The 144,179-nt window shown below is 37.2% G+C and overlaps 2 protein-coding genes across 9 annotated transcripts; one reads left to right on the top strand and one right to left on the bottom strand.

Moving 5' to 3' along the window:
• The first annotated feature begins 65,153 nt into the window (after window positions 1-65,153).
• On the top strand, window positions 65,154-96,218 carry TP53INP2 (tumor protein p53 inducible nuclear protein 2). 8 transcript variants are annotated; one of them, XM_087959418.1, is made up of 5 exons: window positions 65,154-65,563; window positions 85,899-86,273; window positions 93,659-93,697; window positions 93,869-94,007; window positions 95,106-96,218. In XM_087959418.1, exons 2-5 carry the CDS (start codon window positions 86,150-86,152, stop codon window positions 95,353-95,355), a joined length of 552 nt encoding a protein of 183 aa, XP_087815544.1. In that variant the 5' UTR covers window positions 65,154-65,563; window positions 85,899-86,149; the 3' UTR covers window positions 95,356-96,218. The 8 variants fall into 8 exon arrangements, with proteins under 8 accessions (XP_087815544.1, XP_087815547.1, XP_026537455.1 ...); XM_087959421.1 differs by lacking the exon at window positions 93,659-93,697 and having other exon boundaries at window positions 93,872-94,007; XM_026681670.2 differs by lacking the exon at window positions 93,659-93,697.
• Window positions 96,219-105,828: 9,610 nt separating this feature from the next.
• Window positions 105,829-141,819, bottom strand: NCOA6 (nuclear receptor coactivator 6). Its single transcript, XM_026681694.2, has 15 exons — window positions 141,703-141,819; window positions 139,812-139,948; window positions 139,146-139,428; window positions 137,932-138,087; window positions 134,532-134,654; window positions 133,367-133,486; window positions 131,809-132,657; window positions 128,436-128,582; window positions 125,972-127,091; window positions 118,812-118,933; window positions 114,537-117,527; window positions 112,262-112,315; window positions 109,535-109,571; window positions 108,486-108,634; window positions 105,829-106,423 (listed from the first exon to the last, which is right to left on the bottom strand). Exons 3-15 carry the CDS (start codon window positions 139,378-139,380, stop codon window positions 106,377-106,379), a joined length of 6,150 nt encoding a protein of 2,049 aa, XP_026537479.1. The 5' UTR covers window positions 139,381-139,428; window positions 139,812-139,948; window positions 141,703-141,819; the 3' UTR covers window positions 105,829-106,376.
• Between the last annotated feature and the right edge of the window lie 2,360 nt (window positions 141,820-144,179).

Here is a 144,179-nt window from a genome sequence, read left to right as displayed (position 1 = left end):
TGGAAATGTTTAGAATAAAATTGAGACCACTTTGAATATTTAATCTCATAATATTACATTTCAAATTCTATTTATTTATTGTTTTGATCGCCAGTCGCAATAAATAAGATAAAACCTGCACAAAAGTGGCCAAACTTTAATAGTTATTAAAATATAAAAAAATAAGTAAAAGCATTAAAACAGTGCTATTACAATACATAAAATATTAGAAAAACTTAAAACTCTGATAAAATGTTCTCTTTGTTTAGCAGCAGCCCATGCAAAGTTCGCTAATTTCCAAGAGCCTCTTCAAGATCTCTCCTCTATTAATGAGACAGACTACACACATATTGCACCCAAATGCAAACAATCCAGTTGACTTTGACTGGTTTAGAGCTAGGTAGTGTTGGAAATCCTAGGATTCTAGCCTGGAGTGGAGTGGAAAACAACAAAAACAACAAAAGTCCTAGAAAGAAACAGCATATCTTTTCTGACAAACACAAACCATCAATCAAGACATATTGAATTAAGAAAGTTTTTTTACACATTTTGTTAAGATCTGAAATGGGTAATGGTGTCTAGGAATAGTGTCCTGGATAAGATAGGGTCCTTGCAACAGGCTATGGAGAAAAACGAAGTTAAGATAAGAGAAATAGAGAGTAGGACAGAACGGATGGAGACAAACTTTGAAAGGATAGAGGAGGAATTTAGAAATGTAACTAGAGAAACCGAAGACTCCCTTGTCCACCTCGAAATGGATAAAGCAGCGGCATATTTAAGGTTTCAAAATGTGGTAGAAGGGAAAAAGGAAGAACTAGAACAATTAATGGCAGAACTATTGGCTGAATGGTTAGGGAAAGAAAAAGACGATCTAATCAAAGAATTTGACGAGGTGTATAGGGTCAGCACAAGTTATGCTAGACGCCATAACTGCCCAAGAGAAATTCATATTCGTTTCACAAGGAGGTGTGTGAGAGACCTAATTCTTAAAAGGTCCAGAGAAGAAACAATAACATATAGAGGTAAAGAGATTACTATCCTAAAACAAATCCCAAGGAAAGTGAGGGTCATAAGACAGGATTATAAATTCTTGGCCAATTATTTAAATAAAAAAGAAATTCCTTTTAAATGGTTAATCCTGGAAGGGATGTTAATAACTTGGAAAGAGAGAAAAACCAAAATAGATTCTATAGAACAGGCCCAAGACTTTCATGATCAGCTAATAGGCACGGATAACCAATACACCAAGGAGGAAACTAAAAGGAAACCACAGGATGATCGTAATCGCCATAGAAACCAAAAAGAAGGACTTCCTCAAAATTTAGGGAACGACAAACCACAACCAGGGAGAGAAGAACCAATCTCACAACAACAGCAAGAAGAAAACCGAATCACCACTAGACAAAAAACTAAACAGACCTAGATAAATGGAGATAGGAAAGAAACTCCTCTCCATTAATATAAATGGTTTAAATTCAACATCTAAAAGGAAAAGGATATTAACTAAATTAATTAGACAAAACGCCGACATAATATGCCTACAAGAAACACACATTAGGAAAAAGGATGAAAGATATTTAATTTGCCCGAAACTTGGAAAACTTTTTACAGCACCAGCAGACAAACATAAAAAGAAAGGAATTGCAATATTTGTGAAAGATGATGTAAAAGCAGAACTAACCTGGTCGGATCCAGAAGGAAGAACTCTGGTTATACAAATTTGGATTAATCATATTACATTTTTATTGGTAGCAATCTACGCGCCAAATGAAGAACAAGGGAATTTTTTTAAAGATCTTCATCAGAGAATAATAGGTTTGAAAAAGGAATATCTGCATGATAGGCGACTTCAACTCCATTGCTGATCATCAAAAAGACCATAGTAATGTGAATAAGAACAAGAAAGGAAAAGAGAATTTTCTATGCCCTGTAAGGACATGATGAAAGAATTAAACTTAATAGACTTATGGAGAAAACTAAACCCAGAAGAGAAACAGTTCACATATTATTCAAATCCACACAAAATCTGGACCAGAATAGATATGGCCTGGATGGATGGGGAATTGGCCAATGAAATAAAAGAAATTAAAATCCTACCAAATGAATGGGCCGACCACAACCCAATACAACTAATTTGGAGAGATAGGAGAAAAACAAAGAAAAGATGGACACTAAATACTCAGTTAATAAACGAAGAAGAGTACATTAAGAAGCTGAAAGAGGAATTAAATTATTTTCTAAAAGAAAATAATAATGAAGCAACCACGAAACAAAATATTTGGGATACAATGAAGGCAATTATAAGAGGAACAACAATCTCCTATAATGCCATGAGAAATAAAAGAATACATGCCCAACAAAATAAATTCCAACAACAAATTAAAGAATTAGAAATACAACTTCAAAAATCCCCTAAAAACCAGAGAACACAAAATCAGTTAATAACAATTAAACATAAATTGAACTTACTTGAACAAGATAAAATAGAAATTAACTTGAAAAGGTCCAAACAAAATTATTTTGAGCATGCAAATAAACCAGGAAGATGGCTATCCCATAAACTTAAAAAAGTGAAAGAAAAGAGATTGATACACCAACTAATGGATGAGAAAGATGTCTTACAACATGAGATAGAGAAGAAAAAAGATATCATTTACAACTATTTTCAAAGATTATATAAAAAGGACGAAGTTAATGAAGATAAAATAAGAACTTATTTAGAGGAGACGAATGACAAGGTAATTGGAGAGGAATGGATAGAGTTACATGGTCTGAATTGAAGTCAGCAATGGAGAATCAAATCTCCAGGACCAGATGGGATTCTGGCAGAACTATATAAAGCAATATTGGAACTAGTAGGACCACTGATGCTGGAAGTGTTTAATGAGGTACTTCTGGCAGCCAAGATGCCGGACTCGTGGAGGGGGGTGCTGATTTCGCTAATCCCGAAGGAGGATGCAGATCATAGATACATCAACAACTATAGACCGATTTCACTTTTAAATGCCGATTATAAATTGTTTACTTCTATCATAGCTAATAGAGTAAAACAAGCTTTAAATCCACATATACACGAAGATCAAAATGGATTTCTTCCGTCCCGACAAATAAAGAACAATTTAAGAACCGTTATCGATGTCCTAGAATATTATGAAGCCCACCCGGAGAAACAATCCGCACTCATGTTTTTAGATGCTGAGAAAGCATTTCATAACTTAAATTGGCACTTTTTAATTCAAAAAATTTACAATATGAGTCTTGGCACCAAATTTGAAAACATTATAACAACTATTTACAACACACAACAGGCTAATATACTAATCAATGGCGAACAAACAGATCCAATAAATATAGAAAAAGGTGTCAGACAGGGCTGCCCTCTCTCACCTCTTCTTTTCATTTTTGCCCTAGAATCACTCTTAACACGGGTTAGACAAAATTCTGAAATTAGAGGAGTGAGGGTCAAATCAGAAGAATATAAACTACAAGCGTTTGCTGACGATATGGTTTTCTTTTTGGAGAAACCCATGGAAAAAGGTTATAATTTAATAAAAGAATTAGAACAATTTGGCACAGTGGCAGGATTAAAAATTAATAGAAAAAAGACGAAATTAATGACCAAAAATTTAACAGAAAACCAGAAGGAAGAATTAGAAACAATGATGGGGATACAGGTAACAAAAAGGGTCAAATATTTAGGAATATGGTTAACACCACAAGGTAAATCACTCAAAGAGAACAATTATGATAAACTACTTCAACAAACAAAGAAAGATTTAGAATCCTGGAATAAGTTGCAGCTTTCCTTATTGGGCAGGATTGCCTCGATTAAAATGAATATATTACCAAAATTTCTTTATTTATTCCAGACAATCCCAATTAAGTTGCCAAAAATTTTTTTTGAAGAATTAAATAAGATCACACTTAAATTTATTTGGCAGGGGAAAAAACCCAGGATCAATGTAAAGGCCTTACAAGATGCGAAAAGTAGAGGGGGTCTAGCCCTTCCAAATTGGGAATTATATTATTCGGCAGCTATCTTATTATGGATAAAAGACTGGGTGAACTTACTTAACAAAAGAATTTTAGCATTAGAAGGGCATGACCTCCAGAGAGGGTGGCATGCCTTCTTATGGGAAGTGGGGAAACCCAAGCAGTCTTACTTTCATAGACACCTCATTAGGGACTCATTATTAATTAATTGGAAAAAAATATGCAAAAAACACTATCTAAAAATTCCGATCTGGCTATCAACAATGGAGGCAATGGTACACCCCAATAATTTGGACATAACAAAAATGATTAAATATAAAGATTTATTAGATCTGCAAGGAAAATTAAAAACTCGACAAGAACTACAGGAACAGGGATTTAAAATTGATCAGTGGTTATATATACAAATCCATAGCAGATACAAACAAGATATAAAAGACTTTGGAATTTATAACAAACTGCAGTATTTAGATAAAATTTTACTAGGATCAAACAAAAAGAACATATCCAAATTCTATAAATACTTACTGGAAGTAGAATTAGAACAAGAGATAGTCAAAGGGAACATGATAGCCTGGAGCAGGAATGTCAGAAGAAGTATTACATTATCAGAATGGGAAAAGATTTGGAACAGAAATATTAAGATTACAAAATCGGCAGCATATAAAGAAAATACATACAAAATGTTTTATAGACGGCACTTGCCCCCTTCGAGGTTGGCGAAAATGAACCCAAACACGAGTCCAAAATGCTGGAAATGTAAAAGCATAGAAGGAACCTACTTTCATATGTGGTGGTCTTGCAAAGAAACCCAGAAATATTGGCAAAAAATCAGAAAATGGTTGGAGGAGATAACCAAAGAACAAATCGAATACAAACCAGAGTTCTTCCTACTAGGGATCTCTGATAAACATTTACCCAAAAAGATGAAATATGTAACAATTCATATCCTAACTGCAGCCAGATTAGCGTTTGCCCAGTGTTGGAAATCACCCTATGCACCTACAGAACAAATGGTCATCCAGAAAATATGTGATTGTGCAGAAATGGATAAATTAACTATAGCACTTAAAAACAAAGAGTCTTCAACATTTTACGATAATTGGAACTCTTGGTATAATTGGTTAGTCCAGAGATAAACTGCTTAATGGACAATGGGTAATTTAAGCATAGATATCGATAAGATGTGTGTATTCAAATTAAGGTAGGAGAATTGGATCTTGCAGACTGTCAAAAAGGATATTGTCTGTTTTTAAACGCATCTTTTTTTTCTTTTTTCTCTTTCTCTTCCTTTGTTTCTTTCTTTCTTTTACATCTCTTCTTCTCTTTTCTTTCCAGTTTGTAAGACCGAGTGTTCTTTTTTTGTTTTTTTCCCTTTTGTGTATGCAATGTCGATATGTTTTTAATTGTAAATTTAATAAAATTTATTTATTAAAAAAAAAAAAAAGGAATAGTGTCCTGGGACATAGGAGGAAGGCTAGACAAGGGGTATCAAACTCAAGGCCCAGGGGTCAGATCAGGCCCCTGGGGGTGCTTATATCTGACCAGCGGGCCCACCCTGGAAACAGCACAGGACCAGCCCACAGTGCCTCTGCTAGCAAAAATGGAGTTTGGGGACCTCCATGGCCAAAAATGGAGCCCAGGTGGGCTAGGTGTGCCCCCCCGAGCTCCACTTTGCTGGCAGAGGGCTGTGGAGGCCATCATGGCTGAAAATGGAACCTGTCAGCTGGTGCTCTATTCAAAATCCAAGAAAGAAATACTTAGACTCCATTAATCAGAGAAAAGATATCTTTACTGGAAATCAAGTGGTAGCAACAAAAGAATTCTGAATCTGAGAAAATGGGCGCGTAAATCACATATACAAAGTAATGGCAACGTTCCCACCCCCAATAGTTCAATTGGCTCATCCAATTAAAAGTTGTATATATCATCATGTGGGCATCTCCAGGTGATGATGAGGCCTCTGTCCGTTGACCTTGACATATTTTGATAAAGAGCTGCAGCTGCGCATAGCATAGGATAGAAACCTAAGCAAGAATCTACCCCCCAGTTTATACAGTTCTGGTTTGTAACACCTCCAGTTCACTTCCCATAACCATTCCCCCTCCCCCCCGTTACTTATGACAGCCGAAAGATGCAGAGCAAAGGGAGAAAATCTTGAAGGGTGACAGAACCTCGATGAATGACATTGAACTGGCCATTCCCACCCTGGCCACACACCCCCTCCAAGGTCAGACAAAACCCTGATGTGGCCCTCAATGAAATGGAGTTTGACATCTCTGGGCTAGACAATTTATTTTATTTTTTATTTATTTGATTTGCCAATTGTTTACAAGATAATAAGTATAAGAGTATACATAGTTGTGAATACATGAAATGGGTACATATATGAAAAATAAAAGAATAAGAGAAACAATAGGACAGGGACGGTAGGCACGTTGGTGCGCTTATGCACGCCCCCTACAGACCTCTTAGGAAAGGGGTGAGGTCAATAGTAGACAGTCTAAGGTTAAAGTTTTTGGGGTTTGGGGAAGAAACTACAGAGTCAGGTAGAGTATTCCAGACATTGACCACTCTATTGCTGAAGTCGTATTTTCTGCAATCAAGTTTGGTGCGGTTTACTTTGAGTTTGTATCTATTGTGTGCTCTTGTGTTGTTATGGTTGAAGCTGAAGTATTCACTGACAGGTAGGACATTGCAATGTATGATTTTATATACCATGCTTAAGTCAGACCGAAGACGGCGTAATTCAAGGTTTTCTAGTTCTAGAATTTCAAGTCTGGTGGCATAAGGTATTCTACAACGAGTAGAGGAGTGGAGAACTCTTCTTGTGAAATATTTCTGGACTTTCTCAATTGTGCTAATATCAGATACGTAATGTGGATTCCAGACTGATGAACTGTATTCGAGTATTGGTCTAGCAAATGTTTTGTATGCTCTGGTTAGTAGTGTGATATTACCAGAGAAAAAGCTACGTAGGATTAGGTTAACAACTCTTAATGCCTTTTTGGCTATGTAGTTGCAGTGGGCTCTAGCACTTAGATCATTAGAGGTGAGTATTCCAAGGTCCTTTACAATGATCTGGTAAATGAAAATTGAGGAGGACAGGTGGTGAAAGCATCTCAGAAGGGACCTTCACTGGTTTTGGGGAGAGTAAAAACGAAGTCCAGCAGGGATAGTTTCAGACCTGGCAAATTCTGCAAACACATCCTTTCCGTAAATGTAGAACTAACAATCAGAGCTGTGCTTCTTGTCTGGACTATTTTGGAGGGCGAGCAGAATGAGGTAAAAACCTCATGTCACTGATATATTATCTGAATTTTATATTTTGGAGTAACTCACTAAGATATGTGCAAAGCTAAGTGCACCATTGAGCCATAAGCATTTGCAGCAAAAAGAGGAGTGCCTTAAGATGGAAAAAACATCCCCACTCAGGCTAGAAAACAATCAAGCCTGAGAGACTTTGCTTATAAGGCAAGATGGGGGGACTAGCTAAAAGATTATCCAAAATATTAAATGACTCAATAATTATGCTTGGCATGAGACTTTTTCCTCTCCCATTGCAAAAATCCTCTAACATCTTTGATTAACCATCTCTTCACAATCAGTTATATAAGTAGATATTCAAAAGGCATCACAGATGCTTTGTCCATGGCATAGGTTGGAATAGGTTGGCAAAACACCAGAATATCACCAGGAGATTTAGGAGGAAAGGTCTTAGAAATCTAAGCAATCTTAGATTTGAGATAAAACTCACATAGTTACTCAATATCCAAAGCAAAAGAACACTGGTATTCTAACGGAAGAATGTCTTATATTTCAAAACATACAAGGAAGTGTGCATGTGTTTCTTTAAGAATAGAGTAATTTCCAGATGCAAATTATTTTAATATTGTGGCGAAAGCTTTCTTAATTTTTAAAAAAGTTTTTTCCTTTGCAGCTGAAGTTTCAGTTTTTCATCCTTATTCGTAAAGGCCATTATTGAATTTCTTTTGGTGATATATTTATTATGAAATGGTACATGGTACTGGATGCAATTCTTCTTACTTTGGGTAGAAACTTCATTTCTCTGTTCCTCCTTCTCATTCTGAAAAAAAGTCCCATGGGAGGAATTTTCTCATCAGATCTTTATTTTAATTTAATTAAAGCCTAGGAAACCAGGCAGACTGCAAACGAATTATTGCTTAGAGGGATGACAACACAATCTCTGGGGAAAACTAAACTTAATATCCTCCATTCCCTCATCTGTATGCTACTCAAACTCTTGGGTCTGTAACCTTTAACTGACTGAAACAGTGCTTCATGGGGCAGCAATTTTTGAACTGAGGTACTTCAAATGGGCTGCCTTTCAGATGGCATCCAAAATTCAAGATCCATTACTCCTATAGGATTGAAATTTGGCTAAATTGTGGTTACTTCAGTGCTGCCATGATGCCTGCCTTCTATACAGGAACTGGGTTACAAGAGCTGTAAAACAGTTACAGAAATTGGGTATGTCTAGTCTAATTATCTTTGAAACAATCATCTAGAATGCAGTATTGCAGACTAGTTCTGCTGACTGTCTGTTGCCAGCAGTTCGGCAGTTCAAATCTTACCGGCTCAAGGTTGACTTCTGATGTAAAGTGAGAACCCAGATTGTTGGGGGCAATATGCTGACTCTGTAAACCACTTAGAGAGGGCTGTAAAACACTGAAGCTGTATATAAGCCTAAGTGCTATTGATATTGCTATCTAACAGATCACAGGTTGCTTAGTTCTCATTGAGACACACTATGATTTCAAAATATTTAAAGGCTCCCCAGCTAGCCAGCAACATTTACAACTAGCCACTAGGCCACACCAAATTAAAATCCCCTTTAATCTGCTACACAGGCAAAAAAGGTGTAACAACCTGTGTTAACCTGAAGGGAAGCACCAACTCTGCTGTGGTCTGCAGCAAGTAAATGAAAAAATGAGATATATACTGAATTATTTCACCCAAACAAATAACATATCAAATGCAGAACCAATCAATTTCCCAAACAATGGTGGGATCTGCTATAAGACAGTATCCCTTGCCCACTTTATAATTAGAATAGAGGAATTTGCTACACCCCCACACTATCTTAGGATCACAGAGAAAATTTTATCTCCATTTAAAACAACCTGCAAGCAATTTTCTTTTCATCCAGACTATGAATCATTGGAAAAAATGCTAGAAAAGGCCCTGGATCATGAAGCAATACAGAGTGATCACAGGTATCTTCCATTTTTCTCTTGAAGCTTTGTCAGAACATTTTACTATATTTTGCATAAACATTTATTATATTTTGAAGAACATTTTTCTCTCTATTTAATTTCAAGTAAAAGATTATTGTGAAATATAATAAGCTAAGGATGAATTTAGCTTTTAAAGCCTAAGAACTATTCATGTCCCATGAGTTGGGTGATGCATTATGAATGTAGATTCTTATGGTTTTCAGCTGCTGAAGATTTTTTTGTTCATCTGTATTGTATTGATATTTAGTGAACCAAACATGGAATTTAATCTTGAAATCCATTGTATAAGAGCCATTTTCCTGCCTCCCCCCCACAAAGGTGGATAAATGTTGATAGTCCACAATCTCAAACTGTTCCACTTAGTGGAAGAAAGCATATTCTTCAAGCAAAGGATTTCTGTTTGTCAACAAACTTAGTATTTGTAAACTTTCCTATTTACAACTCATAGTACCTGTTGTTTTGAAAATTAAAAAGTACCTTTTGTTCACATTATCATTCAGTTCCACAAAACAAAACAAAAACACTTTTTTTCTGTTCAAGGAAAGTTCTGGAAACTGATCTTTATCATAAGGAAGGGTCTGTTGTTTGTATTTTTCTGATTTGTTTGAGTTTCAGATTATTCATGTCAAGAAATATCTCCTGCCTGAGCCAAATCACAGCATGGTTCTGAGTGTGCATGCATTTTATGTGCTGTGGAGGCTTTTTCATTGAATCTGCATCTCAGAGCTTGTTGAAAAGGAAAAATAACCAACTCTTGTGTGCATGATACTATTTGGGTTTTGTTTGGCTCCGTTTTCTCGAGACAGATTTAATCTGTCTTTCTGTAAAAAAACACCTTTTGAAGAGAGATTAAAATATTGAAAGAAGTCACATACATATCTTAAGGTGATTGCTAAAGATGATACATCCAGTAGTAAAAACTCCCATTAATTTCCTAGCTGTACTCCACAATGGATATTAAATATATAAGAAGAAACATGGGGTTGGTATCTACAATATAAAGAAATTTCATAAAGGTGACTTAAATATGAGATTTTAAAAAATCTCCAATGAGATTTCCAACTGACTTTTCTTCTTTAAAACCATTTCCAAATGTTTCCATCTATCTTGTTTAGATGGTTTTATTTATTTATTTTTCATATTTTTAATACAGACAGGGAGATTTGTATGTCTAATCCAAACATACAAGTACATTTATTTCCATCATTCCCCTTGAAGTCTATTTGTAGACAATAGCATAATTTTAACTACCAGATTATTTGTTTATTTATATTCTGCCTTTATTATTCTTATAAATAACCCAAGGCCCTGAACGTACTTCCTTCCTCCTTCTATTTTTCCCACAATCACAACCCTGTGAGATCAGTTGGGCTGAGAAAAAAATCAGCCAACCAACTTTCATGTTTAAGGCAGGACTAGAATTCACAGTGTCCCTGGCTCTACTCTGATACCTTAACTACTAAACCAAAGTTTTGTAATCTTATAATTCTTCCAAAAGGAGATGTTGTTTCATAGCAATCGTTTGATAGCAATTTTTGAACCGATATCTTCCTCCATTTTTCTTCTGCCATTCATTTGATACTGTGCTGTTTCTAATCTAAGCAAACCTGGCAACTTCACATTTTTCAAATATACAGCTGCTTTTTATTTATTTCGTCACTTACTCTGCCTAATCCATCTAGTGTTCATAATGCTGATTGTCATCTTTATGTACTCTTGATATTGCTCCATTTTTTTTCTTTATTCATATTGCACCCACGTTTTGTTCCTAGTGGAATAATGATTTTATTGCTTATTTATACCCATTGACTACTATTAAGTGTTATACCTATGATTCTTGACGAATGTATTTTTTTTCTTTTTATGAACACTGAGAACATTTGCACCAAAACAAATTCCTTGTGTGTCCAATCACACTTGGTCAGTAAAGAATTCTATCCTATTCTATAAAAATCCCTAATGAGTTAGGATTTTTGCCAAATTTCCAAGAGCATGTGACATGTCAGCCCTACTAGGAGAACCTTAAAGTAGGCTTGTGCAATGGCACCATCTAGTGCTCACTAAATAAACTGTAGTTTTACTGCTTTAAATAGTTGTTTTCCATTTTTAGTAATACTATATTAAGAATACATTTTTAGAGACTCCTGAAAACACTTGGATTTGTTCCCCAAAAGTTGTAAAGCTCTACAGAGGCTCATATACATTTATTCTCAATGCAGAATAAACATGTATTTGTACCTCGTCTTATGCAAGAAGTTTTTCAGTTGTATAACTACTACTATTATTTAATATTATTTTATACAATCTTTAATCATTTATGTAATGAGCCAATTTCTACAAAAGGTCAAAGATAAAGTGAATAAAGATAAAAACTGGAAATAGCTTACAACTGGAACATAAAAAAGAAATGGAAAGTTTGATTTTAGCTGCTCAAAAACAAGCTATTCGAACTAATGCAATCCAATCTAGAAGGAAACAATCATCAAATGATTCAAAGTGCAGATTGTGCAAAGAGGAAGAAGAAACAGTAGATCACACACTCACCTCATGCAAGATTGCACAAACTGATTGTAAACAACTGCATTACACAGTCACCAAAATGATTCACTGGAACATCCATAAAATTACCATGTGGCACTAATAAACAGTTGAAAAACTAGTCTAAATGAGTAGCTAAAAATATTGTGGAATTTCTGAATACAGGCTGATAATGCCTTAGCAGATGTAACTGTGGTGCAAAACAATAAAGTGTGCATAATTGAACTACAGGAGATAATAGAATAAAAGACAAAGAATTGGAGAACACAAAATATAAAGATCAAAAAATCTAAATTGCAAGATTATGGCACAACCTTTTGTGTATAAAATAATAATTTGTTCCACATTTGAGACATTCTTATAAAGTATTTATGGTAGAATCCAACAGTAGGAGTTTCAAATATTTACATAATGAAAGCTATGGGAAGAGTACCTCATCTCAGCAGGGAAACTCCCAAACCACTGACTGTGGGAATCAAGGAGACATCTCAAAGAAGATTGCAAGTTCTTTTGGAAGGAATGTTACCTTACCTAGTATAGTCATCTTCCTATTTTTCAGGCCTGAATAATAGAGTGGGAAGGGACCTTGGGAGGTCTTCTAGTCCAACCTCCTGCTCAACCAGGAAATCCTATATCATTTCAGACAAATCATTGTCCAATATCTTCTTAAACTTGCAGGATCCACAACTTCTGGAGGCAATTTGTTCCACTGATTAATTGTTCTAATTGTCAGGAAATTTCTCCTTAGTTCTAGCTAGTTCTCTCCTTTTTTTTAAATAAAATTTTTATTGATTTTCAATAAACAAACATACACAAACAAAACACAAAACATGAAAACATAAAACTTCTTTTTGGAAAGCGGCTTAGTCCTGGGTTACATCTTTTTGTACAGACATAAATTTGAATTCATGTTCACTTTATATCCCATTTCATATCTTATTTACCATTCTACATTTTCTATATAGCTTCTCCCCTCTTTTCACTCTCTTAATTCTGTTTTATTTATTTCATCTCAATTTTAATCATTATGCTTATATCTTTTGTCTGTTCTGTTTCAATTATCTATTATTTTTTCTCATCAACACAAAATTTCTCCTGTAATCACTGATTGAAGTATGACGCCTTTATATCTTTCCCCTAAATTTAACATATATATGATTTTCATTCTGATTCTGCTTAGTACATTCTAAAGCTACATACTATATTTTAAAAATAAAAAAGAATAATAAATTTATATTAGTATTAAGACAATAATCCATAGCAAATTAAACTCTATCATTAAGTCTTAAGCATTTTACACATTCCTTTTAATATTTTATCCCATTTTATAATCATATAATGTTCCAGTTTTCTAACATTATTTCAAATATAAATACAACAATACAGTCTTATGTACTTTTGCAGAATCTCTTTTTTAATTATATTTTTACCCATTATCTCTGAATAAATTCTGTTTCTTTACATCTTGTTTCAAACCTTTGTAACTTCTCTTCCCTTTTCACCTTCTTTTCTTCTCCAATCTAGCCTTTTTACCCCCTTGTCTCTTAATCTCTACCCTCTTAATCTCCACCTTCTTCTGTATTCCTCTTTTCTGTTGCTTTCTAACATTGTATCGATTTTTTGCCTTATTTTCCCATTTTTTGGTTGTTTTTTTAAGTCTTAAGTTCTCCATTCTCTTTCCCCTCTTTCCCTTTTCTTCCCCAACTAGAGTTGTTTGTTCATTAAAGATGGCTTCTTCTTCATCCCAATTTTCTTGTTCTTGTAGTTTCTGATAGGTAGAAATCGCCATTTCTAAAAAATGGAAAACAGATCCAGAAGAGCCCTTCCCTTCCTGTTCCTCTTCTTTTAGCTTTTTAAATTCCATTTTCAGTTTGCTAGTTCTCCCCTTGATTACTTTCCATCCATTGCTTCTTGTCCTGCCTTCAGGTGCTTTGAAGAATAGGTTGACTCCCTCTTCTTTGTGGCAGCCTCTTAGATATTGGAACACTGTTATCATGTCACCCCAGTCCTTCTTTTCATTAAACTAGAGATGCCTGATTCCTGCAATCATTCTTCATATGTTTTGGGCTCCAGTCCCCTAATCATCTTTGTTGCTTTTCTCTGCATTCTTTTTGGAGCCTCAACAATTTTTTAAATATCGTGACGATCAAAACTGGATGCAATATTCTAACTATGGTCTTACCGAGGTATTATAAAATGGTATTAATACGTGATCTTGATTCTATCCCTCTGTTATTGAAGCCTAAGACTGCACTGGCTTTTTTGGCAGCTGCAGCACACTGCTGGCTCATATTTAAGTGATTTTCCAATAGGACTCCAAGATCCCTCTCACAATTACTACTATTCAGCTAGGTACCACCTATTCTGTACCTGTCCATTTGGTTTTTATTGAGATAAAGCTAGTGCTCCAAGCATATTGATGATACCATAGTCCATGTAGATTTTGAATAGCAAGGCAGATTTTTTTTCCAACTGCATTAACGCAACTGGAGTTTGGACTATGTAATGCCTAAAATTCTTCCCTCCTGCTTCCCAATCTTTCTCCTGTATTTCAATGGAGAATGAAAACAGAGCTGGGAATAGTGGACACATTGCTGGAATGGCCTTTTTATGCCACCTTCTTCCTATCTCTGTATCTGAACGTTGGAAGAAGTTTGCTGTTCATTAATTTTCCAGCTTTGAAATTAAGATGACCTATGGATCTATTATTGAGCTAAGTAAGCCTATTACAAAACACAGTAATACATTAAAGTAAAGGCATTATTCCTTAACCACAATGTAATACTTGATCCAGGTGGGTATGTCATTCTGCCATGGTTTAATCTATCATACGTATTAGATGACAGAATACATATTTTCAGAACAGAAAATGCATACCTATGTCTCCTTAAAACCACCCTGGTGTCCTTGAGATGAATCAAAGTGACATATCTTTGAATTCCGAGAACTGTAGTCCTAACGCAGGAGAACATGATGTTTCCTAGGCTAGTTTCTAAAGCATCTAAGACAAAGATAAGAATCTTATTTGTAACTAGTTCTGGTAGGTCTTTCTCTCCCAGTATTATTCACATTTATTTACATACTATACACTACCTACACATTATACATATTGAGGGCTAAGAAAAACAAAATTTAGGGTCATTCTTTTCCCTTGACTTTGAGTGACTGTGGCATTTTGTCATCAATAAAAATAGTCCTTGTTTATGAACTTCACTGAAACACACATAACAAAATATTAGTAGGCTACATTTAATTTTTGAGGCAGGACATCTTGTATAACCAGGACATATGAGTCTCATTTGAAATAAAAAGCATCTTTCCAGTTCTTTAGAATTAGGGTGACAAGATTGATAACATGTGGATCAGCCTCAGACACTAAACATATTGAAATTGCATTTTTCTCAGATGATTATGTGGAATTCCCCAAAGAAAATATAAGATAATGAAAAAGTACAATTATAACAGGGAAGAATCAATAATTCATATGAAATTTGATAAAACATATATGGAAACTGATTTTCTATGCTGCATTTAATCTCATACTAAACTTGTGTTTGTAAAATTATGTTGAAGTGACCTTTTAAATATAATGGTAAGAAATTTTAAAGTGACTTTTAGTAATTGCAATAGAAGAATGTTTGAGGACTGTGAAAAAAAGAACTCACTGTTGTAAGTTACTCAGTTGTCAGGCAATTAAAACAATTTTGTTAAATGACCCCTCTTTTAAATATTTTTTCTACTCTTTTCTTGGATTTTAAAAGCACATTTAGTTGAGGACAGCCAGGAGGGATTCCATAGTTTTTTGTTTTCCCAAGTTCACAGGAAAAAAAGTACTTCAAGTGTAAAGTAGTAGGATTAGATGGAATGATCTTCTGGAATACTGGGAATAAAATCAAATAATGGAGGAATGATCCATCACCTTTGTAAGAGGTTAATTTTTTAAAAAATAACTAATTTCTAAGTATTTTGGATCCTCTTTGGAAGAGGTGTGGATTTCTTGTGCATGGATGGGCAAACTTAGCATCTCTCTGCCATTCTTAAAAGTCGCCTAGACTTTTCTTTTTGGTACCACATGCAATTGCAGAGAACCATTATGGAATGAGGGACAAAAAAGACAGAGCCTCAGGAAAGCTCATCGGCTGTGGTAAAAAAGTGTTAAGACAATGACCACAAACATGCAGCTGAAACTACCCTTTTTATGTGCATTATGTGTAAAAAAACAACAACCTGGCAGAACTTTGATCACCTTGTTATGTCCACCATCTTGACTTTTTTTTGGCCATGCAGTCACTTTAACACTTTTAACAATTTGATGAGGTGCCTTGTGTATATTCCTATATGCTACAAAATACCTCTAGTGAATTATTTCCACAGTGTTGCAAAACTCTATTGCTTTTTATAATGATAGCCTTTTCTAGATGTTGGAGGAGGAGGAGGAGGCAGACATTTTGAACATATTGCTCCAGTACCGAAGAATGTATCCCTCTAAATATCAGGTTTATTTTCCATTTAACATTTAAAACTGAATTGTTCCTGATGTTTTTTGGTGACTGATGTCATCTTCTTGTTGTTGCCCAATTTTTTGTGTGGATTTCTTCTATGTATGATGGGTGTAGTGAAGTTGATCATAACTTAATTGGTTTTTTTAAGGGTTGGTGTTTGTTCTGATCTGGGGGCTTTTAATGTTAATGTGTGATGCTATTGTTTTTGACTTATCACCTGTATCTTATTATCTGGATATTTATGTTATACTATGGATGTTTTAATTTTATTGTAAGCAGCCATGAGTCTGCAGGGTGTTGACACCATAGGTATCCAATAAAAAAACACAAATAAATTGTACTTTTTCATTTCCTGTCAGCAAGTTTGCAGCGGCGATCAAAACAGGCAAGATGGCATGTTTTGCTTCTTTGCATGTATGTCCAGTTTGTCTCAAATATAAAAAGGTCTTTGATCATATGCCACAAATACTATTCTGCCTATTTTGTCCCATGCTATGGATATACCTCTGCTTACCCCTGTGTTCATTTTTCTTTTTAGATCCCCACAAAGCTCTTTGTGTCATTATTTTAGCTTCTTATCCTATTTTCCCTTTGTTTTATGTTTTTCCTAATTGACCTTCACACCAGAGGTGGAGAACTGGTAATGGAAATTTTGAGTAGTTCAGAGAACCGACAAATACCATCTGACTGGCCCCACCCCCATCTATTTTCTGCCTCCCAAATCCCAGATGATCAGCTGGGTCTTCTTTTGTTGCCCTGCACAGGAGAACAGAGCTGGAAAGCAGGTTAGTGGGATGGGGAGGGAATGGGATTTTGCAGTAACCTTCCCCTGGAGTGGGATGGGAATGGAGATTTTACAGTATCCTTCCCCTGCTACGCCCACCATGCCATGCCCACCATGCCACACCATACCCACCAAGCCACGTCCACAGAACCGGTAGTAAAAAAAATTTGAATCCCACCACTGCTTCACACTCATGCATTGTTAAAGTCTCTTTTAGGAATTTCCACTCATCTTAAACTGCTTTTTACATGAGCTTCTCCTGCCATGAGATTCAACTAATCATAACTCTAGGTTTTTCTGAAGTTTAAGTTCCATGCTCGATTCTGTCCAGCTCTATTATTGCTTGGTGATCTTCTTTCTACGCCTTTCCTTCCACTTCTTCCCTATTGATTACTTTCAAGTTAAGAGCATTTTCCTCCACTCTGAGTAGGAGAAAGTTGTCAGCTAGTTGATTAGTTGATCAAAATTAATTTAAATCACACACAGTATATATTTACTGTTGGACTAAGATTTCGGTTCTGATCATATAAACCCAAAAGTTAGAAGAAACCTTTGAGGGCTTCTACTCTAACTCCCTGCTCCAGCAGGAGAACATATATCATTCTGTGCTAATAGCTGTCCAATCTCGTCCAAAACTCCAGTTTTTAAGCACCCACAACTTCTGGAGGCAAGCCATTCCACTAATTAATTGTTCTCACCTTCAGGAAATTTCTCCTTAATTCTAGATTGGATCTCTCTTTGATAAGTTTCCATCAATTACTTCTTCTTCTGCTCTCAGATGCTTTGGAGAATAGATTGAGTCCCTGATTTTGTAATTTGTTTTTAACTGAATATGCTATAATTTTGCAATATCAACAGCCAGAACAATACAATTAGATGGACTTTGATCCTATGTATGACATTTTGACAAATTTGGCTGTAAGCAAATCCAATGAATAGAGAGAACGGCTTTGACCAAGTATGATAATTTAAAAACAGTTCTAAAAATTGGTGAAGTAAACATTCTATCAGCCTATTTTGGGGGTTTATTTCTTTTATAAAAGTTGGTAACTTCAACATAAAGACATACAGTTCTGGATGATAGATCTAGATGATCAAATTTCAGAATTACTTTATTTTGCCACCAATGCTTATTGTGTCCTAACCACAATATTTCTCTAATTCCAGTTTTAATCCTCACATCCCAAAGTCAAAAGCTGATTTTTCTCCTTACGTTGAAAGCAAGCTAAAAGCAGACAATGAGTGCACTATGGTCCACTATAGTGGGGTCCCTTTCTTTAGAAGACGGAAAAACTAAGATCTCCTTAGGAAGTAAATAAACAACCCTGCCACCCAAAGAAGATTTGCCCCCATTAGAACCCAGTCACACGACAGCTCTAGGGATGGCTTTAACAAGTTAGATCGGGCATGGATCTAAAGAACAGAGATTGAGCTCATAGTGCTAAAGATCTTATCCATTTCTTCAGGCCCAACAGGTTGAAATTGTTCCCATATTTTTTTTTTCCTTTTTCAGAATCACAATCCAATTGAATTCCTGTGTCAGCTTATCTACTGCAAATGTGATTTGGCTAAAGACAGAAAAAATGAAATGTAGATTCTGACAGCTATATTAAGTTATTCCTTGTTCCTTTTATTTATTGTTTCTTTCTTTTAAAGTCAGTGTGTCACGTTTATCATACTGTATTATATGCAGTCCCATTATTGCTACATGAAAACAATATAGACAATGGGCTACTTTAAAGCCCCAAAATCTCAGCATGATTCAGCTAGCTTCAAATGCTTAAATCCCTGTCTGCTTCAGTGGCAGTGATTTAAGTATGGGCTTGCAATCTTCAGTGACTGAATAGTTAACTTTGCCCGGATTATTTCTGTTTACAATCTTTAGGGGTAGGGTTGAAAAAGTTCCTCATGACTATGGTATATGACTATGTGGGAGTGGTTTGTTGCTGTTGCAATGTTAATATGCACATGTCAGCTTTTTGGGAAAGGTAACAGCTAAATAATATTATGCTCATTCACCTCTAAAATGAAGCATCCTTGAATTTATTTATTTATTTATTTATTTATTTATTTGATTTGCCAATTGTTTACAAGATAATAAGTATAAATGTATACATAGTTGTGAATACATGAAATGGTTACATATAAGAAAAATAAAAGAATAAGAGAAACAATAGGACAGGGACGGTAGGCACGTTGGTGCGCTTATGCACGCCCCCTACAGACCTCTTAGGAAAGGGGTGAGGTCAATAGTAGACAGTCTAAGGTTAAAGTTTTTGGGGTTTGGGGAAGAAACTACAGAGTCGGGTAGAGTATTCCAGACATTGACCACTCTATTGCTGAAGTCATATTTCCTGCAATCAAGTTTGGTGCGGTTTACTTTGAGTTTGTATCTATTGTGTGCTCTTGTGTTGTTATGGTTGAAGCTGAAGTATTCATTGACAGGTAGGACATTGCAATGTATGATTTTGTATACCATGCTTAAGTCAGACCGAAGACGGCGTAATTCAAGGTTTTCTAGTTCTAGAATTTCAAGTCTGGTGGCATAAGGTATTCTACAGCGAGTAGAGGAGTGGAGAACTCTTCTTGTGAAATATTTCTGGACTTTCTCAATTGTGCTAATATCAGATACGTAGTGTGGGTTACAGACTGATGAACTGTATTCGAGTATTGGTCTAGCAAATGTTTTGTATGCTCTGGTTAGTAATGTGATATTACCAGAGAAAAAGCTACGTAGGATTAGGTTAACAACTCTTAATGCCTTTTTGGCTATGTAGTTGCAGTGTGCTCTAGCACTTAGATCATTCTTAAGGGATAGCCCACAATTCCATTTTTAAAAAACCCACTGTATTAAAAACACTTTGGTTATACCCAGAAGCCTGCACTTAATTATTAAGAACCCATTTTTAAGATGATAATAAATAACAATTAAAACCAAATGGAAAAAAATAACCATCCATCACATTGTACTGAGTCAAAACAATCAGGTGAATTCTCATTCCACCCACAAATGTGGCCTGATAAAATGATGGGAGTTGTAATCCAAAACTCTTGGAGGTTGTCAGGTTGGAGTTGTTGTACAGTGATCAGTTAACTGAGACTAGGTCTGGTGGAAAAGTTAAATGTGCATTCATACAATTCTTTCCATTCAGTTAACTGCATCTTCTGACAGTCATTTTCTATGTTCATCAGCTCTCGGGACTTGCTGTACCCTGTAGAAATGAAGAAGATTCTTTCAGAATGTTGGTTGCCACACAAGTCTGCTGCCTGAAGCACATGTTCATTGTATGTGATTTGCCAGAGTAGCTCATCACTGTGCATGGACTGTGCACTATAGACATTACTTTGTGTGCAGGGAGTGGACAACTAGAGAGTGAGCAATGAGTGATGCAATTGCAAAAGAGAGCTGCATAGGATGCATGAGTCTAATATCAGGGAGCAGAGGTTTTCTTACTCCTGAGGAGGCAGCAGACTTGTCACGTATCCTTCTAAACATGAGTTGCTAGATGCAGTTTATTTAGAAAATGTGCGTATAGTCCTTGGCTTATGTCAGCAATTGGGAGCAGAATTTCCATTGCTAAGCAAGGCACTGTTAAGTGAGCCAGGCCCAATTCTACGACCTTTTTTTTTTGCCACAGTTATTAAATGAATCTGGACTTGACCCATTGACTTTGCTTGTTGCAAGCCAGCTGGGAAGGTCACAAAGGGCGATCACACAGCCCAGAGATGCTGCAACTGTCTTGAATCCAGTGTGAGAATCTGATGTAAATCCTTTTTTAAAGTGTCACTGAAACTTCGAATGGTTGCTAAATGAACAGTTATAAGTTGAGTATATGTATATAGCCAGCCTTCTCAAGCACATAATCTGGGCAGCAAACAAGACATGCAGGAAAAATATAAGAAAGCCCAATTCGTTAAAAAAAAGAGCATATAGCACCATATAACAAATCCATAAACAGAAATATATACTTTTGCCTTAATATCCTAATTTTGCAAGGAGAGGGGGAGCCAGGTTTTAACAGCCTTCTGGAAGGCCAAAGGGTTTGGAGGAAGCTAATTCAGGTCCTTTTGTGGGTGAGAGGCATCTAATAGGTTGCTCGAAGATGGGAATTGTGATCTACACAGCATTTGGGAATGCTTGGGCACAATTCTTTATCCTAAGGCATGCTGACATGGCAATATGATTTATGTCTCATAAAAGCAAGCACATTTTTTATGTCATGTGGGAATTAATACAGTACAGCAATAAATTAAATATTTTTCTCCTCCACTCTTTCTCTTGTTGCCCTTTATTCCCATAATATACAGTTTGTAAATCAGGGGTGTCAAACTCACATCGTCACGGTGGTGTCACGTGATGTATCGGGACCTTTTCCCCCTTTGCTAAACCAGGTGTCGATGTGTGGCAAGCGTGTGACACATTTATTTATTTTATTTATTTATTTATTTGATTTGTCAATTGTTTCCAAGATAATAAGTATAAGTGTATACATAGTTGTGAATACATGAAATGGGTATATATAAGAAAAAATAAAAGAATAGAGAAACAATAGGACAGGGACGGTAGGCACGTTGGTGCGCTTATGCACGCCCCCTACAGACCTCTTAGGAAAGGGGTGAGGTCAATGGTAGACAGTCTAAGGTTAAAGTTTTTGGGGTTTGGGGAAGAGACTACAGAGTCGGGTAGAGTATTCCAGACATTGACCACTCTATTGCTGAAGTCGTATTTCCTGAGTTTGACAGCCCTGCTGTAGATTATTACCGAGAGCCAGTTTGTACAGTAGTTAAGGTATAAGGCTAGAAACTGGAACAACATGTTTTCTAGTTGCACCTTAGGCCCAAAGCAGCTGGCTGACTTTAGGCCAATCACTTTTTCTCAGCCCGAGAACAGAGGCAATCACAAAGCACTTCTGAAAAACCTTGCCAAGAAAACTGCAAGGGCTTGTCCAGGCAGCCTCCCAGAATCAGATGTAAGTGAACAGAAGAAAAATAATATCACTACAATAGAAGATTTCATATCAGCAGCATCTATAACCAACTATGATGACATCAAAATGAAAGATGGATCATAAGATTCTTTGGCAAAGGATTCAACTTATTACTAGTGTCATAAGATGTGATGCAAGTACCTTAGTTGTCTCAATTTCCGCACACACGTGATGATTCATTAATTATATGCCAGCATTGATGATGTTAACTAGTTGGGCAATGAAATGTCTGCAAGAAAACAACCATGCTCAGAAAGCACCAAGGACCACCCAGTTTAACCATGAATTACACATATTCTCATCTATTGGTATCTTTAACTATACATAGGAAATTTTGCAAAAACATTTATTGGAAATTTTCTACATTTATGTCTGTCTATTTTTCAACATCAAATAATTTTTCAACATCAAATAATTCAACATCAGAGAATTGGAAAGGGTTATTTTAGGCCATTAAATTTAACCTCTGTTCTGCCTTGGGTCTAACCTGAACCCAGAGAGGTGGTTGGCTAGTCTCTGCTTAAGCACATGAAAGAAAGCCCACACAACTCATTCCACTGTCTATCATTAAAGATTTTTATAAACATTCAATCATATATCCCTTGCTATAATTTAAACTCCTTATTCCTTTTCCTGTATTCTGGAAAAAGAGAGAACAGGTCCTAACTTTTTAATCTGAAGTTCTTTCTGGCATTTGAGGAGTGCTATCATGTTTCCTCTCCTTGTCCTATCCATCATCTTTTCTAAAAGCTAAAAATACCCAGCCCCTTCCATCTTTCTTCTCAGATCTTAGTTTCAAATGCCCTGATTATTGCCTTCCTCTGAATCCATCTTAAAGAGTGATGCCCAGAATTGCATCTATTCAGGAGGAAGGGAAAGAATTATTCCTGGTGATTTGTAAATTATATTTCTGTTTATCTAGCTTAAAACTGTATTTGCAAAAGCCCATTGCTAGCTCAAATTCAGTTTACTATAATCTATTCTAAAATATTTTTTACCAAATACCCTTTTGAAGATGTATATATCCCACCCAATAATTCCCATTTGATTTGTATTTTGTAAGTTAAGAACATTGCAGTTGTTTCTGTTAAATTTGGCTCTGCTGTTTTCATCCCATTTCTCTAACAAAACACATATTTGAACTTATTTCAATAATCAATTACTGTTAAACAATAGCTATTAGCTATCTTATCCAAACTGGAGTCTCTGTAATGAAGGTCAAAAGAGGAGAATAACAAACTCAGCCTTGTGCCATTGCAGTGCAAGCCCCAGTCCTTTGCACATACATTATGACATTGCATACATGCTCCAGAAGGGTGGAGTTTGCACAGGAACAGCCTGACATTGCTTTCAACATTTTAAAGAAAGCAGGAAACTTCCTCACTCATGCACCCAGATAATGTATAATCTACAAATTTCATTCCTTTCTTTGCCCAAATAACTAATGAAGTATTAAAGATACTGATTGTTGTGGCACCCTACCTGATTCTGATCTCCAATTTGGTGGTGATGAGCACTTTTAAAATAGAACTGTTGAGCTTGCTATAAATCCATTTGTCGTGACATTCAACCCACACTTAATTAGCTGATAATTTGCACATTTTGTATTATTTTGTCCAATACACTAGGTCTACAGCATGCCAAACCTCTGTTAAGAATCATACCCTATCATACAAGATAAAAGATTAATCTACCTAAATATGTTTTTGACAAATCTATAATAATTTATGGTGATTAGCACATTTTCAGGTGTTTACAAAACAATCTATGTACAATAAATCATAAAACTACAGAATTTTGATCTTGAAAGCAATCCTCCTACTTCAGATTTCTCCCATTTTTTTTCCTCCAATGAAATTTGAATTTTGCCCTGGAGTGAGAATGAAACAAGAATAAATAGCAAGATGAAAGATGCAGAATCATTTGAGTTATTTTATGGTTGTTTCAATGTTTGAACCAACTTTTTAATTCTATCAATATTTTCATGTAAAACTAGAATAAAATCTAATATAAATTATTACTTGATCTCTAAAAAATAATATTCCCCTTGTAGAGATAATATGGTGTATACTTTTCTAGCCTTCCAAGCATACACTTTTATTACAAGGGAAATTGGAAATTTTTCCAGGCACTGTGTTCATTGCTCTTCATATGGCTTTATGGAATTAACTTGTGTGAATGTTATGAGGACTTCTTGAACAATGCCCCTAGTGTTGTAAATGGTAAAGTAGTCATGTCATTTGTGAAAACTGTTGTCTTTACAATGGTTTCTTCCTCTTAAGTCTAGCAACTTAAAACAAACTGAAATGAAGCTATACTTCCTCCTCTCCCATTGCCATCTGGTTTCTAAATTTTTAGTCAAAATAATCTTCGTATATACACTGCTCAAAAAAATAAAGAGAACACTTAAACAACACAATGTAACTCCAAGTCAATCACACTTGTGTGAAATCAAACTGTCCACCTAGGTAGCAACACTGATTGACAATCAATTTCCCATGCTGTTTTGCAAATGGAATAGACAACAGGTGGAAAGCATAGGCAGTTAGCAAGACATCCCCAATAAAGGAGTGGTTCTGCAGGTGGTGACCACAGACCACTTCTCACTTCCTATGCTTTCTGGCTGATGGTTTGGTCACTTTTGAATGCTGGCGGTGCTGTCACTCTAGTGGTAGCATGAGACGGAGTCTACAACCTACACAAGTGGCTCAGGTAGTGCAGCTCATCCAGGATGGCACATCAATGTGAGCTGTGGCAAGAAGGTTTGCTGTGTCTGTCAGCGTAGTGTCCAGAGCATGGAGGCGCTACCAGGAGACAGGCCAGTACATCAGAAGACATGGAGGAGGCCGTAGGAGGGCAACAACCCAGCATCAGGACCGCTACCTCCGCCTTTGTGCAAGGAGGGACAGGAGGAGCACTGCCAGAGCCCTGCAGAATGACCTCCAGCGGGCCACTAATGTGCATGTGGCTGTTCAAACGGTCAGAAACAGACTCCATGAGGGTGGTATGAGGGCCCGACGTCCACAGGTGGGGGTTGTGCTTACAGCCCAACACCGTGCAGGACGTTTGGTATTTGCCAGAGAACACCAAGATTGGCAAATTCGCCACTGGTGCCCTGTGCTCTTCACAGATGAAAGCAGGTTCACACTGAGCACATGTGACAGACGTGACAGGTTCGGGAGATGCCGTGGAGAACGTTCTGCTGCCTGCAACATCCTCCAGCATGACCGTTTTGGCAGTGGGTCAGTAATGGTGTGGGCTGGCGTTTCTTTAGGGGGCCACACAGCCCTCCATGTGCTCGCCAGAGGTAGCCTGACTGCCATTAGGTACCGAGATGAGATCCTCAGACCCCTTGTGAGACCATATGCTGGTGCGGTTGGCCCTGGGTTCCTCCTAATGCATGACAATGCTAGACCTCATGTGGCTGGAGTGTGTCAGCAGTTCCTGCAAGACGAAGGCATTGATGCTATGGACTGGCCCGTCTGTTCCCCAGACCTGAATCCAATTGAGCACATTTGGGACATCATGTCTCGCTCATCCACCAACGCCACATTGCACCACAGAGTGTCCAGGAGTTGGGAGATGCTTTAGTCCAGATGTGGGAGGAGATCCCTCAGGAGACCATCTGCCACCTCATCAGGAGCATGCCGAGGTGTTGTTGGGAGGTCATACAGGCACGTGGAGGCCACACACACTACTGAGCCTCATTTTGACTTGTTTTAAAGACATTACATCAAAGTTGGATCAGCCTGTAGTGTTTTTTTCCACTTTAATTTTGAGTGTAACTCCAAATCCAGACCTCCATGGGTTGCTAAATTTGATTTCCATTGATAATTTTTTGTGAGTTTTTTGTCAGCACATTCAACTATGTAATGAACAAAGTATTTAATAAGAATATTTCATTCATTCAGATTTAGGATGTCTTATTTTTGTGTTCCCTTTATTTTTTTGAGCAGTGTATATTCAACCTTTTCACACTGATGCCATTCAGATGTTTTAAGTCTACAATCATGCAACTTCCAGCAAATGTCTAACAAACCCAGATAGCCCCAAGTCTGAGGGTGGGGGCGGATGCATTTCAGGGAGCTCGGTATTTTGCCTTAATGTTGAATACAGCAAGAGTGTAATGCTAAAAAATGAACATAAACTTTTCATTGTTGGACTTGCTGAAGAGTTTCATGACTTTTAATGTACATTGTATCTATTCTAATCTTTAAAGCAAACATTCTTTTAAAACATACCCAGAACTAAGTTTAAATATAAACTCAAAATCAAACTTGCAATGAGAGAGAGGCATTATGCAATTTAAGGCCTGGTTTCAGTTTCTTACTTAGTCATCGTAATACAGTACTGGACAAGTTGCTTAACACCCATACTTTCTGCAGTTACCTTTTGAAGTAATACATGTAGACAACCCATTTATTGCAAAACTTCTACACAACATTTTCTTGCGTAAAATGACTATCCCCTATCTGGTACTCCATATTGGACTATAAACACCAGAATGTCGCGCCTTCAAATGTCTACTGTGATGTTTAATAAAATATGAATTGTGCTAATGTGCAGATGTTTATCTTCCTTGGGTTATATTCATTGTAAGCTCAGAGGCCTAGTGGGTAAGCACATTTTTACACATTGGTTATTCAACATATAAACCTCCTGAGTAGGGGGGAACATTATGTTTTGTGGTGAAGCGGTGTACAAATCATCCTTTGTTATTATTACTGTACATATCAAAAACTTTTAACAAGATTTCTGAAAAAAGGTAAGGAAAGTAGCACGGGGTACCTCAAGAGGAAGCAGAAAGCCCTAGGAAGCCCAGTAGAGGATGCACATTCATGTTTCTCCCTCCAGTGCTGAAAATTCTTGGATTTCAATAAGATTTTCAGCTCTCAAGTCTTCTGGCCATCCCCAAGAGGGTTAATCACCCACAAATTGCTTAATGCCCACAATCAGGAGTGTCAGGATTCTGGTCATTGAGCAAACCAGTTACCTGACATCTTGCTTAATGACCACTTTGCTCACTGACTGAGATTCCCATCCCAACTGTGGTCATTAAGCAAGAACTGGCCATGGATAGACCAGACGAAGAAATCAACTCTACAGAAAGGCTACAATTAATTTTATTGAGATTGACTATAACAGACTCTTGTAACCTTGTGCTGTTTCTTTTTCTTTATGTCTTGTGAATACAGTCAGTGTACCCGCTATTCAGCAATATCAGAACCACTGAAGGAGATCATCTAAGAGGGAGACTAGATTTAGGATATTAAGGGTTTCAAGGGAAGGTGTGTAGCGGCATCAATATACTAAGAATTAAAGGGTTAGAAGGGACCTTGGAGGTCATCTGCTCATGGGAATAAATTTAAGTCAAACATATTTTACATCTTCTAATTCAGAAACAGCAAACCAGATGATTGGGGAAATATTAAAAGGCCTTGCAATTGTACAAGATGCACGTCTTTCCATTCTTATACTGATCTAGCACTGTGGGAACAGTTGTTGCAGCATCAGCTTCTTCAGTATAACATGAAAAGCTTTACATGATTTCTAAGGACTATACTTTGCAACTTTTTCCCACTGCATTGCTAGTCTTCCAGAAACTCAGAGAATATTGGCATGGGAAGAAACCTTAGTAGAAGGATCTCTTACATGAACTGAGTTTATGGAAAGCAATCATGGTAACTCCCATATCACCATGATAATGGAAGAAGGATCTAGGATCACAGAATTTAAGAACAACATATCTTTTCATAGATACTTTATTTTTCATGTTGTTGAGAAGGCGTTCCCTATACCTTTCATAAACATGGTAGTTACCTGTCTCATCTTTGCTCATTTGGACAGTAATTCAATACATAATGAAACTCTATGAACATCTATAGTTACAGTGGAAACTTGCTTGACAGCCCCATCATATTCCTCACCGATGGCTCGTATTTTAATGATAAGGTGCTCCAGTTGAAGAATGAGGTGTGCCTCTGTCATGGTTGTGTCAGCTATGCCATACGTTTAATGAAGTTTTAATAGAAACAAACAACATTGCATAAAAGAGAGTTAGAATACATTATAGAATTGTAGTCACAAAGGCTGTCATCTTTGTAAGTCTAAGTCTTGTTGCTGTGCAATTTCAATTCATTTTGGTGCATCTTGCACCCGTTTGTAGCTTGTTCTCTAGTTTTCATTGGTAATATTAATGCAACATTATGATCTTTTTCACATTACATAAGACAATCTAAGCTCTCAAACTCAGAAAAAAGTGCATCAAACAAGTCTTAGTGACAAACAGACATTTTTAACAATTGTAGGAAAATGTAGTTGCACCATCATTCACATGTTCTCAAAAAGAAATTCAGAGGAAATATTTCCTGTATATTTTGCAATTCTCATTTTTTAAAACAAATTATGACCATTTCCTTCAGGAACAACAGCATAGCTATTGTAGAAGGTAGCAATATTGTTAATTTAAGGTTTCAATCCAATTACACTGATGTAGCATTACATCACACTGAATACAGCAGAACCTGTTTCTGAAAAAATATGCACCAGATTACAGAAAATCATAGTTACCTTCATTTCTTCTTAAAGAAATTGAAATCATTTAAAAGACTCTCTCTCTCTCTCTCTCTCTCTCTCTCCTTCCTTCCTTCCTTCCTTCCTTCTTTTCTTTTCTTTTCTTTTCTTTTCTTTTCTTTTCTTTTCTTTTCTTTTCCTTTAAATCAGTATTGATTTCTGGCAACTGCCTAGACTAGTTCCTGCAGTTTTTTTGGCAAGATTTCAGAAGTGGATTGCCATTGCGTTTCCTAGGGTTGAGAAAAGGTAATTGACTCAGGATCATCCAGCTGGCTTCATACCTAAAGCAAGATTACAATATCTTGGTTTTTAGCTTTATGCCTTAACCCCTACCACTTACTGTGTAATTAAGATGAATAAAGAAAACCCCCGATGGCCATATTAAGAAATAAATGAAAAACCTGTCAATAAATTGTTAAGATGTAAGATTAATATATTGAACTCCTGTAATTTAAACATCATTAATCTTTTCCATAGACTCAATAAAAGGTAAGCCTTTGGGTGAGTATTTCAACCAAGCAAGAATAGACCTGAGGGATTCTGCATATTAGGTAGATTATGATGCTGTTAGCTTCCTTGATATACTAGTAGCTAATTTAGGCACTTTAGTGTGTATATAAGAGTAAATACTTGTAATAGTTGAATCTATCCAAACTCATGTGGGCCAAGTAATAATCTGGGTCAAACATTGGTCTGAGTATGTGTTAAGAGAAATTGAAGAAAATTCATTACCATAGTTTTGCTGCAAGCTCCATTGAAGAAGTCCAATCTTGGGAACATATGATCTTAGTCTTCTGAAAAATTCTGAGTTAGACTCTTAGTTTGTATTCTCTACCCCTCTACTTCAACCTTCCTCTCTCTCTCCAATCTCACGCAGAGCACTTACCAGAGGAAGTATGGCCCTCCTAGTCAGAGAGGCTCTGTGATATCAATAATATGATTATGGGGAGAAGTCCCTAAATGAATAGATTGCAAAATATGAAGCTGAGATAGAATGCCATTTTTTAAAATCAAGGTCTCAGTTATGACAATATTTAATACATAGCTTAAGTTTTACTTAGAATAATAAATACAAAATTGGTAATAACAAGCAAGAAATCCCTTTCTACCCCCACATGGTCTTAGGTTGCTCTGAATGAAGTAATTTAGTTACATAGCTTACTGGCTTGCAAGTCTTAGGAAATGGAACAGATCCTTTCTAAATTTGCCAAGTTTTTTTTTTCTTTTCCTGGCAAAGTTTCTTCTCTTTTCTTTGCTAGTTGTGTGGTAAGCAAAAATGAAGATGAAGCCGATGAAGTTTAATCAACTATTTCAATATTATGTTGGGAAAACTGATTACAACTCTTCTGGCTGTGAAGGAGAAGTTTTATAAACCAACACACTATTTTGGTTAAAGGATATTGTTCAGATACTAAAAGTTGAAACTGAACCTCAGAAAGATGGAATTATTGTTTGTAAATAAACACCTTGGTGTGATTCAAGTTCCTACAATCGCTCTGGATGGATTCCCATCCAAACTCAAGGAAGTCTGCAGTTGAGAGGTCTTGCCCAGATACAGCTGGTGCACCCATGGCAGCCATTGTGGATCAGGAAACACTTGGACAGTGTCTTGTATCCTTATCATCTCTCTAACATGCTCTGCTGGAGCTTCATGAGGGCCACTTGGAAATTATACTTGGCACAGATTTAAATGCTGGCTATGGGTGGGAAAAACTTTATATCATTAATATTTCATTAATTCTTTAATACTGAGTTTAATTATTTAAAAGTTATCAAGATATCTTGCACAATATTGGAAAATAACATGTTCAGAGTTTTTTTAAAAAAAATAATAATCTGATCAGCTAGATTTCTGAGTCTGTTTACAGTTTTCAAATATAGCAAGCATTTTTAAAAAATTCTGTTACATTTGGGCTGGATCCAGTTTTGACCCCTGCGGAAACCTAGTGAATGTAGACAATAGGAATTATTCTACTTTTTACCAATCAAGTTTAGCATCTGTGTAACAGTTTTCTGTAATAAAAGAGCTCTTGTCTCATTTGCATTCACAACATTTACAATATCCCATGGGCTCTTTGATGATAAAAATATGCCTATGTCTTTTCCTGAACTGCTGAGCCAACCTTTTTATAACTGTGTGTGCATAAAGAATGCAAGATAGCTGCGGTTTGCTAGCAAGTGACATTTAGATATGTGAGTGAGGAAAGAAAGAGCTGCAGCAGAAGCCAGTTGGCTATATATGTTAGCTATATATAGTGCATTCTCCAGATAAACAAGCCATTCTATAGTTACACTAGCTTAAATAACCTTGTTATACTGCAACATAAACATGTATTTTCTCTCTATCTGTCCCATTATAATACTTTTCAAACAATTTTTTTAATGTGATTGTACTACCTTACAAATTGGGTACCTATGGCCAGGAGGAGATGGTAGAAATGGGGGAAATCTTTTAATTTTTGCATGTTTTAAGTTCAGCTGAATTTTATGTCTACCTTTGCTCAATTTTTTTCTGTGGGCACTCCTATATAAATATTGATAGTCAATTTTTACATGCATGTTTCTGTAAACAATTCCCCCTAATATACTCATGTTTGTATGCGTTTCCCTTCAATGTGTCTTTTTTATAACTTTCCCTTAACCTTCTGAGGTTATTGCCCATATTGGAACCAACTCTAGACCCATGTAAATGCATCAGGTCATGTATTCTTGAGAGCGAATATCTTTTTTTCTAGTTCTAATGTGTTTATTTGAAACAGAAACAAAGATGTGATTTCTTTGAAATGTTATAATTTCCAACTGGAGGCTGATCAGTTTTTGATTTGATGGGAACTCTTGCTCAAACTGCCTCCTGGACTATCTGTTCCTAAAGCTTGTTGTTTAGGCTTGTCTCCTTTGTTTGGCTGCAAAACTGCTCATATCACCCCATTTATCTGTCAGCATAACAATGGAATGGTGGCTGGACAGCTTGGAAGTTTCCATTTTCTTCCCTCACTGAACTTTGCCTCCATGCCTTCCTTCATACAAGCATGGAGGTGGGGGTGTGACTAGCATCCAGTCTCAGTTTTTCATAGGATGAGGAAGGGCATTTTTGTTATTTGGCATTTGGAGCAAATCAGAAGATGCGACACCAATTAATTGCCATGCTTTATGGCCTCTATTTGGGCAGCTGGTAGGCACACCAACTGAATCATGAGGTTCTCTGAGTGTTCTCCATGTTTTGAGATCTTCAGAAGTGAAGCCAAGAATGAATTGGCTTCATTCAAATTGCTTTATAAAGGATCAGTGAGTGGAAAATAGTATGTTGTGGAAATAATTTGAGTAGTGAATCGCATCATAAACTTCTCACATGCAATTGTGTTTATTTATAGTTACATAGTTATATAGTTATACACACACACATATAGGCAGGTAAGTTGGGTAAATTCATATACAATAGGCGAAATGAATTTCACTTCTATTCTTAAGTGCAAAGAGTGAAAGATGTTATTTCTTTCCCTGCCCTCCATCTTTCCAGCAGCCAAATAAATAGGCAGTGAACAAAAATCAGTGTCAGGAGACTCCAAGAACTGGCAGCAGAATTGCTGAAGCAGAACTTCAGCAATTGCTTATCAACAATCAGTGCCAGGCCTGTTTCTTTTTTATAACATCAAATTGCTTTACCCTTTAATGGTAAAATTAACAGTGAGTGAAGCCGGATGTCTCTACAGGGCATGATCAAAATAGTCAGGATGGTAGCGACATCTTTGGTAGTCTTTATTCTAAGTGGAAAAACAAAAACCAATGAAAAGAAAAATGCTGAAAACTTAGATGTCACCCTCTATTATGTCATCGTGTTATCTGAGGTTACCAAAAGTGGTTGACCATGAATTCCCTGCTTCTCTTCAGAAATACTATCCTGTCCTGTACTTGGGCTCCACAGTGTCTTTTGCCCTTTTGAAGAGAAAATGGGAAAGCTGTAGAACAAGTTTTTTTATGCAGCACACTCTCAAGGACGGTTTTTTTTTTTTTCAGAAAAAGAAATCAAATGTTAAACAAGTTGATTTACTATTAAAGTCAACCAAAACATTATAAGGAGACTAGAAAAAAGTAATGTAGATGGTTTGTGCATTTTAAGCATTTTATTTTTTCGGAAAAATATCACTCCTCTTTTGCACCCTTCATAACCCTAATCACTTTATGACAACTTGGTTGTTGGGCAGACACTTGAAAAACACTACTTTGTGGAAAGCGCTCAGATTCATGTGGTCCTTCTAGTTCAAGAGTAGGGAAACTTGGCTTTTTTTTTTATCACTTATGGACTTCAACTCCCAGAATTCCTGAGTGAGCCATAAAAGGTTCCCCATCCCTGGCCTACTGGTTTTTCAGTTGTGGGGAAATCAATTTTTGACTTGAATAGGACTGTTTAATATAGAAATGTAGGACATATGTCCTAGATTTCCCCCCCAACTGAAAAACCAGTAGGCCAGGGATGGGGAAACTTTTATGGCTCACTCAGGAATTCTGGGAGTTGAAGTCCTTAAGTGATAAAAGAGCCAAGTTTCCCTACCCCTGTTCTAGGTTAACACTTTTTTTTTTTTACATATCTCCAGGAGAATTTTATTCCTCCAGTCTGTCCTCAATTGTCAGTTGGTGCTTAATACAATTGGATCTTTCTGATAAGAAAATACATTTATAATATATATCCACTGTTAAGTAGCAGCGCAAATAGTAAGTTAAAGAATGGGGGAAGGTATCTAGAAAAAAACATTCTGGAAACCCCATCAACTCTGTGGTAGCAGTTATGAACACAATGAGCAAACATATTAAGCAACTATAAGGCAATGCCATGGTAGGTAATAGCACTTTTTTTTAACACTAAGTAAGGGAAAATTTCTTGATGTTTAGAATAATTAAATCAGTGGAACAATCTGCCTCTAAATAGTTGTGGGTGCTTGAACATTGGAGGTTTTTAAGAAGAGAATGGACAACTATTTATCTGAAATGGTGTAGGACAGGCGTCCCCAACCCCCAGGGCTGCAGCTCACTACTGGACCTTTGCGTGTTTGGACCCAGGCTGCAGAAATGGCAGGTGAACACATGTATGTGCAGAGCCCCACTTGCGCACACAGCTCCATTTGTGCGAGCAACAGGCATGTAAATGGAGCTGCATTCTTGTCCACCACTTGCACATAACCTTTCCCTCTTCTTCCCCCCACCCATGCTGGCCCACAAATCTGGAAAGGTTGTGGGACTTTAGTATAGGATTTCCTGCATGAGCAGGGGATTGGACAAGAAGGCCTGCAATGTCCCTCCCAACTCTGTTAAATTAAGCTGATGGTTTCTTGAATAACATGAAGATTTCTTGACAACAATAAGAGAGGGTTTTGCTATTGCCTCCTCTGGGATATTTTCCCAACTTCCCAGTTTAGCCCAGTCTGGGATGTTCTGATAGTTTCCTACCCAATATTGACCAACTCCAAGTCACTCAAGTGGAGCTCTAAGTTGCCATCTGCTGGATTACTTTTCTCAAAGGGTTGTGATGGTGATGGGAATGCCAAAACAGCTGGCTGCAATTGCCTTACTATTTTGCCATGGTAATTCTGGGGATTGAGGAACTATTACTGAAGAGATAGCAAGATCTTGGGGCAGTGAAGCTATAGTTGATGGTAAATGCCACTTCTTGGGCACTTTTTCAATCAACACTGATCCATAAAAATAACAAACTGAACTAAATGTCTGTTTGACTTGTCTGGTATAAGAAAAATAATTTTAATTACAGGGTAGAGCTGCATGGCACCCTATTCACATGCTCTGCAAAAAATGGTATGCATTAAAAAATATGGTATATGTTCCATGTTGTCCATTTCCCTCAACTGAAGAGTATTGTGTATTATTATATTCTCAAAACAAATGAGAGTCACATGAAAATTTGCACTAACATAATACCTTATTTAATGAATCATGCAAAATTTCTTCAGATGTAAAATAGCCATACAATTAAAAATGAGAAATGCTTGCATAATTATTTCATTACACATAGAGGTGGCAAAGTAGGCACTTTGCTGATATTTTGCATGTGATGTGACCACACATGATCCTGAACATCAGTTTGAAGTGTTTATGGTTTTTTTTCCACTGGAGAGAAAATTACTCTTTTAAAATAACTTTAATTATAAATTAAATATAATTTATATATTTTAGGCAGCCAGTTTGGAGTAGTGGTTAAAAGCACTGAGTTAGGAAAAAGGAGATCATGAATTCCAGTTATACCTGGGTAACTTTGGGATAGTCTCTCAGCCCTAGGAAGAAGGTGGCAATGACAAACTGTGAAAAAGTCTTGCTGAAAAAACTACATAAATTTGTTCAGGCAGTATCCAGGAGTCAAGTTTGAAAGTGCACACACAGAGATATATTTTTATTCTATACATAATTATACATTTTTATATTATATTTTTCTTTGCTTTTGTGGCTTATCCAGAGACTGATGATAAACATATAGAGCGGTAGTAGTAGTACATAGTAGTAGTACTAGTAATAGTGGTATAGGGAAATTCAGCAGGTTCTGACCAGTTCTGGAGAATCGGTAGTGAACATTTTGAGTAGTTCGGAGAACTGGCAAATACGACCTCTGACTGGCCCTGCCCCCATCTATTCTCTGCCTCCTGAGTCCCAGCTGAGTCTTCTTTTGTTGACCTGCACAGGAGAACGGAGATGGAAAGCAGGTTAGTAGAGTGGGGAGAGAATGGAGATTTTACAGTATCCTTCCCCTGCCATGCCCACCAAGCCAAGCCACGCCCACAGAACCTGTAGTAAAAAAATTTGAATCCCACCACTGAACACTTGTAATAGTCAATGTCCTTCAGCTGGCACCCACATGACTTTCCATCCATGTCTCTGCTGTAACGGACAGACTAGTTGTATAGAAATAATTTTCTTGCAACAGAATGGAGTGTGTGAGGAAATTCCACTGGGGATTTTTTAAAAATTGTCTTTTATTTTAAACTCCAGAAGCTTAAAAAGCAGACACATTTTTGTTAAGCAAAACAGAACAGCATGAGTTGTCATGGCAAGCAAACATGTTTTTTTTCCAAAGATTGGACACCAATGGCTGCCCCCATCTTCTGCTTTGTTTTTCAGTTTGCCCTAGCATTAGCCTTGGACAACTCCTGATCTTTAGCAGGCATTAAAATTAGTCAAAGACTAGAAGAAATGAGTATTTTGTGTATATTTTTTGTTTGACTTGATCTTGCACGACCTATTTAATACAGTGGTTTCTGAGTCAGCTACAAGAATCCATGTCACCGGACTGTATATTCTATGTTTAACATTTCATAACAAAAACAGTTTGTGAAATCAGATGTTTTAATTCACTAGATTTTTCTGGCTACAGTTAGAAAGTCATTTGAAAGGGATATTTAACAAGATTGCCTCTTCACAGCAAAAGGATGAAGGCCTAGATCAGGAACACACAACTTTTTTTTTGAAACAAATTTTATTAATTTTAAAGACAAACAAACCATCATTAACCATTGAATACATTAAACCTCTTTCCATTATAAATTTTACAAGTCAAATAAAACATTATTTTATACAACATAATTCTATTTTACACCATTTCCATATGAACATATAAATATCTCTTAGCAAATTTCTCATTATTTCTCTTTACTCTTATTCAATTTCATTATTATTATTATTTTTTCCTATATTTATCCAATTTATAGTTATCATCTTCATTTCTCTCTGACTTGATTACCGTTATTCTCATCCAACATTCCTCCAAGGTTTTATTAATTCTCACACAGACATAAACACACAAAACACACACAAAACACAAAAACATAAAACTTCTTTTAAGAAAGTAACTTGGCCCCAGATTACCTCTCTATATGGACTTCAATTAAATTCATGCTCATCTTATATACCATTACCTATCTTATTTACCATTCTATATCTTCTATATATACTTCCGGTTTGTCGGCTTCGGCAGCGGCAGGGATTCGCGATACTGCGCGATCCCTGCGGCACTAGCCGTCTTGGTGCCTCCGATCCAGATGGGTTTGGAGGCTGGGGCTGCCCCGTAGAGGAAGCCGAAGACAGGGGGGATCCGGAGAGGGGTTTGGGGGTGTTGCAGACCCCCTCCCCAGCCGGCAAAACCCCCTTTTCTCAAGACGGTGGAGCGGCGGTCTGTAATGGCCGCCACAAAGAATACGGCAGCTGGGTAAGACTGTGCAGGAGGAAGAGGGAGAAAGTTTGTGAAGAGAAAGTTTTTCTTGGCTGACCCAGGACTTTAAGATGTACCTAACATCCTGAAAGCTATGACTTTTTGAATGATATTCTGTTTCCAGAGGAGAATTTTAAGCGGCAAATTTGAGGTGCTGAAAGGAAAGTTTACTCTCCTTCCCTATGGAATCAAAAAATTTGGCTTCTTGTGATAAGTGGGAAGGGAGAGGACAAAAAAAAATTGAGATTTTGTTGGAGGAGATGCCTTGAAGATTTTGAGACTAGAAATTAATTGCAACAAGGCTTTAAAATACAGATTGGGCTTTTCTTTTCTTTTTATTGACATTACCCCAGGAAGAGAAAGTGAGAACTTTGTGCTTTGTTTGGACTGATTGATGACTCTGGGACTTTGGGACTGTTCTAACTTTTGAAACATCTTGGTTGTTTTAAGAAGAAGGAAAAAAAGAAAAGATTTACAATGGCTTTACTTGTTGATGAACTTAGAAAGGAATATGAAAAAATAAAGAAAGAAGGCAAGGACGCTGTGAAAGAAGCCTTTCTCTTTTTAGAAATGGCGCTTGCTATTTACCAGCAAACACAACAACAGATGGAGAAAGCAGAAGAAGAAGAAGAAGAAGAAGAAGCCATCTTTAATGAATCCAAAAATTTAATTAAGAAAGAAAGGAGAAAGAGAGGAAGGAAAAAGAAGGACTTTAGACTTAAAAAAACACCCAAGAAAGAGAAAAATAAGATGCAAAATCAACACAATGTTGGAAAGCAAAAGAAAAAAGGAATACAACAGAGAGGGGAAGCTAACAAGGCAGAGGTTAGGAGAGGGGGTGGTGGTAAAAAGGTCAGATGGGATAAGAAAGGAAGGGAAAAGGGGGAAAAAGCCACAAAGGTTTGAAACAAGATGGGAAAAAAGGAATTTTTTTTAGGGACAAAGGGTAATGTATAATTTTTTTAAAAAAAGAAGATTCTGCAAGGTACATAAGATGGTATTGTAGTATTTGTATTAGAAATAGAAAACTAGAATGTTATAAGAATTAATAAAAGATTAAAATATTGAAATGTTTAGTAATGATAGACTTTAAAATTTAATAAAATATTAAAGGGAATGTTTAGAATATTGAGTTTAATTATAGAGTTCAATTGACTATTGTGTTGATGTTATTATAAATTTATTATTGTAGCATTTGTTTTTAAAATAGATAATTGGAATGTTACAAGATTCAATATTTAGATTCATTATTTAATTATGTATTCAATCATTTTGGATTTATTATTTTTTCTTCTTTTTAAAAGTTAGTAGGTAGAATGTACTAAGCAGAATCAGATTGGGTACTAGGCGTTATTTTAAATGTTAATTTAAGGGGACGATAGAAAGGCATCATACTCTGATTAGTGATTCCAGGAGAAATTCTTTTTTTTTTTTTCACTATAGGGAATGAGATAAATGGATAATTTGGGAATGGACAAAAGATACAAGTATAATGACTTAAATTAAAATGAATTAAATAAAATAGAATTAAGAAGAGTGAAAAGCGGTGAAGCTATATAGAAGATATAGAATGGTAAATAAGGAACACACAACTTTTTAAGACTAATATCTACATTTGAAATTCTGACAGAAAACTTTGGGCAACCTAATAGGATAGTTTTCATTGGTGTGCCATATAGACAATGAAAGCTAATCCCAAATAGGGAAATGCAAATTAATGAGATTGTTACCTAACTCCTTGCTAAAACATCTGGGAATACTTCCATTGTATTATGCAGTTGTGGGATTATGCGGTTATGGTGAGATTGGATCATGCAATATTCAAGGTCTGTGTGTCACTTTTGAAAAACTTCATCTCTTTCATGCATAATTAATTATATGAAATGATCAGTGATTAAGCTCTAATAAAAGTAAGGCATCTAAGCAGGAGAAAAGTCTGGGGAATCTTGGACAATCTAGAAAGAACTATGCAGAAGGAGACCTGGTTAGTACTTAAAATGTCAATGTCCAACATGCATAAAAATACAGGTGAAACTCGAAAAATTAGAATATCACGCAAAAGTTCATTTATTTCAGTAATGCAACTTAAAAGGTGAAACTAATATATGATATAGACTCATTACATGCAAAGCAAGATAGTTCAAGCTGTGATTTGTCATAATTGGGATGATTATGGCTTACAGCTCATGAAAACCCCAAATCCACAATCTCAGAAAATTAGAATATTACATGCAATCAATAAAACAAGGATTGTACATAGAACAATATCAGACCTCTGAAAAGTATAAGCATGCATATGTACTCAGTACTTGGTTTGGGCCCCTTTTCGAGCAATTACTGCCTCAATGGGGCGTGGCATGGAAGATATCAGCCTGTGGCACTGCTGAGGTGTTATGGAAGACCAGGATGCTTCAATAGCAGCCTTCAGCTCTTCTGCATTGTTCGGTCTCATGTCTCTCTTGGCAATGCCCCATAGAATCTCTATGGGGTTCAGGTCAGGTGAGTTTGCTGACCAATCAAGCACAGTAATCCCACAGTCATTGAACCAGGTTTTGGTGCTTTTGGCAGTGTGGCAGGTGCCAAATTCTGCTGGAAAATGAAGTCAGCATCCCCGTAAAGCTCATCTGTGGAAGGAAGCATGAAGTGCTCCAAAATCTCCTGGTAGACAGTTGTGTTGACTCTGGACTTAATGAAGCACAGTGGACCAACACTAGCAGATGACATGGTTCCCCAAATCAACACAGACTGTGGAAACTTCACACTGGACTTCAAGCATCTTGCAGTGTGTGCCTCTCCATTCTTCCTCCAGACTCTTGGTCCTTGGTTTCCAAATAAGATGCAAAAGTTGCTCTCATCAGAAAAGAGAACTTTGGACCACTGAGCAACAGACCAGTTCTGTTTTTCTTTAGCTCACGTAAGACGCTTCTGACGTTGTTTATTGTTCAGGAGCGGCTTGACAAGAGGAATACGACATTTGAAGCCCATGTCCAGGATCCGTCTGTGTGTGGTGACTCTTGATGCACTGACTCCAGCCTCAGCCCACTCCTTGTGAAAGTCCCCAACACTTTTGAATGGCCTTTTCCTGACAATCCTCTCCAGGCTGCGGTCATCCCTGCTGCTTGTGCACCTTTTTCTTCCACATTTTCCCCTTCCACATAACTTTCTATTAATATGCTTTGATACAGCGCTTTGGGAACATCCAACTTCTTTTGCAATTACCTTTTGAAGCTTTCCCTCCTTATGGAGGCTGTCAATGATGGTTTTCTGCACAACTGTCAGGTCAGCAGTCTTTCCCATGATTGTGATTCCTACTGAACCAGACTGAGAGACCATTTAAAGGCTCAGGAACCCTTTGTAGGTGTTATGGCTTAATTAGCTGATTAGAGTGGGACACTTTGAGCCTAGAATATTGACCCTTTTCACAATATTCTAATTTTCTGAGATTGTGGGTTTGGGGTTTTCATGAGCTGTAAGCCATAATCATCTCAATTATGACACATCACGGCTTGAACGATCTTGCTTTGCATGTAATGAGTCTATCTCATATATTAGTTTCACCTTTTAAGTTGCATTACTGAAATAAATGAACTTTTGCACGATATTCTAACTTTTTGAGTTTCACCTGGAGGTGAAGCTTCAATTGCACCTTTTTGGCTGCCAAGTCACCTTTTTTTAAAACCATACCCCATGTACAATTCTGGAGACCGCTGTGAAATCCTTAAGACTAGAAAGTAATCAACTTGTTTTCACTGTATTATTTTGCGTTCCACTTTGATTACTCTATACTACATAGAGCCTCTGGAACAAGGCAGTTTATAAATCAGATAATGAATCCCAGAAGAAGGGAATGGCCAGCAACTCTGTGCTGTTGCCAAGAAAGCAACACAAAAGCTTTGCTTAAGGGGGTCTTAGAGTGAAATAACATGGTCCCTTTGCTTGTGCTGAAGCCTTGATGTTTCCTCTGTTATTTTACAAAAGTTTCAATCTACTAAATAGATTTTCAACATAAAGGTTCAATAGAGACCTCTTTATTATGACCTGAAAAGGTCACCAATATGTTAGCCCTTTGCAGTATAAACTCAGTTTGCCTTTCTTTTGGGCAGGAAGAGATACTTCCAGCTGAAACTCTGAGCCCATATGGAGGCATTTTCGGGTGGAGGAGGGGAGATGAGGCTGTTGGTTTACACTATTTGAATTATTGTCCAGTATTTATTTACAGAATTTACAGGAAAGCAGTGCTTCAAAAATTAAAATTAGGGAACTTGGTCGGTAGTGCCAAGGCAATGGCACTTTTTTTAAAAAAATACCAGAACTGTGGAAGACATACAAGTTTCCTTCCAACTCTATTATTCTATGTTCTATGTTCTAATTATATCACAAGTTAAGGTTACTCTCTTGCCTTGCTATACCCCCTCTCTTACCGAATTTTGATACAAGCTTGTATCACATTTCTTGTACATAGATAAGCCTTAAGGTCAACAGGACAATACAAAGGACAGGAAATAATAGAAACATTGGCACCCTCATAGGCATCAGTGGTCAGGAGATTGAACTAATTGTAGCAATTAAGGACAGAACTGGACATATTCAGTCACAATATTTATTGAATTACAAGCACTTAACCAAAGACTTGTGAATGTAAAACGGGAAGAAATTGAAGTAACGCAGCCCTCAAATCAGGTAAAAGTACCAGTTGAGCTCCATGGAAGACATTTAATGTCTTCAGTGATGGGTGAAAAGCTAGTAACAGAGAGGATGTGTTGAAATAACAATGGAAAAGCAGGGAGGGAAATTTAAAAGAAATGGAAGGAAGAAATGAAGAGTTAGACTAAGATGGCCATGAGTAAAATAAGGAGAAATGAGGGGCTTTTTCCTAACTTATAGCAGCAACAACAAAAATGAATGTACCAGAGTAAAAATCAAATATAAAATTTCTAAAACATTACCATCCCTCTTTTATGACTTCATTATAACAATGGAAAATACCTTTCTGGCAAATACTTCTAGGGGTGTAACAGGTGAACTTGGTGAAATATGTTTGAATTAAGTAACTATTGGGAAAAATGAGAGATACAAAAATACTGTAACACATTTACATTTTATTTGATATTTTATGTGTTTCATAGGGTACAGTAATTATGTTGAGGTTCAAGTAATTCTAAGTCTTTGGAGCTAGTTTGTCTAATTTTTTTTTAATAAGCTAATGCCACCTTTAGTAGTTTGGAGGCTTTTGGATAACAAAGATGACAGAAATATTTGAAGAGAACAAAATTACATTGCATACACTTTAATTATTGCTTTATTATTTATTTATTACAATTTAATAAATTATTATTATACGCAACAATGTGAAATCATAGTGCCAACTCCTTAGCTGGTATTCGTCTTCATATGCATCATGTTCTTCCCCAAAACTTAGGATGTTGTAATGTATTGGTGGAGTATATTTGCAGATCCAAACAGTGTGGCCTTTTCTAATTGACATAGAAAACATGCTCATCAACAAAATTTCAAGTGCCATCCAAGATCACCCAATATGTTGCTAACCACTGGAATCACCATGCTGGTTTATGCCATCATCTTTCAACTTCATTTTTCAAATCTTGAAACTTTGTTATGGTATCCATTTCTTCATCTTCTATTCTGCTGCCTCCTGGTATTGCCACATCAATTTCCACATTTTCTTTTCAACCACAGTTAAATCTGGTGTATTATTATATGCCATAACATTATCAGTTGTATTCAGAAATCCCACAGTAATTTAATCTTCTATTATTATTCATTTGCTGTTATGATAACATGTGCTAAAGCTGAATCCATGCATCACTTGTGTGCTTGTTAAATGATATGTTCTAATTTTTACAACTGTAATCCTATGCTAATTTTCGGGGGGTGGGGGGATAAGCTTTCTTAACTAAACCAGGCAACTTTGGACTAAACTGCAATAAGATTGCACTGCAAGCAGGAACATGCAGACAGTGAAGGCAGGAGAGGCAGCTGACTTGGGAGCTGCAGGAACAGGAAGTCCCATGCTCCCTCTTGTCTCAACTTTCAACAAATTTGCATGCATAAAGTCCCAATAAGAGGAGCAGTAGGAAGGAAGGGAACATCCATTGCTGTTGCCTATCATCTTTTCCACTGCCGTTGATGTCAGCTCTTGTCTTAGCTAACAGCAGTAACAAGAGCAGCAGCGCCAGGGGTGGGTTTCTACCGGTTCTGTCCACCTCTGTAGAACCAGTAGCTCTGAAGAGCAGCAGACATAGGTTCTATGTCTGCTGATGTTTTGCCCACTTGCCCACCCAGGGCAAGTGGGCAAAAACCCTAAACTTAACCCAACCCAACCCAACCCTAACCCTAACCCTAACCCTAACCTGACCTTTATTTCCTGATTTTTTCAACTTCAGCTGACATACGAGGCACAGCTGCAGTTAAAAAAGCAGGGAAAAAGGGCTTTTTGAAAGGCTGCTTCTCTGCACACAGCATGCTGATGATGATTTACAGGCGCATGCCGGCGTGCAGAGAAGCACATCGTAAATTACTGAACCTCGTAAATGATCAAACTGGTAGTTAACCTTGTCGGATCCCACCCCTGAGCAGCGCCCAAGATGGCAGCCTCCTCGTCTTTCTCTGATCAGTTGGATTGTATGGAGGTGGGCTGAGGGGTCCAGATAGTGCAGGAGAAACTCCCCAAAGTCCCGTGGCTTTCCTGGCTCTTGATGTTCTTCTGAGCCTGTGGTGGTGGCAGCTGATGCAGCAGCAGGAGGAGGAAAGAAGTGGCGAAAGGACCCCTTCTCCAACCCATCTTCAATTGCTGCAGCCCAGAGCATGCTCAAAAGCCTAATAATCTTAACCCATTCTGAGGGCCTATTTGAGAGATTTGCCAGGGGCCCAGGGAGCCCACTTACGGCCAATTACAAAACTAACACTAAACTAACTAACACTAAACAGTAAATTAGATAATAGCTTACATCCTTTGACTGAACTCTGAAGATTGTTTACTGTTATGAAGATAGGAAAAAGGAGATAATGCTCTTCAGGGAATAGCCTTACAGAAATTTTCACCTTGAAATGTCATGTAGCTTTCCAATTAATTTCAAAATGTGGCAAATACTTATACGATAAATCCAAAATACTGATTCCAAAATAAAATGACACATATTGTGAATTTAATGCCAAGGACATAGACGAATAAAAGATCATGTTCAGACACTTAATGGCCATTATCAAATTCACTGAGCTGATGATTTTGTTCCCGTTCCTCTCCTGCTTCTATTTTCAGATGTAGAACCTTTCATATCAAAGCAGACCAGACTTTCCCTAGCTACTAAAGAACACACCCTTCCTCCTGCCTTATTTTTACAAGTGGGTGTGTAGTTTTACTGAGGATACTGAGAATAAATAGAAGCTTTAGCCATGTTACCCTCACCAAATTCTTTGACTATTTCTTACAAAATCTACCAACCTCCACCTTCTGACTGTATAAGAACTCACTTTGAAGCTAGGAAGTTCACTCAATGCCTTCAGGAGACTGTAGCATAATCTTATGTAGGTCATTTTTGAAATCACATTAAAGAAAGCACTGTGGAAATGCAGAATTCCTGGTAGCCATACAATAAACACTCTGAAATACCTTTCCTCTTAACTTTTTCTTTATTTCCCCCCTGGTCTTTAAATAACTCAGACAGTCACTAAATTTACCCATCTGGTCCTCCTTTCTCCAGGGTGATTAATTTTCCAAAGCAGGACCATAGACATACCAACTGGCATTTTGGATCAGTGAAACCAACAGCTGAGTTAAATGAAAGACAGCACGCAAGCACTGGCTGAAAGGAAATTCAATCCCTCTATGTGTGCAACCCAGCTGGGGATGCATTCATGAGACAGCAGGTGAAGTTCATGTGTGTGGAGTCAGCCAAAAACAATTCTTTAAGTTTAGAAACCAAAATTGTAGTTTTCCTTCTGCACTTCTGATGACTATTCACTATCCAAAGCTTCTCAAAAACTTACTTTAAATACCACAGTATTTATGGTAACCCGTAAATAGAAAGAGAAGAGAAATATCTCAGGAGTAACTCATTAATTAATCACATTTTCAATCTAGGTTTAAATTTTAATCACATTTTATTTTTGCTTTTTTTGTACTGTTGTTTAACCAAGAATAGACCTCAGTCTAAAATCAGATGAACATGTAACTCATAGTCAAATGTAGGCAACTCCAAATGAAAGAATGCCACGTTTCGTTGCCATGGTTTTCTGGGCCATTGATGGAGAGTATGGTGGCTTCAATCTGAGGCACAGAATCAGAGATTGAAGACTTTAAATGTAATTCATTGGAGAGTTTGGTGATTTTCAATCATGTCAATCAATAATCAATCATCCATATATTAGCAAAGATATGCATGCCAGACAACTAAGATTATTCCAGAATTAATTTTCTGATTCAGATTCCATTCATGGAATGGATCATAATAGGATATCTCCCCTCCCCCTCACCTCCCAGTGGGTTCATACAATAGGGATTCCCAATCCAAAGGCTGCAGAGTTCATTTAAAAATTGCAAACAGTTTATATCACTTAAATATTAACTATATGAGAAATAATCCTAATATTTGATATTTGGTTCATTTAATTTTATTTTAATTTCACTGATGATGAAACAAGTTGGGCTTCCCAAGGCCAGTTCAAAAATTAGCAATTTAAGTTTTCAGATTTGCCTGTCACTACTTTCCACTAAGGGTAAGCAACATGTTAGTGGAGTAGCACATGTGAAGACTCCCTAAATTTAATCCCATTTCTTAGTTAAAATTATTTTGCTGTTAGATGGAAAATGAATCTGTTTGAGAACCGGAAGAGCCAACACCTGTCAATTAACACTGAGTTACCTGAGCGAGTAAGGTGAGTTGATATGAAAGAGGTTCCTACCAATTTAAGGTCATCTTAACCCACAATTAAACCTAATTTAGCTTGCCTTATGCAGTGTTTACAGGTGAACTATTTATAGACCATGCTTTAGAAATTAACTTTGACCTTCACAAATACTGCTAGCTGGAACAAAGAACTGCTTGTGAAGATATAAACAGAAACAGACTTTTTGTTAACAAGACCAGATTATGACTTTGGGGGAATTCCTAAAATTTCCAATGAAATCTCTATAGAGAAGGGATCTTGAAAAAATCTCAAGACTTTTGTGAGAAAAGAGAGTTACATTGGTTTTCCCAAATCAGACAGTCACCAGGTATATAATTAATTGATAAGCCCTGATCAGTATGGGAAATGGTTCAAATAAATATTACAGATGAGGAAAGTTTAGTTATAAGTCTTCCTTTCACTTTGCCTATCACATATCAAATTTATAGGTCATTCATTATAGGTCATTCATATCAAATTTTTGTCATTCACTCTCATAAATTCTTTGATTACAAGATAAGCACATATTGTGGTTTCTGGAAGTCAAGACTGCCTATACTTCTAATAGGCAGAGTAGATGGAGTATGGAGACTAATTAATTATGACAGTCCACTTTACATATTTTTCAATGCTCACAAGCAATAGAATAACCAGTAATAATATTTAAAAATCTAAAAGCAATTAAAACACTCCAATGCACCAGGAGAAACTCAACACAGATGCCAATAGAATAATAGGACAGGGTCTCCCTAAAACCTAGTCCAATGTTTGTGGGAAGACTCAGATATTCAGTGTTCTATAGAACAGGCACCATAATAGCAAAGGCAATTTCTTGAGTTGTATTAGATGGCATTATTTAATAGGGACCATACTCATCATTAAACTTTGTGAGATGAACAGAGATGACTGGAGACAAATAGTCTTGATGATGATAATGCATCTGACTCCTAATGACTCTGGGTAGTACATAAACTTAATAAATAAGACCTGGCTTATGTCATGGGGCTTTATAGTCACTAACTTCCTGTGCTATTGCATTTAGACCAGTTGTAAATTCTCAGTGGTATTAAAGGGCAGCCCAATATTTGCAATAATCCAAAATTTGAGGGGAAACAATGATTGACAATGAATAGGGACTTTCAGACTAGGAATGAGTGCAACTGACAGATGAAATTTGTAAAAAGGCCCTCCTAATCAAGAGGCAAGTTGTACATCTAGTTGTGCATCAATTGTTTCTGGGGAACTGCCACACCACTCAATACCAAAGAAGGTTAGTTCCCAGATCTAGGAAGTCTCCAAAGTCCAGAGCCATTTAATTTTGCTAGTATGAGCTTGTTCTCCTCACCCCAGCCCCTACAGCTTCCAGACACTGTGAAAGCACCTATTGTATTAGTTGGTTGTTACAGGACAGAGATTATTAACAGTTAACATCACTGTAATCTCACTAGAGATTTCACAAATTTGTAAAATTTGACTGGGCTTGTCAGCATTCTTATGCCAAGGATTTATGTTCATCATCCTTCGGATAGTCATTGCAACCAATGCAGAGATCTTAGTGTTAAACATTTAACACTGAAGATGAGATCTACACCAAACCTAGGTATCTGGAGGGATTAGTAGAAACTTTAGTGTCCCCTCAAAAGAGTTCAAAGCAACATGAACCAAGGCATGTAAGTGTAGCCAACCGGGTTTCCAGTATTACTAAAATGATTTGCAACCTCCCTGCTCCCCCACCACACCATGGGATTACACAAGCATATTTGTCTAGCCAGTAATTGACCCAAGGACATCAACAAGCAAAAATAGATGACAGCTTCTTCCTGTTCAGGGTTGTTTGGCAGTATCAAGAAAAGTATTCCTGTGTCCTGCTGCTTTGTACAACTTAAAAGGCATGCTTACAAAAATAAATGAGTAAACTTTGGAACTTCAGTGCAACACTGGAGCCATAAGAAATGAGGAAAGGTCTAATAAAAGCAACTTTTTCTACTGGTGAAAAGCATAAATGGCACCTTTGGTGTAAAATCTGTTCCTTGGAGGAAGCCAGAAAGAATCCATGTGCAATGTAAGTATTTCATTTCAGTGGATGACTGGGAACTGCAATATTGGATAGGAGGCATTTTTCTGCCTGCATTTTCATGCCACAGCTTGGTATCATAACTGAAAGATCCTTATCTTTATTTTGCAAAATAAAGGAAAAGTACTATTGCCCTCAAACCAAGCTCGACCACGGAAGATTGTATGCATGCAACAGCATGGACATTGTTTGCTATTGCCTTATTCTGAGAGGTTTTTTTTACTTCTGAATGTAGTCTACAGCCCTGGAATTCCTGGTAATATCTCATCCAAATATCCACCAAGCCCTGCTTAGCTTTCAATCCCAGAAAAGACTGGCCACTATTGCCACTCACTGAGATGCTAAGCAATACTTTCAGACTTGCAAGATTGATATTAGCCCTTCGAGGTAATCCAGACAAGACGTACAATAATGAATATAAACTCTACCTTTATTGAAAGATTACATTAACAGCAGTGGTAGGATTCAATTTTTTTTACTACCAGATCTGTGGACGTGACTTGTTGGGCCTGGCAGGGGAAGGATACTGTAAAATCTCCAGTCAGAGGTGGTATTTGCCGGTCTTCTGAACTACTCAAAATTTCCACTACCAGTTCTCCAGAACTGGTCAGAACCTGCTGAAAACCACCTCTGATTAACAGACTCTTGGCAAGTCTGAAAGTATTCCTCTCCTCCAGAGGTGGTATTTGGCAGGTTCTGACCAGTTCTGGAGAACCGGTAGCAGAAATTTTGAGTAGTTCAGAGAACTGGAAAATGCCACCTCTGACTGGAGATTTTACAGTATCCTTCCCCTGCCACGCCCAACAAGCCATGCCCACAGAACTGGTAGTAAAAAAACTTGAATTCCCACCACTGGCTTCAAACTATTATTATGTATTATCTTGATATCATGATCTGTGTCCAAGCCCTCTATAGCCTACCTACCTTTCTCCCTTTTATAGCACAACATGAGTTACACTGTAAATGGTTGAAAGTCAGCCAGTAAATGTGATGTCTGCATGTGAACTCAACGCACCTCAGTTTTACACCACCGTTAACCAGTCCTGCACATACTGGTCATAGTGGATGGTTTGATGTCATGTTACAAGTAGTCCTTGACTTATGACCACAACTGAGCCCAAAATTTCTGTTGCTAAGTACACTACACATTATTCTTCCCCCCACTTACTGATTGTCTTCCATTTGCTTTTCTTTTGGCAGCATTTTGTTGTAGATGAATATTTCAATAAAATGATGTTTTAACAAATAAGGACAGTCACATCAATTACTGTATTTCTCCTGCAGTATTTTTATTTCTCAGCTGCATGAACTTGTGACATTGCTCAACAGAATGGATTGTGCAGGTCATGTGCTAGCAGAGAATGGAGACACAGCAAGGAGTGGCACTAAGCTCTGCCACTCTGACAAAAATCTTGCCCACCTGCTTTAGAGTAATACAACATTGCAACCACATTTGCATGACTCAGAAGTATTGGTACCAAACAATAAGGCTCACAACCCTAAAGAAATAGTGGAAGATGACACAGCATGTTACTATGCTGTGCAGGTGAAGCAAGTTGGACCTGTTGTTAGAAGCAGGAAACATATAATGAAAAATAATAATAAAGTGTCTTCAAACTGATAGTGATGCCTAGTGACATGGAGATTGAAAGCAGTTTTCTTGCAAATGATATGTAACTGGTTTGCTATTAACCTCTTCCTGCGTTTTTTAAAATTCCCACTCTAGCCCGCTGCATGGACTCTTTGCTATTAATGTTGTACTGTTTTTTTCCCCTTTCAGTATGTTTTTTCACTTTGTTTTATTATTATTATTATTAAATGATAAAGGAAAACAATGTAAACAATACCTCCCTTTCTAATGTTGGTCAATCTCAAACAACTGAATAAAAATTGTGGTCCACAAAGAACAAACAAAACTGAAATAAGAGTTTGATTCTTAAAATAACCACTTGCTTTGCAATGTGTTTGTACATATGCATTTTATGTGAGTGCTTTTATTGCATATAGAATGTACACATAATATTGATGAAAAGAATTTCAGTTTTGAACTTCATTTCAGTAAACTACCTGCCTCTTTTTTGCAGGTTAATCTTAGTTGGGATACTACTATTATTTACTGCACAAAAGGAAAGTTTATCATAATGAGGTTTCTCATTCAGAGTAAACCCAGACAGGAGTCTTTTTTCCATCTCCCAGAAAAGACGGTTATGCGTGTCAGCATGTCAACGCCTACTGTTTTTGCCAATGCACTATTAATAGAGTGATTTGAACGTGTGCTGTGGATGGCTACAAAATGATTGATAGCACATCAAACCAGGATAGCTCTGACCCACAGCCCTTCACAAGCATGTGATTGTTGTCATTAATGATGGGAGAAAAAGTCCATGCATACGAAATTCGTTTGTGTGCAGAAGATTTTAACACTGAACTGTAGCCATAGGAATTTCCTTCCTTCCTTCCTTCCTTCCTTCCTTCCTTCCTTCCTTCCTTCCTTCCTTCCTTCCTTCCTTCCTTCCTTCCTTCCTTCTTTCCTTCTATTCATCCATCCATTCATCCACCCATCCACCCCAAAGTATTGCTCAAAGTAAAAAAGACAAAATGCACAATGAGATCATAATACTGTAGAGATGAATTAGTGATCAGGATAATAATCTAAGCCAGGTCTGTCAAACTGGCAGCCCATGGGCTGGATGCATCACAAAGGCAAAAAACTTCCTGATACATCACAATAGGTCACGCGACGTGATCGAGTTTGACACCTGTGATCTAAGCGATAACAAAGTTAATACACAACTTTGGAGTCAAGCTGCATTCTGACCAAATGTGCTGCTGTATCTCCTCTAAAGAAAAGACAGTCAAAAACAGCTATTAGCTTTGCTTCTCCAAGTAACAAAACTATATGAGCAGTAGTTAGAATGCAGTACTGCAGGCTACTTCTGCCGACTGCCGGCTGCCAGCAATTTGGCAGTTCGAATCTCACCAGGCTCAAAGTTGACTCAGCCTTCCATCCTTCCGAGGTAGTAAAATGGAGACCCAAATTGTTGAGGGCAATATACTGATTCTGTAAAACCACTTACAGGGGGCTATAAAGCACTGTGAAGCTGTATATAAGTCTAAGTGCTATTGCGCTCTGTGTGTGTGTGTGTGTGTGTGTGTGTAGTATATACAAGATACATATACAAAACATCATAAAATATTCCTGAATTTGTGCCTCAATTATTGCTATCATTATTAATAATCCAGGCATATAGACATATTGTACTTTGGAAATGTTAGTGTATTAGCTCACATAGTAACATTTTTTCCCAAACTTTTTTTTCCCAAAAAAGCTTGAACTGACACATAGAATTCTTCCTTTCTCTCTCACATGTATACAAACACACATTATGTTCACAGTAACGCTATTAAGAAGGTGCCGTAATGAGCAAGTCCTTGGGCAAAGAACACCTTGCTGAATAGGAGCAAATGTGAGTATTTTTGCTGAAATTTAGCACTGATCAATAACTGAAACAATAACTGAAATAAAATAAACATTTTTTCCTATTTCTAGTTATTTCCATCAGAGCAATATAATCCTACTAGGGTTAGACTTAGACTTGTCCTTAAGTTAACTTGAACATATGTTATTTCTCTTAAATCTCTGTGGGTAATGATCTTAACAGATGTTTGTCGTAAAATCCTGTAATACTGTAATAAAAACTTAACATGGCAGTATTGATTATCCATAATGTGAAACGGGCATAACTGTGGATTAAAGCCCACTGCACTGTATGTCTGTTGATGTCAGACCTGCATCTAAAGGAGTGTATAAAATCAATCTGCAAATTGTATGTGTGCCTTGGCCTCACCTATTACTGACATCTCTATGATTTGTTTCCACATCTCTAGAAAAAAGGGGAAAAATCAGCTGAAATTTGCTTTAATAAATTACGATTGTCTGTTTTTGCACAGCAAAACAAGCAATAAACCATAGTTTACAAATAACTGGGTTCAAAAACCCACAAAATTAATATGAAGCATAAATCATGGCTTAGTATGATTCAAATGCCTTTAGTTTTTCCTAGAAATCTTAGTTTATCACTTCGACGGGTTTGTGAAATGAGGCCAGGCACCATACATAATCCATCTTTCTCTTAGTGATTCTTAATGTGGTCATATATCCGAGTTCATAAACACCACTTTTTATATACAGCATACAGGTCAAAATGCTGTTTATGCTTAATAAAAAAAACCTGGGGCATGATTTTGCTCATCAACAATAATTTCCTGGACAACAGATTGAGCAGCCAATCCAGATAAAAGTCAGTTTTGCCAACATACTCCCTGAGGGTAATTTCATTTGCTCATCAAAATACAAAAGTACTCATGATGCCATCAAGAGTATTGCTAGGTTAAGGTGGGCGGGAAGGAAGGAAGGAAGGAAGGTTGGTTCCTAAAGGGCAAGAGAAAAGATTTTAAAATGTATAATGCATTGATTTGGAGAAAATGGAACCTAACTAGCCTAGTCAATGTAGAAAAAATGATGATGGAAGATGTAGAACAAGGGTCGTCAAACTTGACAGCTTTAAGACTTGTGGACTTCAACTCCCAGAATTCCTGCTCTAGTCATGTTAGCTCAGGAATTCTGGGAGTTGAAGTCCACAAGTCTTAAACTTGCCAAGTTTGAAGACCCTTGGTGTAGAATAACATTTGTACATCAGATCAGGCAAAGCTGTATCTTCAAATGTGTAGAGTTTCAACATCAGAGCTGGTAGCATTATTAAAGAGACTGAAAAGTTCCATATGGGTTTATTTTTACCAGTCACTTTGGATATTTTCCAATTTAACAGAGAGTTCTAATAATAAATAATAAATAATAAACTACTGTATTCTTTAGAGAATATCACAAAAAATGAGATTGATTTCTTTGAATGCCAGAGGATCTTCTGTAGAAATCACAATGCTAGGATCAATCTGAATATAGATCTATGAATGAATGAATACTTAATTTGGCCAAGTGTGGCTAGACACACAAGGAATTTGTCTCCAGTGCAGAAACACTCAGTGGACAAGGCAAATCATTATGATAATAATAATATCAGTAAGAGGGGGAGTAAAGAAGATAATGATAATAAATAATACTACAGCCACAATATATAGGTAAATATACATATACATAAGACAGCACTTATCGCATAAGGAAAAAAAAACTGTCCATGTGTCTAGTTATTTTGGCACACAATGCCTTATAGTACTGGGGGAAGAGTTAAAACAAGTATGTCCAGGGTGTGAGGGGTCTTCTCAGCCCTCTCTCTGATCTGTGCAATGTATGGGTCTTTTATGGAAGGCAGGCTCGTTGCAGTTGTTCTTTCTGCAGTCTTAGCCATCCGTTGGAGTCTGTACCAATCCTGTTTGGTTGCTGTATCAAACCAGACAGTTATCTATATAAAACTCCCAGATTTTCTGGTAAAAGACACTATTCCATTAGGAAACAGCATAGATAAAATTGTATATATCTGTCTTCTCCAAACGGTCTCCTTTCTAAAAAGTTTGACCAGCTAATGTTTCATATTAAAACATAGAAGTGCTATAGAGCGCTGCACATCAGAACAACTAGACACAAGGACAGTTTTTTCCCAAATGCCATCACTCTGCTAAACAAATATTTCCCTCAACATTGTCAAACTATTTACAAAGTCTGCAATACTATTGCTATTAATCTTCTCATAACTCCTTATCAGCCATCCCCTCCCACTTGTGACTGTATGACTGTAACTTTGTCCCTTGTATCCTTACAATTTATATTGACTGTTTCCTAGTATGATTTGATTGTTTATTGTACCCTATGACAATTATTAAGTGTTGTACCTGATGATTCTTGACTCTTGATGAATGTATCTTTTCTTTTATGTATACTGAGAGCATTTGCACCAAGACAAATTCCTTGTGTGTCCAATCACACTTGGCCAATAAAGAATTCTATTCTATTCTATTCTATTCTATTCTATTCTATTCTATTCTATTCTATTCTATTCTATTCTATTCTATTCTATTCTATTCTATTCCATTCCATTCCATTCCATTCCATTCCATTCCATTCTATTCATCTTGTTAAGAATGTTGAGAAGTGACATTGTAGCTTCAAAACATGAAACTGCTTAATTATGATATAGTCCAAAACTCTTTCCCAGGTTTATTTGTGATGAGAAAACAGGAATTCTCTCAGATATTTTATATTGTATTCCTTGGCAGAAAGGTGTAACTGTTATTGTAAATAATGCTTGTATATTTCATGGTATCACTGTTATACAGAAGGATATTTTTCTTTGTTCATATAATACAGTAATGATCTTATGGGCCAACTCCTTTAGATTTTTTTATGAGACATTGGCAAACAATTTATATTTAGTAAGATGATCACATTTCAGACAGTCGGTTTCAGAGACCAACAAGATTATTATGAAGTGTGTTCTAAGGATGTCTCATGAAGAACAGGTCTTATTTTCTAATCAAGGGGAAATGAAATTAAGAAATAAAATAGAGTTAAGGTAGCCAAGGAAATAGACCAGCCAAATCAAAATTGATTTCACTGCAAAATCACTTCAGTCAGTTGCTGTCTTCTAAAAAGATAAAATCAAGTAATTGTGTAAGCTTCTTTTTCATGAGATGCAGACATTATTCAAAATATGGCAATGAAGAACTATAACTCCTGAGCATAATTGACTCTACTAATGTATATGAAAGGTGCAGTTATTTTAAGCAAAAAAAATAAGAATGGGATAGACAGATGAAACTAATTTTAGTATATTTATAAAATTATAAGATGTGCAAAAGCTTAGATAATGTTGAACTAAACCTGACATCAGCTACCAATCTATCTCATATTACAAATAAGGATGTGTTCATGGATGGGATACATGGAAACATATATGGAAAGAATTTTGAGGTCAATATCAGCAATATAAAAATGAAACAAGAGGTTAAGGGATTAGCCACTTTGGTTAAAGATGCATGTTAACCTTTGAATGAACACAGTGACATTCTTGGCTTTAATGAATCTGCTAGCAGGTATCTGCATTATTTAAATTATAAATATGAAGTATTAGTTAAATATTTCATTGCATTTATATAGAGATATGTTGGACCAAATCAAATTCTCTTCTTAAAATTTGCCTGTACAGATAATTCCTGTGGTATTAAGTTTACAAAACTAAGACAAAAAAACATGTTGACTAATTTCTGGCTGAAAAAGGTTTAAATTACCAAGAAGATTCCCCTCAAAGCCTAGCATATTATGGGTTACATGACAATTCTAATGTGATGAAAAGAAAACTTAACAGCAGAGATTGCAATGGTTGCAAGAAAGAACCCTCCCTTTTGCTATTTATATTGTAAACCAGTTAGGGAATGACTTGGTCTTCTAAATTTAGCACTTTATTAAGGCAATTTGGAGAACACAAGTCAGTTCTGTATTAGGATCCCCAGGGAGGAGAGAGCAGAGGTTTCCAAACTTGGCAACTTTAAGACTGTGAACTTCAACTCCCATTCTGGGAGTTGAAGTCCACAAGTCTTAAAGTTGCCAAGTTTGGGGACCCCTGACATAGAGTATACTTGGAGACTTTAAACTTGGGAAATTTGAAAAGAGTGGGAATTACAGGTGGAAAATAAATGTAATAAAGCTAATGTTCTGACTTTATTCTAATTTAGGGATTCAGAATTATCATGAAGTCACCTGCCTGGTCATTTTCCAGCAAGGAATTCAAGGGGGCAACAGAGGAAAGAATGAAGATTATTTAAGTTGTCAAAATCACTGACATTTGATACAACACTTGGTCAATAAAAAGTACTCTTCCATTCATGTTATTTTCCTTCAAGATTATATTTAGTTTATTAATATAGTTCTCATTTAGTGAGTATAATTAGACACAGCAATTCAGCTGTTAAGTAAAGCAGTTGCTAAGTAAAACCACAACTGTGCCTGTGTCCTTACTTTAGCTTTTCTTTGCTTTACAGATCTTTGAAATATGAAGATTGGTAGTAATCTTCATATTTGTAAAGTTGTAAAGTTACTTTTTTATCATTGTTGTAACTGTGAACAGTTGCTAAATGAAGCAATCACTTACTTGTAGCCCATTCTGGGGTCAACTGATACATATGTCCTAAATGTGATGTTACTTGATATGTATTATTAATTTATAACCTGATTTTATGCAATTAATATTTTATTTTTAGGTAGGTAGGTAGATGATAGATCGATCTATAATTTATATAATTTGAAAATAATTTCCTATATAATGTAGGAAATATAAAAGTTTTGCAAATCTTCTAGTTGAACCCTCTGTTCACTGTAGGAATCTACTTTCTTCTCAACATTAAGTAGCTGCAGTTGGAGACCAGGTCATCTTATACATAATAAACAGGTAAAAGAATAGAGTTTGTGGAGGGCAGGGCTGGAGCACAAGATCAGTGGTGAACCTTGCAGGGTGTGCTTCCAAAAGGGCCAACTTTCTTGTTTCTACAATAGCTCCTCCTGCCTACATCATCAGGATGTTTTTGCTTACCTTTAATGTTTCCGATATATATTCTCTCCTTGGCATTTGTTTTTAACCATCCCCAGTGGATATGGGACTCATTAAACCCTCCTCTAGTTTAGTGATTCAGAAATCAATGATGGGACGCCTCACTTTAGCATCCCAATGCTGGGACAATAGCTGCCATCTGCCCACACCAACCCTTGCTTACCCCTGTTCTCAACAGGGTAAAAAATAGCAATCCACAATGGCTTAGTAGTTAAGTAATACCCATTCTCTCCTCCATTCCGCACCCTGGGGGAAAGAAACATAGGATCCCCAACCCCACAACTCCTTCCACCAATGCCTCCTACAACACCTGATCGTACAATCATGCTTCTCCTTTCTCTTCCTCTTCAGAAGGCAGGGTTGAAAAAATCAATCAGAATAGAGTTGGAAGGGACCTTGGAGGTCTTCTAGTCCAACCCTTTGCTCAAGCAGGAGACCCTATATCATTTCAGATAGGTGACTGTCCAGTCTTTTCTTAAAAACCTCCAGTGATGAAGCACCTACAACTTCTGAAGGCAAACTGTTTCACTGGTTAATTGTCCTCACTATAGAAATTTCTCCTTAATTCCAGGTTGATTCACTCCTTGTTTAATTTCCATCCACTGTTTCTGGTCTTGCCTTACAATACCAGAGCCAATGCCAAATGGGATAAGCAATCCAGGTTTTGGTTTCCCCTAGCCGGTCAGATCTTGGTGAACCATGCAAAGGGCAAAATGACTATTGCCTCATGAGGCACATTGCCATGACCCTCAATTGCCAGCGGCCTCTTCTTCTGATGCCCCAAATGCCAAATAGTATTCTGTGGTTATCAGAAGCATATGGTGATGCATGACTGGCCTTTTGTCAAGTGTACTGTCAAGCAACATTCTCTTCTGGAAGCCTCTACATTTATGCTGATTTATTCCTTAGGGCTGTTCACCTTAAGAAATTTGTCTTCCATAAATATAAAATATAACTTTTATATTTAAATACCCCCACAATGAAATAAAATGAATTTTAGATTATTATTGTGATTGCATTTACCAATCAATCACCAACCATTTTTGGGATATGAGCCTCAATCAACACTCAAAGGCTAAGATTATCCCTTTGCATGGAAAAAGTTATGCACTTTGGCTGTACATGAAGGTCAGAAAACGCACATACAAAGTGAAATCAAGGATAGAGTATTTGTTTCTGTGAGCATGCAGAGTCTGAGAAATGGATGTGGTTATGAGAAGCCTCTTTCTACATTAAGTTGCCATGGTACAATACTCAAAGCAACACTCTAAATTATGCACAAACAAACCAATAGGCTTTGGGCAGCAACTATTACACCCGTCTCCAGCTATGTTCAGACATTATTAGTATCTTCTCTTCTAAACAAACACGAACTGCTAAGACTAAAGATCTGTTTTTCAGGCCTCAAAAATTCTATTAAAATAATTGCACATTTTGATTACTAGTAGCTGGAAGCACTACAAACCTCCCTATAGTACAACACACGCCCAGTTTGCATGACCAATATTCAAGTCTTTTCAATTATGATGTCTCTTAATCTGACATACAGTGAAACTTGAAAAATTAGAATACTGTGTAAAAGTTCATTTATTTCAGTAATGCAACTTAAAAGATGAAACTAATATATGAGATAGACTCATTACATGCAAAGCAAGATAGTTCAAGCTGTGATTTGTCATAATTGTGATGATTATGGCTTACAGCTCATGAAAACCCCAAATCCACAATCTCAGAAAATTAGAATATTACATGCAATCAATAAAACAAGGATTGTACATAGAACAATATCGGACCTCTGAAAAGTATAAGCATGCATATGTACTCAGTACTTGGTTTGGGTTCCTTTTGCAGAAATTACTGCCTCAATGCGGCGTGGGATGGAAGATATCAGCCTGTGGCACTGCTGAGGTATTATGGAAGACCAGGATGCTTCAATAGTGGCCTTCAGCTCTTCTGCATTGTTCGGTCTCATGTCTCTCATCCTTCTCTTGGCAATGCCCCATAGATTCTCTATGGGGTCCAGGTCAGGTGAGTTTGCTGACCAATCAAGCACAGTAATCCCACAGTCATTGAACCAGGTTTTGGTGCTTTTGGCAGTGTGGGCAGGTGCCAAGTCCTGCTGGAAAATGAAGTCAGCATCCCCATAAAGCTCGTCTGCGGAAGGAAGCATGAAGTGCTCCAAAATCTCCTGATAGACAGCTGCATTGACCCTGGTTCTGTTTTTCTTTAGCCCAGGTAAAAGACGCTTCTGACGTTGTTTATTGTTCAGGAGCGGCTTGACAAGAGGAATATGACATTTGAAGCCCATGTCCAGGATCCGTCTCTGTGTGGTGGCTCTTGATGCACTGACATGCCTCAGCCCACTCCTTGTGAAAGTCCCCAACACTTTTGAATGGCCTTTTCCTGACAATCCTCTCCAGGCTGTGGTCATCCCTGCTGCTTGTGCACCTTTTTCTTCCACACTTTTCCCTTCCACACAATTTTCTATTAATGTGCTTTGATACAGAATTTTGGGAGCATCCAACTTCTTTTGCAATTACCTTTTGAGGCTTTCCCTCCTTATGAAGGGTGTCAATGATGGCTTTCTGCACAACTGTTAGGTCAGCAGTCTTTCCCATGATTGTGATTCCTAGTGAACCAGACTGAGGGACCATTTAAAGGCTCAGGAACCCTTTGCAGGTGTTATGGCTTAATTAGCTGATTAGTGTGAGACACTTTGAGCCTAGAATATTGACCCTTTTCACAATATTCTAATTTTCTGAGATTGTGGATTTGGGGTTTTCATGAGATGTAAGCCATAATCATCTCAATTATGACACATCATGCTTGAACGATCTTGCTTTGCATGCAATGAGTCTATCTCATATGTTAGGTTTGCCTTTTAAGTTGCATTACTGAAATAAATGAACTTTTGCACGATATTCTAATTTTTCGAGTTTCACCTGTAGAACTTCTTATTTTCTTCAAAAACGTAGTTCTTGCTTTGCAATCTTCATCGAGGCTGAGCTACTATATATGAGCTGCAAAAATTAGATGTCACCAGATGGAAGCAGACTGTTAGCATTTTTTAAGCTCTTTCCTGCCACTTAGGAGTTCTTTATGTATTTTTGCCACTCTGATATGGTAATCCTAACTAAGACCTGCCCATTCAGCCTGACTTTGTATTTCTGGCAGCCTGTTATTCAGCATCCTTAGCACGCCAAGATGAGGTCCGCGGTGGCTCATGTGATAAGATGCTGGCCCTGTGCACCGCTGTGGTCGGCGGCTCGATTCCTGTTAGCGAATAAACCGTGTAGGGGCATTCTGTGGTTTCTTCCCCAAACCCCAAAAACTTTAACCTTAGACCTCACCCCTTTCCTAAGAGGTCTGTAGGGGGCATGCATAAGCACACCAATGTGCCTACTGTCCCTGTCCTATTGTTTCTTTTATTTTTCTTATATGTTTCCATGTATTCATAACTATGTTTTTTACTTATACCTATTATCTTGTAAACAATTGACAAACCAAATAAAATAAAATAAATAAAAATAAATGCAGGCATCCCACGGGTAAAGATAACAGAATCTGAAAAAATTCCCTTCATAGAGGCAGCCAACCACTTCAGTGATTCCTGGCTAACATGTGCCATATGCTAAAAAAAAGAAAAGCATGCCAAGAAAATCCTTTTCATTGTTTTAAAGAAAAGTTGCCCAATTCTTTGAGAAATGGAGGACAAAAAACTCCTGACTGCTGAAACAAACTTATTTGCAATTGTAATATTTTTTTATTTTGAATATTTTGAATATTTTACCGTATTTTTTTAATCCGGCATTTATTATTTTTATAAATAACTCAAGGCAGCAAACATACATAATACTCCTTCTTCCAACTACAACACCCGTGAGGTGAGGTGAGTTGAAAGTCACCCAGCCAACTTCCATGGTTAAGGCGGGACTAGAACTCAGTCTCCTGGTTTATGTTATAAAACATATAATATTAAAGTTACATTGCAGGACACTCTGTACTGGTATATCAGAAGTTGGGATAAATGTTTCAGGTTGTGTACTTCAATAGGAATTATAACTTTTTCACCATTGCCCAAACTTAAATAATCCATCAGAATAAGTGACACCTCATGAATCTGTCAAATCTCCACAATTTTTCACAATTTCAGAACTTTAATTTTCATTTATTTATTTACTCATTCATTCAATTTCTATAGCTGTCCATCTCGATCCAAACGAATGCCAAAATCTCATGTGTTTTTCCCTGTAATGGACATTTATCCTAAAATTATGTAAATTGCTTGGTTTTTAGCACTTTGACATCTCATATTTCACTATTTCATAATGTTTTGAATACTTCTTTTTATTTGCTTTATTTTGAAGGTTCCATAGCTGCCATCCAAGGGAATATCAGGAACAACCAATCACAGAAATAAAATTGGTTGGGAACACAATATATAACTCTGGTTAGCCTTGAATAAATGGAAAAGTGTCATGGCAATCACTGATGATGACTCAAAAAAAGATCAGTGTGCTGATTTTGGAACATATAAATTCGTCCTGCTTTCCCAATGCTCTTTTCCAGTATAATCTGTCTGTTCTTATTTCCATTTCTGCCCAACTCATTCTGTACCAGAAGAGCTGGCCCAGCCATACTACTAGTCAGAGTAGGAAAGAGGCAATGTTTTAAACAAGTCTTATGCAGAGATGAAATCACTCTAGAATAATCTCAGCAGAAACCTCAGGTGGGAAATGCAGATCCAGATGAGATGCCAGAATTGGTCCCTGGTGGCTAAATGGAACTATCAGTTCTTACCAAGAGATTTCACACCAGGTTTTCCAGAGCTAAAGAACAACCAAAGACAGTATGAGATTTGACTGACACGTTATCGCTCTTCACCTGCATAGTTATATTGAGGTTTCCATTATACTGAAACTTCCATCTCTGAACTTTTTGGTTGCTTCAGTGCTGAGATCATTGACTTCATCCCTGCTTCACTGTTTAAAAAAATAGGAGGAAAAAAGGAATAAACATCAGGAAGGTATTGCAATGTAACATATTTCTAAACCAAAAACAACTCCACTCTAAAAAGTGGATTATGAAAGTGAAAAGGAAAATAACACTGCATAATATAATTGCATAGCAACACCTGACATTCATGAGTTCACATGGGGATTTTAATGATGGGATATAGCAAATATCCAATTAGATCTCCTTAAATGTTTTACCCAAATATGTTTTTTTCCAGAATATGCTACATTTCTTTAACACATATTCCATCACCATGTAAAGCAGACTGGAGGTCAAAAGACATATGCTGAACTTCAGAATTAATAACAGACATTGCTATACAAGATTGAGAATTCTATAATTCTTGAATCCATTATTTTTAGGCTGTTAAAACTAGAGTGAAGTTTTCATTTCACAACAATTGGGTCAAAAAGCTGGAAGCCAGTAAGTGTTCAAAATGGTTTAATTTATATGCCTCTAAAACTCTCTGATCTCTTTTTAGCCCAAACTGCGCATCACAGGGCAACCATTTTTGAAATAAGGTACCTCAAATGGGCTAATTTAAATAACGGGTCTAAAATCCAGGACTTTCAGAGAATTGAAATTTTAAGGATCTTCAGAACAGTTGTTCTGTTCTGGCAACAGTTGTATGAACTTGTGGCCATTGCAGTGTGACTGGGCTCAGCCATAGTCAGATGATCTTGACAAAAGTCAAAAGTCATTCCCACTCCCACTGATTTTTGCCCATCCATGATTATTCTGTTTCTTTGTTAAATAAGAAAATACCTCTGAAAGGATGACCCAATTGGCCTTGAGTTCTAAATGTAGTTTACCCTATATTACAAAGTAACAAAGTAACAGAAAACAAATCTAAAATGAAGGTTCAGATTTACATAGCTGGATTATGAAGTTCAATAGGAATTTTTTCCCCTTCACGGGGCCTTTCTCCACTCCCGAGTTGAAGTGCTATCCACTCATCCTTAAGTGGACATTAAACATTGCCTTCATAACATTGTTTGTTCCTATTGCTGATCCCCATCTGTTGCTGCTTCAAATCACTTCAGTCACCTGACCTCCCTCCAAAATAAAGGTGACCAAGCCTAACAGATCTGGCCAACCTTGAGGCTGCCCTTGGAGAGCACTGGAAGAAAGAAGAAAATATTAATCTGGTACATCTAATGACATCTCAGTTATGGCCTGAGAATAAGATGAAGGCCATATTATGAGGACATAACAGAAAACAAAACTGTTGCCAAGGTCATTTTTCTGCTGTGGTTAATGCAAGGGTGGGGGGGAATTCTTAAGACTTGTCTCTCTATAACACGGCAATTTATTCATTTGGTAATTTTTATATTATAATTTTAGCCAACAAGCTGATTTTTTTTAGCTTTTCCTTTACACCATGGCTCCTCAACTAAAACCACATTCAGTTTGACTATGATAAGAACCCCACTTCACTAGACAGGGCAATTCTCCACATTTGGACGCAGGCAGCTAGATTAATTTTCCACAACATAAGCAATAAAGAGCCTCTTAGGCACCTCAAGGGTTAAAAGACTTGTGAAATAGAAGTCACTTTATCTAAACATATCACAATAAGTCTGCTGGACTGCTCCAGCCCTTTAAGGAGCAGCTTATGAGCAAATATTTGGGCATAATTTGTTCGCATTATCATTAAAATGTATGTCTCATTTTGTGGGAGGAGGTGATGGGTAGAACTAAGAGAGAATTACTGCACAGTGCAAATAAAGTCAAAGATTTGCAAAGCTGTGAAACCTGTTGGACCATGGAGTGAAGGTGGGGATCTTAAGGCTCATGTAACAGAAAGATCACCACACAGAAAGGAAAATGCATTTGGCAATGTTTGATCTTTGAAGAGTTTCACAGTAAAAAAAACCAAAACCCTGGGTTTTTAAATACAGGAAAAACTGAGATAAAGTTTTGAGCATGGGTTTGGAGGTATATTATGTGGATGACATGTAAACAGGAGTTCACAAGTACCACTGGGAATTCTTCCCTCTCTCTGCCTCCCAGATTCAAAGCAGCATCTTTTGTTACTTCAGATTCTATTCATTTAGATTTTAGAAGGTATCTCCCCTGTACCAATTGCTGCAGTAGCATGTACGAAGCTGTTCTTCACTATCCTAGCTTATAGGGTCTGTTAAATGTCTCTGGGCAGCTTTGCTGCTTCCCTTCTTGCTAATGGTCATTTTTGTTATTTTTACAATCAATTGAACAAAAGTACACAACCTGAACAGAAGCATGATGAGACAGGTATATTAGCAATTTCTTCTCTTTCCATTTTGTGTGGAGTTTGGGTATGGGTTTTGTTGTTGTTGTTTTTACTTTGGAACCTGCAGTCATTCTGCCAAGGTATCAATAGTAAAATGTTTTTTGAAGGCACACACTGATGCAAGACAGAATATTGGTTAGCCTGTGGCATTTTCTGCTTATTCTGTGTTTTGAAGTCAGCAGAAGTGCAGACGGCCAAAGATCAGCTCTGAGCTCCTTTGGATAGTCAAGAAGGCAAGAGTGTAAACATGTCCTTTAAAATGCCTCAAGACAGGTTTTTAAACAAATGTAGCATCTCCATATCCTAGTGATATGATAAGATTATAATGTAGGGTTATATAATTCTATTTCTTAATATCTTGTCTGATTTGTTCAAAAGGTATATATTAAGGCAGAATTAATCACCATTGGAACTAAAACTTTGACTTCCTTTTAAAATATTGCTACAATAGCCTTACCCAACCTAGTGCCCTCCAATAGATTATATAAATTTTAACATTACCAATTTGCAGCATAGCAAAAGGCACCAGGTTATGTTGCAGGATCTTTTAAACGTATCTGCTTATCTGAAGGTTTTAGAGAGAGAAGCCACACTCAAGAGAGCTTCTCACACATACTTTGTAAGTACACACCGTAGATATTTGCATAGTGTCCTTCAACCTTAGTATAAATGCCTTTGCTTCTATTTAATTCGAAGGGGTTGCCATCTTTAAACTAAAACTGTATCCTAGTCTGTGACTATATTTAAAGACTGAGTGATTAAAACAAAACTGCAAAACGTCTGAATACCATTCTTATGTAAAAAGAGAAAGATCTAAAATAAACCATACTTTACCCTAAACTTTTTAAAACAAGGGCCAACTTCAAAATGGGCAAAACACCATCTCGTTTGGCAGATACGTGTGGAGAAAAAAAAAACCAATGTTAGTGTGCATGTCTAAGAATGGGAAGGAAACGCAGGATATGTAACCACACAATTCTTATGCAAAACAAGTGCAACAATTACTGTGAATTCGTGGTTGGTGGCAGACACACATTAGGTAACAACGCGATTTCTGAACGTTATTACAAATACCTCTCCCACGGGTGTCTGTTTCTGGGTTTTTTTGACAGGGTGATCCCTTGGAAATCTGAACGCGACCCGAGCAGCTTTTTTTAAGATCCTCACTTAAGAGCCGAACGGGCCGATACAGAAAAAGTTCTTTATTTCACCGGATTCTACATAAGAGGGTGTCCTCCCTGTTTTCGGTTCTTCGCCCCGCCTGACTCAGCAGATCCCTCGGACGAACTGACCACAGGGATCTACTCTGTATTAGAGACCTATACTTCTGCCACCGCGTCGCAAGCCCAGCCCTTCTTTCCACCACGGGTCTCAACACTCACGTGGAGCCTCAGAACTCCCCCCACCGAGGCACAAAAAGGCCCGCCTTCCAGCCGTTGGCCGTCTCTTATTGGCCGGTGCCAGCGGTTACCATTCCGGCGGCGGGCGGGCTCCTTTGTGACGCCACAATCAGCTGTTTGAACGTTCCAATTTCTGAGCCAAGATCAACTGGGGATTCAGCAATAACCGAAAAATAAAAAAACGAAAACTACATTTGGAGAGGGAGAGCGTCCGGATGCAAGGGCATCTGCATGCATTTGGCAGTGTTGCATATCTTCTGAGAAGATCAGAGACACGACTGACATTAACCGCCGCAACCATCTCCTTCTCTTGCTAATGTTTAATTTTTTTTTCCGGTGGGGTGTCTTTCTTTTTTCTTTTTTAAAAAACAATCCTCAGTTCTATTATGAATCTTAGTTGTTGATTTCAATTAAAACTACCTCACAGACTTCGCCTAAAGCTGGTGCTTTTAAAAAAAAACTTGTAGGTTTTTTTTAATGTGTGTGTGCTTGATGACAGTAAAAGGCAACTGAAGGTAAGCGATGCTCTCCCTCTCTCCGAGAGTTTATTTTTAACCTCTCTTTGTGGGAAAGAAACCACCTGCGGTATAGATCCTGTATGCTGTAGATGTTGCCCGGGTCTTTGTTTCTTTGTTTTCTGTTTCTTTGGTTCAGCGCTGCATATTTTCTTTTTCTCAGTAGCGTATGGCATTCCGTTTTCATACCGATTTTCTTTCTGGGGGGACATTTTTAATTCTCCTTTGTATTTGGCACTACATCTTTGCGCCTTGGTGCTTCGTTGTAGATTTCTTAGTACGTGTTGTTATGGACGCGTTGTGGTTTCATCTTCTGGTTAGCACGAAGAGACCCAGCAGCCTTATTCGGCAGCCAACCCGCAGAAATGACTAAAATTCGGGGAGAGAAGGAAGGAAAAATGCGGAGAGGAGGAAAGGAAGACGAGAATATATATCTATATCTATATCTATATCTATATCTATATCTATATCTATATCTATATCTATCTATCTATCTATCTATCTATCTATCTATCTATCTATCTATCTATCTATCTATCTATCTATCTATCTATCTATCTATCTATTCTTCGCCTTGTTGGTGCGGAGGCTCGCTTCTCCCTCTCCTTGAGGTCATAGCAGGCGCTGGCGAATTGCAAAGGGTTCCTCGTAAATTAGCTGCAGATCGCAGAGCGGGGACTTTGCGTTCAGTTGTAGCCTTGAGCGCCGGGTTACCCGTAGCTCTGCCAGGGAGGGATTACGCCCCGCAATCCGGCCGGCTCGCTCTCGCTGAGGTGGGGCGGAGGTGGGATATGGGTCCCTACTGCCGCTAAGGCTCAGCTAGAGGTAGCGCGGCTCTTGACTCGGCTTGCTCGGTTTCTTCCTTCCGTTTGTTTTGCTTCGCTGGCGATTTCACCTTTTGTGGAGCTGGGCGAAGGGACTGATCGGACCCCGCCTCTGGGGTTTAGACGGTACCCAGAATCAACCTGGTTTTCAGGCGCGTCCTTGGATGGACTCGGTAAAGGCAGACGGAGAGGCTGGAAAGAAAAAGGATCCGGAACTCCTTCTTTCCTGCCAGATCCCTGGCAAGTAGCGTTGGGTAAAACCAGGCAGGGCCTGGCGTTTTCCGAAAGGACTTGCCTGTTGAGTGACATCAGCTTCTGAACTAAAGCCCACTATGTCAGATACAATAAAGCAGAATGGGTGTCTTTTTCTCTTTCAAGACGAAACAGAGGTTGGGGGTGGGAAGAGAAGAAGGGGAGCGATCATGTTAAAATGACAACTTTCTAGATCCAGTCCCGAAGGGGGAAAGGAAAAAAAAACCACAAACGCCTAATTTCCTTAATTTCACTGCGATTTCTCCTCTTTCTCACATCCCACATTGTCTTCTCTTGCTGCCTCCTTTTGTTACTCGCTTCTTCGTCAACGGATTAAGATTAAAAACTGGTTTCCGTTGCCATTGGCTGCCTAGGATTAAAAGCCTGTGTTGACGGTCTCGTCATTTGCATATGACATTGTGACGTCACCAAGGCCAGCCCTTTCCACTCTCCCTCCTCCCTCTCCCCACCTACGCATGTTGAAGCTGTCCTCTTTTGACCTGGGTGGATGGGCTGTCATGTTTTTGGACTGCTGGAGTTTCGGGCCTGGGCCTTTGATAATTGGATGGCAAAGGCCTGCGGGGAGCAATGTCACCTTTTTAATCTGGTATAGATGGAAAAGCAGGTTTGGCAGCGGTATCAAGTAAAAGACAAGTGAAAGGCTGAGGAGGATTGACATCAAGATCAACTTATCTTCATTACGGACAGCTTTGCAGGGTGGTTCATATTTCAGTTCGTACTTTAGCAAGCATAATTTAGCAAGCATAATTTAATGATAGTGGCTGGCAAGTCAAATCTTAGATGCATTGCTAAAATGGGATCTGCAAATGTGGGGTTTTCAGAAAGCTAAAGGAAGTATGGGTGTGAAAATTTGGATATAATTAATCATGGCTGGTTTAAAATGCGACATTGCCACAATTAGTATCAGAGTGAAAATTACGCTGGCCCTATTTGTATCTTTCCGGCTTAGCTGAAATAGAATTCTTTTAATAAAGTTGCCTGTCCATGACAAGTCATGGTAAATGGGTAATTTGAAATTTAGGCACACACATTTTATAAAACTATGAACTATAACCTGCTCTGAATCAGAAAATTACTTATGTTCTATTATTTGGCATACTTTCAATGGCACAGAGAAATAGCTACGACTCTAAAATAAATAAATAAAATGAATAAATAAATAAATCCTATTCCACTTACTCTTATTCAGCAGTCCTTACAGTGCCTGAGATTTCCATGGGCATTTCCTAATCACATGTCTTGTCTTCATCAGGAACTTAAAAAGTTATTTTACATTTACACAGCACTAGGTCTGAAATCATGATTCTTACTCTGTGTGAGAGGAAAGCAGGGGAATAGTTGTGTTTATATTCAGATGTCATTGTTACGCTGAATATTGTTTAACCAGTAAGAATGCATTCCTGAACTGAAAAACCTTTTCATCTCTGCATTGATTAAATAATTAAGCAGATGTTTTTGATTTTGATATTCTGTCTGAGAATTATTGGAATCAAATTCTAGCACATCTGAAAGAACAGATTCAGAAAGTCCGAAGTGTAACTTCTAAAATGCAGCCATATTAAAATAGTCTAGGTTTTGATGAAATGTCAACATTTTTGACATGTTTGATTTCATATATATCAAGCATCATATAGCAGGAGTGTCAAATTGGCGGCCCATGCGCTGGATGCATCATGCACAGGCCACACCCACCCCAGCTCCGCAAATGGGAAAAACATCGCAAAATGTCATGTGATGCCGTGAATTTGACACCCGTGCTCTATAGTGTTCATTTGATCTGGCTGCCATCTGTTTTTATAGCACAGGATTACATATGATTCCAAGATGTGTAGTAGATGAACTAAGAATGCTAAGAGATCTGGCAATACATTAATTGCTATATTAAAGTAAACCACTTGTGTAATAAAAGTATAAACATTTTAAATTTTCCTCTGCAGCTGTGTAGACTAGAAAAGTACTCAGAAGTTCATCTGTATCCATGAAATTATGAATGATGGATTTGGACACACCAGGTATCTCAAAGATGAACTGTAGTTGTAAACTGTAAATGTAGAGTAGAATTTCTATGACATTACTCATGTTCTTCTAGCTATGGAGTTCTGATCCATCTCATTTTAAGAAAAATATCTTATCTGAAATAGACAAAGATTGTAAAGTCTATTTCTTGATATAAGAAATACAGTTGAGTAGAGACACCAAAGTGAGGGTGAAGCTAGTTTTTTGCATTAACTGTCCTATCTGAATAGAAGCTGATGAAGTCCACAAAGATCATAAGCACATAGTATTTTTATGCTGTAACAATGACCTTATGAGTATTCTTAGGTATGTTTTGTAAAGTTTTCCTTGGCAACCATTAGTGGCCATTCGGCTCTGAAGCTTCTCTTAAAAAGTCTTAGTTCTAAAAAGAAAATTGGTTTAAAGACTCTGACTTGGCTGATTACCAAAACAAGATCTACCTGTTTCTTTCTGTATCATTCTGTACCCATCCTATGTTCTTATCTAACAAGATAATTTTGGAAAGCCTGGGCTTCATAAAACAGGACTCAGAAAAAGAAATAAGCTATGGCTTGATATGTTCAAATCAATGTACAACCCGTTGAAATTATGAAATGAATTTCCAATAATGCAGTAGAGGAGAAATCCAGAAGAACACAATGCTAGCACTTTTTTTAGCGTTGGTATTGATGTCATCTTCCAGAGCACAAGAGTATCGTAATGGATAGAATTCGGCTGCTCTATCAATTGAAGGAGGTGATGACAAGGTCTTAAAAGCATTAGAGTCAGATTATATAGAACAAAAATAGACAATGCAGTGTCCACAGCATATCATACCCAGTTCTTTCTTTGGTCCTCATCAGGCTCATAGTCTTATCTAACTTGTAAAAGATTTTAAAAACAAAAGTAAATAGAACAGTGGCTCATTGTCCCACCTGCTAGCCTCATATTTATTTCCTGAAGTGATTTTTTGGGGAGCTATAAGTGTTGGAAAGCTAGAGAGCATGCTGAGAGGCATTTACTTTCTGATAAATGTAGAAATATAGAGATATAAGTGGCCACATTTCTAGCATAATTATTTTGTGATTAGGTAAGTTTCATATAGCAGCTATTTTATAAGTACAGGTAGTCCTTGACTTACAACAGTTCATTTAGTGGCTGTTCAAAGTTACAACAGCACTGAAAAAAATGACTTACGACTGTTTTTCACACTTATGATCGTTGCAGCATTCTCACCGTCATGTGATCAAAATTCAGATGGTTGACAACTGAGTTAAAGTTATGATGGTTGCAATGTCCCAGGATCAGGTGATCACCTTTTGAGACCTTCTGACAAACAAAGTCAATGGAGAAGCTAGATTCACTTAACAACGGTATTACTAACTTAAAAACTGCAGCAATTCACTTAACAACTATGGCAAGAAAGGTCGTAAAATGGGACAAAACTCACTTAACATTTGTCTCACTTAGGAACAATAAGTTTGGGTTCAATTGTGGTTGTAATTTGATAACTACCCGTGTGCCTAATGCATTTTCACAAAATTCAAAATATGCCCTCTGCCAAAAATGTTGCCTATTAAATACAGAACAGATCAATAATTTTTAAAAAATTAAGATGCATGAATACAGACTTCTTTTTCTTTGATATAATTTATTCTTGTCTCTGTTTAAAAATTAACCCTTCTTTCCAATCGTGAGCGATTGGATTTCTATTAACTGAATTACTTTTCTTAAAACTTTACAGTTTCTATACATTCATATTATGCAGTTCAACACCCTGAACTGTCAGGAAAGTGTGTACAGAATTCCAGCCACTTGTGTGGTACTGCTACTCTTGATAAGGAATCATTATGTAAATATTTAAGATAAGCTCCTGTCCTCCAAAGTTGTTACTACACTGATACCAAGATTCCTTCCTACAAGCTGTGTAGTTTTCAGGCAGATCCTAAATGCTAAACAGAAAAGTCTCTTTCTGCCTCTCCCTCTCTCTCCTTGGTATCATGTAGTAACAACTCTGAAACATAGGAGGTTATCTTACTCTCTGCATCTCTTTGCCAAATATTATTTTTTAGTTTTTTCTCCCAATTTTTCAAGGGCAAAAATATGGAAGAATAATCAAAATGAAATAAGAAATTGATTTCCTATCTAAATTATGCACCAAACACCTTTCTGCAGCTTGAGAGCCTGCACATATATTGGGATTCAATTAGACTAGCTAAGAAATGTGAGAACTGCAATCCCCACTTTTCTGAGGGTACCAGAATTGTGCTACAGAGTTTAGTTCTCCAATAGCCAGTTCAGCTTTTGTCTTTTTTTGTTGCTTGTAGAATAAATAATAGATGTTTTCCTGGGCGATATCAACTTTTGCATTCATACACTTTTAGTGCTATTGATAAAGTGAATGAGATTATATATTGCATTTCCATTTTCTTACACACTAAGAAACTTTGCAGTATATATTGGTATTACATTTTAAACCTGGCCTGTTTATTGCCTCATACAATTAAGCAATATGAGAACATTTTGTGTATAAATTATCATCTTTCTGATAACGTTTAACAGAGGATTTCAGAGTGTATTGGTCATAAGCACTGACAGCCATTTGATTATTTAGAATTACAGTTATCTGTTTTACATCTTTGTCCTGTCCAATGGATAATCTAATACATTCAAAATTACCAGATGAGGTTGGAATTAAGGATAATAACAGTAAAATAAAAGTGAGCTAGGAAAGTATGTGAATATTGTAATTCCACAACATTTCCCTTGAAAGATAAAGAATTTGTATTGGCTACAACTCTTTCTTTTTTGCTATCGGTACAGCTAGTCCTCTATTTATGACCATTTGTTTAACAATTGTTCAAAATTGCAACACTCTTTTTAAAAAAGGACTTATGATTGGTTCCTGCACTTATGACTGTTGCAGCATCCCCACAGTCAGGTGATCACAATCCAGGTGCTTGGTAACCAGTATGTATGTGTGATGGTGCAGCATCCTGGGGTGACATGATTGTCATTTGCAACTTTCCCAGCCAGCTTTTGACGAAGACAATGGGTGGAGCTGGATTCACTTGTGATTAACCACAGCAAAAAGATAAAATGTAAAACTGGGCCTGACTCACTTAATTACTACATTCTTAATCCTGGAAGTTCTTCATTGTGGTCATAAGCCACAAATAGTATTGCTACTAATTAGATACACTTTTTTAGTTAAAGTTAAGAGAAGGCACTCCACTCTTATATCCAGAAACATTTAATTAGGATAAGCTTTTCCCCACCTCACTCACAAGTCTAGATCAATTCCTGACTGGGAAGAGGGAAGTGATGCTCACATAAATTTGTGACAAAATTAAATTATCCCTCATGTGAGTGATGCATGTAGACAAAGCAAACCAGAAGGAAGATCTAGAAGCAGTGTATGGTAAAGTTGTACAAACATTAGAGACAGGGCAAGTTTTTAAGCCTTTCTACTTTTACAGAAAAACAAAATTTAGTAGTTGATGCTTTTCCATTTCTCAAGTTGTATAATTGGACTGATAAAGCTGGCATTATGCTTTGACGGTGATTCAAGGGGATTGTCCCTTAGGCAAGCCTCCATGAAGATTGCTTCCAATCAATGAAGAAACCATGCAGCTTTCCTTCCCTTGGGACAATGGCTTTTGCATGCAGATAGAAATGATTGTGATATGGATCAGTCATCTGATGCAGTTTGGCGTCACTTTGTCTCCATCAAGGAAGAGCAACTTGCCAAATATAAATTTTTATTTTTTAAAAAAGGAAGAGCAATATGCCTTTTCAAGATGAATCATCTTGGTAAGGCAGATCCATACCCACTATTGTTCAAACAGAGGTGGGTGGGGCTTTTGTCAAACAGAACATCCTGTTTGCTGGTCCTTCCTTAAAAAGAAGATTGGGCTAGATCAGGGGTGTCAAACTCAAGGGGTGCTTATACCTGGCCCACTGTGCCGGTCTGGAAATAGCAAAGGACTGGCCTGTGGTGCCACTGGTAGTCAAAATGGGGCTCGGAGTCATGTGTGGCCCCACCGCACCCTGTTTTTGGCCTGGATGGCCACCTGCAGCGCTTTGTTGGCCAAAACAGGCATGGAGGGGGCCACATGAGCCCCCTTCCACTCCATTTTGGCCAGCAAAGTTCTGCAGAAGGCCGCGCACAACCCCTCCACACACCGTTTTGGCCAGCAAAGTGCTGCAGGAGGGGCAGGGGTGGGATTCTACTGGTTCGCACCTATTCACTAGAACTGGTTGTTAACATTCTAAGCAATTCAGAGAACTGGTTGTTAGAAGAAATTACTGGCCTAATCCTGTAAGGAAGGCAGGAAGGAAACATTCTGGTGTTGCTTACAGAAACTGCCTCTCCATTAACCCTTATTACATTCTTGGCAGGACTAGACTTCCTGTTTCAGGAACTTCTCGAGGTTTTTTTTTCCTCCTTTGCTGGTACTTTGCTTATGTGGAGTGACCATTCAAAGTTACAATGGCACTGAAAAAATGACTTATGACCCTTTTTCACACTTAACGACTGTTGCAGCATCCCCACAGTCATGAGAGGCCAGGCGAGGAGATGCGTGCCTCAATGTGAGTGATGTTGAGTTGGCCACACCCAGCCAGTCACATGACCACCGACTAAGCCACACCCACAGAACCGGTTGTTAAAAAATTTGAATCCCACCCATGAGGAGGGGTCCTTCCTGTCTCCCATCTCCAGCTGGCCCTCGGAGGAGAACTACAATGCTGATCTGGCCCTTGAGGAAATCCAGTTTGACACCCCTGGGCTAGAAAGCCTGCAAGATTTTGATTCTATGTTAAAGCTATGATTCTCGGTTAATCTGCACAATACAGAGTTTTCAAGACACCAGTGTGGGCAGGCAAAACTATCTAAATGAGTTGTTTCCCACTACATACCGAAGATCTTCCTCGGGAACCATGTTTTAGAACAATTGGGTGTTTCTGAAAGGTTTGGAGTTTGGTGAAGGAGATTACCCAGTGTATTTTAAGTTATATACCAGAGCTTGGAAGGCTGTAACTGGTCCTTACGATGGAAAGGAGAGGAAAGTCACTGTCTCCCATGAGTTTAATCTCGTCTCCTTACAACAGATGGCTATTAAGCTTACTGACCCATAATCTCAATGGTATCATTTCCTCCTCCCCCTTGGAAGGGAAAGGGGGACGCATATGGTTATTCCCCCATCCAGCCTTTTCCTGGGGCAGATGCTTTCAGAACTAGGTCATCTGCAGATGTCTACTCAGCAGCTTTATTTTGCTCAGCACAGCCAAATTTTTAATATTTCTGATCCTGAAGGCATCTAATCTAGATCAGGGGTGTCCAACCTTGGTAACGTTAAGCCTGGAGGACTTCAACTCCCAGAATTCCCCAGCCAGCTGGCTGGGGAATTCTGGGAGTTGAAGTCCTCCAGGCTTAACATTACCAAGGTTGGACACCCCTGATGTAGATGTTCACAAGTAAACCCTGCCATGTCATGCAGTTTAAGGGGATTCTCAGGGCCAGCACAGAAGAGCTGGCATAATATAAAGAGTATGGCTACTATTTATGATTAATTTTATTTTGCTACAGATGGGACTTTCAATTAAATGCAGCAGTTGTACAAGGCTCTTGTTAGTGTTTCATCCAGCTCTGCTTTTTTCAGAGTAGTCTGTTCCAAGGGATCTGTGGGGAAGGGTCAAAAAATCAAGATGGTTTCTGTGACTGTACATTATACAATATCTATAAAAATGGGGACGGGATGGTGGTGTTTCAGTTGCTTAGTTGTGGCCACTGTCTTGCCTTTTTCACACACACACCACACTCAAATGCTCATGTTCTTTTCTATTTTTCTTCTCTAATGCTTGAAAATCAGTGAGGCTTTTCAGTTTTCAGTGTACTATTTTGGAGGCTTTTCCCACTACTGAATATTTTTTTATATTCTGTACACCTTCATTTTAATGGATCTATTCTAAAAAAAAAAAAAGGAAAACACCTTTGAATCAAGCTTTATTTTTGCTCAGTTCACAGGCACGTTCATGTATCTCTTTTGGTAATATTAATGTGGGTTGCCACTGACATTTTCCTGGGTGTTTTGCAGATATTTCCTGGTGGTCTTCTAAGTGTTAACTGAATTCACTGGTTATCTTTTAGATAAAGGAAGCCAAGTGCTGCCATCAGTCTGGGTGAGTGCCTTAGGTCTTGCGCTAAATTTGGTACTCATCCACTGTGTATACAAATTAATTAACAGCATTAGTTTGTGTCTGTATGTGTCTGTGTTTGTGGCCCTGGATCTTTGGTTCTCCCCAAGCACAGGTCATGTGTCATCTTTGACTCTGGACAAGGAGCCTTCCCCTGGACTAAGCTGATGTGCAATTTAGGAGTCCTCCGGGACTCACAGCTCCTGCTCAAGGTATTAGGTGGCAGCTCTGGCTAGTGAGGCCTGTGCTTAGTTTTGTCATGTGTGTAAATTTCACCCTTTCCTGGACTGGGAGGCCTTGCTCAGAGTTATTCATGCTTTGGTCACTTCCCATATTTATTTCTACAACACACATTACAAGGAGCTGCCATAGAAAAACATTTGGAAATTACAAGTGATGTATAATGTGGCAGCTTATGCAGTGATTGATGATACTCCTAGGTTTACCCATGTTACATCCTTGTTGCGCAAGTTGTACTGGATCCCAGTTTCTTTCCAGGTGCAATTCAAAGTGCTATTTATTACTTTTAAAGCCCTACATGACATGGGGTCAGGTTTAGTGTGAAGCTGCCTCTCCCCAAGAACATCTGCCCATTCTATCAGATTGAATAGGATGGGCACATTCTTAGTCTCTTCCCATAAGTGTTGCCATCTATGAGATCTGGGAAGTTGCCTTTTTCATTGCAGCCACCGCCCTATGGAGCCCTGAGATTTGGCAGGTCCCCACAATATTAAACTTCCCAAAAAGCATTCACAACCTGGCTTTCCCCCTCAAGCGTTAGGACAGAGTGAGTTAAGTTTAGTTATGGTACCAGGATTTATTTATTTTTATTTTTATATCTTTGGTTTTAATATTTTTATTGTACAGGTGTGGTTTTATCTCTTTCAATCTGCATTTCCCCCCATCCTCACTTTGAATGGTCAACATAACAGTAATAACAGTATTATCAGGATTAGCAGATATTAATCCTCTCCCTAAACACTTTTCAACTGCAAGTGTATTTTACTTTCCAATTTAAGAGGGAACTTTGTAAGATCTCTTGATAAGAGCCTTGTCACTGAAATAATGGTGAAATGGAAGGATTCACCCCACTTGATAATGTAATTCCAATCCACATTTAAATTTAAATACATCTCTCTGGTCCAAATTAAACATAAATATGATCAATCTCTGTGGCTCAAAGTATGTCATTTCTACCACTCCAAATAAATGCAAGGTAGATAGCATGTTATGTTTGTGAAGTGAAATCTTACAGATGCCTTCGTAAGAGAATGCTCTGTTGAATTCTAACATCTTCTATCAGAAGACCATAGATTTCAGTCAGATTCCATGTGCCCATCCATATGTTTTTCATTGTAATAAAAGCTGGTAGAAAGGCTGTGTTTTTTGGCAAGTAACAACTCTGGTTATTGTCCCATTTGTTGGTTTTATTTGCAAATATGCAATATGAGCCAGCAGTGTGCTGCAGCTGCCAAGAAAGCCAACATAGTCCTAAGCTGCATTAACAGAGGGATAGAATCAAGATCACATGAAGTGTTAATACCACTTTATAATGCCTTGGTAAGGCCACACTTGGAATACTGCATCCAACTTTGGTCGCCACAGAGTAAAAAAGATGTTGAAACTCTAGAAAGAGTGCATAGAAGAGCAACAAAGATGATTAGGGGACTGGAGGCTAAAACATATAAAGAACGGTTGCTGGAATTGGATATGTCAAGTTTAATGAAAAGAAGGAATGGGATGACATGATAGCAATGTTCCAATATCTCAGGAGCTGCCACAAAGAAGAGGGAGTCAAACTATTCTCCAGAGCATCTGAGGGCAGGACAAGAAGCAATGGTGGAAACTAATCAAGGAGAGAAACAACCTAGAACAAAGAACTTTCCTGAATGTTAGAACAATTAATCAGTGAAGCAACTTGTTTGCAAAAGTTGTGAATGGTCCAACACTGGAAGTTTTCCAGAAGAGATTGGTCAACAATTTGCCTGAAATGATATAGGGTTTCCTGCCTAGGCAGGGGGTTGGAGTCAAAGACCTCCAAGGTCCTTTCCAACACTTATTCTGTTAACATCCTTCATTCCTTCAGATCTGATGTAGATTTCCTAAAATGCTTTCCTGGCCCCATTTCCTTTTTAAATATAACTTCCATTTGTGTGTGTTTTAATCTTTTTTCGCTTCTTTGAAATTTAATTAAAGAAGCAACTCTCCAGAGCTCACATGGCAGACGGTTCATGGAACTATATTTGCTTGTAGGTACCAGAAGTGTATCAAAAGATCTGAAAGCAAGACCTCTCTTTTCCCTTTTTGGTGGAGAAAAGAAATGATTAGGCAAGTTTTAGATTCATCAGCTGAGCCAAAAAATAAATAAATGAGAGCATCAAGTGAATTTCAGAGCTTCATTACTGGAGATTTCTACAATGAAATCCTGAATTTAGGATGTATAGTATCCTTCAGCCCATTTAACATTCTAGGTCAGTGATGGTTAATCTTTTCCATGTCGTGTGCCGAAAGTGCATGCAATGCACGCGCCCCCCTCCCTGCGCATGTGCATGCATCACATGCCTCTGTGCAGGGGTAGGATTCAAATTTTTTAACAACCAGTTCTGTGGGCGTGGCTTAGTTGGTGGGTATGCCTTGGTGGTCATGTGACTGGCTGGGCGTGGCCAACTCAATATCATTCACATCGAGGCACGCATCTCTTCGCCTGGCCTCTCGTGACTGTGGGGATGCTGCAATAGTTGTAAGTGTGAAAAAGGGTCATAACTCACTTTTTTCAGTGCCATTGTAACTTTGAATGGTCACTCCACACAAGCAAAGTACCAGCAAAGGAGGGAAAAAAAACTCCAGATAAGTTCCAGAGACAGGAAGTCTAGTCCTACCATGAATGTAATAAGGGTTAACGGAGAGGCAGTTTCTGTAAGCAACACCAGAATGTTTCCTTCCTGCCTTCCTTACAGGATTAGGCCAGTAATTTCTTCTAACAACCGGTTCTCCGAACTGCTTAGAATGTTAACAACCGGTTCTAGCGAATAGGTGCGAACCAGTAGAATCCCACCACTGCCTCTGTGTATGTGCACTTGATCCCCCATGCCACGTGCCTCTGCACATGCATGACTCTTTCCTGTGCGCCCTGTGCCTCTGCACATGTGTACACAATTCCCGATGCACCCTAACCCTGCTCATGCATGCGCATCTCCCCTGCGTGCATCTCTCCCCAAGCATGCATGGCAGATACCCAACAATCAGCTGGCTGGCAGGGGGCATGTGCGCATGCACAGTGGGGTTCTTTCGGGTGACCTCTCGCGTGCCAGCAGAAATGGCTCTGTGTTCCACTTCCAGCATGCGTGCCATAGGTTCGCCATCACGGTTCTAGGTTTTTCAATGATGCTGGCTAGGGAATTCTGGGAGTTGAAGTCCACACATCTAAAACTTAGCAAGGTTGAGAAACATTACCCTTGAAGTCAGATTGCTATGGGCAATCACGAGGAAGCCAACTAACTGAGTATGGTAAAAAAAAAAATAAGTCAACATACATTCCAGAGTTTCTCATTCAAAAAAAAAAAAATGCAACAGAAAAACTATCCGGATGAGATAATACCACAAGCCTGTTTGACCATAGAAGCTACAAAAAATAATGACTGTTTAGCACTTCCATGAGAGACCATAAAAAAATGCCAGGAATGAGGCCTTCACTGGAGTGTTGATAGACTTCTCAGAAAAGAGGAGTAGCAAACTTTTTCCTGTACTGAAGCCAAGAAAGCTCTTTGTTTCTATGTGGTCACCATAAGTCGAGCTTGATGTAAAAGTATTTTTACTTTTATAGTCACCTAAAAAGCCTGACTAGTTCATTTTTAGTTGCTGCAAGCCATACTGAGAGAAAGCTTTAGTGAAGCATCACTAACACAGATTGAGGATCGATGTGATGGTAGTTACATAACTGTGATTGGTTGGTCCAGGAAGAAGGAACTGTTAGTCAGCATGGACTGACTGCTGGTATGCAACGGAATAGCTTTAAAAATAGCTCTTGGTAACAAAATGAATGAAAGAAAGACAACAAATTGGGTGCATTCATGCAACATGCTGAACCTGGTCAGTTCAAAACATAGAAAATACATTTGCTCAAAATGCTTAAACTTGGTTATTATCGTATCTATTCTGTTTTCTGTGTTTTAACATGTTATAGACACTCAGTCCATTTGGCTATTGTTTCAGTACATGTTAGGGCTACCAGAACTTTACCCTGCCAGATGCTTTACTGCTAACAGCAATGAAATGCTTTTTTCTTAATGTCTGAAGAAGCCCAAATATGGTAATCCTAGAGTTATGTGAACCTAAAAATGGGTTGAGTAACCAAGAGAGCTGGGTGAACAGAGCAACTTTGCATTACAAATATGAATCAATGTGATGCTTTGTTGTGCTCTGGGGAGTAAAATTTTGGGAGATTAGCTTCTGAGGCTCTGAGAGCTCAAAATGACTTTAGTGACAAACAATGGTCCTTTGAAACAGGACACATTTCACAGGAATTGGGACAAACTGTTTCCTTGGGGAGTATATTTAAAAATAAATAAAGCAAAAGCTACATTGACCTTTGAGAAACCAAAAACTGAATAAAATTTATAGAAAAACTAAAATAGGTTTGGAAAGCAATATTCATTAGTTGCTAATATGATTGCTTATCACATTCAAAGTTGCAGTTTTCTGGCACTCTGATGAGGGCTCAGAGAGTTTACTCTAGGTTTTTCTGGAGCCACCTGAAGTCCTGAAGCTTGTACACTTCTGTTCTATATAAACACAAACATTTTACAAATCGGAGTCTGCTTGTACTTGATGTGGAGGCCATTGCAGTGGTCTCTGGCCACTTTGCAATGGTTAAAGACATGGTCTGTTCAGGTACTCTTTTGATGTAAATAACTTCAGGGGGAGAGTTATGTGATCCCTGCCATTCCTCTGGAGTTCCTTGTTTGGTCAGGCCTATGGAATCCATGAGCTGGGAGCATGATTGTAAGGAAAAGGCCTGCTAAACATCCCATAATTGTGAGACCTAATTTGGAAGGAGCCATTTAAGGTCACAGAATCCGACACCATGCTCAGTGCAGGAATTCATGAGTTTCTTTTTTATTATTTAGCCTAACATTTTGGTAACTACTTTTTCCATAAATGCACCATTCTTTTGAAGAAAAAGCAAGCTGGCCTTTTACCACTTACTATTGTGAAAATAAGATGCAAACAATGCTTTGTTATTGGCAAACACACCAGCCTCTTGTTTTGGATAAACCTCTGCTTCTCTTGCCTCTTGTTCTCATTCTGCAGCCTCTCTCAAGTTTGTGCTGTCTTGATGCTTCAGTGCTTAGAATTCCCAGCATGGTCTCAGTGCGTGGGAAGCTCATGTTCCATGATTGCTTCTCATATTCCTTCTTCTCAACCATCTCCTTGCAATATGATGGGAATGGACCTTCATCCCCCACCAACACTCTTGTCAGTTCTTTTTTTCAGTACCGTTAATGGGACTAAATTGCAGAATGTTTTGCTGATGGAAAAGCTAAAGAAGATTATCACCTTCCTTGCTGAACTTCTCTTTGTAAGACTCCATTCAAGACTGAATGTCCCCAAAGGTGCTTTTTCAGGAGGCAACAGGATTTTCTTGTTTTTCTTTGAAGACTTTTCACTTCTCATCCAAGAATTTTGGATGAGAAGCGAAACGTCTTCAAAAGAAAAAAACAGAAAGTCCAGTTGTCTCCTGAAAAAGCACCTTTGGGACAACCATGACCTGGATGACTGAGGATCTCCATAGACATTCAAGACTGGACTTCCTGGGGCTTTAAAGGAACTCTGGGAGAGTAACATTTGGGTACTTGATTATAAAATGACTTGTACAAAGAAGCATCTTCCCTACTTTCCACTTAATGAGAAGTCCTCCACAGTCTGAATTGGAAAAGAGTATCCTACTCATGCAAGGACCTTCATGCTTGGCAGTAGCATATATCCAGGACCAATTTTTTAAATACTTTGTTGTTTGGTATTTCATGTGAGTTCCAGAAATTGCTGTTTTTTCAAACGAAGAATACTGTGCTAGCACTATAATACATATTAGTGCTACTAATACTTTTTCCAGAACAACAGTCCTATGACAGAAATGCTTTCTTTTTTTTCCATCAACGAGGCTGGAAAGACTTTTGCTTGCGTCTTCTGAAGCACCAAAGGCCATGGCTCTGAGTCAACATGGTTATTTTAACATGTAAGGCTAGTACATCCACTAGCACATTCCCCACCTCCAGTCCAGGCAGTATAATAATATTTACTAAGCAATATGATGCTACCCAATTGGCTGCCCGAGACAGCTACTTCATTCTACTTAATGGTCAGGCCAGATTCTAAATGTATCTGACTAAAGCTGTATTGAATAAGCTTACTATCTGCTCAGAAATATAATCCAGGTTTTTCTGAGCCTGAAGCATACAAGACCTCCACTATACATAATAAAGAATGGGTACTCATGCTCCATTGACCACATAGGAAATAGGTTTTGCAAACCAATAGTGTGATCTTAAACATGTTTACTGGAATAGGAATCTGATAGAAGCACTGTAGATAAGTATTTGCTTATTTTATTTGTTTGTTTAAATAACTTATATGTCTGCCCAATGCCCATCTCACAGCAGGAAGGAATGTTTATATGATTAGGAATGTTCTTCTTGGAAGTCTGTTGAAATAAGTGGGCTTTGTTCTTAAGAGTAAACAAAACATAAGATTGGAGATAAGAGTTAGTGCCAGTATACTTACTTCATAAACATGTCAGATAAATGATTCCTGTTCATTGTCTTCTGGGACCTATATCCTGTGGTGTTTACTCTTATTGGATTCATTCACTGGTGTCAGCTTAGATATAGGCTTGCTGGCATCATAATGGCTTCCACTGAAGTTCCCTCCTTAGGTAATTGCTTCAAGTCAACCTTGCCATGGATAGGTCCCAGAAGACAATGAACAATAGGCTTGGGATAGAACAAATGTCATCATGAAGGAAAGACAGGCAATCATCTGTTGCTGAGTGAAGCCATCTTTTTGTGCAAATTTAACTGGATAGACACATTGGGATAAATCAAGTGGGCCTTCTGTAGACAGCAGAAATGGTGGAGGTAACTCTGGGGAAAAGTCTCCTTTCTGTAAGATTTCATCCATATATTCACTCATTTGAACTACTTCTAGAGTACATGAAGAACATTTTTGGCTGGGAAATCACATCCTATCAGTTCTGACCCAGAATTTCCTAAACTCTTCACTTCAGAATTCCCTCTAGGAAAAGTTCTATATCATTGCATCTTCTAACTGGGTGAGATATGCATTCTTTGCGCTAAGTTAAGTGTAGTTATGGAATTCTAATCTACCAAAATAATAACTGCAATCAGAAACATCTGCAGGACCCAACATTGGAGAAGAATGGGATATGAGAGAACCAGATTGAGACAACAATCCTATCCTGCTTGCCAGAGTGTCCTATTCAATGGGATTTAGTACTGAGTATATAATCCTGATTAAACAGAATAATAAGCCTTTTACCAGTGGAAACTAGAAGTTCGAGACTAATAATGGATGTAGCCTCAGAGAGGTGGAAGAGCCTCCTTTCTCCAAAGTCTTACTTTCTGATCCTAGAAAGGCACAATTCCGGTTGGTTGAAAGGTCATCCGCAGGCTTTGTGTGGCATTTACTGTGTAAGTAGTTAGAACTGGAGCCCAAGGAGATTTAGATAGTTTGTTTTTACAAAGGTTAAGTTCCTCTTTTGGGTTCTTAATCAGCCCCAAACCTCAAATGGATACATTCAGACAAATGATGGTTTGGGGTTTTTTTTTGATGGGGGAACCAACTTTGAGGGAAAGAAATAGAAATGCAAAATATATACTGTTAGGCTACGTATAATGTCCTGCGATATGCTTTTTCTACCCTTTCCTTGGGTCTTCAGGCTTGAGATAAATATCCAAAGGATTACATTGTGTAATCCTTTTTGGCCACAACATTTCCACTGTTTCTGGTGCAGACCCACCATATCATAAAACCATGCAGTTACAAGGTAGAATAGGAACCATGTAGCACATACCCCTCCTTTGTGCAATGTCTGTTAAAGCGTTTAGAACAGATGAAGTTCTTTCTGGTATCTAAGCAACTATTAACAAATCTCACTATTAACAATGTCAATCGTGAGATTTGCATTATTAAAGCTGAACTTTTGAAGTACTTCTACATTGCATTATATACATTCACATACATACCACACACACACACACACACACACACACACACACTCTTCAAACTGTATTTATAGACTTCTTCCTTCAAGTGTTTTTTTAAATTGCTCCCGCCCTCATGTTTCTAGAAAATTGCTCTAGACCAGGGGTGTCAAACTGGATTTCATTGAGGGCTGCATCAGGGGTGTGTTTGACCTCAGGAATGTGTAAAGCCATGGGGTGTGGCCAACTCAACATAATTTGTGAGGGGCGCACCTGTGGTTGCCAAATGCGACAGGACTTCCCTCAGACCCTCCCTCCCTCTCATTATAATCTCCTTCCTTCCTTCCTTTTCTTCTTTTTCCTTCCCTCTTCATTCTCCTTCCTTCTTCCTTCCCCTCTTTCCTTCTTTTTCCTTTCTTGCTCTCTTCCCATCTTCCCTTCTTTTTCTGTGTTTTTCCTCTTCTCCTTTCTCCTTTCCTGTCCCTTCTTGAATGCTCAAATGCAAAAGGGGAAACATTTCTCCTTTTGTATTGTTTTTAGTTTGTTTTGCTAGCCAGCAAAAATGGAGCCTGGAGGGGGGGCACTGGCAAAGGGCTGCAGGAGGCCGTTGTGGCCAAAAACGGAGCCCTGGAGTGCCACATGTGGCCCCTCAGAGCTCTGTTTTCACTGGCAGAGGCACTCTGGTCCTTCGCTGTTTCCAGGATGGCCCCGCGGGCCAGATCTAAGCAACCTGTAGGCCGGATGTGGCCCATGGGCTTTGAGTTTGATACCCCTGCTCTAAACAGTGCCAATTGATGTATAAGTTCTGGCTATACAGTCAGTAGGCTGATTTTTTTTCTCCCTGTCTAATGACTTAGCCATTCTGTCTATTTCAGTTTTTTTTTTTCCAATTTCTTGTTTCTGTAAGTACAGTAAGTGTGATTCATTAAGAATTTTTAATACTGTAAATCCAGACTAAAATTTGTACTTTAAATGCAAATTTCTCTATTTAGCTTTTTCAAGCAATTTCCCATCATATTTTTTAAAGGTCCATCCCCCCCGAATGTATATTTTAAATATAGATAATGAACTGCACTGACAATTATAAAGAAATTTGGGATGATTTGGAAAAAAATTAGGTTGTGTATCAGCTAAAAAAATAGGGAACTAAAAAGGCTTGTATTCAAGAGTAAACTAAACATATTTCTTCCATCCTTACTACAATTTGAAGAACATTATAATCCTGTAGGGATCTGTGTTTTTAAAATAAAAAATCATTTTACTACTAGGCAAATATTTGACAAAGATAATTTGATTGAGCTAAAGTCAGAAAACCTGATTTGGATAATTATAATCTATAAAAATGCTTCTGAAGATGTGTTACACTGAACTGATAGGCTGATTTAAAAAAAAACAAAAAACTTTTGCATAGTCAATATTAGTGCCTGGATTTTAAATCTACATTTCAAATGCTTCTACTCTCTTTAAGTGACTTTCTGTCAGAGACCAACTCTCCACTGTGTAGAGCAGGATAGAAAAGATGTAGCATCTGACAAGCCTGATTTTCAATCTTAGGCTTATGTCATGACTGCAGAAGACCTTTTTTATTTTGAAGAATGCTATTTGAACTTTCTCTATCCTTGTTTTTATTTATTTATTTATTGATTTGATTTGTCAATTGCTTACAAGACAATACGTATAAGTATATACATAGTTATGAATACATGAAATGGGTACATATAAGAAAAATAAAAGAAACAATAGGACAGGAACAGTAGGCACGTTGGTGCGCTTATGCACGCCCCCTACAGACCTCTTACGAAAGGGGTGAGGTCAATAGCAGACAGTTTAATCAGTCACGTTCCAGCTTTCATGTAAATTACAACCGAGGTAAGAAGTAAAATTGCTAATTCAGAATCTTTACTACATTTAGTTTGGAAGTGGAATTGAAACTTGGCAGTATCTGAGAGTGCTCTACCAAGTGAATTCCTGGATTTTGATTCAAAACTGGTTTAATGGTACCAGTGTAAAAAACGTTTCTAGCAAACAATTGCAAATGTTCCTGCCATGAAATGGCAACAGAGTTATGATCCCTCCTTCTTTAGTAGCTAAGAGGGGAACCAGCTCTTGATGTTCTTCCATCAGGTTGGATGAATGCATTGCTTGCATTCAAGTACTTGAAAAGATGGAAAGAAGCAAGCTTTTTGCTTTATTTACTAAGGGTGGAATAACTTTAGAGCCAATTCAGAATAGCAATTAAGAATGCTGGACTTCTGTTTTCAAATCTCTCTTCAGCAGAGGAAGTGACCTATCAGTTGTAATCCCAGGGTTGCTGTAAGGATTGTTGGCATAAATTCTCTCAAGGTTGCTGTGAGGATAACAAGCATGGAAATAATACTGATTTTTTAAGTTTGGCTGGGAGGAAGTTAATGGAATAGTAAAAGAAACTGTAAATTTAAATGATTGCTGTACCACAAAATTCTCTGCATTAGTTTTCTACCAATCTTCATCAAATCTAGATCAGTGTTTTTCAACTTTTTTCAACCTTGGTAGGAAAAGTCCTTCCCCAAGACCGAGGGGATTTTCAAAGAGCTGAATCAGCACTGAAGAAATGTTTTCAGTAAGAGTAAGAAGGAAGGCTACCTTGCAGAGATGAAATTAAAAGACATCAGGAAAAGGTCATAATCAGAGCAAATTAAATTTATGATCCATGGCAGGAATTATATTCAATTTCTTTCTCAGGATCATCTGAGTTCCTTGTGATTCAAAACACTTCTGCTTTTTTAAAGATAATTTAAATTATTTTCTCTCTTCTCTCTCATTTCACCCCACCCTTACTCTTTGCAGGACTTTGCACTGAAGCCAAGTGAAGAATCTTATGATTGCACTATACAGAACTCAAGTCAGATAAGACTTCAGAGGGGAAAAATACGCCAGTATCAGACATCTCCTGCTTTTTTTGGAAGACCCATCCATCAATTTCTCCCCAAATTTACACCACAGAAGCACCATCTTCTGGCTACACACACTGAAACAAGCATCTATAGCCGTGCTTCCATTTTTCTTTCAAAGTCCATATTAGAAATCCTTTTCCCACCATGTTCCAGCGTTTCACCAGCCTCTTCTTCAGTGATAGCAGCACAGCTGAAGTCGTTGAGGAACCTAAGCCTTTTGTTTCTAAAGAGGAAGAAGAAGATGGATGGCTTATTATTGATCTGCCAGGTGAGAAACATTGGAGGAAATGATTGGATTCTCACCAGTGGTGGAATTCAAAATATTTTACTACTGGTTCTGTGGGCATGCACTTCACATGCATGTGGGGCGTTCTAAAAGGGGGAGTTTTAAGCATGAAAACTTGCCTTACCTTCAGCACTGGTGAATAAAACAGATGAGACACGGCAATCCACTCTGCTGCACCTATCAGTTGAACTACAAACAAAGGAAATATAAGACAGGAAAGGGTGGGAGCGGGTTGGCGGAGCCAACTGCTGACTGTCACTACTGGATCACTAGAACCAGTGTGAACCGGCAGCATACCGTCTCTGTTTCTCACATTACCTTTCTCAAATTGCAGAATGGAAGGAGTGTGTCTAGTTGCATTTTTAAAAAGTGATATAGAAGAGAAAAGAAACAAGGAGAGATTGGAACAAAAGTAAAGTTAGGCAGCAATTCTTAAATTTATACACAGGTAGTCCTTGATCACTGGTCCTGTTAGCCATCTACAAGAACTTGTGTCCCGTACCCATGTCTGAAATCTGACAAGAATCCAAATAATCTGTTTACAATTACATTTTAGCTTGAAATTCTATGTGTTTCTCAGACTAGTTTTTCAGGCCAGCCAGATTTCTGCCTTGCTGTTGAGTGGAAATTATATGACTCAACCATTTCCAATGGCAATCATTTGCTTGCAAATTAAGTGAAGAAGCCGAGTCAACAATGTTCTCCATAGCTTTGTTTTTAACTCGTTTCTCTTACCAATCCTCTTTAGTTTATTACGTTACATTTTAATATCTTAACATGAAACTAAATTATTATACTTCTCTTTTTACTTTTGCCCATATACTGGAGTATGCTTTAAAATAGGTTTCAGATGAAAAGTACTGTTGTTTCCTTAAGAACATGATTGCATTTGATCTGTGACTTGGGCTTTATGTGCTCCATGCAGGAAAAGCCTTTAGCACTTCTGAAGAGAAACTGGAGCATTAAGCAATGAGTGCTACATTCATGAATAAGGCATGGAGAATTAGCAGATGCCGCATGCTCTCCCACCGAGGGGCTGAGAAAATGGGGCAAGGCAGCATACAATCTTGTTTCTCCAATACTCCTTCCCAATGTTCAACTGTTCATTAATTATTTGCTGTGGAATACAGATGAATGAATTTAAACTTCCTCAATATGGTTCAAATGAAAATGCCTCAAAGTTGTTTAGGTGAATTCTGGGAAACAGTTGAGAAACAGGAAAGAGGCACCCAAATAATAAGGCTCAGAGGCCCCCCCCGCTTGCTTTAGCTTATTTCTTGAAAAAGACAGGGCGAGTCAACCTGGTATCGTCCACATTTCTTTAAATCACAATTCCCCTCAATACCACCATCTGATCATGCGATGAGCATTTGTAGTAGTTGTTTTTCAAAACATTTTGGAGGACATCCCATAACCTCTAGAGAAGGGACAGGAAGCACAAAAAACCCAGAATGCATTGAATGGCAGGGATGGAAGCCAAGTGAACAACCAGTAAAGGATAATGAAGATAATCTGTTCATTAACCAGCAGTTTCTGACTAAGGGAAAATATAGAGTTGCCTACATAGGTCTTACAAATGTGGCATTATGAGAGAAAGACATCTGGAAGAAAGGATATAGTTCTTTGCCTTGACTGTTTCCTGACCTGTGGCCCTCCAGAATTTATAGCTGGAGTTATAAGTCCCAATAGGCTTAGACAAAATGGCCAAGGTTAGGAAATGTTGACAGTTGCAATTTAGCAACACCTGAAGGCCCACAAATTTTCCATCTTTTTAATTCTTAGACATTGCAGTATGTGAACTAACCCAGCCAACATTGGTGAGACTGATGGATGTTTCATAAAATTTCCTGAAACAAGTAATAACAGTACATAAAGATAAAGGTTTCTCTTGCCCAGTCATTTCCAACTCTAGGGATCAATATTTATCTCCATTTCATAGCTGAGGGAGTCAGCATTGTCCCAAAACATTTTTGTGGTTATGTGGCCAGCATGACTATACGCCAAGGTGCACGGAACGCTCTTACCTTCCCGCTGATGTGGTACCTATTTATTTACTTGCATTTGCATGCTTTCAACATGCTTGGTGGGCAGGAGCTGGGGCAAGTAACGGGAGCTCATCCCATCGTGCAGCGCTCAGGCCTTGAACCAAGGCTGTCAGCTTTCCAACTGACAAGCTTAGTGTCTTTAAACCACTGAGCCATCACCTCCACCCCCATTACAAAATATAATACTTTATTAAATTTATATGCCATCCAGTTATATAACCTGGTGCTTCTTCCATTTCTATATCCCTAACTAACGTAGCCATTGTACTAGCTAGAGGGTATTGGAATTAAAACTGATTTGGTTTGGAGGGCATCAATTGGAAAAGATTTGTTTAAATCAAAACAATCATTATATGTAAGGATTATATGAAAATAACCATGGTCTGTATACATCTTAATTAAAATGCAATGCTTGTTGCTTGGAGGGGAGAGAAACAAAAACAAAAAACTAAACACGTTCCTCTGGATAATCAGAGATACAATTATGATCACCTTCTTCCTGGTACCAGAATTGCACAAGGCTTATTAAGACATCAACAAAAAAGTATCCACCTTCAAATCCATCAGCTGTGATGAGAATTGATGTAAACATTATTTTTCTGCAACAGAGGGAGGATGTCATCTGCTTAAACACCAAGCTAATGGATAGGTTTTTTTGTTTTTGCCAATAAATTGGATTATCAGATGGATTTAAAGTTTCCCTTTTTTAATATTATGAATGGTAGGCTAACCAAGAGAAAATGAGAGAATGAAGAAAAACAATTTTAAACAGAAACCAGTTTTTTTTATCAGAAGATCTCAGTTCACCTAGCAGAATAAATAGTAATGTTTAATTGTGAGATGATTTGGATTTCTAATTAAATCTAAAGACCAGGTTTTTAATTAACATGAATTACAACAGATCAAGGGCTTTTATTAAAATTAATTTTGTTTTAGAAGCAGAAAGTAAGCACCATTTAGTTCAGTAAAGCTTCTTTCCAGGGGACAGATTGCAAACAATATATTTTGCAAGCTAATATAATATGCTACTGTTGTCCTTAGGCAGTTAGGATAATCTTCTGTACTTCAAAATTTGCAGGCACACCTCTGGATGAGGTAATCATAATCTAGGTTAAATTCTATAAGATAATTGGATCAGTGCACTGGCACACATTATGCAACTTGTTGTCTATGAGAATTATAATTTAAATTCTTTGAAAAAGAGTTTACGTTTGATGTATGAAACACTTTATATTCCTTTATATACATGATAATTCAGAATTGCTGCTGCTATTTGAAATGAAAGCCGGGCAGGTGAACTGCCATGATTTCTTCATTTAATTTTTAAAAAGCTGCAGAGAATTTTGGTTTTGATCAGAATTCTGACAGTGACCATATGGGATTCCATGTTTCCCCTGTTTTAAATTATCTACTGACTGTTAGTAATCCTTAGAGGGGAGTGTGAGAATGGTGTGTAAGTAATACTGTGTTTATGTGTTTGTGCAAGTGACCCTAGAAATGTATAGAGCTCCAGAAGATGTGTTGATTGTCCAGATGTCACCACAGTGAAGAAGTCCACACAAGAAACACCCACAGGAGTACTAGCTCTATCTTTATTATAAGGTTATATTAACAGAATTTTACCAGACTGAAAGTATTTCTTCTATACTTTCCTTTCACTCTCTAGAAAACTAGGGAAGGTCCTTTCTGAAATGTTTTCCACACTCTCCCCCTTTTGTGGGCTGTGGTACCAGTTACACACCAGCTATCCAGTCTGCAGCTCTCCCTCCTCCTGTCTCCCAAGGTCTTTCCCACATACCATTAGACCAGGGCAGAGATGTCCAGCTTTCAAACCCAGGAACACACTAGAGGAGGCAGTACTGGGCCTTGAGCCCTTCGGAACCAGGCTGTGGAAGTGGTGGGTGAGTGCATCCCCAATTGCACGAGCAGTGGACAAGTGCATGTGTGCACACTCCATTTGCATGAGCGGTGTGTCTGTGTGCCCGCCGCCTGCATGAATGGAGCTGAGCGCATACGCATGCTTACCCGCCGCTCATGCAGAACCATCCGATTCCCCACTCCCCCACCCGCTGGCCGGTCCGCAAAGCTGGAAAGATTGGTAAACTCTGCACTAGAGGGCAAACTTCTCCAAAAAAAGACAAAAACAAAAGTTGATATAATTTAAATGGAAACTTTCATTCAGTGAGGTTAATCTTATTACACCACATGCACCTAGTTGTTTTCCCTCTTCATCACAGTAACACATTATATTCCACTGGTACTTTTGGGGTGGTTTTGAAGTTCCTGCTACCTTTTGGAAGAAACAAGTTTTCCTTCCCTGTTATGAAGGATAGAATAAGACTTGTTACAGCAACCAATGCTTTTTTCCTTCTGCAGTTAGAGATGCTTTGAGGCAGGGCAATTCAGAACTAGGAAAATAGCACAGGGAAAGAGCTCTATTGTTTGATCAAAACAAGAGACCACTTCATTTTTCTTTAGATAATCCCCTCCCCAAATGTCAGTAGATCTAACCAGAAACTTGATTTGGGATGCCCACAGTGTCCTAGTAACTAAAGCAAATGTCTCCATGTGTAACCTTAGTGCTGTGCCCCTGTGCTTGGATAATGATAGCCATACCAATGTCCAATTTGATTCTAATAGAAGCCCTGTGAAAATAAGGCTTTTAAAATATTCTATTTTCTGCAATGATCTGAGTCAGCAAAGATACTTCCATACCTTATGTTTGAAACCAACAAATCAAGGAAGAAGGCATTGCAACACTAGTATTCTAAGTTAGGTGGTTGAGACGTCCGGAACATCACATTGGGAATGACTGCAATAGAGAAGAAACTGGCAACATAAAGGCAAATACAATAAAGAATGAATACTATGTGCATTAGCTTTGTGCAGAAATGTAGTGCGGGACGCAGTCCCAAATCTCTGTCAACCACAGCTGCCTTTTGTGTCCTGAAAATCTACTCCCGAGGGCTCTTCACAAAGTGATGTTTACATCAATTCTGACATAGCAACATGCTGCCATGTTCCCATGACATCACCCTCCTTAACAGCCAAACACATTTTCTTCCAGCTCAGCTGTGGCACCGTTCAAATAGCAAAAGGTCTGTTATGCAGTTTGCGACAATAGACAATCTGGAGGATTAGACGTGGCCTGCTTTCCTCTTTGTGGGAACTCTTGGCTAATTCCGCTCCCCGCCTGAATTGGGAGCTCTCTAGTACTGTAGATTTTCAGAAGCAACCTTATTAACAAACCTCACCACCGTTTCTCAAATCAGTTTTATGGCGCCTATTAAAAAATACCATTCAGCTTGGTTTTCTTCGCTTATATAAACTGCCTGTGACAAACAGGTTTCATCTTTCTTCCCAGTCTCTGGGCTAAAATAGGCCATTGTCTCCTTCCACCACCACTCCTATCTCCCATGTAAAGGCTCTCTGCTGTAACATACAACCGGAAGAAAAATTGTCTGGCTGCATAACTAGGGTGCCACCAACCCAGCTTTTGGTATGAATTCATATGCGGGAAGGATGATGTCTTGAATAGTCAGGCCATTTTGGTCCTTGTACAAAGACTTCAAATGATATTATGCAGGAGCTGGGAGAGAAACAGGTCATTGCAATGCAAACTTGGTGATCATCCGGCTTGATAGACCTTTTAGCATTTGAGGTTTACGTGCTTAATAAGGAATGTGGAATACTTTACATTTAATTCCAAAGAGGTGTTTTGAAACATGTGGCCAGGGTTGGGCTTCAAAATTTTTAGCAAGGGGCTCTTTGCCCGGTTGCTGGGTGGGCGTGACCATGGTGGCATGGCCTAATCAGCCTTCTGCACCATGGCATGGGGGTGCTTTTTGCCCTCCCCAGGCCCTGGAGGCTTTCTTCGAGCCTCCAGGAGGGTGAAAAAGGCCTCCCCAGGCTCCAGAGGCTCTGTGGAAGTCGGAAACAGGCCCATTTCTGGCCTTCCCGAACTTCCGGGAGGCCCATTTTTTGCCCTCCCCGAGCCTCCACAGGCACTCTGCATTTACCTGCATCCAAAATGGACTGCGTGGGGACTACTGGGAGGGGCGGGGTGGGTGAGGCCAGCCAGGGGTGGGATTTGGGGGTTCTCCAAATTGCACAGAAACTTAGCTAGGGGCTCGCCCGAACTCTTGCGAGCCCCCAGCCACCCACCCCTGCATGTGGCGTACAAACACAGCACCTGATGCAACTCTTTGAAACAATCCCATTTCCCACTCTGAAACTGGAAGAGTTAAGTAAAGCCAATGAGGCTACTACGTGAGCCCGAGAAAAGACAGAACTGCTTCCTGGAGTTGCAAACAAGTGACAATTATATGATAAATTTTGATGCAATATTTGTTAAAATTATGCTGCTGAAGCTGATAGGTCTCTCTAAAAATGTATAGGATTGTTGCTTTAATTTTTTTTAAAAATCTCTCTTCCAGAGTCTGGTGATTGGGTCAATTTTAGTAGAATAAGATAGAAGGTATGTTTTATTGAGGAAGGGGGGAAAAAATCCTTGTCTGCTGGAGATGCCACCTATCTAATTTAAACCATCCTCCCTGTTCCCAAATTTCCTTATGGAATCATTTTTTGTTCCTTTTTTCAAAAAAAAAGTCTTGCTCTTATCTCCTTGAATTTAGAACGGTACACATTTAAAGATATTAGTATCTACAGTTCATCAGCAATTGATTTTTACTCTTTGGGAGAAAGTTAGGCATTCTTTTTATTTGCAAATATTCTTTTCACTGTTGTGTCTGTTTGGTTATTTAATAACCCAGTAGCATAATCTACTGCCTGATTTGGTTCAGGATATTCATCTTCCTCCTTTGTGCAACATGATCATTATTGGGATATTTACACAGGCAACTGAAGTAGACCTATTTTATGTCCACAAATAAAATACCACACACAGAGAGATTTATACCAACTGGAACACCTGACAATGTGGCAAAGAATGTCAGAAAGCAAGCCACAAGTGACACACAGCTACAGTCTTAAGTGATGCAGAGGATTGGCATCACAGGATAGTAAAACATCTTGGGTCAGTCCTAAACCATCAGGAAAGACTTCAGGATGAGTCACACCAATGCCATTGGGGTATCTTTTTCACTAATAACGCCCCTCCTTTCTCTCCTCTTCCTTCCCATCCTTTGAATATATTGAATGTGTGCACTGTTTTCCTTCCTGTACGCACCCTGCACTGCCATGCATTCTTGTTGAATGGCTTTGCACTATGATGTTTCTTTTGAATTTTGTTTGTGTCATTGTTGCTGCTGTTCTGGCTGTTCCCGTTTTGTGTGGCCGGTGATTGCTGCCATCTCTTATTAGATAGTTTGGCTTCAAGTCTTGGTACTGAGCAGTGGGTAGGTGAGAAGGATTCTGTTTGCGCTTCCCGTTGCCGCCATGGGTCCCTTCCACCTACCACGTCTTCACCCCACTCCCTCAGTGACTGTGTCAGCAGGTCCATGCCCTCTCAGCCTGACCCCTGCTTGATGGATGAGAGTTGGTTTGTTACCCCTCCCCCCTGTTTTACTGCAGAAGGTCCTGATGCTGTCAGTATGGAGAGCAGCCCCATGGAGGACCTCTTGATTGAGCATCCCAGCATGTCTGTATATGTCACCACCACCACCAGCATCATTGTGGAAAGAGAGGATCCTGAGGAGAACATCCAGGAGAAGTAAGTTCAGTTCCAGACATTTACAAAGAGCCTCCTGTGTTCCTCTTCACAAATTTCACAGCTAGGAAAAAATATACTGTAGCCCAATATTTCCTGAGCTAGTGGGTTCTCAGTGTTTTGAGATCTCCCAGCATTGCAGGCAGAATATTGTATGTATATATTTAACCTTATATAAAATTTACCCAGATAAGTGAATGAGAGGAGCTAAATAGTTAGGGAAGAATTGAAACAACTTGGAAATAGTCCTCCCCCTCCCCCATTTTTGAAGGCTCTGTGAAATCTGTGGGACTTATTTCAAAGTACATGTGAACAGGGTTATATTATTTGTTTTAAAAAGAATGCTTAAGGAATTTCATTTTTGCAAATGCTGGTTCTGGTTTGACTACCACTTCCTATTTTATTAGGCTGGCTGGAATATCACTCTCCCAGTTAAATGTTTTTTCCACCAAATGGACTCCTTGATATAGCAAAATAAATATATATTCAGATATTCTCAACTTTCATAAAGTATCATTCATACTTCTGAGCTTCAGATATGCCTACAAGTATGACAGTATTCCTATTTGGGTGTTTGATTCCTCTCTGTGAATAGAAGCATATAGACAGGCGAGAAGTTCTTATCAATGTTGTTTATATCATGATTCCTACTTGCTGGAATCATGTAGCCCAGGAATTTTGCTACCTATGGAGGACAGTAAATGAACATTACAGCAGATACATGCTCAAATATGCCCCCTGCTGCTTGGATGCACAAGGCCATCAGCAGTCCCCATTCCCTCTCCTTTGGTTTTCATTGCACAGCTGAACTGTCTGCCTGAACAGATCCATAATTACATAATTTTATCCCTAAAAAAAGTAGGAGGAAGGGACATTTCATGAATTGTCCATACATACAGCTATTGTGCATTTTGTTGTAGATTGTGGGAGTTGTAGCTTATGTTCCTTATCACATTTGTGGATGAGTGGCTTACATTAATTTTTTATGACTCACTCTTTTGCTATTTAGAGAAAATGATATGCCCTTTGTCCTTTGAAGTAGGTGTTACCATATCAAAAGTGCTGAGTCCAGCTCACTCTGTATGCCTTTTTTTTCTGCAGCGAAATACCTGAAAACTGTTTACAGCGCCGTCCCCCACACCACTCCACTTCTCTTGCTACCAAGGCTGCCATCTTGGAGAAGGTCAATCAAGTGCGTCGGATTCAGAGGGCAAAGCAGTTGGCAGAGAAGCACAAGTTGAGTCAGAAAGTCATGAAGCGGCAGAACCGTGCCAGAGAGTGCCGCCCACAACGGGCCAAACCCCAAAGCCACTTCGTCTACCAACCATGCCAGCGCCAGTACAACTACTAAGCTACTTCAGGAAGTCTACACTGTGGGGCATTATCCTTTTAACTTTTAGCTTCACTAGCTCTTCACAATGCTTTTCTCCATCCAAGAGGGTTGTTTTCACTCATTTTCTGAAATTAATCATCCCTCCCCTGTGAGAACTTCCTACATTCTCATGAACTTGCAACATTAAATGGTAGATCTTTTGTGGGCTTTTCTTGAGCTTTATCTCTCCCCCTCCCTCTGTTTTTAGCAAAAAAATATGTTTTCTGATCAATGACTTCTTTTTTGAATTTAATGTCCCATCTTCTCTACATCCTATTTCCAGATTTTGATTTGGATCTCATAGTGAATGAAACACAACATGCCTTGCTAGCATTAAGAAACAAGACAGCAAGTCAACTTTGAATCTCCAATATATGGGTTTTTTAAGTGTTGGAAAAACATATATGTATCTTGGTTGTTAAGAGAAACCATGTTTCTTGTGTGAGTGTGTTTCTTGGTCCTTAGGTAGCATGAATTCACACACTGGCTATTGTAGCAGTTGCCAGTGTTAGACTAATTTGGTGCTTCCAGTGAATATATCACCTTTATTCTAATTTAAATAAGTTACAGGAGGAACATGGTGCCCTGTCATTTCTTTTCATCCCTTGTTATTGCACTAGAGAGCCTGTGACATCAGTGCCTTTCTTTTTGACATCATGCTCATGACAAAAAACAAAACAAAACCTAACAGATTGTGATGTCAAATGGAGATACCAGGTTCCTGTGCAAAATGGAACACAAATAAAACAAGAAAGAAGCCTAACGGATCCCAAGTTAAAGATTAATGACATGTATTTTAACATACTTCCTTCCGTGAAAAATAAATAATTTGTATATTTGTTTCTTTTGCTGAGTTGATGTAATGGCTGCTCATGAATTATCAAGGAATATCCTTAATTGCCTTGAGACTGCACGGCAATACAATGAATATTTCTGGGAATTTTGCCATTGACTTCATGTGGAATATAGATAGAACCTGAATTCTCTGTGCAGGATGTCACATGATGCTACAACATTTTGAGTAGATGCAATTAACATTAACAGTTTACAAATACTACAGAGGAAGTGTGATTATGAAAAGGGCAAAGTGGTATGACTACTTTTCCTCCATCTAATTAGTTGCATGGTTATCAACTAGTAACTCAAAGAGTTTCTTACAATGCTATTAATGACTCTATAATTTAATGATCAAGTGTTTACAAAAAGATGGACAACCTCAGAGGTACATTTGGAAGCTTTTGGGCACTTTTAGAAAATGGTGCATCTGGGAGTGAGGTCCATGATAAATCCAGATAGGTCCCCAAATACCCTTTATCGGAAAGCCAACTGGAGCCATTGGTCCCCATTACCCAGCCTTCCTCTAAGCAGGTAGAGTCAGTATTGTTGTAGCTACCCAGCAATCCTTATTTCCTAAGGACTTTTAAAGGATGCCCACAAAGCCTAGGGGCATTCTTATTAGAGGCTGATACGTATGTTTTGCAGCACCCCAGCTTCTGATTATTATTTTTAAATTAAAAATATCTAAATTAAAATCAAGTTGAGTGAAGAGCCTGGTGTGTGCATAAATCAATTGTTTTAAAAAATGCAAACATAAACATTTATAAGCGTGCAACTTTTAAAAATATGTTTCCATGAGGCTGTTCATGGACATTTCTTGTAACAGAAATATACATAGCCTTCATATGGAGCATTTCTAAAGTGTTCTTCCTTTAATCTCGTGCCATTTAGGTGTGCTGAAGTTATATGTTCACAATGTCCCTAGCTAAGGTCCATACTGGGTGATGGAAGCTGTAGTCCAACATATTTGAAAGACCATACATAGGGAAGCCTATACTAAGCAGAAAATGGAAGTGAATTAATGAATATGTAGATTTACATTACATATCAAAGGAGAAAGGATTTTGAACTGTTAAATAAGTGAATGCCAAAGAGAAATGTATGGGCTCTTCAGTACAGAAGTACCCTTTAAAGTAGGGATAAGAAACCTATTTGGGTTTAGAATTTTTGAAGCTTGTCACTGGAGTTTTCACAAAAGGATTTCCACAGTAACGTGGCTGATCACAAAACATCCATTTACCAGATGTCAATTTGGCAAAGTTGCTTTGTTATTGTCCCTAGCAATGCAGGATCCTTCCCACTACTTTTTTTTTTCCTTGAGAAGGTCGGTGAGGCTTTTGCTGCGACTACACCCAGTTTTCTAAGAAAGGGACTCAGAGGATTTCTGATGAAATAAGTTGATGTTAGTGGCTGGATCTTTACTTTGTGCTGTTAGCTTCCTATGGTTAGTTATTTACATTCAAAGGGTCTTTTACAAAATGGGGGAAAGAATCTGAAAGTAGGAAAGATAATGTTTCCAGCATACTAGGATCCACAGCCACCCCTTGTCCACCTTGCTTTAAAAAATAATGTGCATGTAAATTTTGAAAGTTTGGACTTCCAAGTCCATTTCAACACTGAATGGTATTATTCCCTTTCTGCAGCATCAGGATTATCTCTTTAAATCAACATTATTTCTGAATGAATTAATTTCTTTGAGGTTTTATTGGAAAAGGGTTGCTTCATTAAAAATGATCACGTTTTAAAAGCCACAACAGAGGTAGGATAATTTTTTTTCAATTTCTTCTAGTTCATTATATTTTTCTTCCTTCTAATTAGGAAAATGAGAATATTCACGTCCTGTTTTTCAGCTACATTTATTCTTAAAAATATTTTCCACTATGATGGAGATACCATATTTAAATTCATTTCCTGTGTTGATTTTAGGGAACTTTTACCTCGGGACAATTTAAGACTTGATTTTTTAAAAATAAAATCTTAGAAACCCTATTTTGACTTTGGGAAAAAGGGAACATTTATTTGCACTGCAGAAGTAATCCATGGTTTTGCCACACTTATTGACCATATCTGGGGAAAAACCCCACCCAAATGGATACATGAGAGTAATACTGCCCCCCCATAAAGTGCAAGAGTTTCATATCAATATAACTGAACAAGAAGAAATATGATAAATATATGATTATTTCTATTTACTCCTCTGATATCTCTATATTTAAATCTAGGGAGTAATTTACATGTATTTAAGAACACAGGTATCATGAGTTTTGTACATTTTTATTTTGAATGACAAATCCTCATATTATAATTATCTTTTGAAGAATCTTAACTACAAAGTAATTTGTCATATGCCATTGGCAAAATGGAGTTATGATCCAAAAACAAAATCCTTGTGGTAAAAGAATTAGCTGTGTAGTTCTATGGATTCTGGTCTATATATCTAAAACTTACAATGGATGACTGAACAGAATGTTTTATATCTAAAGTAGAGGCAGACCTCAATTATCTTGGTACTTTTCTAATAGTGCCCATTCAGTTATGTTCTTGATGAACACTATCCTGACAGAAATAAAGATTCTGAATCTAAATACTTATCTCCAAAATTAAAACAATTCATTTAAATATGTTTAAAAAAGGGCAAAATGATGAAAAAAATGTTTGCAAAATGAATAGAAATCCAAGTGATATTAAAATATTTGCTTCTTTCCCCAGTTCTGTCATTCTCACCTATTTGTTCTTTTCCCATCCATAATGAAACTTGAACATAGTTTCTAAATGGCTCATTTTGATTATAAAGGAATTAGCTGGTGTTAATCACTTTATCCTTACTGTCATGAAATTGATGGCAAATCCATCCCCTACCTCCAATGGATTGGCCTTTCTGCTTTGAACAGTTGTTGATGCTCACCAGTTATTGCTATGGAGACCAGGCAAGGAATCTTAATAGCAGCAGACCAGAAGCTTAAAAACTTAATCACTGGGAGTCCTTATCTTTTCCTTGGCACCAACTTCTGAGTTCTAGCATAGCAGCCAAGAATACCAACCCTGTCGCATCTCGGTTGTTTCAGAATATAATATTTGTATTTATCAATATGTGCTAATGATCATGCTTTTCCAGGAAGTTATAGGACTTCTGACTCATGAAGTACAGATGATGTGAGTGACAAATATACTTTATTTGATATTGGTTTTAGAGCATTTATTTAATTTGGAGTTGAAAAAGGGTTGAAATAGACTCCATTTCAAATAGTTACTCTATTTCCAAATTGCATCTTCTGCTTCTCTTTAAGACTTATTGAGAAAGCAGGTGGCAAATATGATGTGGCTGAGTCAGATGTACCAACATTATAGTAATCAAAGAATATGTCAGTTCCCTTCACATACAAATAAGCCAAATTATTCTAAGTTCTTTTAATTTTGTGCTTGCAACTTTTATCCTCTTTGATTAAATGACTTTGTAACAGCAGCTTCTTGGAAATTGGCAAATCAAGATGACTTATCAATGTAACTCAAACATACTTTTTCTAGATGCCTAAATTTTCATGAAGGATTTATCAGCTGAAAGCTAGGGAATATTAATTACTATTGAGATATTTGAATATATAATTTTCTGAAACAATTTAGGGGATTGAGTACACATTTTGGTGAGCCTATAAGGATAGCCCTTGGCTTACATCCATTTGTTCAGCAACTCCTGAAATTTGTGGTAGTGATGAATGAGTGGTAATTATGACCCTCCCTGCTGGCTTCTCAGAAGCAGTCAATGGGGAAGGTGGCAAGAACTGGTAAGTTGTGGTCATGTGAGGTCCTTGCTTAATGACTAGTACAGTCCTTACAAATGACAGGAACCAGGTCTGCCAGAACTGCTGTTGCCAAGTAGCATGGTCACATGATTATACTGTGCTTTATGACTGCATCACTTAGCAATTCCAGTCCCAGTTGCCATTGTTAGCCAAGGTATAACTTTAATATCAAAGTTTGATGAGATATTTAAAAATAAAGTTCAATTTTTACAGAATTCAGCAGCATTTATCAAATTTTGGCTGATTTAAAAAAACATGCACGTTTAGACCAGGCTAGTGCTTGAGCAATTACTAGCATATCCAATGGCTATAAGCTTGACTGGGAAAAAGTTAGAGGCAAACCATTGACAAGAAAACAACATAGTTGTATCTACTTAAAATCCTAGTAAAACTCAAGGGAGTCATTTGTAATTTAAAACCACATACCCAACTTAGTACCACCTAATTATATATGTTTCCTATGGAAGGTCAACATTCAGGAAAAGTTGCTGGTGCACAATTAGGGCTATAGTCAAACATAATGCATATTTTAGTGAATTTTAAAATAGAAATCAACTGCCTGGAACATTGGAGTTATTTTTGGGTTTCACAAGTGAATCCAATTATTAGGTGTCTAATGTTAGATCTCCTCTAACACCTGTAACAGTAACTATTACGTCAATGAAACTGATTATAATTTTTTTCGGAAGCATTTAAATTTTCTAAGTATTAAGTAGAAGGAAGAGGGCCAGGAAGCAAAATAATAATAATTCAAAGAATTCATCTGTTGATTTTCTCCCAGAACATTTGTGTGAAGGAATTAATAAAACATGTTGGCAACTTCTTGCTAATGGGACAGTCACTCTCGTTCAGCTCTAGGAAGCAATCAGGGGCAAACTACTTCTGAAATCTTGCCATTGTCTTGCTTCTTTAAGCTGAGAGAGACTGAATGGCCACTTGACAAGTTTATATATTTATTGGTGCGTCTGTGCATGTGGACAAATATTTCTGACTTGAAGACGTGTGTGTGTGTGAGTGAGAGAGAGAGGGAGAGGAAGAGGGAGGGGGGGGGAGAGAACTCCTTGGACTTCACCAGTGATACCATTTATCTTACAACACTGCAATCATATTCCTATTGAATTGAATGCAATAAAGACAACTGGAAAATCAACACACCAGCTATGTGGTAAGGAATTACCAGATTCAGGAAACATGAGATGCCTTAAATATGTTTACAACCACAAGGTTCTGTCTTATGCCTCTGATGGTCAGAGGTGCTCAAAGCAAATTGCAGGGCCATTACATCATGCCCTACCTACATTGTCCCCAATAGTTCTGCCTGGCTATTGCTGGAGACAAATTGCTTTATTTATTGCATTATAGTAAGAAACAGGACTATTGATTTGGCCAGCAAAACAATTTTTAGATCCCTGTAATATAAAATAATTATATAATCATGGAACTAAACTTCCCAGAAACCCAAATTATTTAGATAACAATTTTACCCCTGTCTACTTCAAAACTTTTTGCAGCAACATAGATCAAAATAAAGAAATGTTTTCTCCTTCTCATCTAGAATTAGATCCAACACCAATTGAAGGCTAAGCAGCAAAGCTTTCCAACATGGAATAATATAATTAGAATTATAACCTCTTTGAACATATATGTAGACCTCCCCCCCTAAAAAAAAGCACCCAGGCATGATTTTTGTTCTTTTGCAGCTGCATCTATAAAAGACATTCCAGCTATGTTGTTCATTGAAGGCTAGAAATAAGACCCCACATCCTGATTTTCTATATGTAAAATGGAGATAGTAAACACCATATTTACATCTCATATTTGGTTTCTGAAAACCCTAAAAAGGAATCTGCACCAGTTAATGTCTAAACACAAATATTCACAATTGCAGAGCAACCTCCAAACACTTCATAAAAGACTTTCAATTCTTGTGCAAACTATCATCTAAAAATTTGTAAAATGCCTGCTTCATTTCACTATGGCTGCAATTCGAAAATTGGCCTTATTACAAAATGTGATTTTATTGCAATAATACTGAAAGTCATAAATATATATGAGTCTGTATGTTGAGTCTGTACAGTTAAGTCAACAGAAGAGTGCTTAAAAAGAAAAAAAACATCTTATCGTGCATGTGTAAGAGCATTATTAATATTCAACATTTAAAGCTGTGGTTAGCTATGCAATGATGTTGAATCAGTAGGAGACTGTTGTAATAACAGACTTGAAAGACTGGCTGAGTTCTAGCTTTTTTGTCGTTTTCCTTTGTACCTAGAAAATCTATAGCATGGACTCAGGGACAAAACAAACTGTTGTTATCTTAAAAATACGTTTCAAAAATGTTTGATTTGGATGGAAAATTTTCTAAACGTTTGTGTCTGTTATTAATCTTCATCTCTTAAAGAAACATAGAAATTTAGAAACAGTAAAATATTTATGTGTAGACAGACAGTTTTATCTTTTTGAATTTTATAAATTTTGCACATCTTTGCCACTGTAGGTTATCAGAGCTTCATGTGGCTCCTATTTACAGAGAAAGTCTGAGGAGATTACACCAAATCTTGGTGCTTTTTTCCTTTATTTCACAAACAAGGTGTTCTAACATGCAATGTGTGAAAAATTGCTTCCCTAGTTTAATCAATTCATTTATAGGACCAAGAAGGGTCAATTGTATGGATACTTTATTAAAATAATCTGGGTGATTTGGGCCTGCCTACCCTATAGAAGACTCCCAAATCCCTCTCCACACCATTACAATGAGTTTTTCACTGTACAGATTCTAGAAGCCCATCGTACCTTGCTGAAAACCATTTTTTTAAAGTAATTGATGCTTACCAGCCTGGAAAAGGCCTACAAAACGATTTCTAAATCTCTGAAGCTCATGGCTTTAGAGTCAGAGACAATGTCTTGAAATGGAAAAATATGAGACAGTAACGTACTTTCTAAAATTGCTAGCCTATCAAGATCCATTGAAGAACATTGTAGAAAATCACAAAGAAACCAAAACAATATCCAGGAACCTGCAGTCTATTTACACTTGATCTCAGCCAGAAGATCCAAGTGGATCTGGTGGTTTCTTTCATCTTGGCTGTATCAAAAATGCACTTTGATAACATGGGATTCGTGGAAGAGTATCCAAGGCAGAAGCTGTGGTTCACGAAGAACATTGTGTTTGCAGACAAAAAATTAACCTGTTTGACCCTCTAGAATTTTAAAGGAAGATTCTGCATATAAGTGAATGAAAGGTGGAATGGTTTAGAATAGACTATATGAATATCATAGAAGTCAGGCACTTCAATTTATATGGTTGCCCAGTCACCAAGTGACTTGATATGGCTAACAGAATTCAAAATATCAAAAGAAAAAGCATGTTACAGCATAACTCACATCCGATGCACTGAAAGGGGCTCACACAGCATCTTAACCCAGTGCTTGGGAGGAATGAATGAATCTGAACTTGCTACTCTTAGTCTAATCTACCTCGCAAGCTTAATGTGTAGATAAAATGAAAGACTCTTATAATCCCATTACAAGCTCCCAGATTTATTCAGAGCTTACTGTTAAGTGCTCCAAATTCAAAATATTTCAAATTCAAAACATTTTACCTTAATGCTTAGTAGATCTAGCTAATTACATTTGAGCAGCACAATAATTCATTTTTGCATGCAGTTAACTATTAACTTCTAAACCACAGTGCAGGAATAACAGCATTTCTGACAGGTGATCATCTAGCTTTTGTTTAAACACCATCTTCCCAAACAGTTTATTTCTTTGTTGAACATATTTTACTATTGGTATTAAAATCAACCCAGTTTCTACTTCCATGTAATTTAATCCTATAGTTGCTTGGCTGGAAAAACTCTGAACCATTAAGTCCTGTCTTCTGCCTTATAACTTTTCTAATATAACTGAAAACAAATAACATATCTCCTGATACGTTCTCTTCTCCAGGCTAAACATACCATCTCCAGCTGATATTCATATTTTTTCCTTCATGTCTCTTTATATCTCCTCTTTTCTGGACATAATCCAATTTATCAATTTATTTCTTAAATATAATGCCCAGAAATGGACACTTTTGCAATCAACAATGGCAAATCTATGACATACATCAAAGATGATATACCACAAAATTTTGGGTGACACACTGGCATTCACCACACCCATCTTCTTCAATTCTCAAAAGCATGCTCCATGCTCATAATTTTCAGATGCTGTGGAGGCTGCATGAGAATGGGATGTGCTCTTGTGTAGCTTTAGGACCAGAGATGGTATTCAGCAGGTTCTGACCAGTTCTGGAGAACGGTAGCGGAAATTTTGAGTAGCTCAGAGAACCAGCAAATACTACCTCTGACTGGAGATTCTACAGTATCCTTCCCCTACCACGCCCACAGAACCAGTAGTAAAAATTTTTTGAATCCCACCATTGCTTAGGACCCTTTGAAAATTTCACAGAAAGGGACATGCTTTCATGTGGTTTTTGGAGGCTGCAGAGGTTGTGAAGGGCCTTCTATGAATCTGCCTCAAGAATGAAGACCTTATGTGACCCAAAACAGCCCTGGATAAACCACAGGAACCTGTCAACAGAAAAAGAACAACACCTGAAAGTAAATGTGCACGTGACAGAACCTGGGGAGTGCTGGACCGTGCAAACAATGACATCATTCCACAAGGCTTGCTCTCCTTGGGGGAGTGGTGTGACCTTTTTGTGTGGCAGCAATGGTGCTAGGGCTGAAGTGAAGGCCTGGGCCCCAACTTTAGGCCCAACCTCAGCACTGCCGCTGCTGAATGCTGCTCTTCAGCATGTCCTAGATGGGGGAGGAAGGAGAGATATAGAATAGTTCCTTTTTTTTCCTGGGGGAGGGGGGAGGGAATGACACATCAGCAGAATCAAGTTAAGCATTTTCTGAAGTTTTGACATGTCAAGCCCAAATGGTTTACCATCACTGTTCTAGGTGGTCTGACCAAGGCAGAATAAAGAAGCACCAAAATGCACAATATTTCCTCATATTGTATCAATTTGTGTGTCTTCACAAACTTCATTTTAGATTGTCATTGTAAACTTATCACTATACAAGAATAGTACTTATTATCGATACATCAGCAGTTGGGAGAACATTTGCATACAGGTAAATTGCTCCCTAGAATACAGATAATGCCAGTGAGAATTATCTGTCCAATGTTCCAAAGCAGAAGGTTGGATCAGGTGGGTAAGATCCAGAGGTCCTTTGGGACCACCAGCCTTCTAATCCATGGGGTCAGTTGGTTCCATTACAAATATTGCCAATGCCAATAGAAAGAGGTTGTCCAATGTTTAGATGGCCTTATTTTTGCTTCTGCAATTTGATGGCAGTAAAAAGGACACAACTGCTTCAAACTATTTTGTGGTATGCTGTGGTGTAATTGTAAAGATACCCGAAATTTTTGAGTTTAACAAGAGCAGATCAGCTTTCTTTTAAGTTCAGTGTCCTCCATTGCTGCTATGAATTGGCCATACTGCATAGTTTCCTGATTGTAAATATCTGTTCCTCTTCATGCAGAGATAAGGAAGTTTTTATATAAATAGAGGTAGGATTAACTGTGGGAGCCAAGGCTTCCTCTTCTCAAAAAAACTATTTGTTGATGTATTTCACCTTGCAAAGCATATGGGACAGGTGAGGATAATTTTTAGTGCTCTGTACAGGTTTTCTTCAATGTTATAGTAGTAGCAACTGTAGATCAGAAGCTGAAAGAAATGAAATGTTCCATGCTGTTCTGAAACTCCTCAATAACCTTCTTTCCATACAGAAGGATGTAGAGGCAAAATAATTTATCTCTAAAATGAAGTATAAGTCAATGACATTTATTTAGAGCACTAGGATAATCCACATTTTACAAATCCTCTGATTTCATTTTGTTTCACTGGTCCTTTTCTACAAGAAATACATCAAACCTACTATATAATAAAACTATTTACATTTCCAAGACTGGGTCATATACAACCCTTTCAATTGCTATTCACATACAGTACTTGACAAACAGCACAGTACAATATTTTAATGTCTAAAAAATGACAACCCTGTACTCTATTTGTCCTATGAAAAGTGAAAACACAATAATAAATTTACAATTATGAGATTTTTTTTACAACACGCTAGATCTGATGTACTAAGCAAGACTTTACAAAACCAGAAAATTTAACAAATAGACTGATATCTTCCCATTATTACACCTTTAGAGGAAAAGAGTTTGCATTTATTGGAAACATACAATAATAAAATTAATTTCTGTACAGAACTGTAATTTTTTTAATATTTAGCAAGAGATCAGAACTCTGAATTGCTAAGTAAAATTCACACATTTATACAGCTTGCATATCCATTCAGTAATTCATTTGGATTTTCTTCTTTTTGACTGCATAGCACCAGCATTTGTTTCTAGAGGGGAGAAATTAGTTTGAAAAAAATATTCACAAATCAATTAAGTATGAACATTTAAATAAAATAGATACAGGGAATTATTTTCTATTTTGGGTAAAGAGTCCACCATTTTCTTTAGATAATTTCTTTAATTTACTGAGTACAAGTCTATGGTACAATCTTAAAAATTCAAAAACAATGTTGTCCATCATAGTATTAAAAAAAGGAGCAGGAGCAAACAATTATATCTGGACAAATTATCAACATAATCTGAACATCCCAACCCTATGTGTGTTTATTCAGCATCTTACTCTACTTAGACAGATCTAGTACTACATGCGTACTGTTACAGAAAACAGGATTACCAATTTTTCAGATGAGATAGTTATACCAGGATTGTATTTTCTCCTAAACTTACTAAAAATGTAGTTTTGAATAAAAGTATCTCATATTTCAAAACAATATTTCTTTAATATGATGGGCATAACATTAATGGAAAAGCAAATGTATTGTATAATGATAATTGAAAACATTTTCTTGGGTATCTCTTATTGAAGAATAGAATGTAATTTTATATCAAATGTCATATTTTATTTTCCATAAGGGAATTGTAATATTTATTCATTTAAATCATGTTTTTTTTAAAAACCCACATATTTCATTTTGTGTGGGGAGAGGAGGGGAACTGTCCCCTTTGGTGATCTCATTTTCTGAAATAGCAGACAGCTGTCCATCTCACAGAATTAACATCTGAATATCTGCGAATTGAACCACACTTCCATAAAACTTCACATAAAATGTAACACAACACATTTCTTATATTGGCCAAAATTAGTTCATTTTCATGCCATGCCATTGGTAGCTAAAGTGAAACTTTAATTAAATTAAAATTAATTCAAACATTTCGCAAAGCAAGGTTTGCTGATAGATACATTTTTTTGTGTATTAGAAACTATTTTAAGTCTTTTAATATCTAACAAAGATTTAGTGTAGGCACCCTAGTAAAACTTGAATTTCAGTGATTTCCTATATAAACAAACACAACCTCTACCAGTGTAAAGTTAAACCAATCTTTTTGAAAAAGTAAGAACATGCTTAGGATTTATGAACAGTTGTTTACTAGATTCAAACTAATTAAAAGGGCAATATGGCAGGTGCAGAAGTCTGGGCATTCTGCCAGTATGACTCTCACCTCCTCTGGCAAAAATAACTATCTTCCAAACATTTAATACAGCCAGATTAAGGTCCCTGTATTTTTGGAATTTCAGAACTCTTCTCATTGAAAAATATTAGCTCCCCTTATACATATTGTGTGTTTCAGATTTCCTCCAGGATTTTCAATATTTTTTTTGAGGAACTTTATATTCAGCTAACTAACTGTGACAGGCAGTTTGGTGTAGTGATTAAGGCATGAGGCTAGACACTGGGAGATTGGACGTTCTTGTAGGCATAAAGCCAACTAGATGATCTTGGGCCAGTCACTCTCTCTCAGCTCTAAGAAGAAGTCAATGAAAACCACTTCCAAAATCTTACCAAGAAAACTGCAGAAAGCTATCCAGGCAATCCACAGGAATCAGCATTGATTTAAAAACAAACAACCTAACAGTAGGCCTAACAAGTCAATCACCTTTGAGAGGCTCATTTCATCTTTACTCTAAAAATAAGGAGTACTGACTCAACTGAGTATCCAAATTTCTGCAACTGCTATATTCATATTTTCTTCTTTGGAACTTATATGAAAAGTGAGGAAAAAAGGCTGTGCACGACTCTGTATCAACTCAGGGGTGTGCCACTTTTTGTTCATTTAGGGATTCTTTGAAAAATACAATTTGAACAGGATGCCTACATTTGTACATGCAACTTTATTGAGCCATTTGCTTTGTCTGCTAGTGCTGCAGTTAACTCTGTAGAAGAGTCTAAACAACAGGAAGGAAAGCTAAAACTGGATACATCATATTTAATCATCTTTGTTCCCATTTCTGAAATTCAATACCACGTATAAAATAAAATGTACCAAGTGCACTTGTTATCTAGCTTCTTTTTTTATTTTTATCTTTGCTCAAAAGATTTTCTTCCCTACCTTTTGTAGTGCTGGATGCTGATGCTGGTCTTGATGACCTCTTCCGCTGACCATTCTCCATTGTCTCCTGTATTACTGCAGGCTCCTCTGTCCTTGAATTTCTTCTACTTGGAGTTTTAGTTTTTTCACAGTTCTCCTTTGACTCATTACTGATAAAAAGGAGATAACAGTTGTGTGTTTATAAACAAAAAAGAAAAGTGATACCTATAAGCAAGACAGTATCAGCATTAACTTTTCAACAATAAATGTTTCTAGAAATGTTAATAGATAATAACCAGACATTACTTCATATATTTTATAAACCCCATGCTAATCTTCCAAGGTACTAAAGCACATAGTTTGCATTTGGGACACAAAGTTAGATCTGGCAACCATTTCAGCAGAGTGAGACAAAACATATTTCTTGCCTTCTGAACAGAAAAATAATATGTAAAAGGATGGCCTTAAAGAGTTGGCTCTTTTTTAAAGTACTTACTGGAGCCCAGTAAGTCTAAATTCTCATGTATGGAGGAGTTTTGTTTCTGTAATGTTCAGAGCTTTTGATGGAGGTTTTATTAGGTTTTTTAAATGCTACTATTGTTATAAAATCTACCGTTTATGGTACATAAGATAGGCAGCCATATAACTCTTTTAAATAAAAAATAAATAAAACAAAAAGCACAGAAATTGGAGCTACACTAAAAAAAGCTTTCCATTTCATTCAAAGAAAGATTATCTGGTTTACAACATTTAAGACAAATCATATTAAGCTTTTTCATAAACATTTCTTAGATAAGTGTTATCACTTTATACATGAATTATGGTCTATGCCAGGAAACAGGATATCTTTGGAATGCAAAATCCATTTCACATGCAAATCTTTGTAAGAAGCAAATCTTAATTTGCATTACCTCTCTTGTCTATTATGGAGGTGGCGGGAGGGGATCAAGACTAAATATGCCCAAAACTAAAATAAAGCATCCTGCTTTTAATGATATACAATAGATACATATTCACATAAACTTGCACCAAAAAGATTTACTCTTTGTTTGTTGTAACTAATTACTTACGAAAGGCCAGTGATAATGGCAGGATTTGCTTCCGGATCTGAAAAGAAAAAAACATTCCAATCTAAATTGGAAGTACATATATGTGTTTATGAATATGAAAATAATTTCTGGGATTACTACTTAAAATAAGTGATGGGCACAATACTGGTTAATTTATAATATTCAGAAATATAAAACAGAATAGTCCTGCATAATAGGGATTCTGATCCCAAAATAAAGATCTTTTCAAATTATAATAACTATACTTAATTCACTAGATTTCAGAATTCTCCTCTACCTGACTACATATAAGTTAACTGGATATTTAAGCTGCAACCTTGTAAACCTGTAATCAAAATTTGGTAAGATATTTTATTGTATATCTGTTAGAATGTTCTTCCCCATTTCTGTCTGTCCAGCTCTAAATAACAGTTATTGTGAATTAAATCCCATTCCCAACCCACATTCTTAAGTTGTGCTTGTATGTGATGCACTAGTTTTGCTCAAGAATGCCTGTGCAGTGCTAATGTTATCATTTTGTTAAATATTTTTAGCTCGGGGTCAGCTATGTTCTGAGCTATGTTCCTTCAGAATGTATCAAATTGATATTTGAAGCACAATAAAAGTATATTAATTCTCATATAATTCTTGCCCAGATAGTCTGTCTAGAAGAGAGCATCGCACCAATTCTCTTCAAGGTAGCAGGTACCACAGTTTACTTAATAAGGCATTAAATGCCTTGAGGTACTATTAGCTAAAATGGGGAAATGGACTGATTCAAACAGCTTGCTCACTTTCTTAGGCATAAACCTGAAAATGATTGCAAAAAATCTGACGTATTTGTATCACACAACTCCATTGATAAATGCCATAAAAAGTACCTATTGTAAGTAAATCCATGTGGGTTCTAATAGGCTTATCCTCACTAATCTGAAAAACTGTCACACAACACATTTAAGAATTCCAATTTAATTCTTGAACTCTGAAGCCAGAAAACTTCTCCACTTAGCTTCACTATCGACAATTGATCAAGGATGCAACACAGAAGACAAACCAAGACTCTTTCCCCCCTTCTTTTACTTCCATAACAATCATAAAAATATGTTCTTGCCTGTGTTTGGTCAAGCTTTCTTTAACATTTGGTTACTGTTTGTTTTAAAATAAATTGTAGGGCTGCGCATCACATTTGAGAGAGGGGCTTCGGAGGGCACACTACATTAACGATGTATTCCTCATTAAAATATTAAAGCAGTAAATATAGTCCATGCACATGTGGAAATATAAGGATAGTCAGAGAGTGCCTTCAAAGAACTGACACTGAGGTCTCCAGAGTATGCAGATGCTTTTGTGCTTAGAAGAGGCATTAAATGCTCAGGGAACACACTTTGCAATTGGCCTCTTTCAAATGTCTTGCACAATGCTAATACTTTGTGCAGAAACCCCCAAACCACATCCATCTGCAATAATCGAAGTATTTTACCTTGTAAGTAAAGTCAAAATAAAAATTATATTCAAAATTATTTTAAATGTATTCCCTTGTCTAAGGAACTGTCCAGTATAAAATTCAGTGTAAGATCCAATATAATATAAAATTAATTTTGAATGTACAAGAGATTTTATTTATTTGTAAAGAATATAGACCATCCCGCCAACGCATTACAACTCTGTGTAATTTAGAAAAATAATAGAAAATGTAAAGGTACATAATGTAAAAAGGAAGAGCCAGGACATGAAATACTAACTGAAACTGGATTCATCATCCACTCTGATCTAAAGCCTGGGGAAACAATGAGGTTTGAAGGCATATTTAAATAAGGTCAAGTGTGGATGTCATATGAACCTCAGGGGCAATGTTGTTTCAGAGGGCATAAGGCCCAATTCTTGTAATTTAAAAACAATTCTTCTAATGGAGTATATTGGGTATGTCCAGTTAATGAAAAAGAAGGACTAGGGGTGACATGATAGCAGTGTTCCGATATCTCAGACTGCCACAAAGAAGAGGGAGTCAAGCTATTCTCCAAAGCACCTGAGGGCAGGACAAGAAGCAATGGGTGGAAACTAATCAAGGAGAGAAACAACCTAGAACTAAGGAGAAATTTCCTAGCAGTTAGAACAATTAATCAGTGCCTCCAGAAGTTGTGAATGCTCCAACACTGGAAGTTTCTAAGAGATTGTACAACCATTTGTCTGAAGTGGTATAGGGTTTCCTACCTAAGCAGAGGGTTGGACTAGGCTTCCAAGGTCCCTTCCAACTCTGTTATTCTATTCTATTCTATTCTATTCTATTCTATTCTATTCTATTCTATTCTATTCTATTCTATTCTATTCTATTAGTCTATTCTATTCTATTCTATTCTATTCTAGTCTATTCAACTCTACTCTATTCTCTATTCTCTGTACATCCTACCTAATTATGTGAAGTGTACAAAATTACAAACTCACCAACATTGATTATATAAATTACCTTAAATATTCAAAACGATTGTCTTTTTGTTCTAAGCATTCCCTTTCTAATTTGATGGCTGACCATTGAGCATTTCTACAAACAGTAACATTTTCTATGAAAATAAAGATACTTTCATGAAATAAAATATAACATATTGCGACTAGCCTATGGTGTCTGACTTTTGGTACATCCTGTATATTATAATTATACACACAGATACAAGTTATAAATATAATTACTTATACACACACGCACACACACAACTTCATGAAGCCCTACATCAGTTATCTAGAAAAACATACCTGTTCTTTGAATAGCACTCTCTGGTATTGCACTTAGAGTCTGACACGAAGATGCTAAAGCAAGAAAAAAAAATTAAAAATCAATCTATGATACAATCTTAAGAAACATTGTATATAAAATTCATTTAGACGATGCAAGGGAAGGAAAAAGAGATTTATTTTATATGGCAAGATACTGTTGTTCCAAGAATGGAAATTCCTGAAACAGAACATTCTGTTCTACAATGTTTTGGGACTACTATAAACCAGCTAGGAAAATCTATAAAAATAATGTGCTAAATGTAAAAAGCTCTTAATTATAAAGTGATGGCTAGTATACGAATTAATTGAATTTTGATACATTAAATATACTGATATATTGAATCTACTATACTAGTATATATAAAAATATTAGCCCATAGTTCTATTTTTATGTTTATTTATACGTGTTCAACAATATGTTTATGACTATATCCTTAGACGTATCTTGGTTTCTGATACCTGCAAATTAGGAATGAAATCATCAAAAGATCTTCCATAGAGATTTTATCTTATGTTCACCAGATAGCAACCCACATCATCTTCTTTTTTGGGGGGGGTGGAGGTAGGACAGGGCTCAGAATCAGAGTTGACTACTAGTGACTGCCTGGTTTAGGATTGTAATTAATTTATAATGTACTCTTTGTTGTTGTGACTTCAAATTAGGGTTTAGTCCTGGCAACTGCCTTAATTAGTCCCTGCAGTTTTCTTGGCAACATTTTCAGTAGTTTGTCTTTCCGTTCTTCGTAGGACTCAGAGAGTATCATGGTCTCCCAGTTTCTAGTCTGATATCTTAATTGCTGCAGCAACATGGCTCCCAACCCTTATCTACTTCTGAAGTTTTATAGCATTACAATGGCAAGTCAATGCTCTGATAGTTAGAAGATAACCATCAGTTACATTGTATGCATCCAAGTTCTTTTTATGTATTCAACATTACTCTGCCAAAAAAGAAGCTCTCATTTTTAGAAAACTATTTAGAGACATTTAGAGAACATTTTATAGAACTATTCATTTTTCCCTTTGATGAGCCCTTCTATCATTTTCTTTGCTTTTCATTAAGGTATACTTAGCTTTCTGCAATTATTTGAAACTTCGTATCATACAAGAATTGAAAAAAAGTATCCTCTCTTCTTCTACCAGCAACAATGTCCGTTATATGAAATACTGCCAGAGATTTCAAAATCCAAGCTAATGTCACTAAACTTTAGAGTACAACTTACTTCTCAAACAGTACTATCCGTTATTGCTACAGCTGGACATATGCACCTGGCATCAACCAACTAAATTTAAGGAAACTCAGTTCAAAATATAGTTACAGAATTACAAAATAGGAAGGGAACTTCTAGACCACTGAGTTGAACTCCGGCAAGAATCCAAAGTAAAGCATCGCTGGCAGATGGCTACTTAACTTTGGTTTGGGCATACTAAGTGAAAGGAGGTCTGTCATGTTCCCCCAAATTTTATGTCAAGCTACTCTTGCAGTTAGGAAGCTTTTCCTAATATTCAATTGCCTCAGAATTCCTTCCAATGCTTCAAATAAGATCTCATCAATTATGTATATATACCTGGATGTTTCCTATCCAAACCTTAATACAGTAAATACAGTGGGAAAAGAGAGAAATTCACTGGGGAATTCACCAGTTCTTGTCTTTAACATGCGCTATAATGTTGACAATAAGTACAGCACAAGTATAGTGTTGTGCTTAGAATAACCAGAGTAGAAAACAAATTTTACATCAATTCAGTTTTCTGTCAGCTGAAGGACTAGTGCAGTGCACTAACTCAGTCATTTAACTGAATCCCAAACTAAAATTCTCTCAATTCTTTCAGGTTATTCTTCATTTGTATGGATTTTTCAATATTTATTAGTATGTTTCACCTGATATCAAAGATAAGAAACAAAATATGATATGTAAAAATATTTTTCCCAAATTCACTGTGCTACTTGTTTAATAACCCAGACAAATATCATTGCAGGGTTAGCATTAATATTATGAACTTTCCATTTTGGAGCATTAGTATGCCTGGAGATTTTTAAACCAGGGTTTTAAACAATATTTCATCCGAACTACACATTTTTCATAAAATATCCTCCCGTCAATTTTTCCAAAGTTTCAGGTTTGACATATGCAAACAAGAGTGGTCTCTTACAAATGTTTCTAGTTAAAAACTCCTGTATGAAGAATATTAAGCAAATGCATTCTATTTGTTTATTTTGGCAAGAAAGGCTTGCCAAAGTACATGGGATACATACCCATATTATGTGGTAATTCATGATGGGTTTCCACTTTCTCATCCTCGGATGCAATCCCAATCTGTTCATCTGCTATACCACCAGGATTTCCATTAGTACTCTGAATTGAAGATATGATTTCAGACATCACTGGAGTGCTTACTACTGACAGTACAGTAGTAGTAGGAGTGCCACCTGGTAAACTTAGCGATACTGATGCAGGAACAGTAGCAGTATTACCAATATTTGAATTACTAGTTCCACAAGTGCTGTGTTTCAAAAGAGTGGAAGCCGGAGCTGCCACAACATTGTCTTCTACTTCTACAGACTGTTCTGCCTCCATGCTGCTAGGAACTGAAGCATCTTGTTCCTGACACTCTATTTCTCCCTCCACAGCATATTGTTCTTCCCCGTTATCAAAAACGTCTGTGACTTTTTGGCATGCTTTTGTTAGCAAAAACTGACCAATTCTGTCCACCTTTCCCTTTCCCTTAGCATTTGAAACTGGACTTCGCCGGTTGCTGGAAGACCCAGGGCTATGTGCACGAGATGGAGAAACCCCAGCAGTTGACTGTGAGGCTGTTTCTGTGGATGGGTCAGAAGAGGCACAATTTTGAGAATTCATCTCCTCTAAACTGAAATCTTTACTTAAGTGGCTGGGAGGATGTGAAGAAGTGCTTGAAGGAATAGTTGATGGAGAAGAAAATGGAGTAGTTGTTGTTAATGAATTAATAACCAATGGTCGGTTTGTTGACATACTTGTGACAGCAGTATTAGTTGAAGAGCTAGGGGTAGAAGGCCCAGATGAAAACTTTATATTCTGGGATAAATGTAAAGGACCAACAACTGTAACAGGCTGTGATATTAAACTAGAATTAGAAGTAATTGGGGTTGCAGGAAGTGTATTTGTTTGAGAACCTTTCATAACCTGAATGATTGAGGATGAATTTATAAACACTGGAGTAATAAATTGAGGTCGAGCATTAGCTTGAACTGCTGTCTGTTCTTCAGACGTCAGAACTTTATTACCAACATTAGGCATGGTGACAACAGTAGACATTAATGTGGGCTGCATATGAGACGGCAATGATGCTGAAGTGTTAGATGATGATGTAATGGGATTGGAAGTTACAAATACTGTTATTTGATTGGGTGAGATTGATGTAGAAAGAGAAGTAGAACTAATAGGTCTCTGTACTGCTGGAGACATATTTTGAGAAACATTTGAATTTATGTCTCCCAACTCTTGTTGTACCGGAGTTGAACAAGATTCTGTATTTGCAGGTAAATTTAGGGAACAAATGGGGTCTTTATTAGAAGAGGAATCCTGTGAAGGAGGGGGTATGCCAGAAACCTTTTTAAATTCATCTGCACAAGTTACTGTGGGAGGTACCTCAAGGCCAGGGAGCCCAGAAGGTTTGATAGTAACATTAGGGGCTCCAGAATTATCAAGAAGTTGACTTAAGGATGTTGGTGCTTCACGCATAGCTGGAGATAAAATAATGTTATTTTCATCTAGACTGGGAAGCTTAGAAGATTCTGTGAGAGGCACCTCTCTTTTCTGTTGCTCTTCACGTACCAATATTTTGATTTCTTGACTTGGAACTTTTAATTCAATGTTCTGCTGATCTTTATTCACTGGGACAACCTGCATATTTTGGCATACACCATCTTGAGAAACATTGAAGCTTTCCTTGGTTTCTTCTGAAATACCAGCCATAACAGATACAGGAATTGCAGGGTTCTGAGCAGCTAACATACCATTATTTTGAAAACTTCCAGGCATAGCTGTTTGCAAAGGTTGGCCAACCATAATATTTCTCTGTAAATCCATGTTGTGCATAAGTGTGGGATTCTGCTGAGAAGTCAAAGCTAATTTAGCTGCTTTTGAATTTTGCCTTCCAGGACTTGGTGTGGTTTTCCTGCTGGATCCAGGACTAGATCTTCTACTGTTACTTGGACTGGCTCGCTTTGCTCCACTTACATTTGTTTGTTTTCCTGGATTGACAGCCATTGGATCCAACTTGTGAGTCTGGGGGGAAACAAAACTGGATTGGCTGTTCATTGTGAGATTTGAGGGTGCTTGGCCAATGGCCTTCAAAGTGGTTGGATTAAGACCCTGTTGATCAAATCCTCTGTTAAGATTAGGTCTGGGGGGCAAAGGAATATTAATCTGAGGAGGAAAAAGACCAGCAATAGAAGCATTCAGCCTCTCTGGAGATAAACTTATTTCTGATGGTTCTGTACTTGGTGGGCGATTATTGGGAGTCTGAGGATAATATGGTCTTGGACTTGCCCTGTTTGGTGTTTTTGGTCTTGACGTTTGTGATGCGGTAGCAATATTTTGAAAATGATGTGAATGTGGGCCTGGAAGAGAATTAGACTGCTGCTGAGGACTTGTTCCTTGGGGAGTTGACATCTGAGGAGGTCCAGATTTTGGCCCTGCCATCATTATCTGGTTTTGTGAAACTATTAAATGGGACGCTATAGTGTTTTGAGGACCTGAAACTGATGGAGCTTCAGGTCCATTTCCTTCAGGAACAGAGGAAACAGACGAAATATCTCCCAGTGGAGAACTGGTAGGGTTTTGTGAATTATCAGTGTAAACCATCTTCCGTGTATTGTTCACTAGAGTTGGATTGTTTGACATCGGAATTCTTTGCTTATCAGGAGATGGGGGCACTATACCAGGACCTTGCAGACTAACCATAACTGGCATGTTGCCTCCCTGCTGCATTGACATTCTTTGTGTTTCTACATTTAAAGAGCTCCTAGACTGATGGACACTTTGGGAAACAGGAAGCCTGACTGATTTAGAATCTTGCTGCATCATGAGCATCATCATCATCTGTTGCTGCTGCTGCTGCTGCTGTTGCTGTGTCTGTTGAGATGTGAGTGGTGGCTGTTGTTGCTGCTGCTGCTGCTGCTGATGTTGTTGCTGCTGACCATGTTGCAAAAGCTGAGGAGGTATTTGCTGAAGTGATCGTTGTTCAATTGACTGAGATGGGTAGCCTGTAAATGAAAAAAAACATTCATTTATCAAAATCTGTTGCAGCACATTACTTTTTAAAATAATAATCACGGGTTAGGCAGGAAGACAAGAAGTTACAACCTCTCACTTTTTAAACTGGCAGAAAAGATAATTAATACACAGAACATTAGGTTTAAGTGAAGAGTGGAGAGAAGCTAGCTGTGGAGCCTCCTCCCTCCCCCAGTGTTTCTGGATTGAATTAGGACTGATGCTATTTAAATTATTTAAACAGAAAGAAAACCCCCTAAGTTCACCAAACCGGTCAATTAGTTATGATGAAAAAAATGTATGAATCCAGAGACCTCTAAAAGATTTCTGTCCATTATGAAGTAGTCAACAGAAAGATAAACGAGGCTCAGTGTAAAGAAATGCAAGTAAAGGCAAAATCCCATCTTACAACCTTTTACATACTGTGTACTGTCCAATAAGGTGCAACTTATTAGTGGCTAACAAGTAAAGATTTCAGAGTCACCACAAATAGCTCAATGAAAAACATTATGTTGTTATATGTCAAAATGAAACAGGCAAATATTCAATGATATAGTAATTACTGTTAAAACTATACATAGCTTCTAATGTAAGAACATTAGGAATACAACTGGTCTTACTATGATGATTTGAAAAAGACTAAGAAAAGTAATTAAGATAATGAAGCAGTTGGAACATGCTTTGAAACTTTGTGGTGCTGTTTAGAAGAGACTACTGCAGGATGTCAGAAGAAAAATAATAAATATTTATTAAAACATGCATAATATTAAGAAACTTTTTTCTCATTTTTCCTCATTCTATCACTATTGAAATGTGGAGTTAACCAATTACTTTAATTAACACCTAAGTCTGAAAAGTTTGGAGAAAATAGTTCTGTAATTGCAACTAACCTATAGAATATGTTACACATATTCATATAATATGTCAACAATTATTGACCAAAAGAGTTGGATAGATTCTCAGAAAGCAGTAGCCTATAGGTTAATAATGAATATTGATTGTAACAGTGAAATATACAATATAATTGATTTTTCAAATATTGTTATCTAATTCCAACTAATAATTTTGTGAATTATGAGTTGTTTATGAGAGACCATAATGCTGGATGAAAACATTTATTTTATACTTGTTTGTGGACCATTTTGCTGTGCTCCTAATAAAGAACATTTGATCCAGTATCTAAAAGGCTTTGAAATAGCAGGAAAATAACATTTAGGATATTTAAAACATTGCAAAATATATTACCAAACACATTTGTTATAAAATATATTTATTACCTGTTGGCCTATTTGTGAAGTCCGAAAGTTTATGTCCACTGTTATCCAAATTTATACCTTGCTCTCCTGGCAATGGTGGCTGCTCCACTTCTTCAAGGCCAACTGGGCGTGATTCTGAAGCACTAAGGACAGAAACATGTATAACTAATGCAAATGTAATACTTGTTTTAACTTTATGAATGCATTCTATGTTCATCAATATAGAAATATATCGGTTTAAACATTAGCAAGAACCATTTGGTGTAATGGCTTAAGGCACCAGGTTACAAACCAGGAGACCATGAGTTCTAGTCCCATGTTAGGCATGAAGCCAACTGGGTGACTTAGACCAATTACTCTTTCTCAGCCCTAGAAAGAAGGAAATGGCAATTCTGAAAATCTTGCCAAGTAACTGTAGGGAAGTCAACGCTAATTTGAAGGTACAGCAATAAAAAGTATATCATAAATTCATTATAATTGATTTATTAGATCCAAGAAATGTCATCTTTGCCTAACTGTTGTTGATACAATTCAGAATATTCTCTTCATAACTTTGATTCATTCAACATAAGATTGCAAAAGGAAATTTTCACATGCTTCCCTTAAACCTCCACTATATTATTTCTTCTAACCAAATTCCCTTTTTCCTAATTAACACAGCATATATGCCAGTTTGGTATAGTGATTAAGGAATCAGGCTAAAACCCATGAGACCATGTAGTCCTGCCTTGGGCAAGAAGCCAGCTGGGTGACCTTTAATCAATCTCTCTCAGTCCTAAGAAAAAGATAATGAAAAGCTACTTCCCAAAAACCTTACCAAGAAAACTCTAGGGACTAGTCCAGGAAATTGCCAAGAGTGGCTAAAAGTACAAAATAAAAAATGAATGAGCAAAGCCAAGCCCATTCTATATATTAGGTTAGACAAATCTTTTTATGTACAGTTCATGCTTTTTTGTTTCTTGGTGGCTAAAGTCAATAGGCAGGACACTGTTATAGTTTCTTCTGGGTGGGTGAGAATGACATCTTTTTCTGAGCTGCTTTCTTTATTGCTATACCTTATTGCAGACCTTCCCAGAGGTCACCAGGGGTTCCGTAAGAGCTCATGACTGAAAAAAGTAAACATTGTTTTTTGAACATTCAGCACCTCATAATGCTAGCACTTAAAGTAGTGGGAATTTTTACATGCTACAATTTTCAGCTGCCACTTTGCTTTAGTTTTAAATGTTGTAAAACATGGATTGCATAGATTAGATGTGAATTGCACTGTGAAGTCTTTATATTTTTTGCTATTTTTATACTGAGGTTCCTTTCAAAGTTTGCTCCAGAGTAAAAAAAAGTTCAGAAAGACTGCTTTATAACTATACTTTGACATTTAGGGCCAGGTACAGTTTTGATATGTAAGTGGATTAGATAAATATAGTAGCGAGTTTAATGGACTTTTGTGACAAAATATTCTTAAAACAGGTAGAAAATTAAATGTGAGTTGCATGGGTTGTTCTAATAATTACTATTAAAAACCAGCTACTGCATATATTAAATTAATAAATGGCATGCTGCATATAAGTCAATATATCTTTTATCCATTATTCTATTTCACCATCATAACATAGACTACTAAATTAACCTGAACTTTTGAATAACATTTAAGCAACTGCTCTTCCCTCTTTTTTGATGTTAAAAAAATCTCTGTACATGTTGTTTATTCTTAGGCCTTTGATTTCCCAACATAGCCTTTTGGGGAGCCACTGTCTCTGTCAAAAAAACCCACTGAGATAGACCTGTCCTAAGCAAATGCTAGCACATCAGGGGATGCAGAAAACATCAGTAGGAGACTGAATCTTCCCTAGAGCTCTACTGATAGAGACAATTTTTTGCAGCGAAAGCAATCTAAATAAAAAAATCTTCAATATGATACATATAATAATTTTGGTTTCTTTTTGTACTGATGTAAAAATGTTGGAAGAAGATAATAAATAAAATAATAATTTAAAAAATAACTTTGGAAGTAGGAATTATTATTATCACTTTGGAAAAACAAGTGTTTCTACTTGATCTGTAGTAATGATTCATTCCTACCCTAACCTTTGTTAATTTTAATTTAGTATTTGTCATTTTAATGTTTTATATTATTTTTATTATGCAATCTGCCATGTCATTTGATAGTGAGGTGAGTAGCATATTAATTTAATAAATAAATAAATTACATGTGATATTTTTGTTATTATTTTTATTAACCAATTGACATTTGAAAAGTATCAAATGTGATGCTTACATTTTTTTGCTATCTTTTGCTTTTTAAGTAAAAGTATGTAACTTTCATGTTATAAAATTGCCTTTTTACTGTCAGAATGTTGACAAATACGAGTCACGCACATACACAAGCACCACACATAGACTTGTCTCCTAGTAGTCTTGCTCAACATAATGGTAAATGACGTAAGAAGAATTGTTTTTTTTTTTAGTGCATTTGCATCGTCTTTTTTTCTATCAGAAACACGAGACGGCATACTTGGGAGTTCCCAGCTGCCTAGATACTAGTGAGACCTAGTTCATCTTAGATTCCGTAGGGTGGCTGTTTCAAGCAGTCAGGTTATTCTGCATTTTGTAATGGCAAAATGATAGTAGTCCTTTCATTGATGAGATAATTACAATGTTAGAAAGTTCTACAGGAAGTCAATTCACAACTATAATTGAGCCCGGAATTACAGTTTCAAGTCATAGAGGTCATTAGGTAGGTCACCATCTGACCACACCAACTTTTACATTTTTTTGCAGGTGTTAAGCAAATGCAGCAATCATGAAAGTAAAGGCTGGTTTCCCCCCACCCACCCCTTAAAAAAAATGCTGAAAATCAAGTTATGTGGCCGACAGAGGCTGTAATATCTGTAGATGAAGGCCGGTTGTCAAATGTCCCGAATGTGATTTGGGGGGGGGGGGCACAACTGTCAGAACTTCAAAATCGAGTCATAAGCACCTCTGGGGAGATCTGTTGTAACTGAACAATCGCTAAATGACTGGTCGTAAGTTGAGGACCACATATAGTGGGTTTTGAATCCTATCACTACTATACAATAGGAACCATTAACATTCATCCTTTCATCAAGCTTTTTGTTTAAAACTTCCGGACAATAACCCATTCATTTCTTTCAGCTGCTTGCATACCAAACTTGCATACCAAACTTAGTACTCTCCTGTATGCATCTGTTTATTTTATCAATTCTGACTAAATAGAATAGCTTATATATATTCTATATATAAATTTATGCTGAAATTCTGTATTACTTTCTAATTAATAATCCCATGATGTAACTATAATGGTAAGAAAGCCTCACATTTATTAATTCACCTACAGCTAATAAATGGATTGATCATAATATTATGAACATAATATGATCATCGTTGTATTAGGGGATTTTTATTTTCTTTCTTTCTTACCAGGCTACTATAATAAAAATAAGATGAAGTTCCTGTTGATAAATGCCTTGGAATAGCATTTAGATTAATGTGGCATTAAATTTCCCTTTAAAAATCGGGTATGGAATCTGGACATGCTCTTGCTTTCATGAAAATTTCTGGAGATTTAAGAAATGCTAGTGAGTAGAAGACTTGATATACTAACTGTGAATTTTTTTTGAACAGAGGTCATTTAACAGTCATTTGTTTTTTGTGAGTTATTGGATGGATGACTGCAATGCATTATATGACGGACTATCTGTGAAGCATGTTCTAAAATTTAAATTACTCCAAAATAAAAACCATCAAGTTAACAACCGTGACCAGCTAAATCCTGGCTGGAATCATTTTAGTATTCAGTCACTAAAAGTCTCATTTAAAAAGGCTCATTGAACAGCACAAATTGGTAAGTATAAAGATATTTTACTGAGGAACCTGAAGAACCACTTTGATGCCTCTGTATTATTATACTAGATTAAAATCTACCATTCTATGCAGTAATCCAATTGAATTTAATGGATTTTTTGAATAAATGTCTATCAGAATGTGTCTTAAATTGTTTCTTTCTTCTTACTGTAATCAGTACTACAGACATAATTAGCCCGTGCAGACATAGAATTGTATCTACTGTGCTTTTCCACTTAGAAGAATGAATGCTTATTTATTTATTTGTTTAATTTATTTGTTGCCTATCTAATCATGGGGCTACTCTAAGCACTTACAATAAAAAGGAACAAAAATGTAAATGTAAACAGAAGTAAAATAATAGAACAATGAAGTAAACAATGACAAAGGAACACAACAAGAATAAATACATCAATATAATAACCAAAAAGATGGATGGGTGGAGGGCAGAGAGAAGGGAGGGAGGGAAGATGAAATCTGTTATCACTCTAGCAGCCACCTCCAGTGTGGCACTCCTCATTCGGCAGAGCCATGTTTTCAGGCTCTTGTGGAAAGATAGGAGGATGGGAGCTGATCTTATCTTAGAAGTTAAGATGTTCCAAGGGGCAAGCACTAAAGCAGAGAAGGTTCTGGATCCAAAATAGGCCCTCTCTGGTGGTACAAGTAGGATAGGCTTGTCCTAGTGGGACGAGGCAGTTCATCAGGTAACCTGGACCTATACCATTAAAGGCTTTAATGGCCATGACCAACACCTTGAACTGCACTTGGAAGCAGCCTGGTAGCCAGTAAAGTTTGCAGAGAAAAGGTGTGATATGGGTCATCCTACAGAGTTCAAAGACTGCTGTCACTGCTGCACTTTGCAGCAGATGAATCTTCCAAATGGACTTCAAGGACAGCCCCATGTAGAGCACACTGCAGTAGTCCTGGTGAAAGATGACGATTGTTTGAGTAACTAAGCACAGAGAGTCATGATCCAGGAAAGGCCACAACTGGTGCACAAACTGGAGCTGTGCTAAAACTCTCCTGGTCATTCCTGTCACCTGATCTTTGAGCAGAAGACGTGAGCCCAGAAAAACTCCTAGGTTGCTAATTGGGTCAGAATAGATTAGTACAAGCCTATCCAAAACTAAGGATGACAAATACTTGAATCTAAGGCTCCGTGCACCCAAAGCCACTTTTTTGTCAGGGTTCAGTCTCTCAGTCTGTTGTCCCTAACTTCCTAACCCATCTCCATATTTCATAAATTGACTGGAGGTTTTAGGGGAACAACGAAAGAGACTGTATTGAAGCATAATTGGTTTCTTTTCTAATACAATTTATATCTACCAAGTTTTTTTATGCATTTAAACATTTTTCGGAGAACGGTTCAATATGTTTCATTACCGTGTTTCTCATATAATAAGGCCGGGTCTTATTTTTTTTTGAGCCCCGAAAAAATGGCTAGGCCATCTTTTCAGGGGTGACTTAATTTCCCCCCCTCCCTTGCATCTTCGGGCAGGCGGGTGGCGATGGCTTGAATGTTGACCTCGGCGTTGGTGGGGCACTTCATATTGGGGTCAACGCAGGCAGCACCATATCCGGGTGTGCAACAAAAGTATTTCCTAATGGCAAGCCCCCCCCACCATTCCCCCCATTTCGCATGTTTTAATATAGGCCTTAATTTGGGGGGAGGGGCTTAATTTCATTTCATGCCTATAAAACATGCTGGGACTTCCTATTGGGGGAGGCCATATTGTTGGAGAAACAGGGTAGATTCTTGAACGCATCCATGGGACAAAAAGATTAAGAATTGCTGCTTTTAAGGACTGCTTTTTACAATTCTGCCCATTAAAAAGATCAACCAATAAACTACTTATAAAAAATACAATAGCCTTTCATATCAATTTTTCCAATGATTCTGTTAAAAAAAAAACTTCTAATACAGTTAGCAATCTAACTTTTTTCTAATTACATTTTCAATTTTATTTTCAATTTTCTTTCAACAAACATTTTCCCATTTTTTCTGCAAGTTTTAATTCAGATTAAATCAATAATAGCCAATACATCTTTCCATGCAGAGACCTTTTAAGTGAATCATTATGGTATGACATACTAAGTCTTCAAAAAGAATAGAGCGATGAGCAGGCCCAGCCATTTCACATAGATAATGGTGTAACAAAGTCTGCAGAATGGCTTTTCAGGTTTGTATACATAAACTTGGAGGTAGTTGTCAACTTATTAACATGTATAACTATGTCCATGATTTGCCTAATACCCATTTCCCCAACTTCTTTAGAAAATTAAATTTGTAGGAAATCAGCCAATTTGTCTAAATCCTGCCTCAAACCTAATTCCATTTGTACATATAAAGTTGGAAATTTATGTTGTACTACATGAGGAAATTATATATAATTATATAACAACTGCTGTGCCAAATAGCATCTTAAATGAACAATGTAAGTTATTAATCAAGAGAGAATAAATCTACTACTGAATGTAAATTAGAGGAAAATGTAAAAATAAAATGTTTACATATTTCTATTACTCTAATCCCAAAGCACTAATAACAAGCAAGCTATTACTTGTCCCATCAAAAATCCTACATGTATTATTAAAAATTTAGCCCAACTTAATGCCATAATACTGTTTTTAGTTAGCTTGACTTTTTTAAGATCAAAAAGAAAACTATATATTATTTATCAATGTAAATATCTATTCTAGTCTTGCAGAAGTTGCGGCTGATTTGTTTGCAGAATTACATATTTTTATTTTTGTTTTCTGTAGTTTACTTTAGTTTGTGAACTACTCGAATTTTTAAATATTTTAATGATGGTCATGATAATGATGTTGGGGCAAAATTAGAAAAGAATACTGGATAGATGCAATCTAATATTGGTGAGTGCATTTTGATTTAAATGTTTACACTTATTATCCTATACAAAACAAGTATCTCCATTATTAGCTTCAATTATCTTCTCTCATTTTCTGAAATATCAAACTGAAATCGTGAGTAATGAAGATATTTGAAATATAAACATATATTAATTTTGGATGGTAACTTAAGACTTCCCTTAGCATTTCTTTCTGTGATTGCTTCTGAATCACTCCTATATCATAAAAAGGAATTTGCCTCTGGATAAGGCAACATTTATGGCACAAATTCTTGAGTTTAACAACTAACATAAATGTACAAATTGTTGTTAATTATTTCTTCAATCCTTAAATATGTTTATCACAAAATTGTTATTGCTTTGGTATTTAAAAATGCTTAAAACAACCCAAACTGAATACTATGTTCAACTGACAAATAAACTTTATGTAGGAAACAAAAATGTTAAACCTACTTGATTTGTTCTGCTTGCTGATTATTTTTCTTCTTTCTTGGAGGCTTTTTCTTCTTCGGTTTATTAACATTTTGATTGTTCTGTTTGTTGTTCACACCAAAATGTCCTGCAGATATATCACTCTGTAGCAAGTTTACCAACAATGGACTTGTTAATGTGACATCTTTGTTGACAGGAAAACCTGGATTTTGTGCACAGGAAATCTGATTCCCATTTTGGGTTCCACTAAAAGGGGCATTGAAAGGTATCCCATGTCCAGCAAATTGGTTTCCTGGTGTGTTGCTGTTTCCCTGCATCCCTTGCAAGTGTGGAGGTACTATGTTTCCTTGTTGCATAGAAACTTCAGGTAGTATTTGTGTCAAATTCACATCACTGTTGGCTGTAGTGGTGGCATCACCCAGCTGTTGAGACATATGAGGGCCAGGTCCTGTAGGCCTCAAAACTTGTCCCTGAATCCCCATTACCTGAGAAGGATTACTATTTACAGAGCTCTGTTGAGTCATCATCTGCCCTGTGAACTGCACCATATTTCCCTGCAAATTGGGAGTTGGTCCTCTCATCATCTGAGCTGGCCCCGTCATAACATTAGCTTGGCTTTGAGCATTGAAGGGCTGTTTATTTCCTTGCATTTGATTGGTCATCATCTGTTCCATCATTGAATTTTGCTGCAGCAGCACCTGGCCTTGAGGTCCCATAATCTGATTATGTGCACCCATCATTTGTTGGCCTTGTTGGGGAATCATTTGTTTGGGCGGAGTCATCTTTTGCTGTGATGGACCAAGATTTTGATTTTGAGAAGCTACCATCATCTGGCCTTGTGGCATGAGTTGAGCTCTAGAAAGTATCATCTGACTTTGAGGATTTAGAGATCCCTGGGGCTGTATGTTAACCATCTGTCCTTGAGAGGATATTATTTGTTGGTGCATGCCCATTAACTGAGATTGTGGTCCTTGTGGAGGTTGTCCCTGCATGTTGCTTATATTAAGCTGTGGAACTCCATTGGCACTTGTCTGTTGACTGTTTACATTCCCATGAAGTCCAATTAAGTTGGTCGGCATCATGTTTGATGGGCCATGTTGAACTTGTAATTGATTCTGAGGAGGACCATTTCCTTGACCACCTTAAAAATCGTATTTAAACTGAATTAATACAAATACATATAACTTAAGAAAACAATATCCATTCAATATCCATTATACTGCTAAAATAGCAAGATCTGAAATATATAGTGGGAGGGTTGAAATAAAATGTATTTCTAAAATTTATTTGCTACTACTATTTGTGCTAGTAACACACAATGAAAATATGGAGCTTTAAAATGCAACAGATAGGTCAACTGGGGAAAACTAAAAAAAAATCTATAAAACCAAATAACGGAATGCAATGAAACCAATGAATTCTTCGCATTTATCTCCTTTATAAATTGACAGTTATACATTATACAGTATAGTACAAAATGTTTTGTTTACAACTGTAAATGACTGTTAGTCACAGACAATCGTAGTGAAAACTACATCTCCATTATAGTAGCTGCTACTCTCTAAAACAGGGGTTGCCAACCTTTTGGATCTCAGGGACCAGCAAACTCATAATTTTAGATCCCAGGGATCACTAACCGGTTCTGTGGGCGTGGCCTAATTTGTGGGTGTGGCTTGGTGGTCGTGTGACTGGCTGGGCATGGCTTGTATGTAAATATTATAATTATTTATATAAATATTGAATTTTTTATAAAAAAGAGCAACTTTTACCCAAAATCAGGCAAAGCAGGCAGGCAGATTGAGTTGCTCACAGAACCACAGGTTCATTCAGAGATCTATCTATCTGCCATTGGCTAGCTCAGTCTGTCACATAAAATTTGCTAGCAAGCAAACTCACAAAATTAACTCACAACACACCATGCATGTAAATATTGAATTTTTTATTTAAAAAAACAACAACTTTTACCCAAAATCAGGCAAAGCAGTCAGACTGAGTTGCTCACAGAATCATTCAGTGATCTATCTATCTGCCGTCGGCTAGCTTAGTCTCTCAAATTTGCCTGCCGTGAGTCTGAACTGAATTTGCTTGCAAGCAAACCTTCGAAGAGTCCTAAGGGAGGTTCAGCTGTACTTAAAAGCAGAGCCGAAGATCTAAAGACTAGCTAGAAAGCAAGAAATCCAACCATTTCCTGCTTCCTAGCTAATCTAAATCTCCCGGCACAGCAGAAAAGATGATGGTTGGAAAAAGGAAAAATAGCAACTTAACAGACAAGCTTACTGAGTAAGGAGTGAGTGGGTGGGGAAGGTTCCCACGGGCCATGTGGGCGGCGCAGCCTTGTGTTTCTGCGCAGCCTGGATTAATTGCTTTGTGGGGGGTGCTCTGGGGGTGAGATTTCTTTGCGGCCTACCAAAATTTTCTTGCGGCCCACTGGTTGGCGACCGCTGCTCTGGAAAACAAACAAGTAATCCAACAAAATGTAACAGACCTGTATGCTGCACACTTTGACTTGCTTGCAGTTGGGTTGTGCCACCATTTGCAGGTGTGCCTGGTGCTGTAGAAGGCACCTGACTTTGCATGAAATTTTGATTTGGTTGCCCTGTAGTAAAGCCAGTTGGAAGACGTTTGGGCATTCCTAGACAGAAAAAAAATGCTGATTTGAAGATTTTTATTAATATTAACCAATATATTATATTACTAAGAGAAGAAAAAGGATGAAAAGGAATCGGGAAGGTTAGCTATAAAAAGCAGTACCTGACGAGACAAAAATTAAATCAGTAACAATAATTGCTTTTAGTACTAAAAGAGGAACTAGGTAGTGGGTTCAACATTTTAAGATATATAGAAAGAATGTGGATTATTACAATCCCATTAGAAAATATAACGCACATTTATATATTATATGTAAGACAGAGGGGACTGTGTCTTACATATAATATATGTAAAAACATGAGGGATCTTGTCCCCGGAAAAACTACAGAATTATACAAAGTGGTCAAGGATCTGGTAAGAATGAAAATCATATTTCTATGGTACTTAGTTACAAGGTAGCTTCTCGGAGAAGAGAAGCCAAAGCCTAGAACAACCAAAATCTGAGACAGAAAAGAGTTTCAGAAAGATATTTTTTCTATTATCTCAACATGTATAGAGGCTAAAAATGAAATCAGCTGATGGAAAATAACGAAATTCTTCTAAAAGATCTCTGAACACAGAAGGGGATTCCAATCTCAAGTGTAGAAAATATTCCCTACTTACAACAACTTCTAACTATGGTAGAAGATAATTAAACCAGCACCCTGGTTGGAAGGTGACAGGGATTGATGAAAGAATCACTCTAATTAAATTATGTCAGCAAAGCACATAGTGGTCAACAGATTGAAAGAGTTCAAACTACATTCCAATTCCAAAAAAAGGAGGAGAATTAACAGAATATCTAAATCATCATACAGTTCCAAATTTCACTTGCCAGCAAAATAATGCATAAAATTATCCAAAATAGATCAGAGCCTTAAATGGAAAAGGAGATGTCAGTTGTACAAGCTGGCTTTTTAAAAAAAGGAACATCTGATGTTATTACTGATGCACACTGGATAATTGAAACGCCAAAGAATATAAAAAAGAAGTCAGTTATGCTTCATTAATTATATAAAGGCTTTTGTGTCAATCAGGTCAAGCTGTGGAATATACATAACAGATGGCTATGAAGAAAATCTATCTACGTGGCCAGTAAAAGTTGACACCAACTTGATGGCACACAATCAAGTAGTAGTTAAGACTAGGTTTTTTTTCAAAATAATTTACTTTAAAATAGCAAAGGCCCACATTCACCAAACAGATGCTCTTTTCAAAAATAAAGAACTCTAAAAATGCATATAAAATCCATTTTGAAATATAAATAAAAGACAAATCAGATGCATGTATTGATATTCAATTAATTACACAACAGGTTGTTGTTTTACAGCAGGTCAAACTCAAGGCCTGCGTGCCAGATTTGGCCTGTGGGGTGCTTAGATCTGGCCCATGGGGTCAGCCTGGAAACAGCGAAGGACTGGATCACAGTGCCTCTGTCATCAAAAATGGAGCTTAGGAGGGCCTCTCGGGCTTGGTTTTCACTGCCAGAAGACTACAGGAGGTTGTTGTAGCTGAAAATGAAGCCCTTTCGCTGGCAGAGGGCTGCAGGACATCAAGCTGGCCATGTCCACCCCAGCCATGCCCATTTGGTCCCCCAAAGTCAAACACAACCATAATGCAGCCCTTAATGAAATCAAGTTTGACACCCCTTTTTACATATTAGTTTTAATAAGTATTTATTAATTCAATTAATATTAATGTATATGATTAATATATTTTTTCTCCTAGTCCTGTATCTTTTTTGGCACATCTTCTGATTAGTATGAATAGTGTGTACAAACATACACACCACATACAAACACAAACACACACACAGAACTGTGCAAAAGTTTTAGGCAGTTGTGCAAAAATGCTGTAAATTAAGAATGCTTTCAGAAATAGTATTATTACAGTTTATTTTTATCAATTAACAAAATGGAAAGTAAACCAACAGAAGTGAAATCCGAATCAATATTTGGTGTGACCACTCTGCCTTCCAAACAGCAACAATTCTTCTAGGTACACTTGCAGAGTTTTTGAAAGAATCTGGCAACTTTCCTTCACAGTTGTATTAAACATCTTGGAGAACTAACACAGATCTTCTGTGGATATAGGCTGTCTCAAATCCCTCTGTCACTTCATGTAATACCAAATAGACTCGATGTTGAGATCAGGGCTCTGTGGAGGCCAAACCATCACTTTCAGGACTTCTTGTTCTTTACGCTGAAGATAGTTCTTAATGACACTGGCTGTATGTTTGGGCCAATGACTTGCTGCAGAATAAATTTGGAACTTGGGTCACACTGGTTTCTGTCACTTCTGTGCTGATGGAGCTATTGGACATCTTCCGATGTTGAAGAGAAGTAAGCATGATGTATCTTTAATCTGCTGCATTAAATTTCCTTGGCCAACTACTGTATCCACAGTCTTCAACATTGCCCATTTCTTGGTGCTACTTCAAAAAAGCTTGAACAGCACATCTTGAAACCCGTCTGCTTTGAGGTTTTTGCCTGGGAGAGACCTTGCTGATGCAGCATAACTACCTTGTGTCTTAGCCCTGTGCTCAGTTTTGCCATGGTGGATGACCTGAAACTGTCTTGGTTGTTCCTCACTCAGTTTTAAGCCTCCTACACAGCCATTTCTGTTTCATTTATTGAGTATGTTTCAACCTACATATGAAATTGATGATCATTAGCACCTGCTTGGTATAATTGGCTAATCATACATCTGCCTCTAATCCTCCAAAATCCTGGAGTAAGTGTAAGAACTGGTGCTGTTTTGAAGGCGAAGAGTAGTTACACCAAATATTGATTTAATATATCCAGGACGGCTTTTACCTGGTATTGGTAACTCTAAGTTGGTAAGACATGGAAATTAGACATTACATAGTATTCAGGGATTTGTTTACAGAATGTATATGGCTTCATAGAATGATTCTAGGTGGTTCACAACACTCCATAAAACTATGGTTAAAAACAATTACCCTTTTCCCAAGTTACCCTTTTCCCAAGCACCAGACTAAAAATCTGCACAGCTCAACCACAATTTATGTAACTTTCCTTTGGGCTAAAGATCATTTTAAATCCATCATCTATATGTTGAACAGATGCAATACAACTTCCACAGGTATACTTCTGGCATGTATTATCTCATATATAATGCCTTATGATAGAAGTAAATTCAGATGAAGTTATAACATGTCAATTTACTATAAAAATAAACAAGCATTTTTCTAAAATAGGATAACTTACCACCAAGCCCAGGATGCAAGCCCTGTGGACCCTGGTTTTGCTGCTGCATCACCATGAAATTAGAAGGTACATTTCCCTGCTGTACCATAGGGTTACGGCCGGGAGAATTTACAGACTGTTGGAATCCCTGGGGGAGTGTATTAGCTTGGGGGGGCCTTGGTCCCATCTGCTGCTGTGCTTGATTAACTGTGGGCGAAGAGGCAGGAGAACCTTGCTGAAAAGATGAGGGAGAGGATGCAGGAGACTTGCTGGAAAGGTGGGATTGTTGTAATGGAGTAGGAACCCGTGAGGGTCCTCCCTGAAGACTCTTCATTTGAGGAGCAGTAAATTGGGCAGAGTTGCTCATCTGAGAAAAGTTTGTATGTGTTTGAGAAGCTTGTTGGCTTCCAAAGGGATACGGGGGTGGAGGGTGAGAGGGTGTTTGTACTGTTGCTAATGAGGGCCTGGTTTGGATTTGCTGCTGCATTTGCCCAGGCAAAGGGGTCTTTTTCCAAGCCTGGTTAACTGTCAATGCACCCATTGTTCCTTGGGATGGAGGAAGTTGAGATGTTCCAGAAGGTACCTGGTTCCAACCAGGAGGAGGAACTGGAACTTGAGCTGGGGTTGTAAATGAAGGTCGAATACCCTGTTGTTGTTGTTGTTGTTGTTGTTGCTGTTGTTGTTGAGGCCGTGGATGCAACTGTTGCTGTGGCTGAATCTGCTGCTGAGCTTGCATCTGCTGAAAGTTGCCTGGATTTATTTGTCTATTAACAGAAACTGATTGTACAGAATGGAGCTGAGGCACCATAGATCCAGATGGATGATTCTGCTGTTGGATAGTGAGGCTTGATAAAAGTGGATCCGCTGTATCTATGAAAAAAAAAATAAAAAAAATTTGTAGGTAACTAGTTCTATAAAAGTAGCAACAGAACAAATGTATATCCCAACGATTACTCAGAGAAACAAACATATTCCATTTTCTTTTATATAAATTGCCCTTACAGTAGCATTCTTCAGTAATTTTTCACTCAAATTTTATTAATTCTATAACCTCTGATCAATGTTGACATGGGAAGAAATGTTTCTTTTCTCCAGGTATACATGATTTTACATTTTGATCACATCCCTTCTCAGTCACCCTTTTCCAAGCTAAGAATTTCTGATGTTCTACCTTTATTTTTTTTGCAGAGAATGTGTGTGAGCCTTATTATCACTGAGTTTGCCACTTCTGTACTTTTTCTAACTTAGTGGAAGATCAGTTTAGAGTGCAACCTGGTTTCAGAATGGAATTTTGCTTAGGAAATGAGCTTTTCTTCCATCCATCCTACTAAATCATCTACTATGCCATTTCTAAGTATCAAGTAGTAGCCTGAATAGCATGAGGTTGTTGTAATGAGATAACAAATTGGAAAAATTTGTTGGAGCTCTATTGTTCAAGTAAAATTGCTTCTCTGTACATGCAAAATAGTTCTAAATTAATACAAGCAGGAAAACGATTAAACACACATTTTTTCCCATGGAGATATTCACCAACATGGAAAACAATGGCATTTAGAATTTGCGAGAGTTAATTAATTACCTGACTGAGCGGCTGGATGAGGTGTTCTGGATTGCAGTTCTGTATTTGTCATTACAGAGGATGCTACAGTCCCACTCTGTTGCATCATCACGGATGCAGGATTATTTATTCGAATTAAACCTAGAAATGTGAACACATTTTTATAGTATATCACACTAAATTATCAAATTATAAACATCTTAAAACTCAGCACTGAAATATTTATCGGTAGTTATTGAAATATAGTTTACAGTCATTTCTTATTGGATCTAATATGGGTGTCCAACCTTGCCAGGGCCACACATGTGAAGAGGAATTGATCTGGGGCACATATAAAACATATAATATACAGTAGTTAATGTATATAAATCACATCATGGTAAATTTAATCTTGTGGGGTTTTATTACTGGCTGCCCAAGACCACATGTGGTCCGTGGGTTGGACATGTCTGAACTAAGTAAACAAAAATAGAAAAAGAACAGTTCCACAATTATATCTATTTGTAAGACCGTACACCTGGAAATACTATCTCACAAACATAAATACCACATTCTACCATTAATGTATGATGTTACTATTTTTAGTATATTTCAATTTAACTACTGAATGTCAACAAAGAAAGAAAAAGCCCATATCTCTTTCATTCACAATATAGTAAGTGGATTTTCCACAGCAATAATACTGCATACTTCACCTATGTAGTGATCTATGAATATTCTTCATTTATTACAAACAGAATTACAAAATACATTATGAACAATATGACTGCTTCTGTTCCTAAAAATTACCAGTGATCCCCATGTTTCCTAATGTAATGTAAGACCTATAGGATTTAAACATTTCAAAGAACATCTCTCTCTCTCTCCTATATTTTTTTAAGAAGGCATCTTTTCCTGTATTTCTTTTATAGAAGCTAAAATCCAGATTTTTACTCCTTCCCTATATTTTTTCTGTAATCAAGCTGTGCTTTGTTTTTACTACATGAAATAAACTTGCATCAGTTTATTTATATCAAATGTTTGCTTCACAATTCACATCCATATCTGACTTACCCAAATCCATTTGACTTGTGCTTCCAATTTGAATTTGAAAGGAAATATCAAGCAGAAATAGTCTGGAGTTGTAAAATAAGCTATGGTATTTGAAAATTTCCTGGATTATCTAAATTTTAAAAACTGAACTTGCCTTGACTTCCTGGCAGAGGAAATCCTGTCTCTATCCGTACTGTGTTGCCTTGTCCAACAGGCCCATTAATCCTTAAATCCTGACTCTTGTTTTGAGTTAATGATAAATTGATGGCACCTTCACCTAGGAACAACAGTCAGAGAATATAAATGTGGCTTTCATATGGCAGGAAGTTAAAAAAGCAGCTTTTTTAGAAGTTCAAAAGTCTTATAGGTTAAAGGAATATTAATTTGAAACAAGTTGGCTTCTTGCAACTGATCACCCACCCACCCCTGCAAAAAAAACACCCACCATTAGACACCACACTTTGGATCTGTAATTCAATTGTTATATGTGGATATTCTGCTGCATAGGAAACTTCCTAGAGATACTTCTCCATTCAACTAATTGAAGAGAAAACATCATTTTCCTTTCTTTCAGTAATGAATGGGTCTGCCCAGTAATTCATGTATCACTCAAGCAGAACAAATTGTATACAAATTTCATCTTATTAACAATGGCATTGTGGACTTCCGGTTTGCGAGGCTTCGGCAGCGGCAGGGATCTGCGATCCAGCGCGATCCCTGTCGAGCTCACTGCCAAGGTTCCCCCGATCCGTTTGGATCTGGGGGATATAGCTGCCCTGCAGGGGCAGCTGAAGACAGGGGGATCTGGAAGGGGGTAGGGGTGTCGCAGACCCCTCCCCGCCAGCAAAACCCCTTTTCCCGAGCGGAGGAGCGCGGTCAGCAATGGCCGCCATGAAGAAACCTGCAAACGGATAAGATTGTGCAGGAGGAAGAAAATCGGGGAAATCGTGAGAGTTGTTTCTGGACCGGGATAAAGTTGCCAAGGGATAAGAAAGTTTCCTGGGGCTTGAAAATTGCTAAGGAGAAGTTGCTACATTGTTTCCAGAGAGAGGTACAAGCGGCGCAGAATTCTAAAAGGGAAAGTTTTTTTTTTTTTTCCTTCACTCTCCTTCCTAACGTGACAGCGGATGGAACAACAAGAGAAATCTGAAAATCTAGGTAATTAAATACTGAAGAGATAAGGATTTCTGAATGATCTTTTTTAAAAAAGACTTTCAAAAAAATTTTTTTGCTGTGAGTGGGAAGGGAGAGGGAAAAATTGGATTAGAATTTGAAAATAAGGAGAAGACTGCCTGGATTTTTAAAGAGCTATAAATACTAACAAGGCTTCTGAAAGATATATATTAAATGGAACTTTGTGATCAAACTCCAATCCCAGAAAGAGAAAGTGAAGGAGAAAGTGCTTAAAAGAATTAACCTACTTGGATTGCTTGGTGATTTTACCACTTTTGAGAATTATTTCTGATTAAAAGCACTTGGGTGGTTGCTTGGGAAAACTTTTTCTCTTTATAATGGCATTACTTGTGGACAGATTGAAACTTTTATATCAAAAATATGAAAAAGAAAAGCAAGAAGGGAAGGACGTTTTGATACTCTTTTTCAGTATTTAGAAATGGCGGTCTACACTTATGTAAAATTGAATGGACAACAGGACGACTGGGACAAAGAAGAAGCCATCTTTGATGAACAAGTGACTTTGGCTGGGGAAGGAAAGGAGAAAGAGAAAAAGGAAAAAGAGACTTTAAGACCTATAAAAGCAATCAAAAAAGAGAAAAACAAGATGAAAAAGAGATATTATGTTAGAAGACAACAGAAAGAAGGAAAGCAGAGAAAAAGGGAGGTGGAGAGGCAAAGGGGTAAAGAGGACAGAGAGAAGAATAAGCAAGGGAGAAAGGGGATGAGAAGCCTCAATAGTAGAGAGCAAGATGTAAAGAAACAAAAGTTTTTTAGAGATAATGGGTAAACTTTATTGATAAAGGGATTCTAAAGGTACATAAGATTGTTTTTTATATTTGTATTTAGAAATAATTTTAGAAAGTTGGAAATAATGTGTAATTTAAAGTGTGATAAAATGTTTAATATAACTTAGTGAAACTTGTCTTAAGAAAAGAGGAACATTTCATGAAATAAGGATTTGAGATATGATGTGTGTGGGGGGGAAATAATTGTGGAAAATATAAGTATTCCCAAAAGGCATGTTATTTAATTGAAATGGATAAAATGGTTAAGATATAAAGGAGTTGGAGAGAAAGATACAAATGAATGTCAATATTAATTAGATTGTGTGATTTCAGTGGAATTTTTTTTTTTTTTTTGAAAGGAGAGATTTGAAGTAGAAGCAGGAATACCTTAATGAAATAATGATTTAAAATATGTGATGTGGGGAGGAATAATTATGGAAAGTAAGTGCTCCCACAAAAGTATGTTAATTAATAGAAAAGTAATGTGCTAAGTGTTTATGATATAAAAGAATATGAATATTAATGAATAGATTAGTATTGGTATTGATAATATTATATAATTTTAGAATGTACCAAATAGAATCCCAATGTAAGTTAGGTATTTTATATTAAGTATTATAAATGTAGGGGAAAGGCGTCATACTCCAATTAGTGTACAGGAGAAGCTTTTTTTTTTTTTTAAAGAAGAAAGATAAATCGATAGCTGGAAATAAACAGACAAAGAATAATAAATATTATGATTAGAATTGAGATGAGATAAATAAAATAAAATTAAGAGAATCTAAGAGAGAGAAGAAGCTATATAAAAAATTGAAAATGGTATTAAGATATGGAATGGCATATAAAATGAATATGAATTTGAGTTGGTGTCTGTACAAAGAGTTTTGACCCGGGATTAAGCAACTTTCAGAAAAGATGTTTTTTTTTTTAATGTTTATATGTTTTGTGTTCTTATGTGTTTATGTTTGAATGAGCTAATAAAACCTTGGAGAAAGGTTAGAAAAGGACAATGGAGAGAAAGATAGAAGAAAATAAAGCAAGTTAGAAAGGGAAAATATGTGATTGTAAGGAAATGTGTTAATGTTGTAAAACTTTCAAATAATTTTTAGAAATTTTTAGAAAAAAGGTTTTATGTTTATTTTGTATGTTTTGTATGCTTTTAAAAATTAATAAAATTTGTTAAAAAAAACCAATGGCATTGTGCAAAAAGCTATATATAAGATCTATGCATCATTGGATGTTTAAGCATTGATACTCATCACCTCTAAAAAGAACTGTTAAATGTTTATTCCCAAAGCTACTCAAAATTATTACAGCATTATATTTCCTATTCCTGTTCTCAAGATCTATTAGATGATTTTTCCCAAAAATGACATGTAGCTGTTTCATAGCTAGCATTCACGTTAATTATGTTAACAAAGATGGGGGGGGGGGGGGAATGAACTTGGAGAGTGTAACTCATCCCAAAAGATTATTTAGTCCTATTGTTTTAATCAAATTATTAAAAAGCTAATCAAAATGGATTAACAATAAACTTAGCTGCATTATTTGATATGGTTCAAGCTCAGTCACAAAGTAATTTCAATTAATTACCTTCGATTTGAACAGACAGAATTCCCAAGTCACGAAGTTGTTGGTTGTTGTTCTGAGCTAGCATTCGTAGCCTCTCAGCTGCTTCACGAGGAATATTAAAAGTAACACGTACACTGTTCCAGGGCTCCACTTTCTTCAATTTTAACTTGGCAGATTCTTGTTACAGAATAAAAAAGAAAACAAACTAGAAGATTTGCACTCTAACATACATGAGATTAGGAGTTAGAAAGCTTCATTCACTTTTATTCATTGTTTGTTACCAAGGCAGATTTTTTTTTCTAAAAACAATTATTAATAAGACATTGAGAAACTCTTAGCAACTCTAGGCTAGTTTATAAAAGAAACCATTCAACTAAACATAAAATTACTGTAGTTAACTCTCAAACTAAGGCTAGCTATTATCTTCATAAGAACCTACATATATCATGAGAAAGAAAAAAGTATGTAGAACCAGTCTCAATAACTTGTTCTATTTGAAGCACGAAAATTATGGAAGTTTGATTCCATGATTTGGATTTAATTGGCAGAAGATATTTACCCTAGTATTACATTTAATTAATCTTAATAGCTTACATATGATATATATCACATACATTTATTACATTTAAGATCTGATATCAACAAAGTATTAATTTATATAAAATTATAATTTCATTTCATAAATGATTTTTGAATGTGCCACATAGTGTTTTCTCCAAAACAAGAATAGGTTGAGTTTTCTTAATGAAATGCATCTATTTGAAGGCAGAAATACTGATTGCTTAACATGGTTGTTATTCCACTTAAGATCCAACATATAGATTATGCTTCAAATATAACATATATAATTTGTTTGTTTCGAATAAAAATGCAATTAAAAATGAAGCAGCTACAAGAACTTATTTCGTCTGACAGAGGATAAAATAAGAGATATTTATAAATGAAATATATGTTTTCCTGTCTAAAAAAAGAGAAAACCTCAAAAATAATTGATGCCTCCCATAGCAAATAAAATGTGTAGTTGCTTATTATGGCAGTAAACATCCAGGTTAGTAAATACACAGTATATTTTTAATGGAGAATAATAACTATATTACTGATCTTCCCAATGGTTACAATATAGTATTGTTTTACCAAAAAATATTGCAGTGAAGTCTAATTTTCTAGAGCAACTTGAACTCTAAATACACATTACATTTTTACATATAAAAAGCCAATATGAAAAATTGAAGTACCCATGTGTAAGAGGCCAGGAACATTGTCCAAAATGACTCCCAATTTCTGCTTGAAGTCATCGTCATCTATATTGCCCTTAAAAGCTACAAAGATTGTAGAATCACCAGAAGGGCGGTTAGGTTTTATATCATCTTCTTTTTGTACAGAATCAAGATCCACTTTCAATTCTTCCATGACTGAGGAGCACAATAAACTGTAATTATCTTTTAAATTGGGTAAGTCGCCCCAAACCATGGTAATATAATATCCTGCGCTGGAAATTTATCAGGTACTAAGGAGAATCTATGAAAAAAAAAGAAATATATTATTTAATATATGTAGAAATGCAGGTTATTTTTGTTAATATTTGGTTTTTACATGTTTAAATATAGGGAATTATTTTATTCATGTTATTTATTTATAAAGACTGGAATTAAAAAAAATTATCCAAATTTGCTAATGCTGAATTTGCAAAAGTAGTTGTATTCAATCATTGTATAGCATACACACCACTGATTACATAGAAAAAGAATATTGAGAAATGTTTTAAATTTCAGTGCAAAACAGCTCTTTTGATTGCAAAAAACCCCCACCTCTGTAATATTGAAGCCAAGTATTTTTATTAATCATAGAAATGAATATTATTCATAATACTAAACATGTTAATTAGAAAAAAAATAGCCTACCAGGTGATCTTGCATCAGAAGCTTGATGACAACTTACAGAGGTCCATAACATTTGAGCCATAGTAGCATATACGTTGCTGATTTGCTAGAACATACTATGGGAATCCAATCTTCTTTGATCTTTACCCGGGGCAAACCTATAAATGTATCCCATTAAAATTATCTTCTCAATTCTGAATCAATGTAATACCCAGTAAAACACATGCATATTTGTTTTTAAAGATTTCATTGTTAAACCAAATATGAATTAAGCTATGTTTCTAGAAGGAGCATCCATGTCAGTTCCTAAATTATGTTTTAATTTTAAATTTTAATTGATATCCTATATGTAGACAATTCTTTGAATCTCCAAATTCAGAGAAAATTCTCTTGGTAGGGGATGACATTCCAGGTGGCAAAGATTATTAAACCAGCAAAGATTTCTTGATTTGAAGCTAAGACCTGAGAAATGTTGAATGGCAACAGAAGAAAATACATGTAGCTTGGGGTTGAGCTGCGGAGTCCTAGGTGCTCTCTGAGCTTGGTTGTTTGCTTACAGACAGCTCATTTTCCAACTAGGTAAAACAGTGCATTGTTGAATTTGAATAGCTTCAGGCAGAGGAATTTTAATGATTCACACTGAATTTCACAAAGTTGACAATATCAGCACCACTAATTATTCCAGTAATTTAGGATAGGATTAAGTAATCTATGACTTTTTATATATTATTTCCAGCATCCATCACAGCTTGCCTTAGAACTGAAGGGGATTGTAATTTAGCAATGTCAGGAAGATATAAAATCCCTACTTCTGACTTAGATGAATAAAGTAGTGCTCATTCCTATTCTTTATTTGAAGGATTATTTTTTAAAAAAAAACTTTTTCAAATAATGTTGGTGCATGCTTTTAGGAGCTCCATTTTCATTAAAGAAAGATTTGGTAGAAACAAGAGTGTTTTTTTTTTAAGTTAGTCATAATCATTTTCTGATAATAAAAGCTATATTTCCCAATTCCCATTCAAAGAAGATTCTCTAAACCCATTATACATTTTTATAAATAGATTATATACCTATGGGTCGGCATAATACATTTCTAGACCAAGTGTTATATTTCAGGATGAGTTATAGTTTAACAAGGATTTCTATCTTTAAATTAATAGTAGTAAAAAATACATCTCTACATCTAAATCCTTTCCCAAAATATATTAGAGATTTGTATGCATGTTATATAAAATAATTAGTTTTCTAATATGATAGGATGGTGAAATCTATTTTGTTCTGAGGTTTGGGAACCAAGCTTTATTAATTTAAATGCTTCCCTTTTGCATGAAGCTTTAATTAATGCATCTTAAGTTTTATGAAACCTATAAACTCAAAGTTCTGTTCTATTGTATAAGAAAAATCTACGTTTCGTCACTTTTTAGGCCAATGACAGTTCAGGTCTCCCACCTTGACATTAATAATGATTAACTTAAAATGTAATCTTATCTAAAATGCTCAGAAGCAAGTTTCACTCACATTTATGGTACTTATTTTAGGTGAGCTAAGTATACACAAATCTCGCTTCTAATTTGTAATTTCAAATACACTAGGAGCTTAAGTCCCAATGAGATTAATGAATACACTGTACAAAGTGTTAAGCAATCAAAATATTATATATTAACATTATGTCAGTTTCTTGAATCATTGCAATAACTTCATTAGTAAAGAATATTGATATATAAGACAATAAAATCTCACATTGTAAATATCAATGGTTTGCTATTTGTTTAATATTATTAAATTTTAATATTAGTTAAATTGTTGCTTTTTTAAAACACTTGTAGATCTCCAAGGGTAACTTTGAGATATGGGAAGCCATATAGATTGTTTAAATAAAATAAACTAATTTTGTTTACATGAGGTTAGATACCTGTTAGTCATAAATCCACAATCATCTTAAATTGAGTAGCCATCACATTATCCACAAAACCACTCAGCATAGTTTAGAGCTGGATTAGATTCTGGATGAGGTCCTGCTATTCTTCTTGTATAAAACAGACCTTTATTATCAAGAAAAGGAAACAATTAATTTTCCACAAATTTAATTCTTTTTTTAAAGTTAACTAAATGATTGCTAGGCTGTTTCTTATAGGTTATCACATCACAGTTATTATATTACAGTTACAGGTAGTCCTTGACTTATGACAAAAATTCGGTCTAGAATTTCCATTATTAAGCGATGCGGTGGTAAAGCAGTCCCAAGGGTTGTTGTGAACTGAATCTCACGATTGTTAGTCCCAGGCCTGCAGATAGGTAAGTGGCTGCTGCCAGGTGGAACAGAGAATGAGGGGGTTTGCAAAGGAGGGACGGCATGTGCAAGAGGCACAGGGAAGATGCATGACAGCCATGGAACAAAGGATTGAGGAAGAATTGAGGACAGTGCGTGAGATCCCATGCGGGCCAGGGAGGATTCAGGAAGATGCATGACAGACATTGTACAGGTTGAGGAAGGTGTGCAAAGGTGCACAACTTGAGTGTGGATGGGCTGGGGGAGGGTGGGTGGATGGGTGTGACTTACATCAGTGAATTGTGATCTTCCCTACCAAGTTCCCCATTCAGATATTGGCAAGTTGGCAAGGAAGGTTACAAATGATGCCAAGAACACAGATAACAGAGGAGTGCTAGGATGGTCAGAACTATAGGACTGGTCCTGAGCACTATTAGTTCAGCACCATCATAACTTGGAATGGTCACTGACTGAATGGTTGTAGGTCGAGGACTACTAGTACTGCTGAATGACTAGAGATTTGTAGACAACTTGTGAAATATGAAATCATGTTCCAAGTCACTTCCAATCTATTATTGCTGATAAATAATACTAACAAATAAATGCCCAAAGCTTTATAAAGAAGGCAAACCCTAATTAGGTGAAACAGAAAAGGGGGAAGTATTTAAATCTTTCTCTAACTTCAAATTCCCTTATCTTGTTCGGCTGAACCGGTCCAAACCGGTAGCATACCACGTTTAAAACCAAGGAAAGTTGAACTAAAATCATAAGCACAGTTATGTTCATATGATTTTCACTTAGCAACTGCTTTGCTTAATCACTGAATTGCCAATCCCAATTGCAATCACTAAATGAGGACCATCTGTAATATAAAGCTGTGAAGAGACTGTGGAAATCAAGAAGCTAATATTAGAGCCCCCCTCCCCCCACACACGCACGGCCATCCAATGTCCACTTAAATCAGGCATGTCCAAAGTCTGGCCTGGGGGCCAATTGCGGCCCGTTTTCAAATTTTGAGTAGCCTGGAGCCTCTTCTCCCCACTGGCTCAGCCTGTCACTCATCCCCACCAGCTGGTGTTTTTCCCATTTAATGTTAATGGTTCAAGAATGTCAGGCTGAATGGTCGGCCCTCACACATTTTCACCTCACCAAATCTTGCCCTCCTTGCAAAGGTATGGACACCCCTGACTTAAATACTTCCACTGGAAGAAATAGCTACTATCACCTGAAGCAATCTGTTTCATTATTGAAGATTTTTTATGAATAGGACATTCTTCCTGCTGTCTAGTTGAAATCTGCTTCTCTGTAATTTTAAGCTTACTGTTTATGTTATTTTATGGAACAATACAATATTGAATAAGTTTACTCTACCTGTTAATGTCAATCTTTCAGACACCTGAAGAAAGCTATCATGCCTCCCTGTAATTTCTCTGTTTCAGGCTATAAATACTAAATAAAGTAAATAAATATTTCAAGATTTTATTATGCCAAATCCATAAACAAACAAAATTGCCCATCACTAACAATTACCTAACTATCATGAAAACTGCCTTGAAATTTCAACTAACCCAGAATCTGGTGGCTGGGCAGTGATGAGCATGCTTCAGTAGGCTGCTTCATAAGCTGTACTGGTTCCGTTTTGCTTCTGGTTACAATTCAAGGTTCTGGTCATAAAGCCCTACATGCAGGGATGGGATTCTACCAGTTCGCACCTATTCGCTAGAACCGGTTGTCAACATTCTAAGCAGTTCAGAGAACCGGTTGTTAGAATAAATTACTAGCCTAATCCTGTAAGGAAGGCAGGAAGGAAACATTCTGGTGTTGTTTACAGAAACTGCCTCTCTGTTAACCCTTATTACATTCTTGGCAGGACTAGACTTCCTGTCTCTGGAACTTCTCTGGAGTTTTTTCCCCCCCTCCTTTGCTGGTACTTTGCTTGTGTGGAGTGACCATTGAAAAAAGTGACTTATGACCATTTTTCATACTTATGACTGTTGCAGCATCCCCACAGTCACGAGAGGCCAGGCGAGGAGATGCATGCCTCGATGTGAGTGATGTTGAGTTGGCCACGCCCAGCCAGTAACATGACCACCAAGCCATGTCCACCAACTAAGCCACGC

The sequence above is a fragment of the Notechis scutatus genome, chromosome 3, assembly GCF_049901735.1.
Source record: "Notechis scutatus isolate UNSWTSFEM ecotype Mainland chromosome 3, rNotScu1.2, whole genome shotgun sequence".
Taxonomy (NCBI): domain Eukaryota; kingdom Metazoa; phylum Chordata; class Lepidosauria; order Squamata; family Elapidae; genus Notechis; species Notechis scutatus.
The sequence above is the reverse complement of the archived record's forward strand: the minus strand, read 5'-3'. Positions and strand labels throughout refer to the sequence as shown.

Coding starts and splice junctions, on each gene's coding strand:
- TP53INP2 (XM_026681668.2), top strand. CDS start 86,150: ATGTTCCAGCGTTTCACCAGCCTCTTCTTCAGTGATAGCAGCACAGCT. Junction 86,274..93,658: donor GCTTATTATTGATCTGCCAG/GTGAGAAACATT, acceptor ATCTCTTATTAG/ATAGTTTGGCTTCAAGTCTT. Junction 94,008..95,105: donor GAGGAGAACATCCAGGAGAA/GTAAGTTCAGTT, acceptor TTTTTTCTGCAG/CGAAATACCTGAAAACTGTT.
- NCOA6 (XM_026681694.2), bottom strand. CDS start 139,380: ATGGTTTGGGGCGACTTACCCAATTTAAAAGATAATTACAGTTTATTG. Junction 132,658..133,366: donor TCATCCAGCCGCTCAGTCAG/GTAATTAATTAA, acceptor TTTTTTTCATAG/ATACAGCGGATCCACTTTTA. Junction 108,635..109,534: donor GCCATTATCACTGGCCTTTC/GTAAGTAATTAG, acceptor CCTTTTTATCAG/TAATGAGTCAAAGGAGAACT.